This window comes from Chiloscyllium plagiosum, chromosome 1 (genome assembly GCF_004010195.1).
Source record: "Chiloscyllium plagiosum isolate BGI_BamShark_2017 chromosome 1, ASM401019v2, whole genome shotgun sequence".
Classification (NCBI taxonomy): Eukaryota; Metazoa; Chordata; class Chondrichthyes; order Orectolobiformes; family Hemiscylliidae; genus Chiloscyllium; species Chiloscyllium plagiosum.
In genome coordinates, this window is record NC_057710.1 from 138,132,818 (window position 1) to 138,251,120 (window position 118,303).

The following is a 118,303-nucleotide window of genomic DNA, read 5'->3' on the forward strand; positions in this document are numbered from 1 at the left end:
AGGTGCTGCATTTTGGAAAAGCAAATCTTAGCAGGACTTATACATTTGATGGTAAGGTCCTAGGGAGTGTTGCTGAACAAAGAGACCTCGGAGTGCAGGTTCATAGCTCCTTGAAAGTGGAGTCACAGGTAGATAGGATAATGAAGAAGGCGTTTGGTATGCTTTCCTTTATTGGTCAGAGTATTGAGTACAGGAGTTGGGAGGTCATGTTGCGGCTGTACAGGACATTTGTTCGGCCACTGTTAGAATATTGCTTGCAATTCTGGGCTCCTTCCTATCGGAAAGATGTTGTGAAACTTGAAAGGGTTCAGAAAAGATTTACAAGAATGTTGCCAAAGTTGGAGGATTTGAGTTATAAGGAGAGGTTGAATAGGCTGGGGCTGTTTTCCCTGGAGCATTGGAGTCTGAGGGGTGACCTTATAGAGGTTTATAAAATCATGAGAGGCATGGATAGGATAAATAGACAAGTCTTTTCGCTGGGGTGGGTGAGTCCAGAACTAGAGGGCATAGGTTTAGGGTGAGAGGGGAAAGATATAAAAGAGACCTAAGGGGGAAGCTTTTCATGCAGAGGGTGGTGCATGTATAGAATGAGCTGCCAGAGGAAGTGGTGGAGGCTGGTATAATTGCAACATTTAACAGACATTTGGATGGGTATATGAACAGGAAGGGTTTGGAAGGATATGGCCCGGGTGCTGGCAGGTGAGACTAGATTGGGTTGGGATATCTGGTCAGCATGGACAGGTTGGACCGAAGGGTCTGTTTCCATGCTGTACATCTCTATGACTCTATGAGAAGAACTACCCTCTGTGATTATGGCTATGGTCATCATGCAATCCTCTGACCCAGAGCATCGATACAAACCAGCCCATTGTTTGATGAGTCCATAGTGTAGCAGATGACAGCCTTCCTTAAGATAAGGTTCTGATTTTTGGAGCAGGCTGGTAAAGCCTTGCCACACATGCCAGACAGTTCTTCTCTGTACACCTGGACCCAGGCAATGAGGAGATGTGATGGTGGTTGAAGAGGTGGGAGAACAGAATCAATCTTCCAAGGAGGAAGATGAGAACATCAAATTATTCACGAATAGAGAGCAGCAGCCAGACAGGAGTTAATTGACACTCAGAGGTTCCAGTAGCTGAGAGTTTGGTGCAGAGATCACTCATTGACTACAAATGTGTTGCCGCTTGAAAAGCAAGCAGTACAGTCCTGTTCGAAGAGGCATATACAGCTTCTATTTGCTTCTGCTATTGCTGAATAAAAGTATTTTGAACTGTTTGAAAGCTTTCCAGTTTGTGATGGTCCCGTGTTAAACAATGAAAAGATGCTGGGCATTGGTGAAAGATTAGCACTCCCTTGGACAAAGCTGTAAGATGGCACGTGGCTTAGGATGGATAAGCCCTGTACCTTGGTTCTTAAACAATGATAGATATATTGTATGCACATTGAAATGTAATCACACAAATTATTTGCTTAAAGAAGCATTGCTTTGCGGTTATTATCTTACTAAGAACATTGTGAAGGGCAGCTCTGAACTTCCAATGCTTGATTAAGTGCAAGGCTGTGCTTCAGAGATGGTGCCAAAGATCCCAGGGTATCCAGGTACTGATGAGAACTTCTGCCAATGTCAAATGGACATATCATTTACACTCTTGCCTTGGAGTCTACTTTTCCAAGATTAAGTGCAAGGCTGTGCTTCAGAGATGGTGCCAAAGATCCCAGGGTATCCAGGTACTGATGAGAACTTCTGCCAATGTCAAATGGGAAATTCGATGGGGGCAGAGGTGTACCATAATCGAAAGGTAATGTGGTGAGTTTAGGACGAGAGTGTAAGAAAACCCACTAGTGCTCATGGAGAGAAACCCTCTGTGAAACTCACCAAAAATGACACTTAGCCAATTTTTGTTCAGAATCAGTTCTGTATGACATTACAGCGGGTGGTGCTTGAAACAATCCTCAGTATTAACCTTAAACACATTTACATATTCCTCTGTGTGGGTGCTGGATAGATAGAGAATGTCCAAAATACAGTGCACCTGTCCATTAGGTAACACAGTAGTAGCTATTATCATTACCATAGATACCCTGTGATCTTGCAAACTGGGTGCTGGATTTTTATAAATCACATGATTTCAGCAGTGATTGTAACAAGGTCAGCCAGCTGGACCTCATAGAATATGAGTTTCCTGACTAGACCAGACTAACAGCCTGAATCAAGGCGCCCTGGCTGACAGATATAAACAGCTGGCACTTTGGTACCTGACTCTGTATGAGGCCATACTAAAAGTAAGAATATCTGGTTGGGGTAGACTAGTTGGACCGAAGGGTTTGTTTCTGTGTTGTGTAACTCTGACTCCATCACTGTCCACCTCTAAATAAAGGGCAACTTGGTAACAGAAGACTGGCCTCTGTAGAGTTATTTCAGTTTTTATTCCTTTTTCTCAGTAACTCAATTCTGCAATATTCAAAGTAAGGATCAAAATAACATGCAAAAATATGCAATTAATATAATTAAATGTATGTATATTGAATTGTCTTTATGTTTTTAAATGCCTTCATTAGAAGTTTTACTTAAAGCCTGTTCCAAACTCCTGGAATTATTTTTGCCCAGATTTGTGACTTTGCACTGAATTTAAGTTGCATGCTCTCAGTATATACCCAATTTGTAAAGATGGAGGAGCACTGTTCAGTCCACTCTCTTGGTGGAATGTCTTTCTTTGTCTTCTTGCAGACCCTGCCTAGTAGCTTTGCTTCAAATTAACTTGAAAAACAAAAGGACAATTTCAAAAGTTTCCCTGAGGTATTTATTTTTTCTACTGTTTTTCTTAAAATAGAGTTCGTCTGTATGTAAATCAGTAAAGAGAACATTATAGGTTTTCTGTTTTATGAAGTTTAGAAAATGGAAATGAAATTAAAGAATAATTTTTCTTCATGATTTCAAAACAAATCTTTTGAATTTTTAAGTAAACTAATTATCTCCATCAGAAAGTATTAACACTAATAGAATATATCACTGTGATTCTAATAACCAAGATGGACAGGAATACTGACAGCATTTTTTTCACATTGGCATTAACTTATTTTTTAAGAGCAGGAAGTTTAATTTTGAAAGTAGCTGAAACCTTTGGAGGGAAACAGGAAGGAGGATTGGATAAGGAAGAAACAAACTGGTTGAGGTGTTAAGGCGATAAGTAACAATAGAGTGAAGCATTTACAAGATGCATTGTAGAAACTCACCATTGCTGCTTTGACAGCTCTTTCTGAACTTGCAATGTCTAACGCTTCGAAGCACAGGGCATTGAAAACACCACCATCAGTAAGTTCCCTTCCAAGTCACACGCCATCTTGGCTTGGAACTGTGTCACTATTCCTTCACTGTGGTTGGTTCAAAATGCTTGACCTACCTCCTTGACAGTATTGTATTGTGACCACACCCCAACGACTGGAGTGTTTCAAGATAGCAGCTTACCACCACTTTCTCAAAGGTACTTAGGGATGGACAATAAATGTTGGCCTAGCCAATGATACCATATTCCATGACAGTATAAAAAAATTGTAGTAGATCCATCTATTTGCAGCATTAAGTGCATATTAGTAAATTTCCTGTGACAATATTAAAGTTTAGGTCAGTATGTGGGGTACAGTTCAACCATATTCGTTGAAGTTAGATGGGTCAGTGTTTGTTCAATGTGTGCAGGAGAGTTTCCTGACACAATATGTAGACAGGCCAACAAGAGGTGAGGACAATATTAAAGTTTAGGTCAGTATGTGGGGTACAGTTCAACCATATTGATGGTATTTATTGATTTAACAGGGCCACTTCAGCAATATTCACAAGACCCAATCTTCTGAGATATGCAGACGTACTTAAAAATTATTGTTCAGTTGAAGAAAAACCAGAATAATGGGAATGACATTTAAATGGACAACCAGTGGAAGTTCCACCTTCTGCTTTTTGATGCAAGAAACCTTCGGATTGATCACAATTTTGAAAATCTGGTTTATTGTTTTGAATTCTAGGAAAAGGTCCCCAACACAGATATTTACTTTCTATTTCTCATGGCCTGCTTTTTTGTTTAAATAAACATGTTCAGTGTTGTTTGTATCTCCTTTACCATGTAGTCTGCTTCAGAGACCATCTGTTGTCTAATTGCATGGCCACCATCACAATGTCAGATCTTATACTGAGCTATTTTAGAACAGTTGTGGTTGTATATGTTCTGATAGAATACAGAATACACAGCAGTGTACTGAGAAAAAAAAGTATTTATTTCTTACAAAATGTCCAATAATAAATTGTAACGCTTTTCATTTTTAACTTGACAGCACAAATGCAATTTGACAGATGTATTTTAACACTGATTTGCAATATATTTGCTCTCTTTACCCATTAGTAAATAATACCAAGAAATAAATCAATCCAAAATTGCATCACCAGAATTTATAAATCACATTTAACCTAGCTTAGTAAAGTCCACTAAAGTTTAAATAGTTTTCTTTGAGATGTGTACATTTACATTATTGAAACAATACTGCAATGTTCTAGGAGACTTTGACAGGCTGATTGGGAGACAAGAATATGTCAGTTGTAATAATAATGTGGATGTGCAACAGGATATCCACTTTGGTATGAGAAACAAAGGTATTTGGTAAATGATGAGAGATTGGGAAAGTTAATGTTGAAAGGCACCTGGGTTTCTTTGTTCATAAGTCACTGAAAACTGGTAGGCAATGCAGCAAATTATTCAGAAGGCAAATGGTATGTTGGCCTTTATTGCAAGAGGACTTGAATACAGGAATAAAGATACCTTACTTAAATTGTATAGAACTTTGTTGAGACCATATCTGGAGTACTGTCTTTCAGTTCTGGTCTCCTTACCAAAGAAAGGACATACCTTCTACACAGAGAGTGCAACAGGAGTTCACCAGACTGATCTTGGGGATCATGGGACTCTCCTGTGAGATGAAATTAAGGACATTGAACCTACATTCATTTGCGTTTAGAAGAATAAGAGGTGATCTCAGTGAAATGTACAAAATTTTCAAAAAGCTAGATGGTGTAGTTACAGAAATGATATTTCCCCAGGTGGGAGGGTCTAGAACTAATGGACTCAGGCTCAGAATAAGGATCAAGCCAGTTAGGCCTAAGGTAAGAAGGAATTTCTTGAAGGGGGGGGTATTAATGTTTGGAATTTCTTTTTCTTCTGGGAGGGCCATGAAAGCTCAATCATTGAGCAAGATCGATCAATTTTTAGAAAGCAATGATATTGGAAGATGTGGAGATAGTGTGAGAACATGACATTGAGGTGAATGATCAGCCAGGAAGTAACATGATAGAGCAAGCTTAAGATGTTGAATAGCTACTTCTGCTTCTGTCTTCATGTGCAATGCTTTATTAGCTTGAAGCTAATACTGCAATCTGCACATTGAGGTAATAGTCTGGAGTATCAGGCTGTGGGTGTCCCTGAGGCTGGTTAGTCTTTATCACAAAGTAATATGCTCCTTATATGCTATAACGCCTCTTTATTTATATCTCGATGTGGGTTGTCAAGCAGAGCTCTCCAGTGCAACATCTGATAGCTGATCATTTGGGACTGGTGTCTTCTCTCCTACTGATAACAGAATCATGGGATCATGATATACATGAATCCCATTAGATCATGTGTACCCTCTCGAAAAGTGTTATCCAATAACATAAATCAAGTAGAATAAATCTTATCTAGTTTTTGTCATGTCTTAAAATTATGTCAGAATTTTCAGTTTGAAAGGTATATGTTATCATATGTTGGTCTCTTTTCCTTGAGATGCAAAATCTGTCCATATGATAGGCTTTTACTAATGTTTTAAAAGACATAGAAATTCAAATTACTCTTAGCATTTGCTGCTTTAAGTGGGAGTTAACTTTGTGCATTTTAACACATTTTGATGTATGTCAAACAGATCAAGGTTAGAGTACACACCATTTATTATCTAATCCAAAGGTTCCACATCCTAAATAGCTCTTAGTCAAAATAAATAGCATTCTGTTACTCAATAATGACTTAACTCCTGGCTCACCTCAAATCCCATCCTCTGTGAATTTGAGTTCATCCAAAGTACAGCTGCATGGCTCTGAACTCTCAGAGTTATGTTCATCCACTACCTTTGCTTGACAAACAACACTGACACTTTGTTAAAAGCAATACCTCAGTCTTAAAAATTCTCTTGTTTACAAATCATTCCATGCCCTCAGCCCACCCAATTTATGGATTCCTTTAGCTCATAAACCTCCAAATTATCTGCTTTCAACCAATTCTGGCTTGAGCATTCCAATTGTTGGTCAAGCCTTCAACTGACTAGATCCTAAACTCTAGAATTCCCTCCCTAAACCTTTGTTTCTCTATCTCTTTCTCCTTCAAGATGCTTTTAAATTTTACAATCCTTTACAATATATTTTAATGCTCTGGACAATACAGTTGAATGAACTACAGCTAAACTTGCAGATGACATAAAAATAGATGGGAAGGCAAATGGTGAGTATAATCCAAAGAATCTCCAGAGGGATGCAGACAGGTTAAATGACTGGGCAACAACTTGGCAGATAGAAAGCAATATGGGAAAATGTGATGTGATATTTGGCAGGAAGAATAAAGGAGATAAATATTATTTATATGGGAAAAGACTAGAGAAAACTACAGCACAGACTGATTTGGGAGTCCTTGGAATAAATGACAAAAAGCCAGAATTGAAGTTCACTGGGTAATAGGGAAGCCAAATGCAACATTGGCCTGTATTTCAAAGGGAATACATAATAAAGATAGGGAGGTCTCGCTAAAACTATACAAGACACTAGTTAGACCACACCTAGAATATGGTGAACAGTTTGGTCCCCTTATCTAAGGAGATATACACTGGCATTGAAAGCAATAAGGAGGAGCTTCAACAGGTGGATCCTGAGTATGGAGGGATTTTTTTAATGAAGAGAGATCAATTAAATTGGGCTTATACTCACTGGAAGGATGAGAGGAGACCTAATTGAAACAAAGATACATCTTTAGGGCCTTGACAGGGTAGATGTGGAGAAATATTTTCCTCTTTTGGAAGATTCTAGAACCAGATGGTATAATCTTAGAGTAAGGGGTCACATATGTAGGACAGAGATGAGGAAGAATTTTTTTGCACTGAGGGTAGTGAATCTGTGCAATTCTTTATCCAGACAGTTGCAGAGGTTGGCTTAAGGCTGAGACAGACAGACTTTTAATCAGGAAAGGAATTGAGGGTTGTGGAGATAAGTGGAAAGTAGAGTTGGGGATTATCAGATCAGCCACGATCACAATGAATAGTGGAGCTAACTCAATGAGCTTAATCCTGCTCCTAAGTCCTATAGTCCTTCCTCTTCTGTAGTTTGCTTCTGTAGTTCAATATTTGGCCCATATGTGTTGTTTTCCTACTAGAGTGAACAGCCAATGGGAAACTTCAAACCAGCATCTACAGGAAAACAACATACATGGACCAAGTATTGAACTTCAGAAGCAATCATCCCAACATCCACAAACGACGCTGCATCAGAACATTATTTCAATGAGCCACCACACACTGCAGCACAGAGGAACTACGCAGAGCAGAGGAAAATCACCTATACAGTGTATTCAAAAAGAATGGGTACCCAATGAACACAGTCCGCCGATTTCTCAGCAACAAACCCAAACAAACAGAAAAAATGCACCCAGAAACCTTAGCCACTCTCCCCTACATCAAAAATATCTCAGAAATGACTGCCAGACTACTCAGACCACTTGACATCATGGTAGCCCACAAACCCACCAACACACTAAAACAGCAGCTAATGAACTTGAAAGAGCCTATACAGACAACAAGCAAACCTAATGTCATTTACAAAGTACCGTGCAAGAACTGTAACAAACACTACATTAGACAAACAGGCAGAAAACCAGGATATATGAACATCAACTAGCCACAAAACAAATGATCCTCTCTCACTAGTATCCTTACATACAGATAAGGAAGGACACCACTTCAACTGGGACAACGCATCCATCCTAGGACAAGCCAAACAGAGACATGCACGAGAATTCCTAGAAGCATGGCACTCTATCAACACACCCTATTTACCACTCACTGAGAAAAAGAACCAGAAATGTAATTTCCTATGGTGATGTCACCACCAACCCCAAAAAATCTAAACATATAAATAGAAAGCAGGAACCATCAGCAGTGCTTCGTCCGGAGGCTCACTGAAGATGTTACTTAGTATGGTGACGAAACGTCTGAAAACGAACCTTCTCGCTCAGCAAGCAAACCTACATCCAGAACTTCAACCTGAGCTACAAATCTTCTCAAAACTCGCTATAATCAATTGTTTCCACTTCCACCATCCTTGTACACTGAAAGTTTCAGCTCGTCATTGTGTGCTGCATAAAAGAGCTGTTTCTCATATCACTCGCTTACCATTCCTTCAAAAACCGCTAACTCTCAGTTCCCAAGTCCTTATACCATTAGTCATTGGAAACGGCTTTTACTTGCCTACCTTGTGTAAATGTCATAATCAAATATAACTTCATCAGTCCTCACTTCAATACCTCCTGCTCCAAGGAGAACAATTGCAGCTTCTCTGACTGAAGCTTGTAGTGAAACACCCTCAATCCCAGAATCATTCTGGTAAATCTCCCTTGTACCTTCACATTCTTCCTGAAATGCAGTGATCAGAGCCAAATATAATACCTCAATTTTAACACAAATGAAGAGTTTTAAAAATGTTCAGCATATTTTCCCCATTTTTGTATTCAATACCACAACTTATAAAGCCTTAGATCCCACTACTTCGCAAATGACTCTCAATATGTTCTGCCGCCAAAGATTGGTGTACATGAATCTCCAGTTCCTCTGTACCTGCACTTCCTTTAGAATTGTGTCATTAAGTTTATATCTTCTCTCGTCAAATGCTCTTTTCTGCATTTAAATTACATTTGCCCTTTGTATGCTCTTTCTGCTCATCTTTTTATGTCCCATAGGTTGAAAAGAAGACAAAGACAGTGGAGGTGCTGGTGTTAGACTGGGGTGGGTTATGGTCTAACAGGTTTATTTGGAGATATTAGCTTTCAGAGCGCTGCTCCTGCAACAGATAACTAGTGGGACAGGATCATCTGACACAATTTATAGCAAAAGATCACATTATCATGCAATTAAAATAACACATTGAACAAACCTAGATTGCTGTTATCTTTTGCTATCAATTCTGTGTCCTATGATCCTGTCCACGAGTTACCTGATGAAGGAGCAGTGCTGTGAAAGCTCATACTTCCAAATAAACCTGTTGGATTATAACCTAGTGTTGTGTGATTTTTAACAGGCAAGTTCAGTTGCAATGTTAAATCTCTGAAAAGTGAAATCATATTGGAAATCTGACATCATTCCACTCATTTCTCTCATACTGCTGGACTTCTCCAACACTATGTTTTTGTTTTGGGTTTGAGCGTGATGCGTTTGGGGGCCTTTCATATGTACAGGGAGTGTTGAGTGTAAGTGTGTGGCAATCTGGATATTGTCAGAATAACCAGGAATTTGGTTCAATCCCTTAACATTCAGTTAGCTTGTGAGTCCCACTCAGGTGATAATGCATGGTCTGTTCTGGGTATCTAGGATGCTGTCAAACTTTGTTTAATCATTGACAATCACAGCTTTTCACTCTTCCACACCACCTCGACATTGAACTCCTGGGAGGCCAGACTAATTATTGGACGCAAGGCCTCCATTGGGTTGAAGGATGGTAGGAAGATAGCTGAATGGCTACAGGCAATTTAATCACACACCAACACACCCCTCCCTCTAAACACATCACTAGCAGAACTCCTAAATTAAGACCCATTCAGGAAATGCTTCCTCAGACTCCTACCCAGTGCAAACCCTGTGGTGTCAGCTGAATTTCCAACCCCACCTGCACCTATATAGGGACAGACTCAGTCATCAGGTAAGAGGCAACTGTGTGACTCAGCCTGGCAGCCAAAGCAGTGCACATGTCTGACACATCATGTTACACTGAGAGATAAATCCCTTCAATGTATCTCTAATAGTTCTCACTGCCTGTTGGTAACACACACATTTAGTAGTAAAGTCAGAGACATTAGGGACATTTAAGCAACTGCTAGACATGTTCATGGACAGCAGTAATTTGAGGGGTGTTAATCTTAGATTAAGATAAATACTCAGCCCAACATCGTGGGCCGAAGGGCCTGTACTGTGTTGTACTGTTCTATGTTCTATTTCCCATTGTGGCTTGCACATATTGCCTTTTCATTGACAACCTTTGAGTTCAGAATCTATGTCCAGTTGAACAGAGCTTGCAGTGTAATGCTTTCTCTACCAGAATGTCCCCCCTGTTGTCCGTCTCCTTTCCATATGACAATCTGTGAAGACCACATCTTTTCATTTTCTGCATTTTTGATTGTGGACTACAACAGGAAAATAATTTTTTAAAAACAGAGGATTGTTGAAGGATTAACTGGACACTCATTAAGTGTTGCTTGTTGGTTCAAGTGGCAGAAGCATTTGTCTATATACGAATGGAGATTTGGCTGGCAACAAGGTGCTGATTGGTCTATGAAATAGTGCTGGAAATGTGTTGCTGGAAAAGCACAGCAGGTCAGGCAGCATCCAGGGAACAGGAGAATCGACATTTCGGGCATAAGCCCTTCTACTGTTCCCTGGATGCTGCCTGACCTGCTGCGCTTTTCCAGCAACACATTTCTAGCTCTGATCTCCAGCATCTGCAGACCTCACTTTCTCCTATGAAATAGTGCCCAATTATCAAAGGCCAAGGCATCCACCCAGCCAACAACTGTGTGATTGGCTCCCAAGAAGCTGAACAATTTGAGGATGAGAATGTTTGGGGTATAAACCATCAGAGGTCTGAGGGGGAAATGAGTGTGCAGTGAAAAGCATTTCAAGCCTCAAGATAACCAGTTTATTTCACCTATTAATGAGAATTGTGACTTAGTTAACAAATAGAGGCTTTTATAAATGTGACCCAGTCACCTTGTGCCTCTTGCAAATAAGTAGCTGAATATGCAAGATCAAGAAGCAGCATTCTAATTAGCAATAAAAGATTATTTCAGTATATACTGCAGACAAGGATCTCTGAACTGCCTTCCACTATCTTTCTCTCCTCTCATATTTTTGTATTGGTCTATCTGTGTGTGACAGGGGAAATTTTATAAGGGGATTAGAGTTTTAACCAGTTGAGTTTCATTGTTTATCTATAGTTACAAAGTATTTGTAATAAATAGTAATTACTGATGAATGCAGAAACCTGGCCCAAACTTCTATCAACTTAGATCTAGAAACCCAGTAAATTTCAGAATTTTGCACACTTTTGTAAATTTTTTTTGTGATGATTCTGAGAATAGCAGAGTTTGATTTCCAATGCACTAACCCAGTGAGGTGTAACAAACCTCAGTCTCTCTACTGCGGCAGTCATCGAGGTGTTTGTTTTGGTGCTGGTGGATAGTTTGAAAAAGTGTCATGCAATCGTGCATCCTTAGAATATTCACCCCCCCCGGGGGCTCCAGAGTCTGATAACTCAGGAAATGTTCCAAGATTCACGAAGGGCCGGTGGGAGACGTATGATAGATGTGCTGACTTTGAGAATGGGGCAATTCATTTAATGGTAACATCATTCAACATGAGGCATTATTAAATGCTAACTGACCAACTTCTTCATTTAATGTGGTCATCAGGTTTTGAGGTGCCCCTCTCTGTGCATCGCTGATGCCCAGTAAGTTTTGCTGGCAATTTCTAGTGAATTTTCTCCCATTATAGTTTGGATTCCATGGCTATGGCCACACGAAGATGGACTTTTGAGAAGATGGCTGGAGGGAAATGAATGTGTGGCCCTGCCAAAGTGTGTTTGTCAGGGAAATGCAGCATGGAAGAACTCTGGAGAGGTCAGAGAGTGTGATGATACTCAACACTCCGTGAGATCACTAAATCTTTAGTGACACTGAATCCAGGACTCAGGCATAAAGGTGCTGCTGTCCCTTTAAACTCAGCCTCCATGGGACAGCTGTTTTAATATCCACAACCAAAAAGCAGGGTGCTAATACCATTATGGAGTTAAACAGACATGCTGAAGTACGCCTCAGTAGTAATAACCAAGTACCCAACAAGAAGGCTCACTGCCTCAGCAGATATCCCAATTTAAAAATTCCATCCATGGTGTCTAATACTAACAAAAATGCCATTGTAAAACCTAAGGAAGAGGGTGAATAAAAGATGAATGTGTGGAGCTTGACACGTGTTAAGTGTTCCTTTAGTTTAATTTGCGTAGATTACAACATTTCTGTGAGAAATTTAAGATGTTTCATCTGAAAAGATCCAGTATTGTGCCACATTTACACCACAATGTTGAGTAGGTTGAAAGGATCAATGAGCAAATGTAGCTTTGCACAACTGGAGACTAAGAGCAATGGTTTGTGCATTCAACTGGCAAGCCCGTGCCCTCTGTCAACTCAAACCTTCTACAAGTAAAATAGCTTGCATTTATTTAACTTATAAATTACTTTGATTATTATTTGGTGCCATGCAAGACTATCAGTGTATATTCAACTATTGATAGCAACCACATTTGGCGATCCTTCATGAGTAACTCCATTGATGTCATTGGGTCATAAAAGAAAGCTATCCAAGATGTGATAAAGACAAGGTGTCATGTGTTTGGTTATACAATGGGGACAGCCACCACAGACTGACTCAGAGACCTTATAGCAAAGTACGTGCACACACACACACACACACACACACAAAATAGTCAGAACATAGCCTTAAGGAGCAGGAAGAATGCATGCACAAATGTAGGAGGCTCTTCCAAGAAAGTAAAAATACATTCAAGCTTTGCATTATCACCTGTAAGGGTATGGGTGAGTTGCGCTTCGGCGGGTCGGTGTGGACTTGTTGGGCCGAAGGGCCTGTTTCCACACTGTAAAGTAATCTAATCTAATCTAAACCTCTCAGGAATGTCTCAAGTACCTCATTTAACGAAATTAAATTAAATGTTTGAGGTCCAATGTTTGCTATTATGCAGGACAAATGCAGCAGCCTTTTTGCATAAAATATGAAAATGAGTGATCCACAGTTTTACATGGTAACATGAGAAGCATTTCTTCAATACCTAGCTTCACATTCACAAATGTATTTATTTTTAATTATTCTTTTAATTGCAGGTGGCAGTTCAGCATATAGATCACACATAGACTTCATTCTCCTGAACACAGCCTAGTGATGGCTAAGATCAGGGCAAAAAAAACAACTGATGAAGGAAATCTGAAGCACTAAGTTCTTTGCAGATGCAAATAAAGAGAAGAATCCAGGATACCTCCAAAAAAATGCCACTTCCAGTGTGGAATACACGTGCTCACCAGCATTCTATTGGACACTTTGGTGGTTGGCATTGAAAGGCATAAGCTAAAGCAGGACTTTGCACCCCAAACTGTATATTCCAGTGTAACATCAATAGCTATATCTACGTTTATCAGGTGATATTTAGTTCCAAACTCTTAGTTGACTTTTCATATAAGAAAGTTGCACAGAATAGGATTAGGCCTTAGGTCTGTTCCATCATGCAACTTGATTTTTTATCATAACTCTTTTTATCCACCTTTGATCCAAATCCTTTGACAGAAATGCCTTAAAATATTTCAATTTTTGTCATGAAAATTTTATTTTCTGTTGAGGGAAAATGGTGCATGCTGCATGAAATTTACAGATTTTCTTTATCCTTGGAGAGTCAAGGTGATTTCTTGATTTCATTTTTAAATGGACCAGCTCTAACTCAAATTGTTCACTCTTGATCAGAATTTCCCCATCAGGAGGAAATAGTTCATCCACACTGCAAATCTCATTCATGTTAATTACCTTGAGAAGATCAGCCATCAGCCTTCTAAACTTTGTGGAATTTATTAGTGGCAATACATTAATCATTAAAAGGTCAAACTGTACAATATTAACTATAGCAAAGAAACAAGACCACTGGGTTACTTCTGTATAAGACTATTGGTATTTCCTGCGCCAAGAAACAAGTGCAGAAAAATTGGTTAAGAAAAGGCACTGTTCTGGATCCAATTTCTATTTTAAAAATTGGAAAAATAAATAATTGACAACTTGAACAATACGGAACATATGGGTCAACAGACCGATTCTGATAAATGAAGAATGTTTGTTTACATTATTTGCTTACATTTCAGAATAGCTAGAGCAGAAAGCAACCATTTTCTCCCTTCATTTAGATTTCTCAATAATGCTATTCAGCTTAACAAGGAACAATACAATATTCCTGAAGTATTTAGAACTAAATTGTGCAATGTATGTAAACAGCACTCTCTCCAGAATTAGTGACACTGACAAATAAAAAGTGTTTTCAGTATTATTCACATTTGGACACCCATTAATGAATGTGAGCTGGGATATTTCCCCGTGCAGCAAATTTAAGTTTTACCAGACAAGTGGCCCCGGTCATGAAGAAAAATAGAAAAAAGTAAATGAGGAAGCAACAAGAAATGAGTTTGTTGAATGCAAATGACAACAATGTCACTGCTTAATACTGACATTTTAGGTGTTCTTAAATATCTCAGCTGCTGGTGCATCAGAATGAAGAACTTGTTCTTTTATACATTTTTTTTGTGTTCTACTCTTAAAATAACTGTCCCTGCAAACATTTGTAAACAAACAAATCTAATCTTTAATTAACTTACTTTCCTAAAGTAAAATATTTTTCTGCCCTGGCACTGTGACTAGTGGCAATCTAAATTCAATTCTGCTGGAAAACAAAGCCAGATGAGAAAAAAGTGGTGTAACCAAAAAAGGAATTTAAATTCACTAGCTTAAGTTTAGCACCCAAATAGAATGATCTGATCCTTGTTGATGGCTCTTCGAGCAAATTGTTTCAAAGTAGCATTGTAATCACTTCCTGTTTAAAAGAGAAATTTTGAAGGTGCCTGTGCTACAGTTTTATAATACTGGGCTGGAGAAAGGTTTAACCTTCGAATATTAAGCTCATTGGCAAATTTCCTTGCTTTCTGATAGAAATACAGTGACATTTCCCGATCCACAAGAAAATTGTGGTAGATAGTGGCAAGTCTAGTGCAGATTTTCAGTTGAGACTTCTTACTGCCCAAATCCACGGCTGCAGCAAGAGCTAAGTGGTAATAGCCTGCAGCATCATATGGATCCTAAAATGTTAAAAAAAAATCATCAACTAAATGCATCACATTGTTGAATACAGACGAGACAGTTATATAGAAAGCATCTGTAATTGATCTCTTTGGAATATACGGTTTTATCACCAGAGTTTGTGCTAAAGCTGTGGGAAAGACACAACAGCCAAGTTTTTATGCAAAAAATGAATTTTCTCGAAAAGACCTCCAACAATAAAGGGGGGGGGACAGGACTATTTTTCTCTTGCATTCAGTGATATCGGTTGCAGTCACTATCCTCAAAAAGTGTGGAAAACTGCAGAATCTGCTTGGTCAAATGCAGTAGAGGGAAATCACTTCCTGACCTAACTAGAATACTCTCATAGTTAGCAATAATCACAGACATTATTAGGAGGAGGACTAGATCATAAACCATTCCACCTACAAGTCCTTATCACAGCATCATAGTAATGAGTGCTTATGACACTCCCCATCAACTCTTAAAACTATATAACTACAATTAACTGACCTGTTGTTGACATATATTTAATTGACTATAACTTCCTCTACTGCAGCTTACACCAATGACAACCGAAGGAGTTTTCGGATCTCTCAGAAATCCTAGAGAAACTGCCTTTTAAGCCCTTCCAGCACTTTCTCTGTAATTCCTATTTCTTGTCAAAGTTATGGTGGGAGGTCAGGGGATCCTTATAGAAATTTCTACTCCTTATTAGTTGCACCTTAAAGTAACTGATGCACATATTCACAAAAGATGAGCCACTGTCCCCTATCCACTATTTCCCATTCCCCCTATTTCCACTTTCAGGAGCAGGAAGCGAGGAGACAGTTCCTAAGTCTACCTCAGACACAATGGGAATTAAACTCATGCTATTGGCATTATTCTGAACCACACGATAATCTATTAAGCAGCCCATCTACTGTGGCCGATAATCTGTTTCAATCGTATCACTACAATCTTTATTCCCTGGACTATTTCTTTTCTTACCTTGAGATCATAGAATGTCATATCTCCCAGTTGAACGTAAACTCTAACGAAGTAAATTGCCTCCTCATCAAATTCCAGTGGACAGGGGTAAAGGGAAAGTGCCTTTAGATAGAAGTGCTCAGCCAGCTCACACTGACCAAGGGACTGATGTACTAGTGCCAGTCGATGATAAGCAACACGTTCATTAAGGGTGTCTCCTATTAAACAAAAGAAATGTATATAGTAAGTGTTTCAGAGAACAGTAATACAGGCAGTATTACAATACTTGGTTAGAGTGGTGCTGGAAAAGCACAGCAGTTCAGGCAGCAGAGGAGCAGTAAAATCGACGTTTCGGGAATTCCTGATGAAGGGCTTTTGCCAGAAACGTCAATTTTACTGCTTCTTGGATGCTGCCTGAACTGCTGCGCTTTTCCAGCACCCCTAATCCAGAATCTGATTTCCAGCATCTGCAGTCATTGGTTTTACCTAGTATTACAATACTTAAAAGTGACAGAAGACTCTGCTCTTTTTAATGTTATATTGAGATTGTAGATATTCAGAGGGTTAAATACTGCTGCATATTACTGCTTGCACACTACAATAGGGCCAGAAATTTCTGGTTCTTTCAGGACACTGCTGCCACAACACCAGGTGAATTTTACTAATGCTGAACACAGATTTCCAATGGGTCTCCAAAGCATCCTAAGTCATTTCATATCCAAAAGATCCAAAATTTTACATGATGTTTTGTAAATGCTTTCTAAAGAAAGCTGGAGTAAAGTTGCTCTTCCCAAACCCTACCCTGCACTAACTATAATACAGGTGAACCCTTGATGAAGAACACATTAATACTTTACATTATCTAATGCTTATAAAACATGAAATGTTGATGCATGAACCATTGAAGCCAGACAGAAACAAAAACCACAGGTATTTATCAGTCAGTTAGTTTAACATCGGTCATTGGAAAATATTTGAGTCTATTGCAAAGGAAGTAATAGCAGAGTATTTAGAAGTACAAAATTATAATCATGCAGAGTCAGCATGGTTATGTGAAGGGGAATTCATGCCTGAAAAAAAATTCTGAGCACTCTCTGAAGTAGCAAGCATGATAGATAAAGGGAACCAATAGATGTAATATATTTAGATCTTCAGAAGGCGTTCAATAATGCATCTCATCTAAAAGGCCCTGACAATGTAAGTGTTATTTTCCCTGTGGGAGAATCTAGAACCATAGGCATAATCTCAGAATAAGGGGTCACCCATTTAAGAGAAAGAACAAAATAGAATTTTTCTTCTCAAACGGTAATTAATCTATGGAATTTGAAGGGCTATTGAGGCTGGGTCTTTAAGTATTTTTGAGGCTGAGATAGGTTTTAAATGAGAAAAGGAATCAAGGTTTATTAGACAAGACAGGAAAGTAGAGCTCAATTTTATCAGATTAGCCATGCTCTCACTCAGTAAAAAATGGCTGATCCTGCTCCTATATCTCTTGGTCTTAAGAGGCATAATTTAGTATTTAAAACTAATTACCAAGTCTTAAATTTGTATGGAGGAATAACTTTCGTTTATTACAGTATAATAAATAGAATCTCTGGAAAATCACATGAAAACCTTAAACATCTTTGTAATATCTGTTTGCCTGGATATCCAAGAGTCTTGGCAACACAAAGGACAACGCACCAGGCTCAAATTTGGTTATAAAATAACAAAATGCTTAATTCTCAGAATAGAGTTAGAAAAGGATGCTTTAGTGGGTTAGATGCTCTTTGCAGATCTACATCAGAAAGTGTGGCTCTGGAAAAGCACAGCAGGTCAGGCCACATCTGAGGAGCAAGAGAGTCGACATTTCTGGCCTAAGCCCTTCACATTCCTGATGAAGGGCTTATGCCCGCAATGTCGACTCTCCTGCACCTCGGATGCAGCCTGACGTGCTGTGCTTTTCCAGCACCATGTCTTTTGACTCTGATCTCCAGCATCTGATGAAGGGTTTATGCTCAAAATGTCGATTCTTCTGCTTCTTGGAAGCTGCCACTCCAGCATCTGCAGTCTTCACTTTCTCTTATGTAGATCTACAACAAGCCCAGACAGACAGGGTAAAATCCTTCTGTTTCAGCTGCAAAGGTCCAATGTGAAAAGTGTTTCAATGCAATTTCTAAATCATGACACTGTCCACCATCACCCGTAAATTTTCCATTAATAGATTACTGTACTCCAAGGGGCAATGGGCAAAAGGAAGCGGAAAATTCTTTCCTCATGCAATCAATGATATGACATTAACATGCTTGACTTTACTGTCTGATGTCGAAAAATAAATGCTTGGCCCTGAACATTAAAATCTATCTTTTTGGTAATCGTGTAATCCATCTTAAAAAAATATGCAGGGAAAAAACTTCTTCCCACGTTCACCTAGATGGGTTCGAGTAAAGCCTGCCTTGTGGGAAATGTGGAACATTTTTCGTACCAGTCCTCCTCGCTCACCTGTTTTCTGGTGCATTGATGACCATATTGGTTCTGATGCCTGAACTGAACAACTTAGTCAGCTTTGCTTCCAACTCCACTCTTCTCTTGGTTTCATCTGGTCCATCTCTGACTCTTCCCTTTCCTCTTCAACTTCTCTCTATTTCTGGGGTTCAGGCATCAACTAATATCTAGTACAAGTCTACTGGCCTCCACTGTGACCTTGAGTACATTTTATCACAGCCCAATTCCTAAAAAGGAGTCCATTCCATTCTCCCAGCTTCACAGTTGCTGCTGTAGCTGTGTTGATGCAATTTTTCACATCAGTGCTTCTGACAGTCTTCGTTTTCCTTCACCTGAGGATCTCCCACATGGGTCTAAGACTGTATCTGTCCCATTTACTATTCCACGATAGTGTTTCTCTTGTCTTCACTGTCCACTGCACCAGTCTTCAACAGTTTATGCTCCACCATTTCCAACATGCTACCACCACCAAATACATCTTTCCCCTCCAGTGAATCATTCCTTCAGTGAAAACTTGGTCCATTCCTCAATCAACCCATCCCCTTCCTACAATGTATTTCCAAGTTAGAGCAGGAGGCAATAAAGCTGGCCTTTCACTTTTGTCACTGTTCAATGTTTTAAACACTTTTTTGCAGATGAAACAATGATTTAAATGTAATTATTTGAATTTGTTGGACAGTATTCAATGCTCAAATGCAGACAGAAGTAGATTGAGTGACCCCTTTGCAAAAACAACCCCATTTAGTCTGCAGGCATGGCTTGGCTATGTCCTGTCAATATAATTCTCAACCTTGCTCTCACATTGAACAATCTGTCCTAAACCTCCTGCAGTGCTCCAATGAAACTCCATGCAAGATTGAGGAATAGTACCTCATCTTTCCATTCAGCATTATGCAGCCTTCCAAACTCAGTGAATTCAACAACTTCAAACTGTGATCTTTCTCTCCATTTTGATTCCTTTTTTTGTTGTGTTTGGTTTTGCTCTCAGTTTTCTTTTGCTTCACATTGCAGTGTCACTGTTCACCACTCCACCATTCAAACATCTTTTGATCCTTTACTTGTCCTATTGCCATTATCTCTATTACAGCACCTCAAGCTTTTTGCCATTTAATCTTGCCTGTCTTCCACCGCAGACCTTTGCTTTTATTCTTTCTCCACATTCCTCCCTTTTAGTGGATAAAACTGAAAACATTTCTAAGTTCTCCCAGTTTTGATGAGAAGACATCAACCTACAATGTTACATCTGCTTCTCTCTTCAGAATGTTGGTTAATCTTCTGGGTATAACCAACATTCTCTACTACTGTCACAAAACACTGTTGCCTTAAATCTTTTATTGAATGCTCAATGTTAATAACTTAAAAAGTGACAACTGCAGGAAGTTTAAGATCACAAGTTAGATTTCACAGATGTCAAAATAATGTTTCAAATTCAACAAATAAGATGTCAAAATAAGGGACTTGCTCTACAACAATTTAGCCCATCTTCAAATATATACAGCAAGAAAAAGCAATTTGGGTGGTAAACCTAAAATATTTCTCATTAAAGATTTACATACCCTTACCTCAAAGAAGCAGATACAAAAACACTTTGAGGAACCCTGCTATGTTAGGTGATCACTTCATTGCAAAAAGAAAAAGGCTCACAACCAGGCCAAGAGGGTCAGATATAGGTTGACAAATGCAAGGCTCTTCATGTCACGTGGGGGAAAGCTCTTGGATCCAGCTGGAGGTGGTGGTGGGAATGAAAAGGACCTCTACGCATAACCAACCCTTTAAAAGCTTCATTGTGCTGTACTAAGCCTCATTGTGCTAAGCTCCTTAGCTGTCCCATTACCACCAACTAAATATTTATGAACTTTTATCCCTTACACAACCCTCTCTGCCCTTGTGCAGGCACTAGTAGCTCCACCATGAGGGGAGGCCGGTCCAGGAGACCCTCAGCTCCACCACCACCTCTGCCTGTAAAAGGAGGAAACCATTGAAGAATACACCAGTAAGACTTTCACAACCATTACCCACTTTGGTGGGTTCCTGATTTAGATTGGACACAGGAGCACAATTTGGTGGGCACATCACTGCCACATCTGGTTTAGGAAGAAACACGCATTTCTCACACTCAGAGGACTTCCAGAGACCAGGTACCTGCTCAGTCCTAGACAAAAGCTGACCCTACGGTCTCAGCCATTAATAACTTTAAAATACCCAGACCTGCACAGAATCAGCAGGCAGGTTTGTCAGAGGCAGTCGTAAAATGAATCAAAGGATGGAGGAGTCTCCAAACATTTGGAGTGCTGTGCTGGCTCCAGCATGTGTACACATGTGTCTAGCTGTCTCCATGGAGAGGCCAATGAGCATCACTAGAGTCAGGTCAAGCACATTCAGTGTCTGCTGGATGTGTGCATGGGCTTGCACTTCACATAGGTGCTCGGCATCAATGTCAAGAAACTGACAGGTTAGGTTCAGAAATGGTAATGACATTGAAAGTCAAGGGTTGATGGTTAGATTCTCTTTAAGATGATCATTATTTGTAAATTGCGTGGCATGAAGATATTACTTGTCACTTATTAAACCACCTGACATTATCCAGATCTTGCAGGATACAGAGACCAACTGCTTCAGTATGAGGTGTCACATTTAATGGTGAACATTGTTAACTGTTGTTTGCACACATTCACTCCTGACTTCTTCATGGGAGGGAATGTCATTGATGAAGGTCAGTTCTAGGATACCATCACAAGGAACTCCTGTAGAGATATCTGGAGCTGAGATAATTTACATCCAACCACTTCCACTGGCTTTTTTGTTTGATACGATTTTAACCAATAGAGAAATTCCCCCCAGATTCCCATTAACTTCAGGTTTTTGATGTAACACTCTGCAGCCTGACGCCAAAGGCATTCAGTAATGCCTCACCTCCAGACCAGCCTTTATGTGCACATTTGGACCAAGGCTGTATTGTTTTGATGTTTGTAATTAAAATGTAACTTCTTTCAAAAATAATTCCAATAAAACCTGCAAGTCTTTGTTATGATCCAACAGTCAACTTTCTGTAGCATGATGCATAATCCATAATCCAATATCTAATGGAGGGGAGATCTTGTCTCCAGGCCTGAGCTCACCTTTGTGCAGACGCATTGCTGATGATGAGCCTTACAGTAGTAGCCCCTTCTGAGAAGGCCAAGATTCTTCCTACTAGTTTGCAGTAGCCCTGAAAGCTCATGCCTTTATAAAGTGGGATGTCCTAGTTGGATAAGCAGCAGGACTCTTATCTTTCAGTTGTATTGGGGAGCTGGATGGTTTTAGTCAGTTTTAAGTTTTAAATTCCAGTTTTACCCTATGTAGACTTTAGTTTCCCTAAAGCTTGGCACTTGCCAATTTAAGTTGCTAGTACTCTAGCATTACATTAATGGGCAGCAAAAGAACATGCATTTGATATCAGATAAATAGAAGATCTAATTTTGTAGATCTTGTTAGTTTATATTTTGTGACTTTCAAGCATGATATTATAACAGTAGCTAGAGTTCAAAAATAGTTCATTGACTGCAAAGTACTTAGGAACATATTCACAGTATAAATACATTGTTCTTTTCATGCAAATCCTAATGCAAAGTTCCTTCTACTCTATCTTACTTTTAACTTTTGCATAGGCCACCCCCGAGTGCACAACTAAGATACCTCCATTTCCAGCACCAGATATTTATACAGCTTCTTGTTACCTTTTGGTTTGTCGCCAAGTTCAATATAAACCCAGTTGAGGCAGCCACAAATATTTCATGGGTGCGTCTTATAGCGAGCAGAAAGTTCAATTTTAACTCACCAGTGGGAGTGCAGCAAAGCAGTGGGCCCCATCTGAGAACAACAGCAAGTTGGAACCATTCATTTTAATGCCCATGCCTCACTTAAGTGCCATTTGCTGACTTCCTAATCAAATCAGTTAGGGGAACGGGAGGGATGTGATGCTCAGTCAATAAAATCAGTTGGCAGGAAGCCACAGGCAGAAACCAGGGATACAGTCACCATCCTAAATATAAATTGAATCATTTATCGTAAAATAGCGAAAAGTGTGTACCGACACTATACATAGACACCATTTACATTAACTTCGAATAAAATTTCAAATGAGATAACTTTATATGAGGCCAACTTTTCCTTCACTGCTGCTACAGTCCCACACTGGGCTGGGAAGACGCCATGCCATCATGTCAGGGGGCCATTCCACGTGGTAGTGTGTCTTCTTCTCCTGGCTTCATTGGCTGACCAACAGACTCTGTAGCCACACTTCCTCTAAAGATGCTGTCATCACTCCAGAGCCCATTGAAGCCACTTTCTCAGAGAAGAGCTCTCTTTATCAGGTAAGTTTTAGGAAAAAGGGGAAGAAAGGAAAAAGGGGAAGAAAGAAAAAGGGGAAAAAAAAAGTGGACAAAGGGGCCAAGCCTGGGCACAGTAGCCCAGATGCTGCCTATTCTGCTATCATCTTGCTATTTGTACAGAGTCTGCTTGGCAAGGATCTACAGTTTATTTAGTGGAATTTGAAGAGCTTTGCTGCCTTTTCTTCTAGAAAAACTGGCCACGTGCTCCTCTGTTCAGGATCCAAACTAAAATAGGAGATCAGCCAACAGTTGTACAAGAGCACTCTTTTTTTTGTTCATTCACGGGATGTGGACATCACTGGCTAGGCCAGCATTTATTGCCCATCCCTATTTGCTCAAAGTGCAGTTAAGAGTCAACCAAATTGCTGTTGGTCTGGAGTTACAGGTCGGCCACACCATGTAAGTTACCTTTCTTAAAGGGTATTCATGAACCAGATGGCTTTTTCCAACAATCAACATGGTAATCACCAGCCTCTTTATTCCAAAATGTCTGTTGAATGCAAATTCCACCACATGCCGTTCCAGGGTTTGAAGCCAGGTCTCCGGAACAATAACTGTGTCTCTGGAATAACAGTCCAGTGATAATGCCACTTGGCGATTGCCTCCCCTGTTTACTAACTGGATGCAGGTCTCCTTGTCACCTGCAACTTCTAAGTAGTAATAGATCATTTTGGAGTTAGAACTGAGTCACACCAGTGTCATTGTCCCATCCCCCTTTTATCAACTGGGGACGTTAACATCAATTATGAAGCTAAAAATTTGTGCTGATTTCAGACCCAAATCCCAGAAATGAAAGTGTAGCAGCCTAATCCACTCCAAACAAGACCACATTGTAACCTTTGATTCTTGTAACTATTATAACCTGAACCAAACTTTCAATTGATTCTGGAGGTTGTTTCACTGCTAACAAGCATGCCCTCGGAGGGCACAAACCTACGCCCCGGCAGTTTTCAAAGAGACTGGGTCAGGGTTGAAACAAGTAAACACTCCCATGTGACAGGTAGCCAAATAAAGGTTTCCGGTCTCTAAGTGTTGGAAGGCCTCCTATTGTCCATCCAGTCTCAGAAGCCTGCCATCCTTAACCTGGATTGAGAGACAACCCTCAGGGATTCCCAATGAAAGTCATGGCAGGCAGCTCACACTGACACTATGTGGAGTTCAGACTGGATACTGAGTCTGACATCAGAACCCAAATATAGTGCGTTCTGCCCCAAGAATTAAAATCTGGCTCCCGATGTTTTATAAGGAGAGCCCCCAAAGTAATTCAAAAGCCAAGATTAATGTGGATGTTTCTTCCATTCCGTTGAACTAGTTAAAGAGCAAAATAGAAACAGAAAGCTTCACTTACCCAGCATCACACTGAGTGTCAGAGCAGTTTGAGCATATTCTAGTGCTTCTGCAAAAGTCTTCACATGCAGTAGTAGTTCTGTCAGCTTGTTACAGAGTCGGAGTTCCACTTCTGCATTTTCAACTTTGATAGCAAGAGGAAGTGCTCGATCCTGTGAAAATACACATTTAATCGGAAAATTCGCTAACTGAATTACAGCTTCATTTGATATTATGGCTTTACAGTGTAACAGATAGCATTCAATAAAATACTCTATATTTTATCCATGTGGGTAACAGATCAGTACAACCTTTGCTCTTTGAATTCCCTTATGACCTCCAGCTCTTTAGTCCAGTGATCTAGACATTTTTGAAAAGTCTAATATCTAATTCTATGTAAAATACTGGTTCAGTCTCAATCGGAGTATTGTAAGTACTTCTCAGCCTCATACTTTAGGAACTACTACAATCTCTGTGGAGAACAATAACCTCCTATATCAGCTTTAGTTCATTCAAATTCCACAGAAACAGTCATCACCAAAAGAGTGGTGATTGCAGAATCCTCTCAGTTTTGTTCTCGACAAGTCTTCAATCTTGTCAGTGGTAGAGGCAAGTACAATTACAACATTTAGAAGACATTTGGACAAGTACATGGATAGGATATTTTTAGAGGGATATAGGTAAAATGCAGGCAAATTCAGTTCAGGAAACCTAGTTAGCATGGACGAGTTGGGCTGTTTCCATGCTGTATGACTCTACAACGGGAAGGCTGATCAAGGTAATAATGTAGGTTTAGGAATAGTTAAAGGCACTGGATACTACAAAAGCTATGATCTCTGACAAGACTTCAGTAACAGTACTGAAGACTTGTGTTCCAGAACTTGCTGTACTCCTAGCCAAGCTGTTCCAATGCAGTTACATTGTCCCAACTTGTACAAAATTGTCTTGGCGTGCCCTGTATATATAAAAGCAGGATATATGAAACCTGGCCAATTACTACTTCATTAGTTTATTCTCAATCATCAGCAAAGTGATGGAAAGGGTCAGGCAGCATCGAGGGAACATGAGAATCGACGTTTCGGGCATGAGCCCTTCTTCAGGAATTAGCCCTTCCTGAAGAAGGGCTAATGCCTGAAACGTCGATTCTCCTGTTCCCTAGATGCTGCCTGACCTGCTGCGCTTCTCCAGCAACACATTTCCATCTCTGACTCCAGCATCTGCAGACCTCATTTTCTCTTCTGATGGAAAGGGTCATCAAGAGTGCTATCAAGTGACACTTGTTCAGTAACTTACTTCCCAATAGATTGCCTTCTGCCAGAGCCAGAGCCAGAGCCAGTCTTAACTTCATTAAGGCCTTGGTCAAACATGGACAAAAGAGCTAAATTCCAGAAGTGACAGGAGAGGGACTGCCCTCGAGATCAAGACCTCATTTGACCAAATGTGGCAAAAAAAACTTGAGCAAAACTGGGGTCAACAAGAATTAGGGGAAAACTCTCAACTTCATACTCAACACAAAGGAAGTTAGCTTGTTAAGGGTCTGTCATCTTAGCAGTGGGACATCACTGCAACACTTCCTCAGGGTCATGCCTTAGATGCCAACCGTCACAGACTTGCTTCATTAATAACTTTCTTTCCATCATGAGATCAGAAGTGGGAATGTTCACTGATGATTGCACCATGTGTAACACCATTCCCAAAACCTTTGAATCCTCAAATACTGAAGCAGTCTGTACCTCTATGAAGCAAGCCCTGGACAACATCCAGGTTTACATTGATAAATGGCAAGTAAGATTTATGCCACCGAAGTGCCAGGCGATGGCTGCCTCTACCATGTGTGAATTAAAACATTTCCCTTGACATTCAGTGACATTAACGTTGCTGAATCCCCCATTATAAACATTGAGAGCTTACTGCTGACCAGAAGTTGATGTGCAGTATAAATACTGTGGCTGCATGGATGGGGAAAATGGTGTACAGTAACATCTGTGGACTAGCAAGCTGAGCCCGGGCTAACATTTTGGGAACACAGGTTCAAATCAATGTATTTAAAACTCAATACATTAATTTGGAATTGAAAACTCATCTCAGCAATGCTAAGCATGAAAATCAAATCAACTGTCATGTAAATACATCTAATTCTTTAATATCCTTTATGGATGAAAATCTGCCATCCTTCACCAGTCTGGCTTCAGATCCACAAGAAGGTGCCCTCAGAAATGTTAGACAACTGGGAAAAAAAACAGATCAGAGGCTGGGAATACTGTGGTAAGTAACTCACCAAAGTCTGTCCACAAGCCACAAGTCAGGGGTATAAATGAATTTCTCAAAATTCGCTTGGATGCGAACAGCTTGCAGAACACTCAAGAAATTCAATACCATCCAGGACAAAGCAGTCTGCTTTATTTGCAACCCATCCTTCACCACTGCTGCAAAGTAGGAGCAGTGTGTACCATCTGCAGTGTGCATTGCAACAACTCTCCAGCACTCCCAGAACTGCACCTCCCAAGACCATGAGCACTATCACTTGGAAAGACAAGAGGCATGAGAACACTATGACCTGTATTTTCCCTCTATGCTGCACATCATTCCAACTTGGAATCACCTCTCTGATCTTTCCCTGTTGCTCAGTCATAATTATGGAACTCCCTTCTTAACAGGTGTACCTATTCCATACAGAATGCAATAGTTCAAGGCGGCTGCTCACCATCATCAACTCCAGGGCAATTAGGGGTGAGTGCAGAGAAGTGTGAAGTAAAACGACAGTGTACTATAAATGGTAAAATCTTGAAAAGCGCAGATGAGCAGAAGGATTATGGTGTTCATGTGCACATGCCGTTAAAAGGTGGAACAGTATATGGGTGACCTGAGTTTTCAAATAGAAGCTAGAACTTGATACATCACTTCTTCAACTTCACTTACATTTTCTGGGCACCAAATTTCAGAAGGGATATAAAGCTTTAGGAAGGATATATAAAATATTTACCAGGGTATAAACAGGGATGATGGACATAACTCATCAGGAGTGGTTGGAGAAATCAGGACTTTTTTGGGAACAGTGAAGTTTAAAGAGATGTTTCAATAAAGGAGTGCAAGATATTGAAATATTTTGCTAGAAAACCTTTTCTGTCTGGCAAGTGGATAAATAACAGTGGGTGGCACGGTGGCTCAGCAGTTAGCACTGCTGCCTCACAGCACCAGGGACCCGGATTTGACTCCCATCTCAGTCAACTGTGTGTGTGGAGTTTGATCATTCTCCCAGTGTCTGCGTGGGTTTCCTCCCACAGTCCAGAGATGTGCAGGTCAGGGGAATTGGCCATGCTAAATTGTCCATAGTGTTAGGTGCATTAGTCAGGGATTCTGCCTGGGAACCCTCCAACCACAAGGGATGAACTCAGATTTCTCCAGTTTCCTCATTTCCCCCTCCCTACCTTTTATCTTAGCCTGCTGGACACACTTTCCTCATTCCTGAAGAAGGGCTTATGCCCGAAACGTCGATTCTCCTGTTTCTTGGATGCTGCCTGAACTGCTGCGCTTTTCCGGCAACACATTTTCAGCATTAGTCAGGGGTAAATATAGGGTAGGGAATGGGTCTGGGTGGGTAACTCTTTGGAGAGTCAGTGTGGACTTGTTGGGCCGAAGGGTCTGTTTCATATTGTTGGGAATCTAATCTAAAAAAAAAGAGACCACAGCTCGAAACATGTTGAGAATATCTTGAGGGAGAATTTAGAGGTCTTTTCCCCCAACCTAGTTGCTGGAGTCAAGAATGCTATACTTGGAAATGAGGTGGAAGCTGATCCATAAACTATTTTAAACCAGGGTTGACAGATGCTTGAGGATAAGGAATTTCTGGGGCTATAAACTAAAAGCATGAGTATAGAATGATTGTTCTTTTAAAGCATGAGCACAAGAATAAATCTTTGTTTGATTTTATATACCACTTAATTCAGAAGGGTTGACAACAGTTGTTTTGGCACATATATACTGTATAGTTACATGTACATTTGTGTAAATGTACATGTACATTTGTAGAAGCAGGTACAAATACTGCAGGAGGCACAATAAAAGTAGAAAATAATGTAAATTCAATACCATGTCAGGAAAAATGCAATTTATATCACCACATGACACAACAGTTTATAAAAAAGTGCTAGAAAATTACTTTTGAACAAACAAGCATTTTTTTTGCAGTACGAACAGTTATTTAGCATTTGTGGCTTTTTCAGAAGTCTTCAGATGACCTGATGCAGAACCCAAGTACATAAGCAAACATGCTTTTACAGAGATCAGGCAAATCAAAGAGTAATTGTTTGGTGATGCCATGATTTAAACCCTGCAGATTGTAGTTTGGAATAAAAAGACATAAGGAGGTGACGAGTTCAAAGTTTTGAGCTGCTGGAAGATTAGTATGAAGAACAGGAATAGATCAGTCAGACTCTTGAGTCTGTCTGCCACTCAAGTAGATCAAGGCTGTTTCAGTATGGGAAGACATGTTGAGGTTGTACAGAACATTGCCGAGGCCTCTTCTGGAATACTGTGTCCAGTTCTGGTTGCCCAGTTATAGGAAGGATATTATTAAGCTGGTAAGGGTTCAAAAGAGATTTACCAGGATGTTGCTGGGTTTGAGTTATAAGGAAATCCTGGATAGGCTGGGACTTTTTTCACTGAAGTGTAGGAGGTTGAAAGTAACCTGACAGAAGTTTATAAAATAATGACAGGTATAGACGGAGTTAATAGTAGTTGTCTTTTCCCTAGGATAGGGGATTTCAAGACTAGGGTCATATTTTTAAGGGGAGAAGAGATTTTAAAAATGACACGAAGGGTAAATGTTTTATAGAGGGTGGTCCGTGTGTGGAACTTCCTGAGGATAAGGGTGCAATTACAACATTTAAAGACATTTGGATAGGTACATGAATAGGAAAGGTTTGGACAGATATGGGCCAGGAGCAAGCAGATGGGAATATGTTTGACATGGATTGGTTTGGCCAAAACATCTGTTTCCATGCTGTGTGACTCAATGATGGGCATTGCACCTCTATTTACATAACTTAGCTCCGCATCCATGAAATGGAGCTATCAATCTTTATGCAAAATACGTTTCATATTTGATGAGGAGAGCTTGTTATAAAAGTTCTCCAAACATATGACAAAGCAAACATTCCTGATATTTACCGTCTGTAGCAACATTATAGCACCTTCATAAATAAAATATATGAAGGCAGGATATCTCACCTCAATCCCTTCTAAAATATCCAAATCAAGTAAAACACACATACCGTTTTGTTACCACAGTGTGTTGGTGTGGGAATCCTATCTCTACGAGCAGTGCGTTTGAGGTAATAGTTTGGGTGAGTGATTTTTACTTGTAGTAACACAGCAAGAAATCTGTCCTCCCTCCTAATCAGTGCAGTGCCACACTATTTCAATGTGGGGTTGGAGATCATGGACAGACCTGAGGGGGAAAAAACCAAAAGCAAAACACTGCAGATGCTAGAAAATCTCAGAAAATGCTAGAAATAATCAACAGGTTTGGCCGCATCAATGGATGGAAATAATTGGTCTTGCTTCTCTCTCCACAGATGCCAACTGAGTTGAATATTTCCAGCGTTTTCCGTTTGTAATTGCACGGCACGTTTTTCCCCTTTTCCTTAAGGAAACAGATAGAAGTAACTGATTACTTTTCAAAAAAAGTACTAAGATTGGCAACTTTTCTCTCAGCTAATTCTAGGGCTTTTAGTAGACCATATGGGAATTGAAGCCAGTTTAATTTTTTGGTCAGGCCTAGAGGTCAACATCATGGAATTCCTCAAGCAAGCTTGAAACCTTCTTAGATATGTCCCATAATCATCATAACATGATGGAATAAACACTTGCCTATGGACTTCCTCCAACTCAAATTTGGAATCAGATGGAAATCAATTTCAGAGAATATTCCATTCAAATTCTGGCTCACCAAATGAGGAGCACAATCCCATACTTTGGGAATCACAGGCCCTCACTAAAATTGATCAGACCACGTATAACTTGATTTCCAGAAGAGCAAAGTATAAGGTGAATCGAGTCTTACAGTGCAATAGGAGGTACTTACCCTAAAGAAGGATACAGCTTTCTCTCTGTCCCCAGACCCATTAAAAAACACATCTCCAGCTGCTTCAAAAATTTCCAGTGCGAAGTCCAATTTTTCTGTGCACACTGCTGTATCTTGAGCAACCTTAATTTTTGTATTACAAAATGCTTGCATAAGTCGGTATTATCATGGTGCAAATCTTCTTAAAATCCAACTATATTCACAAGTTGACTCCTGAAAAGCTTGACATTTGCTCAGTACTGTACTGTGAAAAAGTCAAATGAGCCAAGTATATGATCAAAGGTTATACTCTGCAGGGATACTCTGATTTAAATACGTGTGTTTTACAGCAAGGATCATTGAATCATTGCTCCACAAAGTTACTTCCGGAGTTGAGTGGAGTTAAGTTGAAAGGCCCTCTTATTTTTTACCATAACATATGGGATGCTGCATTTATTCATTAACCCATTAAAGAAGCTTATCCTATCTTTTTGGTACGTTCTAAACAAAATAAGGAACTCCAATGTTCATTCAGTTCATTGTGCCTGTGCTGGCTGCCTCAAAGTTGGATAGTTGTATCCCCTGCCCTTACCACACAGCTGTGCTAATTTCTCTCCTTAATGTATGGCATCTATCTACTTCCCTTTTAAAAGTTATTAAATGTGCTTTTGATACCTTGAGACAAGGGTACTGCAGCCATAAATTAACTGGTTTCAAAAAGAAAAATCACCCTTTCTTGCCTCTAGACAGGTTATCATTTACTTTACTGATGTATGTCCATTTACTGACCATTCTCCTTACTTATTCTACCAAATAGTTCATTTATTACACCTTGAGCTTCTTTGGAGCAGCAGCCTTTGCCAAACTTGCTAATTGTGCGATGTTAGCGGTGCTGACAGAATGATAAAACATTAGAGAAAATTCCTCAGACCTTCTTTGAAAGAATGCCATGAGGTATTTTACATCCTCTTGAGAGAGGATGTAAATTTAAATTTAAATTTAAATACAGTATGGCAAACAAATGTCAGTCATCATCAACGGGTACATTTGCTATACCAATATCACTACCAGAATGCACTTGCCAACTGATCAACATGGTCTTTTCAGCATAAAAATATTATTCTCCTTTATAGTTTGTCTTTCAGTGCACGCAAAAGCCACTTATGACAAAGGGAGTAATGATGGTACTAAAAGATGTACCATCATTTAGTGCTCTGATCAAGGAGTTATCTGCTGCTGAGCCGAGCTCCATTCTCTAATAATCAAAATTGATAAATTGAGATCCTGTTTAAATGATAATTAATTTTAGCATTTCTCCAAACAGGTTGAGCATTCACTTTGATCTTGCAACACAAAGTACACATAACAAGGCATCAAAAATAGAAAGGACAACATGCAAGTCACACTGCTGGTTGGCGTCTAAAACATAATTTATCTCTGAATGGCAGAAACACAAATGCAGCAAATCCATATTAATTCTAAAGGGAATACAGCTAGAAAAATTATCATGGAGCTGTTTTCAGTGAGGGACAACTGCAAACCAGAATAAAACTTTAAAGTATGGACTCGTGCAAGATCTTTGTCTCAACGTGCCAGAGCCGAAAGTAATGAATTATAAATACTTTACTTCGGGAAGCAAGGAGTTTGTACATAAACTGTAAATTCTTGTGGTGGATTGTTGTGAAGGAGGAGTGTCCAGCACTTGATCACTGCTACTGACATTAGGATCTAGTTATGCATAAAACCTTAAAGAGGAAAAAAAAAGATACCATTTAGATTAACATATCTTGATATCATTTTTACCTGTAAGTACATATCTACCAATTCATTTTCTCCCAGCAAGTAATATATCTTCCCAGCCTGCAACCAAGCATATGCTTCCATCTCCTTCTTCTCCAGATCTATAAAGATGCCGAGGCTCCGTTTGGTATACTCCAGTGCTGACCTGAATGCCCTGAATATAAAAAGGCAAACTGTGTTACCAGATTGGATTGTACATTAAATTAGTACATTGGCTGTTCAACACTACACACTGACCTACAGAAAATTGACAGTCCCTGATTGTATTAAAAGGAGTTTATGTATGACCATTACAATCTAAAGATGCTTCCTAATAGGGCTTGTCTGTAGATGTGAACTTTTCATAAAATCAAAGTAAAATAATTTATGAAATCTCACATAAATTAAAAGAACATTCATGGTCAAATTCATATGGATTCTGGTCATTTACCTTCAAAAAGCCAACGTGCTTTTAACACGCTGTATCTTTACAGAACAATAGAACTCTTGCCAGAGGATTTGATGTCAACATTCAAGAGAGGGACGGTAAAACTAGCAACATCTCCTTGAGGAACAAAAATACTCCTTACATTGTGTATGTGTATATTTGTGGTGGATGGGTGTAAGCATTCACACATTTGTATATATTTATATTAGTGCAACAGTATCATACATACAAGGTATAATTACACATACATATTTTATCCATAAAGTTTTTTATATACATAAAGTAAATGAACACCATAGATCAATGTTTAGAAGTTGAGTTTTGAAGCTTAACATATTCTTCCAAAGGTTTGGCAGAGTTTTATATACAAAGTATGTAAATTTCAAGCTGTACACAAAAAAAGATACTCGGAACCAAAAACAGAAATGCTCAACTTACTTGAAGCTGAAACATCAACTCTGTTTCGCCTTCCACCTGGCCAGCCTTTTCTGTTTTGACTTCAGATTTCCAGAACCCTTAGTATTTTGTTCCTCAATGAAGAATGTAAATACCTGGACTTGTCCCCATTGAGAAGGTGCTGACAAACTGTACGCCACTTATACGAGTGCATAGCAAAACTAAATTCTATTCTTGAGGAGGTGAAATAGTTTCAATATTTTATTTCATTAATCCAGTTCCTCTGATGCCACACTGTAAAGTAATCTAATCTAATCTTCCACCCATCTAACTACACCTAGCAAATGATGTACTAAACGTGCATAACACACTTTCCTCTCCACTAAAATCTACCAATAGAAAAATGAGGACTTGTCAATCTGTGTTTGACTGTAGTAATTGACGCATGTAACTCCACAAAAAACTCAATTCCTGCTTTGCAGTTGTTAAGAAATAAGCTCTTCACTTATTATGACTCAAAGGCTCTTTTCGGACATACACTGAAACCCAAATTCAATTGCTTTTGAGATGCTTTTAGTCCCCTCCAGTGAACCTGGCTTGAGTCTCAACAGATAATAAAGGTCATTGTAAACTTACTATAGGTTATGATAATCCTTAAAGCCAATGTGACAAAACGTACATATGCCACCCGTGGAATTTTGCCGACTGTATAGTTTAACAGATCACTTTAAACTTAACATTTTTCTTAAATACCAGGATGTAATATACATTTTAATGTAAATTCTTAATGGTTTCAATAAATTACTTCTTTTAAATCTGTTAGACATATTTTTGCATGTAACTCTGAAGTTCAGTGTTGTTTTCCCATTAAAATGACTGAATTCATGCAATCATACAACATTTCAACTTTTATTTTAAAGTAACGATCTTGTTGCAACTAGTATAATCAATTAGTATATGTGTGGTGTGGACAATAATTGCTGGCCCCGCCAGTGATGTCCTCATTCCATGACTGAATTAAAAACAAAGTTAGGCAGACAGAAAAAAATCATTAGAAAATTAAAAAGGGTTGGGGCAGTCGATTTATAGACCAAGTATAGGCTTGAACATACCACTAACATCTTATACACAAGAAAATATGAACTATAAGCAGGCAATTCAGCCCTCAAGCCCACTCTGCCATTTAATACAATCATGGCTCATCTTATCTTGGCTTCAACTCCACTTTCCTGCCTGTTCCATATAGCCCTTCACAATCCATTACTAATTAAATATCTATCTCATCCTTAAATTTACTCAATGTCTGTGGAGTGCACGGTGCCCTCCGCCAATTCATGGCCCTTTGAGAGAAGTAACTTTTCACATCTGTCTTTTAAATTTGCTACTCCTTATCCTAAAATTATGACCTTGTGTTTTTAGATCTACTCCATGTGATTAATGTCCTATCTACGTGCACTCTATCATTCTCTTTAGTGTCTTATATACGTCAATTGGATCTCCTCTCCCAGAACTGGACTTGAAACATTAACTGCTTTCTTCCTACAGACGCTGCCAGACCTGCTGAGTTTCTGCAGCAATTTCTGTTTCTCTGTCAATTAATGTCTGCTGTAACCAAACTGACATCTCAGGTCAGTGTACTTACCACCTCAAATTTTGGGCCATTTTAGATTTGAAGGAGACACTTGCCTGACCCAAACAACTTTACAGTCATGGACTCAAAGACAGGATAATAGGTGTATTGCAGGGTTAGAGGTGGAGATTTTCCGCAACAGACTCAGGGACCTGGTGCAGGGGTTGAACAAGGTTAAGGTGGCTGGTGAACTGCCTGAGAACAGTCTCTTTCTGAAAAAAATGTCTTGTGTTTGTTGGAGCCCAAGTAGGGGGGAAAAAAATCACCACCTAAAAAAGTGTGAACACAACAAATTTGCACCAAATTAGTCTTCTCAGCTTTTAAAAAACACAAATTGGGATATCCATTAATTATTATTACGCTCTTATACATGGTAAATTTGCAAAAGCTGTGCAGGATGCAACAGAATAGTACATTATATACAAAGGAAGATGATTCCATCGTCACTATATACCAACAGTGGAAGCAATCGCAATAACCAACTATCATTGAGCATCATTTAGTTAAACTCCTTTACCTTTCAGTTCTCAGGTTGAGGTAAAGTTGACTGGTGTTCTGCAAAACGTGTCCCTCCAGTTCTTTGTCTGCCAGCTTATGAGTGAGGTGGAGCAGAAACTCATTGTAGATGATGCACTGGGCCTCATTAGGTACGATAGAGTTGTAGAACTGACATAGCAATTGAGTGGCTCGTACTTGATCTAAATTCAAAAACAAAAACTGAAGCAAAAAGAGCAGAATGTGCTGGAGAATAAAAAAGGATAATAACTGCCTTACTGTTTCCAAATCAGTGCATCTCCTAAAGACTTCAACCAAATTTGCACCATATAAATGCAGCTTGACAATAAGATCGAAGGCATTAGTCAACTTAGTTGCAAGAATTAACACCCTGAGACAAATTTTCTTCATTTCACTTGGCAGCAAGTCCAAATGTTCTAAACAGTATCACAACAGAGTCGACTGAATAACACTGATTTATTGCCATTAGAATGACATGTTCTGTTTCCTATATCCTGTTCCTCCAAGTTTATGCTTGGACATGAATTTCATCAGCTAATCCAAAGAATGACAAGAGAAGACAGACCAAATTTTCAGTGTTTGTCATTACGATCACAAATCAGTTACAGCTACATTTTCATCTCAATAGTTTAGATATATGTAAACCCAGCAGAGAGCAATAGCAGATTGTTCTACTACTTTGCATCTTTTATCCCAAAAGGTGTTGACAAATTAGCAATAAAAAGCTTTAAGACTGTTAATGAAGACAGAGTTCCAGGTGCCAGCTCACATTACACCTGTTAAACATCTTTGACACTTAATTATTTACTCCTGCTTCCCAATGAAGTGCTAATTATTAGATTTTGTTATAGTTAGCAGCCAAAACTGAACAAAAGATAAACCTCCTGTTTCATACTTCAAGTGTCATGGCAGCCAGATAAAATAAACAGCCAGTGCTGACAAAACTGTTTTGATTAAACTTTCTGCCATCTCTGCAAAGCAAGAGATATATTACAGAATTTGTATCATACATTGACTCAAGAACAATTTGAAACAATAATTTGAAATAACAATAGTTTCATACCATTAGCTTCACCACTGTAAAAATCCACCAAAAGGGATATGGCCAGATGTCCTAAGAGTCTTTGTGCCTCATTCTATACCCTCAAGAATCAAGAAAAATCACAAAGAAGAACAGCTGAGTTTGTCCCATCACCCTATGTGTTCCCAATGCCAATGAGCTCACTTTTTATACTGAATGCAATCTTTTTGTGCCTATTGTGCCAATTTGTCACAAGGCAACAGTTACAAAGCTAAATACTGCAGATTCTGGAAATCTAAAGTTTTAAAATGAAAACAGAATGCTGGATATATTCAGAAGATCAGGCAGCATTTGTAGAGAGATGAACAAAGTCAGCATTTCAGATTAATGATGTTTCAAAAGATAGGTCCTGCCAAATCTGCTGAGTGCTCCATGCAACATTTACTGCAGTTTATACTGCAAGTTATGTAATCTGATTTAGGAATAAAACAAGGCGAAAAACAAATCATATCATTCTGACTCTGCTTTCCAATATGTAGAACCTCAGGTTTTGTGGCTCTTCCACTCTATGGTATTTCTGCCATCCTTCTGTAGCTCCACTAAAGTTATTGCAGAATGCAAAAGAGCCCCATGGAATTTCAGGGTTATCCTTAAAGATAATTGGTCATAGCAGATAGCCTGCTCTAAGAACACATTTCTGAAAACATACCATGTACCAGACAACATCTGAGATATAATAGAAGGTATCTCCAAATGGTCAATACAATTGAACTGCTGCGTGAGCATGGAAAATAGCTGTTTAATGAACATGTCAAATCTTGTGGTACATTTGCTTTGCCTTTGTGCAGGTTTGCAGACTGGTGTCATCAGTCACTGTTGTAGTGCATTAGCCAAAGCCGTTCAGTAACATAGCTTCCAGTTTCCCACTACCCGTGAAAATATTGTAAGGGTATTGCATCGTCTCATAATAACAGCATTGTGTTTGTTGCCAAGCAACACATCATTGGATGGACAAAATTAGTATATAATGATTTGCACTTTTACCTAGTGAAATTCTCATGATCAGACACCAGAGTAAAGAGGGTGTACCACATAATCATACCAGGAAAACAAAACCAATGAACACCACATGCAAAGGGGGAAAGAGGGTCCCAGTAATTTACTACTATGTTTACATCAGCAGGTATCAGTGTGTTAATAGGGGGAACACAGCAGGAGGCAATGTGAGTAATTAATTAATTAACTAACTAAACATGGAAGCAAACACAGCAAGAAATCCATAGATGACTGGAATGATTACACACACACGAAAATCATGTGGAGTAGAGGGTACCTTCCAATGAAAGTAGTACTGCAGATCCAAATACTAATGAACTAACACTCCCTTCATGCTTTTGCTGCCAGTACTCCCTCCAGTGACTTTCATCAATTTCACTGACAACACCTTCAAAGCCATTGAACAAATATCTTATTTGCCAATTGTAAAAGGCAAGTGACAAAAATTAGACCTTGCTTCAACATGGATAAAAAAAGGCTCTCTGTTAATTGAGCAGCTTAGGTTTTTTTAAAAAAGTGAAGTGACCAGGTTCAGAGGTGATGGTGGATGGTGGCAGCAGCAAGGGTCACATCACGGTGTCACTACACTCCTCCAACTGTGAACTGCTTGACCAGGTCATAAAATGAGTGGGGGTAGGGTGGGATGGAGCATGGAAATTGAATGATTTGTCCACCTCAAGTGTGGTAATCAGAGGGCAGGAGAGGATTGACACTTCAGCTTCAGTGTATCCCATCTCTCCTTATGCTTATTAGGTTCAGCTGGGAATCACATCCCAGATCCACATACTGTTTGATAGCAGCCTGCAGAGTGGCTGTAAGTACATAAAGTGTGAAGTTAGGGTGCCAGAAGGATATGGGATAGGGTACTAGCTAAGTAGTATATCAGCTTACAGCTTATCTGGTTAGGAAGGATGCCAAGTAGCTAGGCAGTAGGATACTGGATGTATGGTGCCAGGAGGAAGTTAGATTGGGTGCCAGGGTTTAAAAAAAGGCAAGTGTAGGTGGGTCCAGCAGGAGATGGAGGGAGCATGGTTTTTGGTGTGGAGGCAGGTGCTGGCCAGGTAAAAAGGAGCAGGATTAGGTCCTTGGGAACAGAGGCTGGGTCTTGAGCTGGTGGAGGAGTATCAGATCCAAAGCAGGGAAAGAGGTAGGTTTACTTGAGGGTGTGAGAGTCTGTTCAATAGTTACTCAGGAATTGGACTATGCATTTAACTTTTCCTGAGTCACAATTTACTTAATTTCATCAGGACCCTCAAAATTCTTTGAATAAAGTGGATTCTTTTGGAGGGTACCAGGCATACAGGAATTTTCCAACAGTATCTTCAATTTACCAGCAAATCCTTTGGAATCTGGTCTGAAAGAGACTATACAGGACCCCCATGGGCAATCCATCTCCTCTAGAATAACAAATGGTCAAGCCTGTTGAAAATCTGAGCCTCTTCAAGTCAAATAAAGAGGAGATTGAAGAGTAGAACGCAAGGCCTTTTGAGCTTGTTCTGACTTTCAATAACCTCATGGCTGTGTTTTGGCTTCCATCCTCCTTCCCTGCCTCTCCTGATTTTCCTAGCAAGCAAAGATCTGCCTATTTTAGCTTTGAATATACTTGATGACTGAAAAGCCACAAGCCTTCAACACAGAATTCCAAAGATTCACAATTAAGTGAAAACAATTCTCCTCCTCACAGTCTTGAATAATTGGTCCCTATCCTGAAATGATGCCCTCTAGTTATAGGCTCTTTAACCAGATGAATCAATTTTTGAGCATCAATGAACAGGATTCTTACAGCTATGTGGAGGTGGCTTTGAAGATCGGAGGGAAGGGAATTCCAGGTGATTTCGATGGAAGTAGGATCTAAATGGTCCTAGCTATCAGCTATCCTGCAAGTATATCCCTCCATTGATATGGAAGGAAAGGAAAAAAAACTACACGGTACTTTCAGCTTTGACCCCAAAGACCTGAATAATTGTAGCATTATTCCTTACTCCTTTACTCCAGCCAACTTGCAATAAAAGCCAACCGGCATTTGCTTTCCTGCTTGCTTGGCTGAGCATGAAAATCATAGATACTTCAGAGGTTTTTGGACATCCAAGTATACCCAATCCATTAGTAGACTCTTGTGGCACAATGGAAACATGCCTGCCTCTGTGCTAGGAAGCCTTGGTTTAAGTCCTACCTGCTCCTGAGGTAGGTCATAAGTTACCCTGTACTTCGGATATTGGATTGTGTCAGCAATTAATGCTAGGCCCCCAAGCCTTTTAATGATAATAAAAATGTATCAGTTTTGACTATACAAAACATACACTACTTCATCAGTAAAAAAAGTACTTACTTTCAATAAGATTTGCTTTCAGTGCAATTAAAAGTGCCCATTCATAACAAAGTTTTCCATTTTCTTTTAATTCTTGTTCGATGTAGCACTGTCCCAGTATAATCAGGACCTGAAAAAATTTTGCTTCTGATGCAACATTTGTCAGCTCACAGAAGATATGAATGGATTTCAAAAGAAATTGTTCAGAAATACGATAGGCCTTCAACCAAAGGCAGAGCAAACCAAAATTGGCATTTGTAATAGCTTGGTTCAATTTCAGCCCCGAAACCACAGAGATTGACAGGGCTTGGTGGTAGTTCTTAGCAGCTTCCTTGACATTTCCCATTCTTCTCATTGAGATAGCAACCATATTGTAAACAATCCCCTGTCGGACAGGGCAATTCTGAACAGAAGATGACTCCAGTATGGTGCTTAAAAAGACAACGGCTTTAGCAGCTTGGCTGTTCACAATGTGCAACCATGCAAAAGAAATGAGCAAAGACATCATCTCCTCCGTACTAGTGAATACGTCGGTGTTAATGGCCATTTTCATATAATAAATTGCTTTTCCATACATTCCATGCAATTTGTAAATGTCTGACAAGCTCTGGCAAAGGCCTTGGCTAATATGGTCCTGTTTTAGAATGTTTGCCAATGGAACTGCCCATTTGAGGTAGGGTACTACTTGTACTGGAATTGTGGAAGACAGTCTATCCATTCCACAGAGCTTTGAGGTCCCTTTCGTAACAAAGTTAGCACCTCTCAAACAATCCATTAGAGTTCTAGTCGGCTGTGTGCATGCAAGTTTGGCACAGCTTATAGCAAGGTTTGGCAGACATTTTTGGTAATACAGTGACCCTAATGTAAAATGAAAGTCTAAGGAGGTCCTACTCTCTAACATTAACATATTTCTCAAAAACTGCAGTCTTTCAATGAAAGGCAATGCATCTTCATACTCTTTAAGATTTATATGAAGTTTAGCTAAAAGGAAGCATGCTCTTGCCTCAGCATGTTTATTTTCAGATAACACTGCTTTCCCTAAAATATAATTCAGAACTTCTGCTTCCATCTCAGTGGTACAAATATAGTTTGGAATACCCAAGAGTAAGGCTGCAATTTTCTCAAAAATGGCAGAGCATTTTTCTTTGTTTTTCTGTTTCAAGTATATTGTAATAAGGTTTGTATATAGAGCGATTAAGAGAAATAAATCAGTGAATTGACCCTTCATTACATAGAGAGCTTCTTCAAAATAAACTCTGGCTTGAGAGTACTTGAACTTCTTGGCACACATTCTGCCCAGTAGAAAACAGATTCTTGTTTGGGCCCACTGCATCTGTCTCTTTCTCGCTGCCTCCCTTGCCACCTCAAGATAACGAACCACTTCTTCTTCTTCACAAAAGTTATGAAAGGTGGACTTTAGAAATGAAAAAGAGGAGTCATACATATGTTTGAAGTGCTTGCTGTATTCCTCATTATTAAGCATGACTAAGAAACGATGGAAGATTTCCAGATTGTCCAGTTTATCTGTATGATCTACAAGCAACCAAGGCTCCTCTGAGTCAAGTCCATCCTCTTGGTCACAACTTACAGAACCCTGTTCAACAGATTCCCTCATGTTGACTGAAGGGGTAGGCTTTTCCTCTTCTAACCTACTTACAGCCTTACTCAACTTGGCTTTTAACAATTCAAGTTCTTGAGTACTTGGAGTTTGTTTTTCTTCTGCAAGAAAGTAATTGTTATTTAATCGCATGTGACAGAAGAAAAAAAAATTCAACATTCAAAGCAGAAGCCAGGAAATCTTGTATCAGCTTATTTACAATATTGCTGAAGAAGAATATTTCATTCATTAATTCTAATATGCACACAAAAAGCATGAAAGTATTTGTTTAACACTAATAAATTTACAAGTAGAATTGCTTTGTAAGAGTCTAGTTTAAGAACATGTTGAGAAAACTGGCATATATACAGATTTAACTCCATTTTCACTAGCCAAAAATAGCCACAGCATAAGTAAGAGCTCATTTACCATTCCTTTATAGACAGAACATAAAGCAATGTGGGAATGAGTGCATAATATTTTATCATGACTCATGCAATGCAGGGACAGTCCAGAAATGGAATATTTTCTGTTAAAGTGACTGCATCTCTGTGCCATTCTTTAAATAGTTGTTAAAGTAAGTCGCACAATCTATTTTACACAAACTTATTAACCAGAAGTCAACCAAAGGAAATTATATAGCCAAGCTATTAACCAAAACATAAGGACCATGTTCAACTCAAACCAGATAAATGGCACATTCATGATCTCAGTATCACAGATATTCTAAACAGCATGCAGCTATACTCATTATTAGTCAGTGTTAATCAACTCACTTACCAAAAGCAGTTAAATAACATGACATTATTTGCTGTTAATAGGTACCTTTTACAAATTTATCTTAAATACTTTTGAAGGAAAATTAGGTTTGGCTTGGGTTAATGTAGAAAGCCTGCAGGAGGACTATTATAACGCTTTACCTTCTCAGGTATTTTTGTGGTTAATCTTCTTTATTTAGAGGTCAGGTAGGCGAGGTTGAACCAACTCACTTTACTGCGCACTGCGGCCTGAGAAAGTAACTTACTTCCACTCCTCTCAAGTTCATGGTCAAGACTAGGTCTTTATTGAGAAGAAAATCCAAGTTCAGCTTCACAAAGCTCTGTGAAAGTAAGTGACAGAAGCTTCCCCTTTCTGAACAATGTGAGCATCAATGAGTCAATTGGGAAAGGAGGAGGAGAATGGAAAGATTCGATTCTTGTCATCATGAAAATGTCTGATTTTCAACCCAAGGTATTAACAGCTAAATGAGAATTTCATGAGTTTGTGGCATGTTGCCTATTTCATGCATTAACACCTCATTACTACCCAATCTTACTTATAAATGAGCCACCAGTTTCCCAGACAATTGATAGAAACTAGATGGTGCCAATTCCTAATACAAAAATCTGATCAGATATCTGGCAGCTGCAGCTTGCCAGTGTCTTATCTGGGCCACCATCTCAGCCAGCATTCCCAATACCTCAAGGCACGATCATTGGCAGTGACTCCTTGTTCCTCCCCGACCATGAGGTTGGAATTGGCCAGGAACCAAGCTCACCACATCCACAAGACACATGTCAGACTTAACTGTAATACAGTGGACCACTTCAATACTACACTTTGAAGCTCATAGACACCTTTCATAAAGTTGCTACCAGGCCACTATGCACAGGAATAGGCAGCCATCTCATGCATCAAAACAAGATGGATCTCAGGGCATTTAGCTTGGATACTGCAGTCGTAGGAACGTTGGTGAAGTCAACTGTGAGGTTTTGAAGCAATGCAGAGAAAACAACAATTCTGAAAGGTAGTGAGGGGAGGGGAACACGTTATTACAAGTACAACAGTTACCAGTAGTCTGACCCTGATCACGTGTGGGACAATATATCATGATGCTCAATATAACTAGGCTATAGGCTTGGGGCTCAGGGATAAGGTGGGGGAGATAAAGAGTTAAATCAATAAGTTGGTTGGGAATGTTTGGAAGTTCAAATCTAAATTTAGTTGACACAGTGCAAGGAAGAAAAGAGAAAGAGGATTTGAGGACTGAGCTTGTGACTTACTATGTGAAGGGCTACCCATAGTGACTTACATCTTCATCCAAATCACAAATGCACAATGGAAATGAAAAATGTTGCCACACAGTGAGTGGAGTAAGTGTCCTATTCCGGTTTAGGCATGCAAGTTGTACTAGTGACGACTGTCAAGGGACTATTGCAATAATTAGGCACTAGGTACAGGTTAAAAGATACTGTAATCACAGTATCCTGCATGTTGACTGGACAGTGACCAACCGTGTGGGATGCAAATATTAGCCACAAGCAATGTTAACCATACAAGTGGTCATTACAAATTAATCATAGTCATCTCTATGAAGCAGAAGTGTTCACAGGTGACCCTGCATGCGGACACTGAGTTTTTTGACTACATTAAAAGTTGCTATATAAACGCCAGTTGCTGCTATCACTATTGTATTGTATTCGTAGTTTCAGTAACATACAATGATAATTCCACCTAGATTATGTGCAGAGATAAACAATGAGTAGAACTCGAGGGAAGACTTCTGATTTTTGAAAAAAAAAAATGTAAAACCCAGGTTCTTCAGCTTTGAAGAGAAATATCTCCAAGTGGATTTTTTAAAAAAATTAAAACTTTTGATAAACTGGAAATAATACTTCCAGATATGCTATGAAAGCAAGACAAAGGAATTGATCTAAGGTCATGCAGAAAATTCAAAATAAAAATTTAATTTTGCAACAGATTTCCTGATGCTTAATACGCTGCCATGAAATAGAACATTAAAGGAGAGAGAAAGAATATTTAGTCACTGGAGTGTGAGACTCAGAAATCTGGTTAAAGCCAGGTCAGTGGAATCTTAGAAAGAAGTCAAAAGCTGAATGGGAAGATCACTAAGTTCTTAGTCTAAAAATATCCCATCAGAAAGAAGTGAACAGCCTTTTTCATTCAAATCTGCCTGTTTGCTAAAACACAAGGCACTCATGAAAATAACTACACACTATGTGCATACATTCAAAAACTTGACAAATATTTTGATCAAAGGATGTAACCATTTTTCAATATAGAAGATAAGTTTAGTTACTTATCAGTATTGTAATTATATCATAATACTTTTTGCAAAGCTATTTTTAATTTGTAAATTCACGCATTCAGGAATATCAAAAAGTCAAAGATCCCAAATGAATAAGTGATATCCCTTATAAATTAAATATTACATTTACATTAAATTCGTGTCTTATTACCTTTCTCTTCATGTTGTGGATTCAACGTATCTGGATATAAAAAGGATATAATCATGAGGGAAGTCTTAAATTATTTAGCATGTTAGTTGTACGCAAAACAGGTTAAGTATTCTGCATTCATTCAATTAACAATAAGTTTTTAAATAAAACAGAGAACACTCCAAAATGAGGACTGATAATACCTTTCAATAATATCTCGACATATTGTATATTTCCAATTAAATATTTTCATGAATGTTATAAAATAAACATTATCTTTAGGATCATCATATCAAATATTTTTATTTAAAAACATATTATTGCAACTCTCTATTTGGATTGATGTCGACATGGAACTGCCAGAAACTACTAGCTTGAAAAATGCCCTGCATGTGGACCTGGCAGCTTTAAAATACAAGGCTTCTGTTCAGTGAACTAGTTTTTGACTTTAGTTTGAAATGCAAAATCTGATGTTGATGCAGAATTGGGCTCATCTTCTGAGCATCCTGTTTAAAACTGATGCCAATTGTCTTTAAAAAAATCATAGACCTTAATGATGGATGAATACATATTGACCAGAATTTATGACAACAAATTGTATTATGAAGATGGTAAGGCCTATGATGAAGAAAACAAGTTAAATAGATAGTATAAACTGGAGAAAATGCACATTTTGTATGATGTGAAGCCAAAGGACATCTGGATGAACGAATATGTAATTTGGATTGGCAAAAGATGAATATTCCATATATTGAAGGATTGAAGCCAGTGAACAGCTTAAATTTTTAAGATATTTTTAGTGAAATTGAACATCGTCAATGCAGATGAATAATCTCAAAAATATCAACTGTGTCCGCTATAACTCATCTCCATTCTGTCAAACTCATCTGTCTCACATTTTCCAAAAAATCCTTAACTGGTGCCCTGCAAGTTACATTATATAAACTGCACCTTACTCTATCAAATACAAAACCCTCTATACATCAATCCTTAGCATACACAAAGGTTTCAAAATCCACTGACTGGTCTTCATGTCTGTCCATGTAGACGAAAGCAAGGACGAAAGCAAATGCTGGAAATCGGAGTTGAAAAGTGTGGTGCTGGAAAAACACAGCCGATCAGGCAGCATCCAAGGAGCAGGAGAGTCAATGCTTTCAGCATGAGCTCTTCATAAGGAATGAAGAAATGAAGAGTTCCTGATTTCTTGAGCTCAATCATTCCTGCTGAAGAGCTCATGTTCGAAACGTCAACTCTCCTGCTCCTCAGATGCTGCCTGACTGGCTGTGCTTTTCTAGCACCACACATTTTGTCTTCCATGTCCCTGTTCTCTTTCTAACTTTGCTATCATCTCTTGCCTTACATCCTACTCTGCATCCTCCATATTTCCAACCTTAGTCTACTTTTAATCCACCCAACACTGATCCACTGCATCCATTCTCCACCCTAACAACACTACCACCTCACTCCCCTCTAATTTGCCATCTTTCCTAATCTCACACTTATTCCCAACTTTGTGCCTGGATCCAAGATACAGCAATAACAATGTGCACTTATACATCATCTTTAATTTATAGATCATTGGTGTTACACATGCATCGAGTGGTACATTTATACCTTTGGGGAACATTAGGCTTGGGTCTTGATGTGTCTCAGAACACACTAGTATCAGACAAACAATACCCAGACAGAAAAAGCCACGAGCACTTTGAAACAAAGGCTTTGGGTAATAGCAGCATTAAGAAATGTTCACACCTTAAGTTAATAATTATTCTGAATACAGAACATGTTCAATATCCAACAAGAACAATGGTTTATTGAGAATCTTTTTTTAAAAAAGTCGGCTACCGAAATGACTTCAAAGTTATATTTTTTTATGGAATAGTTATAAAAAAAAATTGAGAAGACAGACATAACTAAAAACTGATGCCATTTGATTTTGGTACCCTGTCGTGTTGAGAGATTTTTGGACTATGCCATATTCTAGTCCTACTCTACTTTTTCTGGTAAGTTAATGACAATATTCGTACAGCTTCCTGCTCTCACCAAATTTAATTGACTTTGTCTCCAACTTCCATCCTTGAACTTTATTGCTAGGGGTTGGGGTTAAAAACCAGGGAAGGCTAGTTACAACCAGACTGTGTTGGTGAGGCCACACCTGGAGTATTGTGCACAGTTTTGTCCCTGCATATTTTTTTTTTTAAAATTGAGTATACTGGTATTGGAGGCTGTTCAAGAGAGATTTACCAGGCTGATTCCTGGGATGAAGGGATTTACTTACCAATAATGGCTAAATGTGTTAGGTCTTCATTCATTAGCGTTCTTAGATGAATGAGAGGTGATCTTATTGAAACATACAAGATTTTGAGGTGGCTTGACAGATTGGATGTTGAGAAATTATTTCATAAGTGGAGGAATCTTAGGGTAAGAGACATAGCCACAGAATAAGGGACACTCATTTCATAATGATAGAGTTTAAGCTTTTTTTTTGCTGACTCTTTTCATTAATTTCTCTGTCTCTTTGGGGTTCAAATCTTTTTAATTCCATTTCTTTCTGATCTTGTTTTACCTCTTTCCATTTCAAGTTTACTTAACTATTACCCTTTGTTTTTCTCTCTCCTCTCTTTCCATGACCCTTTTCACTTTCTTCAAGTTTAAATCTTAACTTCTCTTTCCTCGTCTAGCCCTATTCACTTATAATTGTATCTTAGCCAATGCCTGCCGTAAACTTCACAGTTTCAGGTTTTCATTGTTTCCCCACAAATCTGAATGCTGCGTAATCACTCAAAGCATCTCATCCTGATAGGACCCTGCTTCTACTTCAACCTTAAATTTATTTGCTAAATCTCTCCATTTAGATTAGATTCCCTCAAGCGTGGAAAAAGGCCCTTCATCCCAACAAGTCCACACCGACTCTCCGAAGAGTAACCTGCCCAGTTCCATTTCCCTCTGACGAATGCAGCTAACACTATGGGCAATTTAGCATGGCCAATTCACCTGACCTACACATCTTTGGACTGTGGGAGGGAACCAGAGCACCCGGAGGAAACCTACGCAGATACAGGGAGAATGTGCAAACTCCACACAGACACAGTCGCCTGAGGCTAGAATTGAACCTGGTGTTGTGAGGCAGCAGTGCTAATCATTGAGTCACCGTGCCACCCTAAATTTTAGCTTCAGATTTCAAATAACCCAGTTAGGTCTTCAACTTCCAGAAAATCCTTAACAGCATTCAAAGCCATCTTCAGATTTTGTGCAACAAACATTTGCAGGGAATGGAGAAAGTGAGGTCTGCAGATGCTGGAGATCAAAGTTGAAACTTTATTGCTGGAACAGCACAGCAGGTCAGGCAGCATCCAGGGAACAGGAGATTCGACGTTTCGGGCACAGGCCCTTCTTCAGGAATGGGAATTTGCAGGGAATGGTTGAGTAGTGTGGGGCTTTTTTCCTTGGAGCATTAGAGGCCTATTAAAATAATGAGGGGCATGGATAGGGTAATTGGACATGGTCTTTTCCCTGGGGTGCAGGAGTCCAGAACTAGAGGGCATAAGTTTAGTGTGGGGGGGGGAAAGATTTAAAAGGGACCTAAGAGGGAACTTTTTCACGCAGTGGGTAGTTTGTGTATGGAATGAGCTGCCAGAGGAAGTAGTGGAGACTGGTACAATTACAGCATTTAAAAGATATCTGGATGGGTACATGAATAGAAATGGTTTAGAGGGATATGGGCTAAGTGCTGGCAAATGGGACCAGATTAGTTTAGGATATCTGGACAGCATGGACAAGTTGGGGTGAAGGGTCTGTTTCCATGCTGTACATCTCTATGATTCTATGACGCGGCACGGTGGCACAGTGGGCGGCACGGTGGCACAGTGGGCGGCACGGTGGCACAGTGGGCGGCACGGTGGCACAGTAGTTGGGGTGAAGGGTCTGTTTCCATGCTGTACATCTCTATGATTCTATGACATCTATTTCATGTCCAGAACCGCTGTGTGTGGCCATTATTTTAAGAAGAAAAACACCGACCCCTCTTACATTCAGTGAATTCAAATAATTCACTGAGAGCTCACATTCTATGATCTCAGCTGATATTATTACTGGACAAGTCAGATCCCAGACTAAATCCTGGCTTGATAGAAGATGGATTTTGTTTTGGTCTTAACTGTTACGAAGGTGTAGGTGTGCACTGTATCTTTGAGAGAGTGTGGAAGTTGACATGGACCTGTAGAGGCACAGAGTGTGCTGAAAAATGTAAAACTGTAACATTTGGTTGTGAAACAAATAGCTGGAGCTGCATTGCTATGGTATACAACAAATTTGAATGTGGCCAATCAATGTAAATTATGTCCCAAGATACCAAAATCCAATTGAATTTGAATTTTACTGTTGTGATGACACCAAACCAATGAGACAGTCTGATGTTTTGGGAATGTAAAATGGGGTACTTTGAACAGTTAGCCGGAGCGGCAAAGAGCACCATTAAAAATACAGCCTGCAAGCCTCTCTCTGAAAGGTACCTTTTCATAGGAGAATTGTGAAGTAGAAGACTGAAGAAAGACCCGGGAAATGACAGACAAAGATATCAAGGGAAAAGCAACAACTGGTTTTGAAATTTGATTTTTTTTGTTAAACTTAATTTGGGGGTTTTATCAGATCGGTATTTTGTTTTATTTTGGGAGGGAGATAAATTGATCAGACAAAGGACGATTACCTTGTAGATAGTTGGTGTTAATGTTCTTGTGTTTCTTGGAGTTAAAGAACAAATTGTTAATTTTTTTAAATTACATAGAGGGATATTTGTCATTCTTGGTCACTCATACTTGAACAGATTACGAGGCGAGACAAGCTTTTCTGTGGGTCTGGTTCAAATTAGAAGGATTTACTCTGTGTCGTAACACAACAAAGTAGTCTCTTGCTGAAATATAAGCAAACAATACTGCATAGTTTACTTTAACAATAAAACAAAAAAAAGTTTATTACCAAAAGAAATGATAAAATAGAATAAATCAAACTGTCTACCAATAACAAATATTTTAAGCACACAGTACAAATATAATGCCATTAAATCCAAAATACTCCTTTATAAACTGAAAAAGAGAAAAAAGCTTTGATACAGCAGTCACCAAAACATATCTTACGTCAAGCCCAAAAAATACCATTTGCACAATATAGCACTCATGCCAGAGCCCTTATCACTAACACCTCAATAGGGTTGTCACTTTTAACTTTACTTACAGACTAGGACTGCAGTTAGCTTCTTTCTGGATCTATTATATACTAGAGTTTAAATGTAAATTAATTAGGGTTTTAATGCAAAACGTCTGATCTGGAACAAACACTAACTCTTCACTCCAAGGTAATCTAGTTTCATAATATTCTTTCCTTTTGATAAGTGCTGATGCATACAACCATCTTCATCCAAGAATCTCACAAGCCTGCCCAAAATTCAAAGCAAAACAAAAAATGTCCCCTCTCTCTCTAAACGATAGAATTTATTTTCAGCTTAAGGGAAACAAAGTCCCAGGAATCTCTAACAATCTTACCTTGCAGGATTGCAAAACAATCAAAGGTTAAAAATAATTCCATTAGTGAAGCACAGAAACCCACTAAATCTAAAACTAGGCCTCAAGCCTGTTTTTAAAAAATTCTCATATTTACAGGAATACTTAATGTTAATTATTAATTTCAAAAATCACATTAAAACTCAAACTCATAACTCAAAAAGCAAAATCCCAAATTTACACTAAAAATATGTAAATGTTGACTCACATCACATTTTTAACTACACAGAACCTCACAGCTACCTTGACAACTCTTCCCCCTCACTTTCTGCAAGGACTTCATTCCCATTACCTCACTGTTTCTGCTGTATCTGTTCAGATAATGCATTCTTTCACACCTGCACTTCTGTTGCATCCTCCTTTTTCTCCAACTGGGGGTTCCATCAGTATGGTTGACAGAGCACCACCATCTACATCATACACCTGCTGTCAGCCCTTCCCCAACTTGCAGAACCATGATAGCGTTTCCTCCATCTTCAGCTTTCACCCCACAAGCCACCATATTCAGCAGATTGTCTTCTGCTCCTTGTGCCAGCTCCAATGTAATGCCAACACTGAACACATCTGCCCTGATCTCTTCTTTGAACATTCCAGAAAAGATGAAACAAAAAAAAAGACTGTAGGTGCTGGAAATCAGAAACAAAAGCAAAAATTGGTGGAAAAAGTTCCTCCAGTTTTGAAGGTTCATTGGACCCAAAATGTTAATTTTGTTTTCTCTCCACAGATGGTGTCAGACCTACTAAGTTTTTGCAGCAATTTCTATTTTTGTTTTCGAAAAGGATTGTTCCATTATACCCTGGTCCAGTCTTCAATCACAAATTTCCCCACCCTGACCATGCCTCCTCTCTTTCCTCCAACACCTTTTCATGTGACTGCAGAAGGTGTCCTTTTACCTACTTTCTCCTCATGACCCAAAGCCCTGAACACTCCATGCTGGTGAAGCAGTGGTTTAAATGTACTTTTTCCAATTTATATTACTGCAGTAACTGTTCACAATATATAGTTTGCTCAACATTGGGCAAGCCAAAAACATCTCTATTCAGTCCATAACTGTGACCCTAAGCTTGATGATCATCTGTCAGTTTAACACTCCATTTTACTCTCATGCTGACCTCTGTCCTTAGCTTCCTGCATGTTCCAATTAAGTCCAACATAAGGTCCAGGTATAGCAGCATATCTTTCCATTAGGCAATATACAATCTTCCAGACTCAAAAATGAATTAAAAGAATTTAGATCTTAATCCCTGCCTCCATCACGTGTTTTGTTTTTTTTCCCCACTAGTTAGGTTGGTCTTGTTTGTTTCTTTTGCTATCACTCATGTAGCGTTCATATGGTTTGCTCTGTAATCATTCATGCCTCTTCTGGACACACCTTTCATTTCTTTCACCTACTCACTCTTTGGTTTTTTTTGAAGTATGAAATCTTATGTCCTTTAAATCTCTCTAGCCCACCATCTAATCACAGACCTCCTTATTTTGTTCCTCCTTCTTCCATGAACTCAAAAACCCAAAACATTCTATCTTCCCTCAGTTCCAATGAAAGGTCATCTTGAATTATAAGTGTGTTCTGCTCCACAGAACCATGACAGACTTGCTGAGTACTTGCTGCATTCTTTGTTTTTATTTCAGGTTTCCAGGTTGGCAATATTTTGCTTCTGTCAAAAATATTCATGTTAGGAAAAGAAAACATGCCACATCAATAAAAGAAAAGCACTGAATTCTTTAGAGGGGATCTAAAACAGTCAAAATATAAAAATGTGCCTTTCAGAAGCTGAAGACATTTGTTCAAGTTATGTAAAGTCATTAAGGAGCAGTATAATGGAACACAGTAGAAATAAGCAGAAGCTTTAGGAAAGGACAAGGATAAGAATGAATTTAAATGACAAATTGTTGTCTGAAGTTACATAATCTCTCTTTCTAACCTTCCTGCCATTCTTTTGATTTGCTTTTATAAGTGTCCTAACTCTACTGAATAATGTCATGTGGGACTAGATTCGCATAAGTCAGTCCAGATAAAGCAAGCAAAGTCTTATCCTCAAAAGGTCTCAGGTGAGAATATTAGGTTTATTGTGTTAGCCCACAGAGTATCATTTCTTTTAAATTTCATTCCTAAAATGTGCCATTATGGCTTCTGAGTTGCAAGTCTCATAACCATAAGGCACTCATAGCCTACTTACTTTCTTCTGCAGTCCTCACTTACCCATTCGATAGACTACACTGATGTCGGTTTGCGTCATCTGCTTAAGCATCTCCAAGGAATCTTCTTCAGTAAACTTATCCTGTTCCATAAAATAGTACTTTTCTTCTTCATCAATGAACAGCAGATCATTTGCCCTATGGACAACCAAATGTTTTAAAAGTGTGACATTCTGCAACCAGCCTCAAAAAGGAGCAAGAGATCACAGCTGGCTGAATACATTATATAGTACTTCTCGTATACTCTCACATTTAGGACTCCTCTGTCCTCAATTCATCAGCTTCCAGTAATGCCAGAATTGAAACTGTATTATCACCAAGCACACCTGCCTATAACATGGCACACTTCAGCTCCCAGCACAGTGTATAAGCATGCATCATGGATTATAAAACTAATAAATGTTATTATTTGAAATCAGTTACATAGATTGTATTGACAAGGGTCAGTGGATGTCAGCAGTTTATTCGGGTAGAATGTTCTAAAAGTATTCACTTCTAAAAGTGTACTTGGCAGCAACAATTGGTTGGAATTCCGTAACATGTGAATAAACAGAGGAAGTTGGATTAACTTTAACTCTTTACTGCTAGAATTGCCAGATAAATAGAATGCTATGTGTATATTCACATGCTTTAAAATAGCAACATTAAGTGTTAAAATGTTGATGTATGCCTTCAGCTTTCCTGCAATGGTGTGTAAGTAGCAGAGCATTATGTATATTGCAATTTATGATCCTGTATTACCAAACTATTAAATAAGAACATAGGAAGCCATTCAGTGCATCAATCATGCCCAGCTGTTCAATACCAACTGAACAGTTTAATGCGTTTAACCCACACTATTCCTATAGCCCATTACACTATTGGAAATTAGAAATCTATTAAATCTCTATCATAAACAAACTCAAAGACTGAGATTGCACAGACATCTGTGGTAGATAATTCTAAAGATTCAAAACCCTCTGAATAAAAGAAATTCTCATCTTGGACCTAAGTGACATTCCTCTTAATTTTTAAATTATGCCACTGCTTCTAGACTCCCTAACCAGAAGAAGCATCTTACCTGCATCTAGCCTATCCATCCCTTTAAGCCTCTTGTAAGCTCCAATGAGATCACCTCTCATTCTTCAAAACTCAAGAGAATACTAACCTAGTTTGCCTAATCTCACTTTAATCAGATGGTCCTACCAAGACCTTTATTGCACTCACTCTGTGGCATTAGTATCTTTCCTTACATAAACGAATCAAAAATTCATATAGTCCTCTCGATGCAGTCTAACTAAACTGCCAAACAATCAAAATCACAATTAATATTACAGTATTTAAATCTCAAGCTAAAGATTGCAATCCTTTCCAGTTTTGAGATATCCTAAAGTAGAGCAAAACTAATTTAAGTCACCTTATTTTAATTAAACAATGTCTTCTATCAGACAATCATGTAATTTCCTTGCTGGTAACTCTGTGGACACTCATAATCCAAACATAAACCACCTTTAGCTGAAGAGATGTTTTAATGGGAACAGATAGAAACAATTCCAATTCACTAAAAAAAAAAGCCCATTCAAAATAAACTTTATTTTAGTGTATATTGATCTAGATTTCTTAAGAACTGGAAAGAAAGTTAGATGGGCAATTTAAATCTGGTGTCAAGTCAAGGGGGCGTCTCAGTGCACAGGCAGTGAGATATCAGTAAACAGGCTGGCAAACAATCAATCAATGAGATACTTACACCTAGCAACCAAAATGTTAACCACGGAATTAGTTCATCCAACTCCAGTTCCAGTTCCCTAACTCGTTCGGTGAGGATCCAAAATGTTAACCATGGAATTAAAAGCACTTAAAACACCATGTTTCCCCTCCAAGCCACTCACTATCCTGACTTGGAACTATTCCTTCACCATTGCTGTGTTGAAATCTTGGAATTCCCCTCCTCACTAACAGCTTTATGGGCACACCTTCACCAAATGAACTGCAGTGGTTCAAAAACATCTCACCATCACCTTCTCAAGGGCAACTAGAAATGGGCAATAAATGTTAACTCAGCCAATGATTTCCACAATTACGAATGAGAAAAATAATTAGAGTATGTCAAACATATATCGGAAGTTCATTATTATTGGTGGACCTGCAATGTATTATAGAAAAAAAAATCACCAAGAGCATGTGTGGATGCAAGATATTTTGTACAGTAACAGATAGATATTAGGGGACTGGCCTGAAGTTACTAAATTTTTACCTTGTGATAAGTTCAAACAAAATAAATTGTTTAGGTTTGAAAATATTTTATCTCCTGACAGTATGGATTTATGTAAAATTGAGACTCTTATTAGATAAACCTTTCTATAATTCTCATATATTCATATAGAAAACAAAGTAACAATGACAATGATTCATAGCAGGAACAGAAAACTTGCCAATTCTGATGAAAAGTTGTCAACCTAAAACATTCTCTTTTCTTTTGGTCTCCACAGAGAAAACCAGTTGTGTTTTTAATTCAGATTTCTAGCATTCTCAGTTTTGTTAGGGTAGAGATTTCTGTCTATTAGTTAACTAGCATCGACATCCCTTATGTTGAGTACAAAGCAACTGCAAAAAAAATTTACTTATATATAGAAAATAAAAGTGAAGATGGTGGCAAAATGTACCAGGGCAAACTGCCCATTAAATTCTCCTCCTCTAATTCCTTTTTAAAGGCATGTATCACAACAGCATTATCTTAAATGGATGCCCTCTGTATCCAGTTATTTCAGGGTAAGAAGGTATTTTCACTGATGAATTTATTTCAGTAGTGTCTCTGTTTGCAACGATGAGGAAAGATTTCTGCTGTTCACTTTGAGAGAGATTTTCTCAAGTCTGCAATCAATTATGACAGAGCAGAGTTAACATTGAACAGGCTTGAGGATTGACTTTCTAACTTTCCTTCTGGCAATTAGTAATTTGAGCCCAATATGAATAGTTAATAAAGATGCAATAACCAAAGCTTGTCAGGTTGTGCTGGGAATTAATTAAGTAGTAGAACCTGTTAAGTATTGTTGCCGTCTTAGGCAGTGACTAGAGACTGAGGTGTCTTTCTTACATTTTGGAATCGTAGGTCCTGAGGTGACAAAACAGGCTCCACAAACCCTGCCATGAGAAAGTTGGAGGTGTTTTGCTTAGTGGTGGTGGCAGCCGTTTGGGGAGGGGGGAGTGCAAGTTGAATGCTCAGATTTTCCCATGGTCCTCCCATTGTTTGTGCTTGAACTCTACCCAAGCCTATTGGAGAAACTTGAGATGTTTGACAATTTTATCTGCCTAACTATTCAATACTATAAAAAAGGACCCGAAACTTCCTTTCTCCCATGAAGAGGAGTCTGGTTTGTTTAGCCTCTCCTCATACCACATGGCTTTAAAATGTTAGAATCCTTGCTACTCCTTACAAAATGTCAGATCGTTTAAAGGAATAAGACAATCAGAATTACACAAAATGGGTTTAATCTGTAGTGTGCAATGTTAGTGATGAACTGGTTTGAAAATTTCTCAGCTATGTTAGGTAATTTGGCAAAGGTATTTTCCTCCCTTTACTTGTATTGTACTTAACCCTTTAGTTGGTTATTCTCAACTGCCTTTTGTCTGATACCTAATCCTTAACTTGAATAGATCATATCGCAAATAATCACAATTGTTTGCTTTCACCTCATCTTTGGTGCTGTTCTTTTTAACCTCATGTATCATTTCAAAGGCATGCCCAGCCTCCACTTCATTATTTAAGAGACTGTTCTTCATTTATAAGATGGACAATGAATAACAGCTGAATGATAGGATTGGTGTAACTTCATTCATTCAGTGACCAGTGTCCACAACTTACCTTTTAAAACAAGCTACTTACAGGGGTGTGAAGTCTTCTGGCTTCATGTGAGTTATTTTCACAAATCCAATTCTTCCATTTGCTTCATTTTTCCCCAGAAACCATTGCAGACATGTACTGAGGAAGCCAATTATCTCAATCTTTTCACCCATTCGAAAGCTCAGTTCCTCAGGTCCAACACCTTCATAATCAACCTCTGCCACACAGGATCCCTGTCCTGGCCAAACAATTAAAGCATATTAACTCACTTTTGAGACACTGCCAACTGTATTTAATGCAGCTTTTTACTCATCCATAATTTTAAAACTAATGTCCCTTATGACAAATTATTTTTCACTGCTTGCATCTTTTCCATAAGTAATTCATACCAATGAATTGCTGTAAAACATTAATTAGGTAAAAACAATGACTGCAGATGCTGGAAACCAGATTCTGGATTAGTGGTGCTGGAAGAGCACAGCAGTTCAGGCAGCCTCCTAGGATGCTTTTGCCCGAAACGTTGATTTTACTGCTCCTCAGATGCTGCCTGAACTGCTGTGCTCTTCCAGCACCACTAATCCAGAATCCAGTAAAACATTAATTGCTTACCAAGTGGATGAGGAAATTCTGCTGCCATGTTAGTCAGTGTACCAATGCTTTCACTGTGCCTTTTGAAAAACCACCTTAAAAGCAGAGAAAATTCCAGCATGAATTTATTATGCAGTTAATATGATTAATTTTAGCCATTTTAATCTGTGTCCTCTGCTCAGCAAGAAAATCATGAAGGTAAATCTACCTTTACACTCATATTTCAGAGGTTTTCACCTTTCATTTGCATGATACCAGTTTCTGCCCAAAGCAATGAATGGAGGTAAAATCATGGACTGGCAACTGCGTGATTGCATATGTACTATATTAGGACCACAGAGGAGAAGACATGGCCTGGAGGTGAGCTAGCACATGATGGCTTTGCTTCTGCTGCCCTTTGTCCTTCTAGGTCGTAGAAATTATGGATTTAGAAGCTGCATTCAGAGATGCTGCAGTGCATCCTATAAATCTTACATACTACTGCCACTGTGCACTGACAGCGGAAGAAAGGAGTTTTGAATAGGCTTCTGATCAAGTGGGCTGCTTTGTCCTGGATGGTATTGGGTATTTTAAATGTTGTTGGAGCTTCATTAACCATGTAATAGGAGAAAATGGCACTACACTTCTGATTCGTGTGTTGCAAATGGTGAAAATGCCATTGGGCCAGTATTCCACAGGTCCAGGCTAACCCTCTGGGGACACAACTTCAAACTCCACCATGGCAGTTCTATTAATACATCTGGAAGAAAATGTTAGTTTCAGTGATGTTGACCATAACTATTATCGGTTATTGTAAACTAGTTACTTGCTCACTAATGCACTTTTGGAAAGGAAAAATGCCAACCTTACCCAATCTAGCCTCCATGGGACTCCAGCCAACTGTAATGTGTTTGCAACTTGTCTTCCTTACCCCAATTTCCTGCATGACCTTGTAAGCAACAAATGTTCTTACCCCATACAAGAATAACAAAGACCAAATATAAAGGGAGGAGAATTACTTACTGTAAAATTGCCAGCCTCTCCCTAAAATTCACTACTTTAAAGCAACAGGATCAGAGAAATTCTGGCACCTACTGATGAAAAGGGACAAGCAGCTCCATGTAAGATTTTGGAACTGAAATCTTCTTTCCACTGATCAGAGACTTTCCTGACAAGTGAGAGCCACTCTTTGGTTTATCGACAGCAACAAGGTCATTCCCTTTAGGCTGCTGGTCATTTTCTTCTTTTTGCTGAAAACTGAATGGATACTTCACAAAAAACATTCCTAAGGAAAAGAAAAGAATAATGTGAACTAACAAACGTTTAGCAACTTCTACTTCTGACCCTGCCAGAGTGTCTGGGATCAGGGAGATGTCATTCAATTTTAATATTGTGCTCATGTGACACCACAGACCACTATCCCAATCAGAACACCTGTATTTGAGGGGACCTGCTCGTCCCTTCTATCTCAGAAACAGCGTGCAAGAATATTCAGTGGCCCCCAGCGGACATCTACAGTGGTTCAATGTTTAACACTGCTGCCTCACAGCACCAGAGACCAGAGTTCAATTCCACTCTCAGGCAACTGTCTGTGTGGAGTTCGCACATTCTCCCAGTGTCCGCATGGATTTCCTCCCACAACCCAAAGATGTGCAGATTAGGTGGATTGGCCAAATTAAATTGCTTTTGTGTCCAGGGATGTGCAGGCGAGATGGGTTAGCCATGGGAAATGAGGGTTACAGGGTATAGGTGGGTTTGAGTGGGATGGCCTTCAGAGGGTCAGTGTAAACTCAGTGGGCTGAATGGCCTGTTTCCACATTGCAGGGATTCTATAAAATTATAAATGAGAAAATATCAAACAGTCTGGCAGCCCCACTACCCGACAGGAGTCAACTCCTAAGCTGATAATTTTGATGACCTTGTTTGGAGGTGAAGTTTAGATTTTCAGGTCCTTGATTTACAACAAGGAATTCACAGCTGGACAGTAACAGGAATAAATCATTAGCTTCAGTGCTACTTGATGCTTCTAATTTAATAAATCAGTTTGGGCTCATGTCAGTGCGAGAGATTGAAGGACCTTCCATTTCAGACATTTGATATACGTATCTCTAAACAATCCAACAGAGCATAACCAAATGCAGAGCAAACAGCAATCTGTTTTTATATCAAGCAACTTCAACATAGTGAAATGTCCAAGGGTGCTTCTTCACTGGTGCAATATCAACCAAAATATGATACCAAGCTCCAATAGGAGGTTCTTGGACAGATGATCAAAATCTTGGTTAAAGAAGTGGATTTTAAAATGATATCTTATGAGCAAAAAGAGATGGGAAGTTTAAAAACAGCATTTCAGAGTTTAAGGCCTTGGTAGCTCCTGGTCTGGCCCAAGGCCTGCAACTGTACAACAATTCCAATCAGGAATGCTCAATCTGCTCAGAATTGGAGGAGCTCAGGTATCTCAGACAGGTGTGCGGCTGGAGAAACAGGGAGAAAGCAACAAGTCTATAAGAATGTGAAAACAAGAAGCAAAATTGGCATTGTTTACCCATGAGTCAACATAGATCAATGCGTATAGGGTAATGGTTAAACAGGATATGCTGCAAATTGAGACAAGGGCAAAGTTTTTAATCAGCTCAAGTCACTGCAGAGATATCCTGGACTGGAGACATCTGACCTTCAATTAAATCTACCATCCTCCTTTGTGCTGGTCACAGTCATGCCCGGCCCATAGAAAGATAAGTAAGGTTTTTGGAGGTCAGCCATTTCAGTTCAAGGATCTGTCTGCAGGAATTCCTCAGGGTAGTGTCCTAGGCCCAACCATCTTCAGCTGCTTCATCAATGACCTTCCCTCCATCATAAGGTCAGAAATGGGGATGTTCATTGAACATTGCACAATGTTCAGCGCCATTCATGCCTCTTCAGATACTGAAGCAGTTCATGCTCAAACAAAGCAAGAACTAGACAATATCCAGGCTTGGGCTGAAAAATGGCAATGACAAATGACAAATTGTACCACACAAATGTCAGGGAATGACCATCGTCAATAAGAGACAACCTAACCATGGTCGGCACAGTGACTTAGTGGTTAGCACTGCTGCATCACAGTGCTAGGGAGCCAGGTTAGATTCCAGCCTCGGGGGACTGTGTAGAGTTTACAAATTCTCCCTGCGTCTGCGTGGATTTCCTCCCACAGTCCAAAGATGTGCAGGTCAGGTGAATTGGCCATGCTAAATTGCCCATAGTGTTAGGTGCATTAGTCAGAGGGAAGCTCTGGATGGGTTACTTTTTGGCAGGTCGGTGTGGACTTGTTGGGCTCAAGGGCCTGTTTCCAAACAGTTGGGAATCTAATCTAAAACCATCTTCCCTTGACATTCACAGACGTCACCATCACTGAATCCCCTACTAATCAACATCCTAACTGCTACTATTGACCAGAAACTGAACTGGACTAGCCATATAAATAATGCTACTACAAGAGCATTTCAGAAGCGAGGAATCTTGCAACAGGTAACTCACCTCCTGATGGCCTTAAGCCTGTCCATCATCTACAACGCACAATTCTGGAATATGATGGAATATTCCTACTTGCCTGGATGAGTGCAACTCCAACAACAGTCAAACAGGGATGATTGTAATCTGCAAGTCAGGCCTGGGAGAAGGTCTGGTGGTAGATATGGGTTGCAGGGGATGGAAGTGAAAAGGATGCCTTGGTGTTGGCAAACTTTGACTCACTTAGAATAGCTCTGTAGTCCTCATCCCAAACACCTCACAACACTTTCCACGTTCCTTCATGCCATCTCATAACCCCCAAACAACCGTCATGGCTGCTCATGACCAAACCCCCTCAACATGCCCGGGTATAAACTACAGACTATATAGCAGCAATGAACACTGTAGTAGCAATAAATAAGAGCAGTTGTACAACAAATTCTTGGAATAAGTCAAAGTTATTCTTTTAAAAATTTCAACTATGTTAAAAGAAAACACCTTTTTAATACAGGCTTATGTAAATCAACTGTGAAATTAATAGTACAGATCAGACACTGACAAACTGAGATGTCAATCATGCACTTGAACCATCAAACTTATGTAAATAGAGTGGAAGTATTAAACCAAGTGGGTGAATAGACATGGAATTGAGATAGTTTGGTGCGTGCACCAAAAGGATTCCCTTATGTGGACCATTGTTTCTCTGCACTTCAATATCTTAGTGAACTGTCTCGAAAATGCTGACCATATTCCATGAAGATTATGGAGTTGGTCAAGCCTAACCCTGCAATGGAGCGAGCTTGGTCTGGAGCACCAGGTGTACACTCCGGTCCTAAACAAGCCATGCCCTTAAAAGGTCCTTGTGATTAAAAAGCTGAAAAACCAAGCATTGGGTCTGGAAAATCAGGGCTGGACACTCATTTATAAAAAGAGCTTGTAAATCATCTTAACTCAGCAAAAGTCCAGGCTAATATCTTTTCCCTTTCTTTAAAAATGGTCCTTAAAAGCTACACCTTTGAGCTGCTTCTTAGTCACATGTAACTTGATGTTATTGTTTGACAGTGGTCCTGTGTTGTGCCTTATGTGGTTTTACTGGGGGAAAGGTACTATGTAAATGCAAGTTGAGACTGAAGTTATTGGGAGAGTCATTCTTAGTTTAAATGCAATTTAGAATAACAGATCCTCACCTTCCTGTAAAAGAAGACTTTTGCACATTACTTTGAGAGACTCGTCACTTATTTGCACCTCAATTCTGATATCCTCTTCATCAAGACAATTCAGCCAAAAGCCTTGATCTAACAGTGTGTTTTCCATGCAGTGACTAACCAAGCCTAAAAGAGCAACAGGAATAGTAATTGCAGAACAAGACAGTGATCATCTAGACATCTATCAATTTTTATTTTCTACTCAGTGATCCTAAAAAATCTCCACAACACAGATTAAAAAATAGCTTGCACTGTTAACATATTTAAGTATAAATCTTCAAAAATATTTGATTCATATTATTGTACAATGAATGTGGGCACTCTTAAGAGTGAATTATAATAAAACAGATGCAGGTGATTTCCTTAAGATGTACAAGCATATAAGTTAGCAGATATATGCCATTCAGTCCCTCAAGCATGCTCTGCTATTCCAGAACATTATGATTAACCTGATTGGGCAAAAATCTACATTTTCTCTCATCCCTGACAGATTATCAACCCTTGCTTAATAAGGATCTACATGCCTCTGATTAAAAATATTTAAGGAATCTGCTTCCACCATCTTTCCCAAAATGAGGTCCAAAGATGCTCAACCTTGAAGAAAATATTATTGCTTCAACTGTTTTAAAAAGGGTAGCTCCTGATTTTTAAACACTGACTGCCTAACTCTAGAGTCTACCAGAAGAGGAGACATGCTTTCACACCTACCCTGTCGAGACCTCTGAAGATTTTTTATGTTTCAATCAAGTCACCTCTTACTTTTCTAGAGTCCAGAGAATACAAGTATTATGACATGGGGTAAACTCTCCTGCTTAATTTAAAACCAGCAACACAGAAAAGATTTACCTCGTGCAGTAATCTGTAAAAATTTGAGTGGCCAAGAACTAGCTAAAGTAAGAAATAAAGTTAATTTTTAAAAGTATAACAGAGAATAATCAACTAACAACGATTCACAACTCCTTCCTCTAACCTATCTTCTCCTTCCCTTCTATATATATATAAAAAAAAAGAGTCCAATAAAACTCCCAATTAAGATTTACAAAACGAAACTTCTTTCTCAAAACCAGGCAGCTTTCGGATCTTCTATTTGGATCTTCCTGTGTCTTCTTTTCTTCTTAGGGATTTCTGCTTCACACAGGTTACTGATCAAAAAAGGTACCTTTTAAGAGAGCTATTTTTCAGCCAGTCTGTTTACCTGCTGGGGCTTGGCAGTCCTCCTCCCAACTGTTCAATGTTTCCCCGGTCTTATACCCCAAAGCATCAGATTGTGTCACTGGCTTTTAAGATTGTCAATATACTTGATTCAAACTTGATTGGAATTTGGTATTTTTCAGGGTATAATTTAAATTGATTGCTTGGAAATGAAAACAAACCAGATTTGAATTTGGCCAATCAGCTACTCCAGTAGATGGAGCACATGTTACATTGTTTTATTGAGAACACTTGGTGCTGTAACTGCTCACTTTTAACTCTCTTAAAAGTCCAGTAAGACCCACATCTTCATAACACAAGCCAAGTCTAGCGAACCTTTCTCCTTAAGGCAACTCCCACCATACCCTCCTCCCACCCAATTCTAGCTATTAATCTAGAAAATATTCTCTAAACTGCCTCCAAAGAATTTATAACTTCCTTAAATCATGTGATAAATACTGTGCCTCATACTCCAGTTATTGTCCTACCAATGCCCTGTACAACTGAAACATATACTTCATACTTTTGTTTTCATTTCTGCTCACAATAACAGTGCATTCTGTTAACTTTCCTAATACTTACTGTTCTTGAATATTAATCTTATACAATCCATGCAAAAAAGATGCCCAGGTATCTTCTGCATCTCAAATCTTTGCAAGCTCACACCATTTAGATAAATGCTTTTCTTTACTGTTCCTGCCAAAATGAACAATTTCTCATTTCCCCACATTATACTCCATTTGACACATCTTTGCCCACTCACTTAAACCATCTATTTCTGCATGTCCTGTTTACAATTTACTTTCCTATCTACCTTGATGTGATCAGCAAATTTGGCAACCATAACTTCCATCCCTTCATCCAAGTCAGTTTGCAGTTGGTACAATTTGTATAAACAACTCCCTGTACAACACCACTTATTACATCCTGCCAACCTGAAATACACACACACTACTTCCAGCCAGCCAATCACCTATTCATGCCAATATGCTACACCATGAACTCTTGCTTTTCCATAATAACCTTTAAAAAAGGTCATGATTCAGAGATGCCGGTGTTGGACTGGGGTGTACAAAGTTAAAAATCACACAACACCAGGTTATAGTCCAACAAGTTTAATTGGAAGCACACTAGCTTTCGGAGTGACGCTCTTTCATCTCCTTCACAATCACCTGATGAAGAGCGTTGCTCCGAAAGCTAGTGTGCTTCCAATTAAACCTGTTGGACTATAACCTGGTGTTGTGTGATTTTTAACTTTAAAAAAGGTAAACTACATCAAAGCATTAAATGCTATTACCTAGTGAGTAGTATGTTGAAAATTTCCAAATTTCTTCAAATGTTTTAAAAGTAATTATAATCAAGTCTTGGTCACTATGTATGGACAGCAGCCTGGCTGAAAGTTCCTAAAAGAAAGGGAAATATGGATATAATTAAACAATTACAAATACACGTGGCATAGCAGAATTGTTCTGGAAGAGGGCATCATTTTTAAACTAATCAATTTTTTCCTTCAAATGGACAAGTTTAAAAAGCAACATAATCAGCAACTGTTATGTAAACATCTCCTATGGAACGAGGTGCCGATCAATTCAGTTGGCTGATAAAAACAGCAAATGCCAGAGAAACTCAGCATGTCTGACAACATCGATGGAATTTTAAGTCTGATAGAATTCTTCTTCAGAAATCTCTGAGCCACGAACTTGCTGTTAGGCAGAATACACAGGAATTAATTAACTTCTGATACGAGTAAGGAACATGCTATAAATGGGAAAACATGCAATGGGTTAAAATTTTCATTTTGGTATCATTGGAAACTTGTGCCTAAAAACGCACAAATCATGTTTTATTTTCCACAAAATTTTATCTGCATAATTGTAAATGTAAAGTGTTTCTGTTGTTATGGTAAGATCAGAATCTCAAAATATTATAGGCATTTTTAACTTGCAATTCCAAAATGTGATTTTCTAGGAGGACTGATACAACAAAAATGGCTGTGAATGTAAACGAAATGCTGGTCTGAAGAAAGAGAAAGAGACCAGGAGAGAGAATGTTGCTCAAAAAGATGCAAAAATTTCAAATGGCCATCCTTCATAAAGGGGGAAAGAGGTGAGCCTAAACAGGCTGGACTGTGATTTCTATGCCCACAAAAGATAATGAGGGGCTGATGGTGCCCTGCTCAATAAAAAGTTGTCCTCTGCAGATTATGTCCCAAATTCCAGACACATTGTGTTTTTCCTTTTCAAAGATGCACAAGAATAAAAGGCTAAAAAGCCAGTTTTAATTCTACTGGAGTGTGCCAGTGGGTCTGAACGTTCCCATATTTACGCTAGTGGGATTGAAGTTCTCACATGTGTATTCGCTTGGGTTTTAGTGCTGGCATGCTGTAAAGATCCTAATCAAAGAATTATCCACTAATCACCTCTGTGTTGCAGGTAAATGGGATTCACTGCTCAAGTGCTGGAAGTCAGCTGACTAGCAAGCCAGACAAAAGGAAACAGAACAACAAAACGTATCACACTCACCTTAAAATCAATCATAGTCAAAATGACTCAAATCAACAGAATCTCAAATCAATTTTCAAACACTAAAAAGCTTGAAACTGACTGTTCAACTATCAATGTCAATGATACCACGAACCTCCACAGCTACTGCTTCAAAGTTCAACTGTCCACACTTCACAAACTATTCAGAGCCCAAGCCTTTTTTTTGGCGGTAAATGTTTATCTTTAGGGACTTACCTCCTATTTCTAATTAGTGTGTTTATCATTTGCTCTTCTCTCATGTAGTAATTGAAAAAACTCGTTTGTTAACTCAAGAAAGCCTGGAAATGTTTTTATGAAACAAAAGTTAATTTGGATCTGAAAGGTGTCCTCAAGTGGAGGGATCATTTTTGATATTAACCTTAAATGTGACTGACCAGGGGACAAATGATTGATGAAGGTAAGCCAGTTCACTCTTCCCTACCTTGGAGCTTAACAGTTTAGAGTATTCCTATCTGGAATAGTACCAAATTAGGGAGTTTTATCTGGGGTCTTGGTATAACAGCATGAAGCATTACAATAAGGCACTGCAAAAGAATGTAATGCCTCATTTTTTTCTTTCCACTAAAAAGCCTACATAGTATTTTACGATATCTAGTATTTTTATGCCCATCAACTAGTAAAAGTGGATTATAGAGAGAAAAAAAAAATCCTTTGAATATCTAACATTCTCCTTCAAAAGTAGAGCCAAGAATCCTGGGGAATGTCAAATGTGTCAACATCACACAAAAAAAAATGCAACCAACCATTCTTTTTTAAAAAAATGTCATTTAAACAAAATCACATAGTTAATACGCACTGTTACAAAATTCACCCAGTCTTTTCTCAAGTGCTGTTCTGACCTAAGTCTGAGGAGAGCTGCAGGAGATGCAATATGGATATTTCCCTTGATCAACCTTTTGTTAATGGCACCTTTTAATTCTTAAAAGCAATGGTGTGCTCTACACGGTTCAGATTGTTTGAATGAACACTATTAATACAGCTAAATACGTAGTTATGGCCTCAACTGGAGTATACAGGAGATAATTTCAATTTTAGATGCAAGAAAACTGGAAGGTTTATTAAGTGGTGAGGATGGTAATAGACTTCAGACTGGTAAGATGACAAGACAATTGAAAATGAAATGTAATACGGAGAAGTGTACTTTGAAAGGAATAATGTGTGCAATGTATACTAAATGCTACATTTTTTAAGGGAATGCAGGAACTTTGAAACCTTGGGGTTTAAATACAGAAAACATTGACGCGAGTACAAAAAGCTTAAAGACTGTCCAAAGAGCATATGGGATATAAAAGCATTGGACAAATTTAACTCCCAAATGTGTGTTTTAGGTTAGGAAGTAAATTAGTAAGGTAAATATCTGATGGAGGAACCATACCAAACTCACGTAATTATGGTTTTGTCAGAGGCGAGATGAGGCAGAAGTTTACTAGAGACAAGCTTTTAAACAACATTTCTAATTTTAGCAGGCTGGCCGCATTTGGATAACTGAGAGAAGTGCATTTACAGCACTGCTTGTAAGCCAGGAGGAGCAGGTGTGCTTGAGCAAGTTACCCACTCCTCAGGCTTGAAATCACTGGCCTCGTTAATCCCCCAGCTACCTTCAGACACCCCACCACAACCTTCCCATGCCTCACTATTTATTTTTTGCTTGATGGCTTGTTGTGTTGCAGCCTTTCTTGCCCAATAGCCAATCATGCTGAAGGTTTGGCAGTAAAGCTCTTGCATGGCTTCCCTGAAGCCTTGACATTTTTCAAATTGTAATTCCTAGAACTGAACATAATACTCCAGCTGAAATATCATCAATAGATTTAGTAGGACTGCCTTCTACTGTACACTAGCCCAGTTAATTATCCCATATAATTACTTTCAAAAAGCAGCTTTCCCAACTTTCCCACCTTGAAAAATGTGCGTATGTGCACTCACTTTAAAATTAGAATCATAGAATCACAGAATCCCTGTAATGCAGAAAGAAGCCATTTGGCCAATCAAGTTTGCAGACAAACTGAAGAGCTTCCCACTCAGACTCAGGCCCCTGCTCTATCCCTGTATCCCACATTTACCATGGCCAATCCACCTAATCTGTACATCCTTGGACTGTGGGAGGAAACCCATGCAGACAAAGGAAGAATGTGTAAGCTGGACACAGACAGTCGCTCAAGGCTGGAATTGAACCCAAATCCCCAGAGGCAACAATGCGAACCACTGGGCCACTGTGTCACTCTTGTTCACATTTTTCCAGGATAAATATTGAGAAACAATGTTTCAATTTATACTCATCTGCATTAAACTGCACCCACCATTATATTTCTGAACTGTACATCATTTGCAAATTTTGAAATTCTTCCCTATGTGCCCATATCAAGGCCATTTATATACTCAAATGGGTGATGGTTCCAATATTAAACATAGGTAATATCACTGTGTACTGCCTCTACATCTGAAAAACTACTGTTTATCACTAATCTTTGTTTTCTGTCCCTTCGCCATTTCACATCCATAGTCACTGTTCTTTTAGTCACACTTTAAAATTTTCCCCAATAAGTCTAGTCTTTGATACTTCATAAAAAAAGATTTTTTTTAAATGTCCATTTCCACATCATCAACTGCACGCTCACAAAAGTAAAATTAATACAGATGTGAAGGTGTACTTAAAACAAATTCCTGAAAAAAAGAACACTGGTCAGGCAGCATTTCTGGGGAGAAAAAGTAATGGGACAAAGGATTTAAGGACAGAGGTAGGATCATAGAAAAAAAGGCTACAGCATGCCAATGAGTAGAAAATCTCCACAGCCTTAACATACTGTAAGCCATAGAGTCACTGAGTCATAGACTCATTCAGCATGGAAACAGGTCCAATTCATCCGTACCAACCAGATTTCCCAAACTACACTAGTCCCACTTGCCTGCATTTGGCCCATATCTCTCTAAATTCTTTCCTATTCATGTACCTCTCCAATTATCATCTTTTTAATGTTATAACTGTACCTAAAGTTTCCTTTGGTAGTTCATTCCACATACATACCACACACTATGAAAACGTTGCCCCTCAGGTCCCTTTTAAATTTTCCTCCACTCACCTTAAAATTATGACCTCTAGTTTTGAGCCCCCCAACCCTCAGAAAAAGACCTTTGCTATTCCCCTTATCTCTGCGCTTCATGATTTTATGAATCCCTGTAGGGTGTCACGGTGGCTCAGTGGTTAGCACTGTTGCCTCACAAAACCAGGGTCCCGGGTTCAATTCCAGCCTTGGGTGACTGTCTGTGTGGAGTTTGCACATTCTCCCCACGTCTGCATGGGTTTCCTCCGGGTGCTCCAGTTTCCTCCCACAGTCCAAAGGTGTGCAGGTTAGGTGAATTGGCCATGCTTAAATTGTCAATTAGGTGCATTAGTTAGAGGGAAAAAGGGGTTTGGGTGGGTTACTCTTCGGAGGGTCGGTGTGGACCTGTTGGGCCGAAGGGCCTGTTTCCACACTGTAGGAAATGTAATCTCATCTAATCTAATCCCTCAACTTCCTATGCTCCAGGGTAAAAATGTTCTAGTCTGTCCAGCCTCTCCTTATAAATCAACCTCTCCAGTCCTGGTAACATCCTTGCAAATCTTTTCTGCCCCTTTTCCAACTTAATAACAGATTTCCTATAGCAGGGCAACCAGAACTGTACACAGTACCCCAAAAGTGCCCTCACCAACATATTGTATAGCGCAACATAATGCACCAACTCCTATACTCAATGCTCTAACCAACGAAGGCAAGCTTGCCAAATATCTTCTTCACCATCCTGACAACCTGTGACGCAAATTACAAGGAACAATGTACCTGAACCTCTAGGTCTCTCTGTTTGACAACACTCCAAGGCCCTACCATTGACTTTGTAAGTCCTACCCTTGCTTGTCTTATCAAAGTGCATTTATCTGAAATAAACTCCATCTACCATTCCTCAGCCCATTGGCCAAATTGATCAAGATCCTGTTGTACTCAAATAACCTGCTTCACTGTCCACTGTAGAGCATGAAACTGCGCAGAAAGTCCGAGCTTCTGGAACTGACATCCAATTTGATTGGCCAGCAGCTCCAAGAGTGTTGGCAGTGATGGAGCTCAGTAGAGGGCACTGCTGAGACCACAGACTGGCTTACAAAGAGGGCCTGATGAATGCCAGAGTGAAGCAAGTCAGGAGTACCAGGTGTGGAACATACCCCCTCCTTATGGCGCACGAGGGTGAGGGAGAACTGGGCTTTAAAGGATACGTAGGTGTAAAAACTGGATTCTATTTACGTTGAGGGGACCCCCCCAAATCAAAAAGCGTAGCCGAAGATTGTATCCTCCCTTCACATAATTTTAAAAGCAAAAAAAAAAACGGGTTGCTGAAGGGCAGAGAAATAATGAGGTAAACTAAACTTTTAATAAACTAATTTCACCCTTACTTATTTCTTTACGGAAGGCTAACAGACTAATGATCTCGGCACCTGCCCATGCTCTGTATTTTGGTGTAAGCTTAGGGCTGGATGGAAAGGTAACGCACTAACCACCCACGTGTGAAAACAAACTTGCTGGGCCATGCAATATCCAGCCCAACACTTCTCAATGAGATAACCTTTCATGAGAACTAAAGAAAGTTACAAATGTCATAGATTTTGAGTTGATGGCAGAGGGAATAACAAAAGGAATGGTCTAGGATATAATCAATGGTAGGAGGGATTAAATGACGAGAGACATGATGCTGCAAAAGTCAAAGACAGCAGCAATGAGTATGTGAAAGAAATGAAGGAATAAAGAAAGAAACAAGACACGATCAAACCAAACCAACACTGGAAAAAAGATAGAGCCAGAGGTTATGAAATAAAAATATTGAATCTAGGGTTGAGTCTAGAAGGCTGAACACAGTGTCCAGTTGAAGCAGATGGTGTTGTTCCTCAAGCTTGCCTTGATTTTCACTAAAGTAGGACATAGATAAAAAGGTCAGAAACAATGTTATGCAACAGGTCAAGCTTGTGGATTGAATTGAGATGTTCCACAAAGCAGTCCTTTTTTTTTTAAAATTAAGCAATCACAGTCTGTGTTAAGTCGAGACAGGGAGACAGGGAGACAGGGAGACAGGGAGACAGGGAGACAGGGAGACAGGGAGACAGGGAGACAGATGTGAAAAGGGTGTACTCGGGTGTTAAAGGAGGAATGGTCCTTTCATAATACTGATAGGGAGCGAACAGAGAAAGAAGAGGTGGTTGGTGATAGAATCTCACTGGTATTGGTGGATCATCATTGAAGACAGAGACTGGTAGGCTGGAAGGTGAGAAGGGGACTGTTAACATGGTTCTTTGGATGGGGGAGATGAAAATGGTGCTAGATGGTGAGGGGAACATTGGGAAGCAATCAGAGGTTGAAGAAAATGGAAGACATTAGCAGAATGAGTGTGCAAAACCTCAAACAAACAGAGAGAGATGGAGAAACAGCACAATGGTGAGCATTGAGTATGTTGGTGGGAAAATGTCATACTGATGGTTGCTTATCTAAAAGTAAATGGAGGAAAACAAGGTTGTATAGTGAATCTAAAAAACAGAACATTCAGAAAATACTCTGGTTAGACAGTGGAGAGACAAACAGTAAGCATTTCAGGACTGGAAACGTTCAGATTGCCAGCATCCAGAGTATTCTCTTTTTTTAAAATCAGTGTGGGACTGGGACAGTAAATTACAATGGCAGCTGGTAAGCCCAAAATTTCAACATCCTCCTTGAAAACTACAACACAATCTTACTTGTAACTTCAGTCATTTCTGATTCAGACCCAGTCCTTAAAGATTTCCAGGGTATTGAACATCATATTTTTGGGGAGCCAGAATCTGGGAGCCTCAGAAAGGATACTTTGAAAGTTTAAATAGGAAAATCAGGAACATTCCTCTAATTTTATTAATAATGCTGAGCCTAAGCCAACAGCAGAGATATGCTCAGTTATTGCCCACTTGGGCTTCTCCAGAAAATTCTACATTTCCAGAGTCGGAATAGACAACCCAACAAAACACGTTTCCCATTCCCTGTTTATTTTTACTACACTTTACGTGCAGCGAAGAAGCAAGTCTTCGTATTGTCACTTACACTAAGGAGGACAACAACCTCTCCACAGTCATTCTCTAGAATGCGCAGCTTTGCTCTCAGCATGTCCTGCAGCTGAATGTCATGAAGTCCTGTTGTTTGTCGTTTCATTATCAGTTTCAGTGAAATATCTATCAAGGAAACATAGGCAAGGAATTTACTTCTACAAAAGATACTGCACTTTATAAATGTACAAGTAGTTTGTATTTACATTAGTAACTACCCTTTTACAGATGGAATTCTTACCTGCATTTAACAATTCGTACCAATTGCTTCCTGTTAGAGCTACAAATTGTAACAGGACCTTGTGTTGTCACCAGATTTCTCTAATGGTGTCAGGAACAGAGGTCACTGGCACCTGCAGCCCTACAAAGGAATCTTGGTCTTATGTGCTGCTTTTCTTTTAAAAAATATATATATTTTTTGATTTCCCTTTCGGCATTGCATATGGAGCTTGAACAAAATGGTGGCCTGGAGAAAGAACTTCTTTGCAGTCTTCCTCATGTTGCTCGAGATTCCATCAATAAAGGGATAAAAAGAAAGAGAATTTGCTTTTGGCTGAATTTCCCCCTCGCCCAGTGAATGAATTTACTGCAAAAATAAGACCTGTGGATCAAAATTGACCAAGCTAAGTTCCCAGCAAAACATGACAATGAAAGGCAGCAAATCCAATGAAGTGGGTAAGGAATGTGTTGGAATTATTTGCAGAAAACATAAACTGTCATAAGGTTATATGGTTTTGATTACCATTGTATCTCACAACAATCCTTTAACATTGAAAAATGGTCAATTTTTGTTTTTCAAAGGAGGACATTGGATTGCAGATAATCATCCATTTTCCAAGTCTTAGTACTTGATTGAGCTGAAAATGAGTTGCTGGAACAGCGCAGCAGGTCAGGCAGCATCCAGGGAACTGGAGAATCGCGTTTCGGGCATAAGCCCTTCAGGAAGATTCTCCTGTTCCCTGGATGCTGCCTGACCTGCTGCGCTGTTCCAGCAACTCATTTTCAGCTCTGATCTCCAGCATTCTCAGTCCTCACTTTCTCCTACCTGATTGACCCTCATTAGAAATTTTATGGAAATCCACACCATATCTGAACTACATCCACACATTCTGAAATGATAGTGTAGCAAATTCATAAAGTTTGATACTGTTCAAATAAAAATACTGCTATAGTTTAAACAAGGTAACATTTCTGCGCATGAGTATTTTTGAGCACAATGTGAACATTTTGCAATATTCAGCAAGTTCAGCACAGTCTCAATACTATTAGTTGCAGTGGGAAAGCATTTCACAAACTGGGAGAATGCGAAAAGGATGCAGGAAAAATACAAGAAGGAACCTGAAAGGGAGTGATGCCTGTGTCTTTTTCTGCCAATGGTTGCAGCTCTTTTCAATCTAATTCCTCTTGCTCCCACACTCGGGAATCCCCAGCAGTTTCAATTTAGATGTATTTCTTTCAGTTTGTCACCTTTTCCTCTGCACAGGACAAACATAATTTAAGATATGCTTGTAAGCAAGACTTAGGCTGTATGTGCAGAGAGAAAAAACACAGGCTCTGATAAAAGTAATCAACCTGAAATACTAACTTGACTTCTCCCATCACAGATGCTGCCTTAGAGTCACAGAGATATACAGAACAGAATTAGACCCTTTGTTCCAACACATGCATATCAATCAGATATCCTATAGAAACCAAATCTCATTTGCCAGCATTTGGCCCATATCCCTCTAAAAATTTCCTATTCACATACCTATCCAGATGCCTTTTAAATGCTGCAATTGTACCAGCTCCACCACTTCCTCTGGCACCTCATTCCATACCTGCACCACCCTCTGCGTGAAAACAAAATCACCCCTTAGATGCCTTTTAATTCTTTCCCGTCTCACCTTAAACCTATGCCCTCTAGTTTTGGACTCCCCCAGCCCCGTCAATTTATACTATCCATGCCTCTCATGATTTTGTAAATCACACGTCAGCCTCCGACGCTCCAGGGAAAGCAACCCCAGCTTATTCAGCCTCTCCCTATAGCTCAAACCCTCCAAAACCTGGCATCATCCTTGTAAATTTTTTCTGAAGCCTTTCAAGTTTCACAACATCCTTCCAATAGGAAGGAGACCAGAATTGCACTCAATATCCCAAACTTGGCCTAACCAATGAGCTGTATAGCCACAACATGACCTCCCAACTCCTGTACTCAATACTCTGACCAATAAAGGAAAGCATATCAAACATCTTCTTCAATATCCTATCTACCTGCAACTCTACTTTCAAGGAACTAAGAACCTGCATTCCAAGGTCTCTTTGTTCAACAGCACTCCCCAGGACCTTACCATTAAGTGTATAAGTCGTGCCCCAATTTGCCTTTCCAAAATGCAGCACCTCACATTATCTAAACTAAACTCCACCTGCCAAATCACCCATGTGATCAAGGTCCCATTGTACTTGCAGGTAACCTTTTTAGATGGCCACTACACCTCCAATTTTGATGTCATCTGCAAACATGATAACCATACCTACTAAGTTCACATCCAAATCATTTATGATGACAGAAAGCAGTGGACCCAGCACTGATACTTGCAGCATCCCACTGGTCACACCTCAATTCTGAAAAGCAAACCTCCACCACCACTGCCTTCTAACTTTAAACCAGTTCTGTAACTAAATAGCTACAGAGTCATAGAGATGTACAGCACAGAAACAGACCCTTCAGTCCAACAGGTCCATGCCGACCAGATGTCCCAACCTAATAGAGTCCCATTTGCCAGCACTTGGCCCATATCCCTCTAAAAACGTCCTATTCATATACCCAGTGCCTCTTAAATGTTGCAATTGTATCAGCCTCCACCACTTCCTCTAGCAGCTCAATTCATAAATATACCACCCTCTGCTTGAAAACGTTGCCCCTTAGGTCTCTTTTATATCTTTCCCCTCTCCCTAAACCTAAGCCTCTAGGTCTGGACTCCCCACACCCCAGAGAAAAGACTTTGTCTATTTACCCTATCCATGCCCCTCATGATTTTATAAACTTCTACAAGGTCACCTCTCAGCCTCTGACGCTCCAGGGAAAACAGCCCCAGCCTATTCAACTTCTTCCTACAGCTGAAATCCTCCAACCCTGGTAACACCCTTGTAAATTTTTTCTGAACCCACACAATATTCCAAACCAATGTCCTGACCAGCCGCAACATGACATCCCAACTCCTATACTCATACTCTGACCAATAAAGGAAAGCATACCAAATGCCTCCATCATCCTATCTACCTGTGACTCCACTTTCAAGGAGCCATGAACCTGCATTCCAAGGTCTCTTTGTTCAACAACATTCCCTAGGACCTTACCATTAAGTGTATAAGTCCTGCTAAGATTTGCTTTCCCAAAATGCAGCATCTCGCATTTATCTGAATTAAACTCCATCTGCCACTTCTCAGCCCATTGGCCCATCTGGTCCAGATCCTGTTGTAATCTGAGGTAACCTTCTTCACTATCCACTACACTTCCAATGTTTGTGTCATCTACAAGCATGCTAACTATACTTCCTATGTTCACATCCAAATCATTTATATAAATCACGAGAAGTAGTAGACTCAGCACGGATTCTTGTGGCAATCCATTGCTCACAGGCCTCCACTCCAAAAAGCAAGCCTCTACCACCCTCTCACTTCTACCTTTGAGCCATTTCTGCATCCAAATGGCTAGCTCTCCCTGTATTCCATGACATCTAACCTTGCTAATCAGTCTCCCATGGGTAACCTTGTCAAACGCCTTACAGAAGTCCATATAGATCACATCTACTGCTCTGCCCTCATAAATCCTCTGTTACATATTCAAAAAAACTCAATCAAGTTTGAGAGACACGATTCCCATCCACAAAGCCATGTTGACTATCCCTAAGCAGTCCTTGCCTTTCCAAATACGTGTACATCCTTTCCCTCAGTAATCCCTCCAACAACTTGTCCACCACTGACATCAGGCTCACCGGACTTTTGTTCCCTGGCTTGCCCTTCTGACCTGTCTTAAACAGTGGAATCATGTTAGCCAATCTCCAAGTCTTCCAGCACCTCACCTGTGACAAACAATGATACAAATATCTCAGCAAGGGGCCCAGCAATCAGTTCCCTAGCTTCCCACCGAGTTCTAGGGTACACCCAATCAGGTAGTGGGAATTTACCAACCTTTATGCGTTTCAGGATATCCAGCACCACCACCTCTGTAATATGGTCATTTTTCAAGATGTCACCATCTATTTCCCCACATTCCATGTCTCCCATGTCCTTCTCCACAGTAAACGCTGATGCAAAATACTCGTTTAGTACCTCCATCTCCTGTGGCTCAACGCAGACTGCCTTGCTGATCTTTGAGGGGTTATCTTAGTCTGCTTGGCATACATTCCTCATTCCTGAAGAAGGGCTCATGCCCGAAACGTTGATTCTCCTGCTCCTTGGATGCTGCCTGACCTGCTGTGCTTTTCCAGCAACACATTTTCAGCTCCAACTCTCTTCCCTAGTTACCAGTTTGTCCTTAAATGTATTTATAAAAACCCTTTGGATTCTCCTTATCTCTGTTTGCCAAAGCTTTCTTATGTCCCCTTTTTGCCCTCCTGATTTCCCTCTTAAGTATAGTCCTACGGCCTTAATATTCTAAGGATTCACTCGATCTCTCCTGTCTACACCTGACATATGCTTCCTTCCTTTTCTTAACCAAACCCTCAATTTCTCTAGTCATCCAGCATTCCCCACATCTATTAGCCTTGCCTTTCACCCTAACAGGAATATACTGGTTCTGGACTCCTATTATCTCATTTCTGAAGACTTCCCATTTTCCAGCTGTCCCTTTTCCTGTAAACATCTGCCCCCAATCAGTTTTTGAAAAAGTTCTTGCCTAATACCGTCAAAATTAGCCTTCCTCAAATTCAGAACTTCAACTTTTAGATCCAGTCTATCCTTTTCCATCACTATATTTCTGAAGGCTTCCCATTTTCCAGCTGTCCCTTTTCCTGTAAACATCTGCCCCCAATCAGTTTTTGAAAAAGCTCTTGCCTAATACCGTCAAAATTAGCCTTCCTCAAATTCAGAACTTCAACTTTTAGATCCAGTCTATCCTTTTCCATCACTATTTTAAAACTAATAGAATTATGGTCACTGGACCCAAAATGTTCCCCCACTGATACCTCACTCACCTGCCCTGCATTATTTCCCAAGAGTAGGTCAAGTTTTGGTGACCTCTCATCAGTACATTGACATACTGACTCAGAAAACTTTCTTGTATACACTTAAATTCCTCTCCATCTAAACCTTAACACTATGGCAGTCCCAGTCTATGTCTGGAAAGTTAAAATCCCCTACCATAACCACCCTATTATTCTTACAGATAATTGAAATCTCCTTACAAGTTTGTTTCTCAACTTCCCTCTGACTATTAGCGAGTGTATAATACAATCCCACTAAGATGGTCACCTCTTTCTTATTTCTCAGTTCCACCCAAATAACTTCCTTGGATGTATTCCCAGGAATATCCTTCCCAAGTATAGCAGTAGTGTTATCCCTTATCAAAAATGCTACTCCCCTCCTCTCTTGTCTCCCTTTCTACTTTTCCTGTAGCATTTATACCCTGGAACGTTAAGCTGCCAGTGCTGTCCATCTCTGAGCCACATTTCTGTAACTGCTACAATGTCCCAGTCCTATGTTCCTAACTATGCCCTGGAGTTCATCTGTCTTCCCTGTTAGGCCCCTTGCAGTGAAGTTAATGCAGTTTAATTTATCAATCCTGCCTTGTTCTCTGCTTTGCCCCTGCCTGCCCTGACTGTTTGACTCGTTTCTTTTCTCAACTGTACCAGTGTCAGTCTCTTTCCTCACTATCTCCCTTGGTCTCACTCCCCCCACCTTACTAGTTTAAATCCTCCTGAGCAGTTCTAGCAAATCTCCCTGCCAGTATATTAGTCCCCTTCCAATTCAGGTGCAATCCATCCTTCTTGTACAGGTCACTTCTACACCAGAAGAGATTCCAGGTGATTCAAAACTGAGAACCCTTCTCCCATGCACCAGCCCCTCAGCCACACATTCATCTGCTCTATCCTCCTATTCCTACTCTCACTAGCTCATAGCACTGGGAGTCATCCAGACATTACTACCCTTGAGGACCTCCCTTTTAAATTCCTACCTAACTTTCTATATTCTCCCTTCAGAATCTCATCCTTTTCCCTTCCTATATTGTTCATTCCAATGTGTACAATGACTTCCTACTGGCCCCTCTCCCTTTTGAGAACATTCTACACCCTCTGAGGCATCCTTGATCCTGGTACCAGGGAGGCAACACACCATTCTGATTTTTTGTTGCTGGCACAGAAACATTTGTCTGTGCCTCTGACTAGAGAGCCCTCTAACACAATCAATCGCTTGGAACCTGACATACCCCTCATTACATTAGAGCCTGTCTTGATACCAGAAATATGGCTGCTCGAGCTACATTCCCCTGAGAGTCCATCACTCCTTATATTTTCCAAAACAGCATACTTGTTTGAAATGGGGATAGCCACAGAAGACTCCTATACTCCCTGCATACCTTCCCTACCTTTCCTGGAGCTAATCCTTCTACCCGACTGTATCTGTGGTTTTTCTCCCTTCCTATAACTGCCATCCATCACACCCCATGCTCTTGTAAATTCCTCATTGCCATTAACTGTCACTCCAACTGATCCATTAAATCAATCAGATAGGATTCACAACCAAAAAACATTTATTGCAGATAAAATCCTCAGTAACACAGACTCTCTCTGAACACCCACATCTGACAAGAAGAGCATATCACTCTACTAAAGGCCACTTTTGCTCCTTGACAATCTACAGACCCAGAAAACAGCAGTCTTATTGCTCTAAAAAAGCACTGTTCCAGGCTAACTTAATACTTACGGCTTATATTTTCTAAAATTTAATCAAGAGACAGGTGCTAACCAGTCTACCACGAGGAACCTTGGAGAATGTTTTACTCAAGTCCACATGGATAACATCCACTGCTCTGCCATCAGCAGATCTCTTTGTTATTTCTTCAAAAAACTCCAGTCAGTGAGACAACTGCCCACTCATAAAGCCATGTTGACTATCCCTCATCAGTCCTTGCCTTTCCAAATACATATAAATCCTGTCCGTCAGGATTCTCTCCAACAACGTGCATACCATCGATGTCAAACTCACCCGTCTCAAGGTCCCTGGCTTTTCCACATCACCTTTCTTAAATAGTGGCACCATGTTAGCCAATCTCCAGAGTTCTGGCACCTTACTTGTGGCTATCAATGTTACAAATATCTCAGCAAGGGGTCTATAAATCTCTTCCTTAGCTTCCTACAGAGTTCTAGGGTACACCTGATTAGGTTCATAGGACCGTAAGACATAGGAGCAGAAATTAGAGTCTGCTTCGCCATTCAATCACAGCTGGTAATTTTCTTCAACCCCTTCTCTTGCTTTCTCCCCATAAAATTTAGATCCCCTTGATACTCTAGAACCTATCTATCTCAGTATTAAATATACTCAATGATCTGGCTTCCACAGCCTTTTGTGGCAATGAGTTCCATAGATTCACCACTTTCTGGCTGAAGAGGTTTCTCCTGAACTCTGTCTCAAAGGTCTTCCCTTTACTCTAAGGATGTACCCTCGGATACTAGTCTCTCCAACCAATGGAAACACTTCAACATCTACTTTGTCCAGGCCATTCAGTAATCTGTACGTTTCAATTAGATCCTTCCAAACTCCATCAAGTATCAACAGAGAGTCCTCAAACATTCCTCATACATTAAGTTTTCAATATTGGGACCATTCTTGTTAATCTCCTCTGAACACACTCCAGGCCAGTATATCTTTCCTGAGATATAGAGCCCAAAACTGTGCACAATACTGCAAATGTGGTCTGACCAAAGCCTTAAAGAGCCTCAGAGGTACATCCCTTCAAAATAAATGCCATTATTGCATGTGCGTTCTTAACTACTGACTCAACCTGCAAGTTTACCTTGAAAGAATTCTGGACTAGAACTTCCAAGTCTCTTTGCAGTTCAGACTTCTAAATTTTCTCCCCACTTAGAAGATGGTCCATGACTCTATTCTTCTGACCAAAGTACATGACCTCACACTTTCTCAGGTTGTACTCCAGCTAGGGATTTATCCACTTTTATGCGCTTTAAGACATCCAGCATATCTTCCTCAATGGCATGGACATTTTTCAAGATGTCACTATTTATTCCCCCACATTATCTATCTTCCATATCCTTCCTCACACTAAACACTGATTCAAAACACTGATTTAGTATCTCCCTCATCTCCTGTGGTTCCATACATAGGCTGACTTGCTAGTTTTTAAGGGGCCGTATTCTCTCCCTAGTTACCCTTTTGTTCTTGATGTTTTGTAGAATCCCTTCAGATTCCTCCTTAACCCGATTTGCCAAAGCTATCTCGGGCCGTATTCTCTCCCTAGTTACCCTTTTGTTCTTGATGTATTTGTAGAATCCCTTCAGATTCTCCTTAACCCGATTTGCCAAAGCTATCTCATGTCCCCTTTCTGTCAACCTGATTTCCCTCTTCAAGATACTCTAACTACCCTTTATACTCTTCCAGGCATTCACTTGATCTCTGCTGTCTATACCTGACACATGCTTCCTTTGTTTTAACCAAAACCTGAATTTCTCTATTCATCCAGCATTCCCTACACCTACCAGCCTTTCCTTTCACCCTAACAGGTTCATACTGTTTGTGATCTCACTTTTGAATGCTTCCCATTTTCTAGTCATCCCTTTACCTGTGAACATTGACTCCCCATAATCAACTTTTAAAGTTCTTGCCTAATATTTAATGAGTACATTTGGGTTTTCTGCTTTGTTTAGACCATCAGCAGCAGCATCAGTGCGACTCCATTTCCTGAGTCAGCTTCAAAAACTGATTTGATTTCTTTGTCCAAGCTCTGAGGCACTGTGAAATATTGTTTGATCCTGCATTGAAGGTCTTATGCATATATTGCGATGTTCAGAGAAATAAATAATATAATGCCTTTTCAACTTTCTATTAGCCTTTAAAAGGCACTTCAATGTTCTTCGCCTGCCTGAATGTGTTTAGCTGCAACACACAAAACTAGATGCAAACCAAACAAACTAATTCATTTGATTGCATGCCATGCTTCAGCTAAAAGCTCTATTCCCTCCACCACCTCATGCCGACAGTGCATACTTGCAAAGGATATTTACGAGAATGTTACCAGAGCTGGAGAAATCCAGATTCTGTGAGGGGACTAGTGAAACTGGGATTGTAGACTTTAAAGCAAATAAGATTAAAAAGGTAGATTTAACCGCTGTTACCAAGAGGAGATTTGATACAGTAGACCTGTTTTCCCTGAAAACATTGGTCACTTATCAAATGAAAGAGAGAATTGGTGATCGAATCAAAATATAATGTTCCAAGTATATAAATATATAATCATTAAAAAATAATCAAAATGACACGTGTAATAGTTGAAAGAGTTATGATCTTCAATTCAGAATTTCAGTTTCTCATGTTCGTCCTTCTATTGAATTTCCTATTCTGCCAGCAGGAACAGCTGACAACTTTGTCACAACCTTGGTTTTGGGTTAGCTATATTTGAATCATCATAATTTCATGTACCTTCACTTAACGGCTTCAGTACTCCACGATGAATGGCCATCCTTCCCCTCCTTCACAAATCTCCAACCCCAATGTCCCTCACCTTCTTCACCCTATCCTTCACCATTTACTTCACCCAACTACATCCTCCCACACCTCATTGTTCTTCACCCATCTGCACCCCTAGCATCTCCCCTCCCCCTTTCACTGCCCCATATTTCCTCTCTTCTACCTCTCACCCCAGCTCCACCCTATCCCACATCTCTGCTAATCCTATATCTCCCCTTCCACCTCCACATCTCACTCCCACATCCTCCCTACCAACTCCTTCATTGAGGTGGGGGATAGTGGTAGTTGGTTAAAAAGCTGAGTTTTTCCAATAAACAAAAAAAAACAAATGCCTCCCCATTCAAAGGAGCAGCAGCAGCAGCAACTGAACCACAGAGACCAGTCTGCTCAGCCACAAAAAAAATGACTTATGAACGCCTCTTAGCTATCACAAGTCAGTCTGAGTTGTATGCCAGCTTTTGCTGCATTGGAAAGGATTACTCCAAAATCTCAGTGTCACTCACAGTTTGGGAAGTTCTCCATAACCGTCTTCTCAAGGGAAACTGCAAGTAAACCATAAATGCCAGCTTTGCCAGCAATGTCCAATTCAAGACTTTTTATTTTGAAAATTTCCTCAATGTGACACCTGTCACACGGATAGTTTCCTGCAGCTCTTACCCATTATGGTGGGAGCAATTAATCATCATGGACTCGTTCTGGCAACTGTGGGAAAAAGACGCTTTCAATAAACTTTTGACCCTATTAAGAGAGGAAGAAGTGACTTGTGATAAAAGGAACTGATGGGGAATTTTAAGATGAGAATTCAGGTGCAATTTTATTTGTGAGAAATTTGAAACAGTTCTCTTGATAACGTATTTACCTATTCAACAACAAGTAATTCAGGGAAGAATTTACTGCACAAGTTTCCATACATGAATACTTACAGTTGTTATCGACCAGACCAGACCCCCTCAAAATATTTTAAGTATGTAACCTGGACCCTAATTTTTTTCTTATTTAAAGGCAGATGAGTAGTGGGTGTTCCAGGTATGATGCAACTGGTCAAACCACTTGGCTTTAAGCAAAACAGAATTTATTTAAACACTACAGTTGAAATATGAACAAAAGAAAGCAGAATTTAGAAGAACAACTGGAAAGCTTAACCAAACTGATATAGCAACTATCACTAATTAACTGTTCCAATATAGTAACATCCCATGAACACACCCCTTGGCAAAAAGGTAGATTAGATTAGATTAGATTACTTACAGTGTGGAAACAGGCCCTTCGGCCCAACAGGTCCACACCGACCCACCGAAGCGCACCCACCCAGACCCATTCCCCTACATTTACCCCTGCACCTAACACCACGGGCAATTTAGCATGGCCAATTCACCTAACCTGCACATTTTTGGACTGTGGAAGGAAACCGGAACACCCGGAGGAAACCCACGCAGACACAGGGAGAATGTGCAAACTCCACACAGTCAGTCGCCTGAGGTGGGAATTGAACCCGGGTCTCTGGCGCTGTGAGGCAGCAGTGCTAACCACTGTGCCACCATGCCGCCCATGAAATTCACACAAATTCTTACAGGCAGGAGGAAGCACCATCCAGAGAGAGAGATTTTAAAAGAAAGTCAATGGAGTTCCTTACTGAGATTTGCAACTCCCCTGGACTCATATCTTGTGACTGCTATAGCTAAAAACAAGATAGAAATAAACTGAACTGGGAGAACTGACTACTCCCCTTCCATTGTTAAACAAGACTCTTAAGCACTTCTTCTGCCTTTTACAACCTCTCTTCCAAAAAAAAGGACAAAAACCTTTTTAAAGTATTGTCACACATTCTACAGGAGATAGTACAGTGTTGTGAAAGTTCAGTACACAAGGTTTCAGTTTTATGATGGTTCAAATACATTTATGGAGCATACGCACATTGTAACTGCTACCGTATAATTGTGGATCATTCTCACCTGTTTCCCAATATCCTATGGCTGATGAATCATGTGATGGTTCTTCAGGAAGTGAAACAGTTGCCTCATTTTCTTCTAATGGACCCTGTACTAGAATGCATTGAATTAGAAAAATATCATGAGTTTGTGCAATCCTTCTAAACACAATAGCTTAAAATTTGCAAGTGTTTTCACGGCAAACCACCACCATTCATCATCATCAGCTCTCTGAATCTGACAGTAAATATAGAGGAAAACAGAAATCCTCAAACATAACCGTTTTGTCAAGTTTCATGTTAAACTGTGGCCGTTAATTCAAACTAAAATGCAATAGTTTGGAGGGTGGAATCCAATCAACAACAGAACAGCCAGGATTTGAACATGACCTGCTTGATACAGAGGTTGAAATTCAAATTAAAACTTACTGCAAGGTGTACATTTTAACATCTTGGACAGAAAGGAGGAGGCAGTTGGTTCTGACACCAACACAATGTCAGTCAGAAAAAGAACAGGGGAAATAGACTCTTGAGAAGGCATTGTTATGCCAAGCAGAAGACAAGGATTTTGGGGTTAATGATCAAGCACACTGCTGGTGAAAATGGACTTCCAATTTAAACAGCCAAGGCTTGTCAAGAGTAAAAGACCAAGGAGTCACCAGTGAGTACATTGCTACTGGAAGTTCATTCGATTTTGCTGACAAAATTGGGTGAAGAGATGCAGTTTAAATGGATACTGAAAGATTCACTATGTGGGCAGGGAGAAGATATCCTGTTAAAGATGGGAGGAGCTTGAGATTTTATACAAAGTAGTTCATTTCTATAGATATGCATAATTATGGTGTGTGGTTTGCAGTTGTGTTCAGAAGTAAACAAGGAATACCTTTTCTGTAGTTTATTAGTTTCTTATTAAGAATTATTTTTAAATTCTGAAGAACTGGAGAGTTGTATCAGTCTTGAAACAACTCTCATGAATGTTGTCAGACCTGTTGAGTTTCTGCAATACTTCCTGTTTGTTTTTCAGATTTCCAGCATCTGCATTATTGCGCTTTTATTTGAATATTTTAATCAATGTTGCTTTCAGTTTCTGTTTTACAGTTAAAATCTTAAACATGAAATCTTGACTTGAATTCTGTATGTTAGTCATTAGAAAAATGGTCTTTTTAAAAAAAAGTGTTATTCTTTCCAAGAATGGCAAAGTTCCACTGCCTGTCACTATCCCTCCACATGTTTCTCTTTGCCCATTACATAAATCCAACCAGAGCCCATGAAATCATTTGGTAGGATGTTTCCTTTGCCACTGTTTGGAAATCCACATCAATTTACTCTTTATTCAATGGGAGTTTAGATGTAGATCTGGGTGACAACTATTGCTGATCTGGCCTCCAAAATGGAATGGTGTCAAATATCACCATTATGATTATTGTCTTAAGACTTTTCACTATATTTCAGATTTTACCTTTGCCCAGGGAAATGTTCCTAGTTTGATTTTGCTTTATTTGAAGAAAGTTTTTCATTTCCTGATTTGCTGCCATGAAACACTTTAATGTATTTGGTTGCTTAGACATCTTGAGATCACTGCAGCTAAACACTGGGAATTTTCATTAAGCTGCAGAGCCATCAATTGTACGTTGAAAGGACTAATGCTCGCACCACAGCTCACCATAAAACAGCTGGATTTCTCAGCTTCTTTTAAAGTTAGCAGGAAAGCCCCTTTGCTTTGCACTGACTACCAAAATTGTGCTGTCATTGACAGCTTATAAACAACAACAACAACAACTCACAATTCTAACATCTGATAACATTAGCCTGTAGGAACAGTTTTACTATGCCAGATCACAGCAGAAAGCATTGTCCACCATCACCTTATATCAGGAAATCAACCAAACCCTCAGCTTTCCATTCAAATTAAACATACATTCAAATTCCTGATGTGCTTTTGGACAGATCCTTGAAGGTGGATTTCAAAAATTGCTTTATTGTTTCTCTTCACAGCGATTGCATGTGCTGTGTATTTAAATAATATCATCTTTTTATTTATATTTCTACCATTTGCTGCCATCTTTTTTTGCACTGACAACTGGATTAGGATTACTTTACAGCAAAGCCGTCAAAGTCCTAAAGAATCATAAGAAAACGATGAATTGTGTTAATTTTAACCCAAAGGTCACCATACCTCAGGCAAGGGGCAAGATCGAGAAGGCAGGACATTCATAGTGACCTCAGCTGTTGCATGAAATGAGCCTACACTTTTAGTGTTGTTCATAAGCCATCTGTCCGACCAACTGATTTAAACAACCTCCACTTTATTGTCAATCAATTGTACCTCAAAGTAATCCATTCAGTCAGTTAACAAAAGGTTGAATTGTTTTGATACTAGCTTCTAATAATCACTCAGAGATGGGCCAAAACTTGTCAGTCTTGCTCTGCTTTGAAACTATAGCAGACCAAGACTTGTACATTACTTGTGGACTTAGACTCTGCCCTGATGGTCTATCTAGGAGTCAGGTCATTAACCTAAAAATCACTTTAAACTAACTGTGTCAAGTTTAGTGCCTAGCACCACAATGGAAAGTAAGCAAAACAGATTACAAAATTTGCAGGCCCATTGAGCCCTGCAATTACAGAATCAGCACAAACAAAACTCAGGCAGAAGCTGTAGCTGGGGAACAAAAACAATTTCTAGATCAGAAAGTCCCATGGGAGAGCTGTTGGGCCTCCTACATGCTGAGGTGATGCCCAAGGGACCAAGGGACATTCTCTTGCAGACCGGGCTTACTACTGCACAGTTTCTAACCTCATTCAATAGGTTGATGCATGGGAGGTGCCTCCAATGATCCTAAATCTTTAAAGAATTCTGTGCCTGCCTTGGAGACTTTGGGCAAAGATACTTAGTCAAGTCCATAAGATGCAGGAGCAGAAGTAAACCATTTGGCCCCATCAATCATGCCCCACCGTTCAACAAGATCATGGCTGATATGATAATCCTCAACTCCATTTTCCTGCTTTATCTCCATAACTCCCAATTCACTCACTGATTACAAATCCCTCTATCTCAACTTTAAATGTATTTGACAGCCCAGCTTGAACAGCCATCTACAGTATTCAATGGAGTCAGTAACCTCAAAAGATTCCTCCTCATCTCACTTCAAATGGTGACCCCTTAATCTGAGATTATGGCCTCTGATCCTATGCTCTACCATAAGGGGAAACAATCTTTCCACATTTACCCTATTAGCACAGTGAATGGGAATAGCGGGTCATTCTCATTCAAACAAGTTTTGCTGGAGGGGTGCTGCAAGTATGAGTTCACCAGTTTTTTTCAAAATGGAGAGATAAAGGGAAAAGTTGGTATTTAGAGTGACCTTGTATAATATTCACAGAAAATTGCTGTGCAGGTACAGCCAAGAAATTAGGACGGTAAATGATATGGCAAGTGGACTGGAGTCCAAGTGTAAGAAGCAAAACATCTTGGGGATGCTACACATCAAATACCATGTATAGTCCCAGTTTCCTTATTGAAGGAAGGATCTAATTGCCTTACAGAGCCAAGCGTTCACTAGATTGATTCTTGGGATTAGACAATTGTCTGTGATGGAAGATTGAATAGATTATACTCACATGCATTTAGAAGAATAAATGAGAATCTAATAAAAACACCTATTAAGAACAACTCCTTCCCCACTTATCAGACTTTTGAACAGACCTCTTAAAATGTTAATGTTGATCTTTCTCGCTCTCTGCGGCAGTAACACTATATGCTGCTACTGCCCTGATGCACTCGATATGGTACGACCTGTCTCTATGGGATGCTAAACAACACATTTCGCTGTATCTTGGTACATGACAACAATAAATCAAATTTACTTAAAATTAATAGCCTTGACAAGATGGACACTGGAAGGATATTCCCCAGTCTGAGGTTGCAATCATGTTTGAAGAGTGCAGCCATTTTGGACTGGGATCAGGTGAAAGTGCTCATTCAACAGGCTTATGAACCTTTGCCTCAGACAGCGTTTGATGCTCAGTCATTACTTTTATTCAAAACTGAAATAGCTATGTTTTTGATTTCTATAGATTTGAACGATTGAAATTAGTAAATGAGGCTAAAGAAGAGACTGAAGATCAGCAATGATCTCACTGAATGGATATATAGGCTCAAAGGACTAAAAAACCAACTTTAGCTTCTATTCCCAATGTTCTCTTTTCAGGGAGTCATATTGGGAATTTTCAGCTCCATTCTGTAATCATAACTTAAGACAGTTTCAATAGAAAATATTTACTGTGTGATTTTAACATAAATCACATTAAAACTATCAATTATTTTATTTAAATTATTCTAAATTTGACTGATCAGGTGTTTTAACCATTGTCAAGGGCAACTAATCTAAAGCACTTCCATGAATGGCAGCATAATTGCTGCTGGAATGTTAACTATCAGGTTTTTCTTTAGAACTTTAGCCATTTATTTTAATTATGTGAAGGCCATTGTCACCATGAGGCACGAATTCAAAAAAAAACTAACGTGTTTAGGTGGGTGGGGGTGGGGCACAAAAGGAAAACATTTGCAATCCTTGGCAATTACATTTTAAAAATTCTATATTAATTACTCCAAACAACTGTACACAGCTTATACAAAAAATAAATTTGGCCAGTTTAAAGTTATCCATTAATGTAACTGTATGTCTCACTCTGGAAAATCTAGTGATTTTAAGACCCTGGATTTCAGCTAAGGTATCAAATATTCTGGCTTTTTGTTTGGAACTCGAATTGACGTAACACAAATATTTACTTCTCCTTCATTCTACTACAAAGGCAAAGTTCAAATCCTGCATTAATTCAGCCTCCAACAATTAGAACAATGTTTTCAGATTTTGCTGACTACAGAAAAAGGATAGATATCCCTCCTGAAGACGCTGAGGACTTCAGCTTCTTATCCTGACGGATACTGATGATTAACTTGAACGTAGAGCTATGAACTCCTTCTACAGAACAAATATTTCCTGTTTACTAAGCAAATTCAAACTTCTTTCATCAACACTTGCATCATCCTTTTCACTTTAACCCATTCACCAACTGCTAATATTCTCGATGCTCTTTGCTTAATTGATCATTGCCAGAAGACAAAAAGGGGGTTTGATTAGATCCCCTACAGTGTGGAAACAGGCCCTTCATCCCAACAAGTCCACACCGACCCTCCAAACAGTAACCCACCCAGACCCATTTCCCTCTGACTAATGCGCCTAACACTATGGGCAATTCAGCATTGCCAATTCATCTGACCTGCACATCTTTGGGAAGTGAATGAGAGAATAAAATGAAAGAATGGCAGAAAAGGTAGAAGAGCAAGGGGGAAAAAAACACAAGATTTCAGCAGTGCTTTTACCTCCAGAAGTGTGGATTTAGATCCAACCGATTCAGAATAATTGACAATAAAGTAAACAAACAATTTGTTTACTTCTCCTGTAATTGAAGATTTTTTACCTATGCAAGGACTTCCCAGATTCAGGGACTCTGTCAAGTGTACACAATTTGAAAATTGCACATATATTGTAATTTTTTCAAATGGCAGACACGTTTATGTATAGTTTTGCTTACATTTAGAAAATTGAATTCATTACTATCAGTGAACTTTAAAATTCCTAAATGATACCGATGTCCTCTATTGCTCCAGAACTGGGCAGTGCAGCAATCTGAAACAGAGTCATTTCACCACTAAAGCAAAAAAAGTGTATTTCATCTAGAATGCACACAATAGGTATTACCAAAATTGATTCTGCTATATGAATAGCAATCATTGCAATGAAAGCGCGGCATTGATCATAAGATCATAGAATCCCTACAGTGTGGAAACAGACCCTGCGGAGGGTCGGTGTGGACTTGTTGGGCTGAAGAGTAACCCACCCAGACTCATTCCTCCTACCCTATATATACCTCTGACTAATGCACCCAACCTAGACATCCCTGGACATTATGGGCGATTTAGCGTGGCCAATTCATCTAACCTGCACATCTTTGGAGGAAACTGGAGAGCACCTGGAGGAAACCCATGCAGACATGGGGAGAAAGTGCAAACGCCACAGACAGTCGCCAAAGGCTTGAAACAATCGAGGGTCCCTGGTACTGTTAGGCAGCAGCGCTACCACTGAGCCACTGTGTTGCTTTCTGTTTTATTGTGGTATTCTTTATAAGTAATAATGGTAATTTTGGTGATTTCATCTTTGGGTCAGTTACATTTCAGATATCTTTGCGCAGAAAAGTAGTAACTTTCACTTTGATGCATTCTACTAGTTAGCTCGCATCAGTGACATAAATATTAATTGGTTCTCAGTGGCATTTGCTAAGGGAGTGAAATCCACACCCGGATGTTTATGTTTCAGATCACTGACCATATAACTGCTCATGTATGTGGATGCAAACCAAAGGCATCACCAAGTGCAGTTACAAAGACCATACATTCAACTAACTTGTCACCACTATCTAGAATCACACAGCAGAACGGTCACTTGTGGAAGTTGAAGATAAAATTTTGAAAAGCTCCTGGAAAGACCAAGTGTTGGAAATAAACAACACACCCATTCACAATTGGTGACAGAAAAGAGGTTTCTGTTTTGAGTGCAGTTTCTTCATTGAGGCTGCCCTGACGAGGCCCAATAAATGGCCCATAGCTAAAACATTAACATGTCTTTCCACCTTATGGATGGGACAGATCTTGACAAGATACTGCAGCGCACATATCATTTCTTAATAAGAAGTCAAAACCTTCAGGACAAGCCAGAGAGGAAAGTGTGTCAAAAGACAGAGGCCAGCAACCTTAATTATATTCATTTTAAAATAGTGATAGAAAAGGATAAACCAGATCTAAAAATTAGAATTCTAAAATGGAAGGCGGCCAATTTTGACAGTATTAGGCATGAACATTCAAACGTTGATTGGGGGTGGATGCTTGCAGGTAAAGAGACAGCTGAAAAATGGGAAGCCTTCAAAAAAAAAAGATAATGATTTTCCAGATTCAGCATGTTCCTGTTAGGGTGTAGGGCAAGGCTGGTAGGTGTAAGGAGTGCTGGATGACTAGATATATTGAGACTTGGGTCAAGAAAAAGAAGGAAGCATATGTCGTCAGGTATAGACAGCAGAGAATGAATGAATCCTTAGAAACATATCAAGGCAGTAGGAGAATACTTAAGAGGGAAATCAGGAGGGTAAAAAGAGGACATTAGATAGCTTTGGCAAATAGGGTTAAGGAGAATCCAAAGGTATTCTACAACTACATTAAAGATTAGCAAGGCCACCTATGTGTAGAACCTCAGGAGATGGGGGAAATACGAAACAAGTATTTTGCATCTGCATTTATTGTAAAGAAGGATATGAAAGATATAGAACATGGGGAAATAAATAGTGAAAAATCTTGAAAAATGTCCATATTACAGATGTAGTGATCTGGACAATTTAAGATACATAAAAGTGGATAAATTCCCAGGACCTGATCAGATGTACTCTAGAACTCTGTGGGAAGCGGTTCCTGGGTCCCTCGCTGAGATATTTGGATCATCAATTGCCACAATTTGGGTGCTAGAAGACTGGAAGTTGGCTAACATGGTGCCACTGTTTGAGAAAGGTGGTAAGAAAAAGCCAGGGAACTATAGATTGGTGAGCCTGACATCAGTGATGGGCATATTGTTGGAGGGAATCCTGAGGACAGGATTTACACGTATTTGGAAAAGCAAGGATTGATTATGGATAGTCAACATTGCTTTGGGCATGGGAAATAGTGTCTCAATAACTTGATAGACAATTTTTGAAGTAGTAACCAAGACTATTTATGAGGGTAGAGCGGTGGACATGATCTATATGGACTTCAGTAAAGCATTTGGCAACGTTCCTCATGATAGACTAGTTAGCATAGAAGAGAGAGAGAATTAGCTATTGGTTACAGAACTGACTTGAAGGTAGAAGACAGAGGGTGGTGGTGGTGGAAGGTTACTCTTCAGACTGGAGGCCTGTGACCAGAGGTGTGCCACAAAGATCGGTGCTGGGTCCACTGCTTTTTGTCATTTATATAAATGATTTGGATGTGAACATAGAATCTTGATCAAATAGGGATCTTGATCAGATGGGCCAGTGGGCCACGTAGTGACAGAGTTTAATTTAGATAAATGTGAGGTCCTGCATTTTGGAAAGACAAATCAGTGCAGGACTTATACACTCAATGGTAATTTCCTGGGGAGCATTGCTGAACAAAGAGACTTTGGAGTGCAGGCTCATAGCTCCTTGAAAGTGGAGTCTCAGGTAGATAGGATTGTGAAGGCAGCATTTGGTATACTTGCCTTTTTGGGTCAGTGCATTAAGTATAGGAGTTGGGAGGTCATGTTGCGGCTGTACAGGACATTGTCCCAAATGTGACCGAACCATTGCGTGCAATTCTGGTCTCCTTCCTATCGGAAGGATGTTGCGAAACTTGAAAGGGTTCAGAAAAGATTTACAAGGATGTTGTCACGGTTGGAGGGTTTGATCTGAATAGGCTGGGGCTATTTTCCTGCAGTACTAGAAGTTGAGGGGTTACTTTATAGAGGTTTACAAAATCATGAAGGGCATTGATAGGGTAAATAGACAAGGTGATTTTCCCTGGGGTGGGTGAGTCCAAAACTAGAGAACATGGGTTTAAAAGATGAGAGGGGAGAGATTTAAATGGGACTTAAGGGGCTACTTTTTCACGCAGATAGTGGTGCGTATGTGGAATGAGCTGCCAGAGGAAATGGAGAAGGCTGGTACAGTTACAACATTTAAAAGGCATCTGTATGGATATATGAATAAGAAAGGTTTAGATAGATATAGGCCAAACACTGGCAAATGGGATTAGATTTATCTAGAATATCTGATCAGCATGGACAAGTTGGACCGAAGGCTCTGTTTCCACTCTGTACACCTTTATGACCCTATGACTGTAAATTCGGTTAGTTTCAGCAAACTGTATCAATCATTTAGATGATAAAAATCATAAAATTCCTACAGTGTGGAAACAGGCCATTTGACCCAACAAGTCCACACCGACCATCTAAAGAGTAACCTACCCAGACCCATCCCCTACGCTATTACTCAACATTTGCTCCTGACTAATGCACCTAACTTACTCATCCCTGAACACTATGGGCAATTTAGCATGGCCAGTTCATCTCACCTGCACATCTTTGGATTGTGGGAGGAACCCCACATAGACATGGGGAGAATGTGCAAAGTCACACAGACAGCCGCCAGAGGCTGAAATCGCATCCGAGTCCCTGACCACTAAGCCACCGTGCTGCCCTGATCTGAGTGAACAGCCTCTTTCTGCTTTAATCCATATTCAATGTCCTATAAAAATCACTGATACAGCCAAACAGGGGGTCTGATTCTTCTCCTAAAACTTACGAGGAAAAAGCACTAAAAATATGGATCATGTATTATATAAGAACAGACACTGCGGCATGTAAAAGTTACTGCTATATATATTACAGGGGGAAATAATTGTTCCTATAACACCCCTTCACAAATCACCAAAGTAGACTGCTACCTGTATAGACCACATTTTATTGATATTAATGAGAAATGGTGAGTATTAAGTGAACCATGCAGCTGAGCCATCATTGCTGCTTGTTCCTGGGAAATCAATTTACTTGATGCAGCAGCAACTTCAAGCATTACTGGAAGAACACATTTTTGCCCCTATTTTTCTCAATTATCCTTTTCAAATTCATCTTCTTTCCCCTTTCTCATGTTCTGATCCACATCTTCCTATTCCAAGGTTTTTTTTTTGCATTCCCTTGGCAGGATGCTGTGCCCTCCTCCATCTCTTTGAGGAGATATTTTATTCAAATATCTACAATAATTATCGCATTCCCACTTAGTGAATAATATAAGGCCAGTGTGAGCCCAACTCAGATTTCTTTCCAGCAGAAGTGTTTTTCCCTGACCTCCTTATAAATTGAGTGTAACAAGAAATAAATGAGCACTGCTTACTGTAATCCTTCAAAAAAAATTGAATCTGTGGGATGAGGCAAAAATCAAATCAGAAAATGCAGAAAATGCATCCTATGCCCAGCAGCACATGACAGACAGAGATTGATTACTTTTCCAGGGCAAAAAGGTTGGGACAATAGGCACAAGTGTTCTGCCTCAATTTCTGATCGGTGCACCCTTTGAGCACAGCTCCCTAATTTACAATGCAGGAACACTAAAATTATTCTTTTGTCTTCCAAAATCTTAAAGCACTTGTTTTTCAGAGGCCAACAGACAGTCCCTACTATTTTAACTGCAGAAAGTGCACACACATTTCCAGACAAAATTACAGCATACACCTTATTTGTTCATAACAAATGACAGGCATCCACTTTTAAAACATGCAGCTGCCCCATGCACATGGAAATTAAAGGATTAACACTTAGCTAAGTTCCCTTTCTCCAACAGAAGTTTTCCAATTTAGCCTTGTCCTGTTCTCCTTCTTGAGCAGTTGCATAGGATTGAGGATAAACTACTTTCACTTTGGTTCGTTGAGTTCTTGAGATGGTTGGTTAAGTCCAATGCACAATCTGTAACCTCTGCCTCTTACAGAGAGTGCATGGAGGGTTAAGTAGATGAATTCTTTGGAATTTTGAACACTCTCTCCGACGTGTCACTTCTCCACTGCATATTCAAAATGAAGTCTCACCTTCACATTGTGATTGGTCACCAAGTCAGAGACTTCCATGAACTGGCAAAGTCTAACACCATTAGGGATGCATGAAGGACATCCCTGAAGCATTTCTATTGTCACTTGAGTGTCTCCTGAAGAAGGGCATGTGCCCGAAACGTCGAATCTTCTGTTCCCTAGATGCTGCCTGACCTGCTGTGCTGTTCCAGCAATAAAGTTTCAGCTGTCTCCTGCCATGATCAAGTTCCAAACATAACAGTCTGCTGTAAGGCATATGAATGTCACCAGCCAAAAGGTGCTCATTTTGAGCGATTGGTACCTTGGTACTGGGCATCTCAATTCAGGAGAGGATGCTTTCAGACCAGTTTCCTTGGCATCCACTTGGCAGGATTGTGTAAAGACACCACCGGAGCCTCCATATTACGTTCCATGCAAACTAGCAGCTCCAACAAGTTAGCAAGATATTTAGTAATGTATACCAATTACATTTAGAAGTGCCAATTAACTGTATAAAATGGAGACAAACAGCATATTTCCCAAAGTGTGTAAAATAGCAGGATACCACAGTAGAAAAGGCTGGAACATTTAAACATACAAAACAAACGTAAACCTGAAGAGGATGATAAAATAATAAAAATGCGGAATGATTACTTCCTCCTAGTGTTCATTTGAGGTGACATATAAATTTTCTCTTTCTCCATAAATGAAAGTACTGTAAAAAAGCTCAGTGCTTTAGATTAGATTAGATTACACAGTGTGGAAACAGGCCCTTCGGCCCAGCAAGTCCACACCGACCCGCCGAAGCGAAACCCACCCCTACCCCTACATTTTGCCCCTTACCTAACACTACGGGCAATTTAGCATGGCCAATTCACCTGACCCTGCACATCTTTGGACTGTGGGAGGAAACCGGAGCACCCGGAGGAAACCCACGCAGACACGGGGAGAACGTGCAAACTCCACACAGTCAGTCGCCTGAGGCGGGAATTGAACCCCGGTCTCTGGCGCTGTGAGGCAGCAGTGCTAACCACTGTGCCGATGTAAATGAGATCAGAGTTGTAAAACAAGCATATCTCCAGGCTTAGATTTTTCTAAATGACAAATTACTAACAGAGACAGAGACAAAGAGAATAGGAAATTCATTTGAGTGTTCCTAATAATGGTATTACAACCAAAGTCATTGGGACAAAACATTAAAATTAGGCGCATGGGTATCCATTGCAAAGAAAGTTGACAAACTAGCACACAAAATGGCAAACTTAAATTATTTCACATTGAACTGAAGTTATTTCATTATTAAAGCTATCAGGAATCAACACAGTTTTAGAAAGCGAAGGTGCTGCTTGATCCGGAGCTAGTCAAAACGCAAAGTAACCGTAATAAACCCTTCAAAGTTTCATTCAAGATTTTCAGAAAGGTTATTTTATCAAGTTCCAAATCGGGGGGGGGTCTAGTTAAACTCAAAAAGGTGTGGAGATCCAAGTTAAAGTTTGCAAATTGATTTAAAAATGTTCGGTAAAATGAATGTTTTGGCTGTGTTGGTGTTGTTGGGAGAAATATTAAGTGGAATATAGTCGGGCTTATTGCGTGGGCCCACAAGTGCTTGCTATTTACATAAATGACTATGTATCAGAGCACAGAATGTTGTAGCTTTCTATAATAGCGCGTTATTGTAGCACAATTACTTTAAGGAGTTTTTAAATAATAAAAAGGTTAGATTCCACCTAATTGAAACAAAACAAGCAAAGTCCTCTTTAAGGGCCTTGATTTCAATTGAGAAACTATTTATTACAGTCACTGGAAAAACAATTAATCTTTGAAGGAAAGTACATCAAAACTTTTATGCATTACCGTTTGAGTCGCGTACCATGTCTGACTGAGTGACTCCTGTTGCCGGCTTGTCCAGAAACTTGCTGACGGGGTCGCTTCCTGGTTCCCCCAACTCCCAGTTACTCTTCAAACGGCAATCCCGAGCGGTGCCTTCAGAAATTAGGCTCGACCTCTCCTCCTCGATGGTGTACAAAAGGAAATCCTCCCCAGCGGGACCGTCATTCCACTCCGTACTCTCCATAATCGAAACCTAATCAAAAACAAGTCTTGGCTTTGCTAGCGCTGTCACGGGATATTATTTCTTCCTAATCGCTGTTCACAACCTGTTTCATTGTCGTTGCTCTCGGATAGCGTGCTACATGCTGTTGAACTTTGCGTTCGCTTTCCCAGCCAGAGTTTTAATGCTCCTAATTATGACCGTTCCTCACGAAAAACAATCACATACCTCCCTCTCTGACATATTAAAGTACATTGCGTATTTTCCACATTTAAAAAAAAGTTTATGAATGCACACACACCTGCTAATTTACATAAAAATGTAATGGAACATTGTTAGCATTTTGCATTGTTTCTCGACCAGCTTTGAGTTTTGTTTAGATTGTAACAGCTCAAAATTAAGGGACCAAAAGAAGTCGTCATTTTCACATTGTCTCCATGTTGTGCTAAATACAGTTTTCCAAGTTAGGCTGTTTTTTTGGAAAATCCTGTTAAATTATTTTAATTACTTATGGTGATGCCTGAAAGAATTTCCTGCTGATTAGACCTCAATCACGGATTGATATTTATTATGCTTTCAGGATGTAATCTAAGAAATAGAACAATGGGGACACAATCTAGAAATAAAGAGTAACCCTGGTCACAAAATTGCCAGATTGTCATATAAAACATTCCTGAAGAAGGGCTTATGCCCGAATCGTCGATTCTCCTGTTCCCTGGATGCTGCCTGACCAGCAACACATTTCCAGCTCTGATCTCCAGCATCTGCAGACCTCACTTTCTCCTCCATATAAAACATTTGGTGTACTAATGTCTTACTCAGTCTCATCTACATGTATTTAGTTTTATTAAAATGCTTGCAGTAGACAAAGAAGAATGCCAAAGAAGAAGGTCAAGAACAACATTCCTTGTTAGTAATGCCCATGTCCTGACAATCAGCTTAAAGTAACTTTCCAGACAGTCCTTCAGTTCTGTTGTGAGATAATGTTGGAAACATATGTCTTGTTTTGAGGTGGTGGGCAACTTCTTTGATTGCTCAGGACAGGTAATGAGGCAAATAACTTGTCAACTTAATCTGCAGTTTCACACTTGTTAAAATGTAGAATACACCTCCCATTTCAGGATATCAGCATTTTTTAATAGAATCCCTATAGTGTGGAAACAGGCCCTTCGGCCCAACTAGTTCACACCGACCCTCTGAGGAGCAACCCACCCAGACCATTTACCCCTAATTAGTGCACCTAACCTACACATCCCTGAACATAGTGGCTATTTAGCATAGCCAGTTCATCTAACCTGCACATCTTTGGCATGTGGGAAGAAACTGGAGCACCTGGGGAAAACCCACGCAGACATGGGGAGAATGTGCAAACTCCACACAGGCAGTCACCTAAGGCTGGAATTGAACCTGGATCCCTGGTGCTGTGAGGGCATTTTATATCATATCATCTACAACATCGAATCATAAATTGGTGCAGCACAGATTAGGTTGTTCAGTCCATCAGGTCCACTCCAACTCTTAAAGACTAATCTAGGCATTCTTTCCCCATTCCTTTGAAAAGTTACTTATTTCAAGTATTTACTCAACTCCCACCTGTAAACTACTGTAGAATCTGATCCACCAGCCTATCAGACAGTCTATTCTAAATCCTAATTGTCTAAAAAAGTTTATCCTCACGTCACTTCTTATTATTTTGGCAACCACCTTAAATCTATACCATCTCATTATTGACCTTTCAGTCACTGAAAACAGTTTCACTCTATTTAAATTCATCATGGCTTTTTTTTTTGGAAAACAGTTATTAAATCTCCTCTCAGCCTTCTCTGTTCTAAAGAGAACAGCCCCAGCTTCTCCAGTTTATCCACATATGTCATCTTCATCCCTGGAAGCACAGCAGAAGATCTCTAATCATCTTTTCCAAAGTCTTCACCTCCTTCATCAGACATGGTACCTGGAATAGTACACAATACTGCAGCTGGAATTGAAAATTTATGCATTCAATGGATTGAACTTTATTTGCTTTCTTGGCTAAGTCTGAGTTGTGTCGAATGTTAGAACATAGAACATAGAAGAATACAGCGCAGTACAGGCCCTTTGGCCCTCGATGTTGCGCCGATCCAAGCCCACCTAACCTATACTAACCCATGTTAAGAAAGGTATTTTCCGCAAGAACTAGCAAGAGTTCTAGTTTACCACACTCACGTCATTAATACCTGAGACATCTCTATCTCATGTCTCCCACATCTGATTTCCATCCCAACTTATCACATATCATTCCCACATCAACTCAGCAGATATCCACCAAAACACATCCCTTGCACCCACTATAATCTTTAAAAGGCCACTGTAATGAAATTCTGAAGCTATCCCATTCAGTTAAGGATGGCATCTGAACATGTTGGAGAAGGGAAACGTGGCACTGCAATTCTCTAATGGTAACCTGGAGGTCCTGGTGAACAGGATGGTCCAGAGGAGAGATATCCTCGTCCTGGATGACCTGCAGGAGAAGGCTGCATTACTAGACCCTGCCAGGCTGATCTGAGATCACCATCAAGTCAGTGCCACCTCCAGAGTACAATTAAAAGGCTAGTGGTGCTGTAATAACCTCAGACAATACCACCTTCAATATTACCTGCAACATCTTTCCTCACCCACTCTTCTCACTCTCAACCTACCCCCAACTGCCCCCACCATTAACTCTGCATGTTCTTTGTGCTACCTCTTCAGTACATCTCAACACTTTCCCTCACATCTGCCAGCACTGACAGCCTTGCCACCCACTGTAATCTCTTTCACGGCACGGTGGCACAGTGGTTAGCACTGAACCCATTGTATACATGCTCGAGAGTTTCTGAGTCAAGACTTCCCAACATCTAGCTTGATTTTCAGCTGGTAAGAGGAGAGGCTGATTCTTAATGAGGCGACTTGTGGCAGTTAACAAGCATTAATCTCTGTCAATTGTCACCTCAATGCTGCCTGGTGAGAACCTTGCCACACCGCACGGGAAAAGCATAAAAGATGAGTGAGGTGTTCTCAATACTGAGATAGTCCTTGCAGGAATTTCCGTCCGATTCTGGTCCACATCTCACATAGCTCATGTTGCGCAGAATCTTCAAAGATTCTGCCCCAAGCTTCCATTTATAAAGCTGATGATCTCATGTGTTTTATTCACTGGTTTGTTAACCTGCCCTACCTCCCTCAGTGGTTTGTGCATAAAGCTTCCAGGTCCTCGAGCAATACACCTCTCATTATTATTTATTCTCTTTCATCATTCTGTTGACCAAAACGTAACATCTTACATTTCCCAATATCAATAAATTTTTACCTTTTGCCTTACAATCCAAGCCCAAATGCTTGCCATATACAGTTGAAGTGGCAGATGGCACAGGGCAGGGTGACACTACGCACATGGACACACAAGATGACCACTGAGCCATCAGTTGGTCAGAGGACACACAAGATGGTTGCTGGACCACAATATGGAGAGAGAGACAGCAGAGCAAACATAGACACTGCCTGGGGCCACCAGAATGTCAGCACAATTCACTCACAACCTAGTTGATTAGTTTAAGGCAGGTGGGGGAGAACACACACATGAGTAATGCACACTACCAACTGAAGTATCTGGGTCCAACCAACACCTTTGATAGAAACACTAACAGCTTGATGAGGACTCAATACAAAGTGCTAATAGCCAGAGCTGCAGTAATCGTCCTTCTCAGGAAGAGCGATTAGCACCCATTACTATAGTAATGGACTTCCGTGCAGACATTAAAACTGACAATGTTTGCATTGAAACTAACAACAGCCATGCTGAAATTAATAAAAGCTGCGCTGGAAGTTACAATGACTGTATCAAAACTATCAACAATTCTGCAATGATTGCCATTAAACAAATCATGTTACAAAGACAATAACCTCATCACTGGCCCATTGTATCACAAGATGTATAAAAGTATCTTGACATGTGCTCCGGGTGGAAAGAAGAATCACGACTGGCCACTGTGCTGTTGGTGCCTATCTCTCCCCGGAGCGCCGGAATTTCCTTGCACAATAAGCTCTGTCACTGAACCCCGATTCTGACTCCCAGACTGGTCATAGTCATAGAGATGTACAGCATGGAAACAGACCCTACACAGTAACAATTCTAACACTGAACCCTGAACAATATCATTACATATTTCACTTAAGACAAAAGAATAGGTCATTTGCTACAACTTCAAGTTTTCTATCCATTATTCAATTTTGTATTCATGCTGTTTCTGTTCCTTTTATTACATGAGCTTTAATTTTTCTAACAGGCCAACAAATGTTCCACTACTAAAATTACCTCCAGGAATCTCTGCCTTCTCTATTCATATTGTCCAAGATGGAGGACGGGAAAAATTTTTGGCTGTAAGAGCTGTTCCTTTTTTGAGGTACTTTAGGTATTGGAGGTGATTTCCTTGAATTCCAGGAGCAGCAATTACTGTTTTATATGCTGTTGCATTGTTTTGGAACTTTGGGGAAAAGAAGATCAAAACAATGGTACTTTTAAAAGGATGAGGACAGATAATAAGCAATGACCACATGGTCAGTGAGGGAGAGAGAGAAAGAAACCTACACTGCTAACTGACACAGCAACAAATCTGCATAGTTCCTGACTTTGATGTTTGAGCTTATGTACCTCTGGACATTAGAGTGCATCTAGGAAAAATTAATAAACAACAAAATTCACAGCTGACCTTGGAGGAACCTGTGTGGGAGAGCTCACATCACGGGAACAGAAAAGTGCAGAGTTTTTAAGTGTAACCTTGCTGTAAGTCTACAGTAGTGAGCAGAGTGGGTACTATCCTGATTATGTTTTATTGAGATCTGTCTCTTGATTAAATTTTAAAAATATAAACCATACCTACTAAGTTAGCCTGGAGCCATATTTCTTAGAGCAAAAAGACGTTGCTATTTGCTGGGTCTGTAGATTATGAAGGAGCAAAGATGGTGTTTAGTAGAGTGATATGCTCTTCCTTCAGATGTGGGACTTGAGGGAGAGTTTCCATGTTACTGATGATTATGTCTGCAGGAAGTGTCTTTGGTTGTGAATCCTATCATATTGCATGGATCACTTGGAGCTGCAGTTAGAAAATAAGGAATTTTCAAGAGCTAGGGAGTGTGATGGATGGCAGTTATAGGAAGGAAGAAAAGCTGCGAAATAGTTAACTCCAGGAAAGGTAGGAGGAGTATGCAGGTAGTGCAGGAGTCTTCTGTGGCTATTCCCACTTCAAGCAAGTATGGTGTTTTGGAAAATGTAGGGGGTGATGGACTATCGGGTAATGTAGCACAAACAGCCAAGTTTTTGGTATTGAGACTGGCTTTAATATAATGAGGGGTACGTCAGGTTTCAAGAAATCAATTGTGATGGGGAACTGTCTAGTCAGAGAAACAGACAGATGTTTCTGTGGCCAGCAGTGAAAAATCAGAATGGTGTGTTGCCTTCCTGGTGCCAGGACCAAAGATGTCTCAGAGATGGTGAAGAATGCTCTCAAAGGGGAGAGGGACCAACAGGAGGTCATTGTATACATTGGAACTAACGACATAGGAAGGGAAAAGGATGAGATTCTGAAGGGAGAATATATAGAAAGTAAGGCAAGAATTTAAAAAGGAGATCCTCAAGGGTAGTAAAATCTAGATGACTCCCAGCGCTATGAGCTAGTGAGGGTAGGAATAGGAGGATAGACCAGATGAATGTGTGGCTGAGGAGTTGGTGCAGGGGAGAAGGGTTCACATTTTTGGATCATTTGGATCATTGAAGTGACCTGTACAAGAAAGACGGATTGCACCTGAATTGGAAGGGGACTAATGGACTGACAGGGAGATTTGCTAGAGCTGCTTGGGAGGATTTAAACTAGTAAGGTTGGGAGGATAAGGAGAGGGGGAGGATGGGAAATAGTGAGGAAAGAGATCAATCTGAGACTGGTACAGTTGGAAAAAGAAACACTTGAAACAGTCAGGGCAGGCAAGAACAAAGCAGAGAACAAGGTAGGATTGATAAATTAAACTGCATTTACTTTAATGCAGGAGGCCTAACAGAGAAGGCATAGTTAGGAACACGGGACTGGGATATTGTAGCAATTACAAAAACGTGGCTCAGGGATGGACAGGACTGGCTGCTTAATGTTCCAGGATATAGGAAGGATAGAAAAGAGGGCAAGAGAGGAGGGGAGTGGTGTTTTTGATAAGGGATAGCATTACTGCCTGTACTCAGGGAGGATATTCCTGGAAATACATCCAGCGAAGTTATTGAATGGAACTGAGAAGTAAGAAAGAGGGGATCATCTTATTGGGATTGTATTATAGACCCCCTATTACTGTAGTCAGTGGGAAATTGAGAAACAAATTTGTCAGGAGATTTCAGTTATCTGTAAGAATAATAGGGTGGTTATGGTTGGGGATTTTAACTTTCCAGACATAGACTGGAACTGTCATAGTGTTAAGGGTTCAGATGGAGAGGAATTTGTTAAGTGTGTACAAGAAACTTTTCTGATTCAGTATGTCAACATACCTACTAGAGAAGGTGCAAAATGTGACCACTCTTGGGAAATAATACAGGGCAGATGAATGAGGTGTCAGTGGGGGAGCACTTTGGGGCCAGCAACCATAATTCTATTGGTTTTAAAATAGTGATAGAAAAGGAGAGACGGATCTAAAAGTTGAAATTCTAAAGTGGAGGAAGGCTAATTTTGACAGTATGAGGCAAAGAACTTTCAAAAGCTGATTGGGGGCAGATGTTCGCAGGTAAAGGGATGGCTAGAAAATAGGAAGCCTTCAGAAATGAGATAACAGGGGGATCCAAGATGGTGATGATCTAGTAAAATCACATAGCAGAGCTGCGCACCGTATGAGCCCTCTCTGCACCGCAGTGCAAGTGGAACGAAGTTTTACCCCACCCTACCTGGACCACCGCGATATCTTGAGACTCTGGAAAGGTTTTGGAGTCCCAGGAAGCTGTCAGAGAACAGCTTACCTCAGGTTTTTGCCATCCAGGGATGCCGAAGAAGAGAGGAGGTATGTCCAAGGCTGGACCCGTGACCCAGACTGCAGGATCCTTGGACTCGATTTTCTATCAGGTCCTGGTAAAGGAGCTTGCAAAATCTTGTGGGATGTTGGGCAGAGCAGAAGCTGGCACTGATCTCTATCATGCTGCAGAACAACAGCTGGGAGACCTAGAGAAAAAGATGGATGAGGTAAGACGCAGGATCACCGTGGTGGAAGCTGATATTGATTCCTCCAAGGATAGGATCCAGGCCCTGGAAACACAGGTCTGTAATTTGCTTGACCAGGTTGATGACCTCGAGAACAGGGGCAGGAGAAAAAATATTCAGATCGTCAGTCTGCCGGAGGCTGGAATGAGAAGCTTGAAAATTGAGAGGGCTCACTGGGTCACGGTGCAGAGGTCAGGTCTGGACCAATGTCCTCATCCTGTCTTGGTGAAGTTTCATCATTATAGAGGTAAAGAGAGAATCATGGAAGCTTCCAGAATTCTTGGAATGATCCAAAGGCCCTAGTTTATGTGGGCTCTAAGATCATGTTCTTCCAGGAATTCTCAGTCGCGGCGATCCAGAAAAGAAAATCCTATGACGGCATCAAGAAAAGACTGAGGGAGCTCCAGATCCAGTACTCCCTGAGGTAAAAGGTGGTGCTTTGGATCACTGGAGATGGATCCATACATCTCTTTCACATGTAAGAGAAGGCTTTGTGGACAAATGAACTTAATCTGAACAATTTAGTATGTACAAATAGCAGTGTTGCTTGGGTATGTCTCTAGTTTTCTTTTCAAAAAAGAGGAAATCTGGTCGGGGCTTTCTTTTCCTTTTTTTTGATTGGTAATAATCTGATCTAAACAATGCTAGGGTGCAGTTGGGATGTGTACTTTCAATTTTTAAGTTAAGTTATACCAAAGAATGGGTGGGGTACTTACTTTTTCATTTTCAAAATGTCTTTGTTCACATTGTTATTTCTTGGTGTATTTTCTTTCTTTTCTGCTTGTGTATGTGGTGTGGCTCTAGCTAGGGGGAGAGAAAATGGTTGGGATGGCTAGATGTCTGCTTATGGGCAGTTTATCCCCAGTTCATGTATTTAAATGCCCTGGCTGCAGTATTGGCAACGGGATGGGAAGTTGGGTTTTGGGATGTCTAAATGCCCACTTGCACAGGGGGTGAGTTCCCCTATTCAGTGCCATTGGCACTTTTGTTTTTGTTATATATAATCTTTGAGAGCTTTGTAGGTTTGTTAACAGTAGTGGTTTTAGTTTATGTAGTTTTTATGTTTGATGGATCTTGCGACACTAAGACTCGGTGATTTGTAACTCGAGATCCTCCTCTGAGGAATCTAAATGTCACTGCAGAAGGTTAGGGCTAATGACTTGATTAAATGGTGTATCTGGAACATCAAGGGGAGTCATTCATCAATTAGGAGGGAAAGGTACCCTCGAGTCTTAGAAAGGAAAAGGTGGATATTGCTTTTTTACAGGAGACACACTTGGATGATAGGGAGCATTTGAAACTACAGCAGAATGGCTTTGATTGGGTTTACTTTTCATCTTTTCATACCAGAAGTAGGGGAGTGGCTATATTGATTAAGAGGAATCTCCCATTTAAGTTACTAGAGTGTGTTAAAAACACACACGGGAGGTTTGTAATCCTCAAAGCCCTGATAAATGGGGAAGAATATGACGTTTTAAATGTTTACTGCCCTCCGGCCCATTCCCTCAAATTTCTGGTTGATACATTCCCTAAATTGATCAGTCTTGAGTCCCGGCATATTGTTATAGGGGAATATTTTAATTGACTTATAGATCCCATGGTTGCCAGATTTCCAAAGGCCTCCTGATATCCTCTGTACAAACTAAACAATTAGTGGGTCTGTGTGTGGAGTTAGGGTTGGTGAACGTCTGGAGGCATCTCCACTCTGCAGGCAGGGATTTTATGTTTTTTTCCAATCCACACAAGGATTGATTTTTTCTGACCCCCATGGCAACTCTGGACTTGGTGGTTTCTTGTACGATTGGTAATATTACCATCTCCAATCATGCTCCAGTGTACCTGTTAGTTAAGATTAAGGATGCTATAGTGGACCCGAGGCACTGGTGAATGGATCCCTTTATCCTTAATGATAATATGCTTGTGGAGTACTTCTGTAAGGAATTTAGCACATTCCTAGACACTAATTTAGGCTAGGTTAGTAACCTGTCCATCCTTTAGGAAACTGCCAAAGCCAATGCCAGAGGGTTAGTTATTTCCTATTCTGCCAGTAGGAAGCGGCAGAAGGGTGAGCAGCAATGTCTCTTTGAAGCACAGTTGAAGGCAGCCTACTTTTATAGGCCCTCGTTGGCCAAGCTACTGTGGGTGGCACGGTGGCACAGTGGTTAGCACTGCTGCCATCTCAGCGCCAGAGGCCCGGGTTCAATTCCCGCCTCAGGCGACTGACTGTGTGGAGTTTGCACATTCTCCCCGTGTTCTGCGTGGGTTTCCTCTGGTTGCTCCGGTTTCCTCCCACAGTCCAAAAATGTGCAGGTCAGGTGAATTGACCATGCTAAATTGCCCGTAGTGTTAGGTAAGGGGTAGATGTAGGGGTATGGGTGGGTTGTGCTTCGGCGGGGCGGTGTGGACTTGTTGGGCCGAAGGGCCTGTTTCCACACTGTATGTAATCTAATCTAATCTAATTACGGCATTGCAGTCTGCATTGAATTCTGTGCTCATGCAAACAGCAAAGAAAGAGCTTACTTTCGCAAAACAAAGATTATATGAGCATGGTGACAAACCAAGCAAGTACCTAGCGTATCTCACCAGGAAAAGGAGTGTCTCTCAAGCCATTACATCGATTAGGAAAGGCTCTGGGAACCTAACATGTGATTCCAAAAAGATTAATGTAGCATTTCAGATATTTTACTCCGAAGTATACCAATCTGAATGATATGAGGAGGGGTGGGCCAAGAACGAGCTCCAGGGTATGACAAGAGCCTTTTCTCAATGCCCACTTATCAGAGCAAGATGTGCAGGAGGTTATGAAACAGCTTCAGAGTGGAAAGGCGCCTGGTCTTGATGGACTTCTCAGCAAATTCTATAAGGAATTTATAAGCATATTGTCAGGCCCAATGCTCAACATGTTCAATGACTTGTACAGTCATGATCATCTCCCGCCATCTCTAAGAGAGGCCAATATTGGTCCCAAAGGACTGTGCTTTTTACAGGCTCATTTCACTCTTAAATGTTGACCTTAAAATCTTCTCTAAGACTCTTGCGTTAAGGCTGGAAACTGTGTTACCTTCTACTGATAAAGAGGACCAGATGAGTTTCATAAAGGGCCGCAGATCCTCCAATAGTGTTAGGAGGCTGCCTAATGTAATTCAAGCGTGTCAACAACAGTCAATACAGGGATTGGTGATTTCTCTAGATGCAGAGAAGGCATTTGACTGAGTTGAGTGGCCATATCTTTTTTATACCCTAGAGCAGTTTGGCTTGGGCGCAGCCTTTATAAGATGGGTAAAGGTTCTCTACAATGACCTTTTCAACAATGGGGTATGATCAAGCAATTCTAGCATTTTTAGGGGCAGCCAATTGAGTCGTTGGCGGAGGCCATTCGTAGAGATCCCAGTATATCGGCTCCAGAAGTGGGGTCAAAATCACATAAGGTTTCATTGTAATTGGATGATGTCCTCATTTTTTTTGTCAAATCCAGCGGTTTTGGTGCTTGCCTGAAACAATGCATCAGCTCATTTGGCACCTTTTCACGGTATAAAATTAATTTTGCAAAATCAGAGGCTATGTCTGTGAGCGGTCTTACAAAGGTGCTCGGTCTTCAGGGCAAATCTCGATTCCAATTTAAGTTGTCACAGGGGGTTTTATGTATTTGGGTATATTCTTCACTCCAATTCTTGATCACTTGTTTAAAGCTAATTTTGTTCAATTATTCAACAAAATCAAACAAGACCTTCAAAGATGGGAGGAGATTCCGGTCTCATGGTTAGGTTGGATAGCTCTTCTTAAGACGAATATTCTCCCCTGTTTGTTGTAACCTATACGGATGCTCTCCCTGATTTTAATTAACAAACATTCAGGAGACTGAATGGCTGGTTCAGCTCTTTTGTTTGCAATTGCGTCACAGACTGGGAGGAGTGGATCTCCTGGACATTAAAAACTATTAACTAAGCTCGCTTTTTTCTTACTTGAGTAGTTGGGCTTGTGGGGACCCTTTTTAATATGGTGAGATATCAAAACCTCTCAGGCAAATGCCCCCTTACTAGTTTGCTGTTGTTGGACAAAATGAAGACAAGGAATATTGCCATAACCAAATAGTTATCAATGCTGTTAAAGCATGGAGGGCAATTTAGCAGAGGGAAGACAATATTGGCAAAACATCTTTTCTTACACTTGTTGCCCGGTTTTCAACCGGGGATGATGGATTCAGGATTCAAACATTGGGTGGCTAGCGGTGTGTCTTGCATGGGTGATTTATTTCAGGGAGACACAATGATGTCTTTTGATCAATTAGTGCAGAAATACAAGCTATCTAGCAGGGACTGCTTTCATTTTTTTTCAAGTTAGGGATTTTATTCAGAAAAAGACTACACTTTTGACTGATGCCTACAAATCTGACTTAGAGAGGAGGGTGCTCAGTGCTAAGAGTACACTTTCTGTCAGTTTTTTATATCATCAATTGGGGGCAGCCCCTCAGATGAGTTTGATCGACTCTGCAGGGTGACCAGTGATGTACCACAAGGATTGGTGCAGGGTCCACTGCTTTGGGAGAGAGAGGTAGGCGTTGAGGTCTCCTCAGAGGCATGGGAAGATATTTAGGAAAATGCAAGATATTAATTTGCAGTAGGACCCATGCTTTACAGTCGAAAATTCTCCACAGAGTCCACTTGATGACCATTGGATTTTTTGTCACAATCTAAAGCATATTTTTAACATACTTCAAGTGTATACTTAGTACAGTCAAACTGGAGCACTGTGGCAGGTGCAATGGAGAGGAATTTGAGTGTAAGGGTGGAGAAATACCCAATCTCTCTTTTTGGCTTGGCCGGTGTACTCCCTGTAGATGCGCACAAGAAGAAACTTTTCAACATCCTCACTTTCTGCGCAAGAAAGACTATCTTGATAGGTTGGGTATCTGAAAATCCCCCAGACCTGTCGGGTTGGCGTAAGATTATTATGGAGCACATCCCCTTGAATTTTCTCACAAGTATAGTATACCACAAAACCGAGAATTTCTATAAGCCAACTTTTTGGACCACCTGGACACAGATTTGTCTGCTACATTAATAAGGGTTTTTATATAACCATAAAGATTGGGCTTTACGAGTCCAAAATCCAGAGAGGGGAACTGCGAATGTATGAATGTGAAAAGTAATGCTCTCGATATTTGAGAGTTAGTGTTTTGTTTTGCTGAGCTGTATTATTATTATTATTATTTATTAGTCCGTTAATAATTATTATTTATTTAGTTAAGTAGTTAGTTGGGTTTACTTTATATATTTATACATTTGTACATGAGGGCGGTTTGGGTTTTTAAAATTTTTTTTGCATTGTATTGTTTTGTATTGTTTTGTATTTGTTGTAATATTAAAAAATCTATTTTTCAATAAAAGTATATATTTTTTAAAAATGAGATAGTGAGAGTCCAGAGACAGTATATTCCTGTTAGGGTGAAAGGAAAGCTGGTAGGTATAGGGAAAGCTGGATTATGAGAGAAATTGAGGTTTTAGTTAAGAAAAAGAAGGAAGCGTATGTCAGGTACAGACAGGAGAGATTGAATGAATCCTTATTAGACTATCAAGGCAGTTGGAATATACTTAAGAAGGAAATCAGGAGGGCAAAAAGGGAACATGAGATAGCTTTGGCAAATAGGGTGAAGGAGAATCCAAAGGGACTTTATAAATACATTAAGGACAAAAGGGTAACTAAGGAGAGAATAGGGCCCCTCAAAGATCAGCAAGGCAATCTATGTGCGGAACCACAGAGATGGGGGAGATACTAAATGTGTATTTTGCATCAGTGTTCACCGTGGAGAAGGACTTGAAAGATATTGAATGGGAGGAAATAGATGTGACATCTTGAAAAATGTCCATATTATAAGCAGAACATGCTGATGTCTTGAAATGTGTAAAAGTGGATAAATCTCCAGGACCTGATCGAGTGTACCCTAGAACTCAGTGGGAAGCTAAGGAAATGATTGCTGGGCCTCTTGCTAAGATATTTGTATCATCAATAGTCACAGTGAGGTGCCGGAAGACTGGAGGTTGGTTAACATGGCGCCACTATTTAAGAAAAGTGGTAAGGAAAAGCCAGGAAACTATAGACCGGTGGTGGGCACGTTGTTGGAGGGAGTCCTGATGGACAGGATTTACACGTATTTGGAAATGCAAGGACTGATTAGGGATAGTCAGCATGGCTTTGTGCATGAGAAATTATGTCTCATGAACTTGATTGAGTTTTTTGAAGAAATAACAAAGAAGATTGATGAGGGCAGAGTGGTGGACATGATCTATATGGATTTCAGTAAGGTGTTCAACAAGGTTCCTCATGGGAGATTGCATGGTTAGGTTGCATGGAATACAGGGAGAAGTAGCCATTTGGATCCTGATCTGGCTCAAAGTTAGAAGACAGAGGGTGGTGGTGGAGGGTTGTTTTTCAGACTGGAGGCCTGTGACAGTAATGTGCCACAAGAATTGGTGCAGGGTCCACTGGTTTTCGTCATTTATATAAATGATTTGAATGTGAACATAGGAGGTACAGTTGGTAACTTTGCAGATGATACCAAAATTGGAGGTGTAGTGGACAGTAAGGAATGTTACCTCAGAGTACAATGGGATCTTGATCACATGGGCCAATGGGCTGAGGATTGGCAGATGGAGTTTAATTTAGATAAATGCGAGGTGCTGCATTTTGGAAAAGCAAATCAGAACAGGACTTAAACACTTAATGGTAAGGTCATGGGGAGTGTTGCTGAACAAAGAGACCTTGGAGTGCAGGTTCATAGTTCCTTGAAGGTAGAGTTGCAGGTAGATAGGACAGTGAAGAAGGCGTTTGGTATGCTTTCCTTTTTTGGTCAGAGCAATGAGTATAGGAGTTGTGAGGTCATTTTGCGGCTGCACAGGATATTGGTTAGGCCACTGTTGGAATATTGCATGCAATTCTGGTCTCCTTCCTATTGGAAAGATGTTGTGAAAATTGAAAGGGTTCAGAAAAGATTTACAAGGATGTTGCCAGGGTTGGAGGATTTGGCCTATAGGGAGAGGCTGAATAGACTGGGGCTGTTTTCTCTGGAGCATTGGAGGCTGAAGGGTGACCTTATAGATGTGTATAAAATCATGAGGGGCATGGATAGGATAAATGGATAGGTCTTTTCCCTGGGGTGAGGGAGTCCAGAATTAAGGGTAATAGGTTTAGGGGAAAGATATTAAAAGGGATGTAAAGGGCGACTTTTTCACATAGAGGGTAGTGTGTGTATGGAATAGGCTGCCAGAGGAAGTGGTGGAGGCTGGTACAATTGCAACATTTAAGCGGCACCTGGATGGGTATATGAATAGGAATGGTTCAGAGGGATATGGGCCAAGTGCTGGCAATTGGGACTAGATTAGGATATCTGGTCTGCACGGACAAGTTGGACCGAAGGGTCTGTTTCTGTGCTCCACATCTCTATGACTCTATGTTCATTCTCATCTGGGTGTCTCAACATTCTTTGAAGCTCAAGTCCTTCCAAGACTTGAACATTATTTCTGTAATAGTTTATCCAGAATCCCAAGGATGATGTTAATATTTGATATCCAATGATAACCCTTATCTCTAATGTTAACTTCTTTTCATTAGAATTGATTTTAAACCAAAACTGTGCAAAAGCTTACTTTCTACCTATAATTAGAGGGTTTTAAAGTCTGAGTTGCATGTTTATGTCCTATTTCAAGATTTTTATCTCCTTTGTCTTGGAGGGATTGGGTTAATTTATACTGGCTGCAAATGTGCAGAATTAATAATGGCATAACACCAATCTGCAATTATAAGTCAATTGAATCTAATCCAACACTGTTCACCTTGCTATAAAACCCAATGAAAATGTTACACCTTGTTCACTGAGCATTTAATGGCAAACTATCTTCATAATTGCCATTAAACACCTTCATTGGAAAACAAATTTATGTTTGTGGAATGTCAAATCTGTACATAATAATCTAAACTAAATTCCATCTTTTAAAAAAAATTTTTTACTTTAAGAGTTTAGTTTTACTTTACCTTCAATGAAAATCAACCATTGGCCTGGATGTTACTGTCGGTAGCAAGTGGATGTTTTTGATACCAACTGTATTTTTTTTCTGGTTTCTGAAGCAGGAAACTTCTTTCAGTCTGCAGTGGGATCCATTGGGGAGCTACGTTAGGAGGGCTGTCAGTGGAGTACAATCACAGCAAAGTCTCAATGCCATGAGCTGAAAACAAACCCTTGAGATCAAAGACAAATATATGCTTTTTGCTTTTTTATTTTGTTATTAAGTGCTTCCTTTATTCAATTTTTAACATGAATTGTTTACCGCACCCCAAATATCCCTCATGAACTGGCTCTACACAGCACACCTTCTAACTCACTGGTTCTGCTCTCCACTGCTCCATGATCGTTGGCTCTGTACTTCCTCCTTCACCGTCAGCTCCACACATCTGCCACCCCCCACTCTGCTGCTTCTTCTGTCAGCTTCACACCCAGACCACAACACTCTCTTTCCTCTGAGTTTTTCTCTAACTAAGTGGACTGAGGAGCTGGGGACAGGATGATGAAAGGCGCAAATGGGGTTGTGTACAGAGACAGAAACATCCAGGTTGAGCAATGGTGTCAGATTAAGAGGAGAGGTCCTAGATCAGAGTATTAGGCTACTTTAGCAACCCTTGCAACCCCCTCTCACACCCATACAATTTCCAAAAATGAATATTGGGCAATAGTATGAGCAAAAACAATCTGTATTTATAAAACATAAATGTATTTTACATGATGAGAGGGTGTAATTTGAAACTGATTGTACATTTTTAATGTTCTACACTTTTCACAGGTTACTCAAAGAAATACACATTATGATGTGTAGTATGGCACATGTGACATAAGATTATGTGTTCCTGCAACAGTTACTGGAGGATTCTATACATAATTTACACAATCGATATTAATTAGGATAGAATGGGCTAGATTAAATGATGCTGTTTGATATTATTTACTGGATTGGAGTTTTGGAATTGTCATATAGATTTACAAAATTCTGGCATACAGTGACTCAGTGGTTAGCACTGCTGCCTCACAGCGCCCGGGACCTGGGTTCGATTCCAGCCTCGGGTGACTGTCAGTAAAGAATTTGCACATTCTTCCAGTGTCTGTATTGGTATCCTTCCACAATCCAAAATGTGCAGGTCAGGTGAATTGGCCATGCTAAATTACCCATAGTGTTAGGTGCATCAGTCAGAGGTAAATGCAGGGAAATGGGTCTGGGTGGGTTACTCTTTGGAGAGTTGATATGGACTTGTTGGGCCAAATGGCCTGTTGCCACATTGTAGGGAATCTAATCATTATCTAACAAAGTTGTGGTATAAGTAGAATGACGAATCTAACGTGAAAAGCTAATGTAGATTCATGGTGGTCCAAATGTATGACAGTGGATGTATATCGATAAATCTATATCTTCCATTCCAATTTCTGAATCTTGTTTGTTTACTTATGTAATTTCACAAATTGCTCATTCATTTTCGATTTTGCTGCTCAGGGCAACTGCTCAGTTTGCCAATTGGGTGAAACAGCTCTGAAGTCATTATGATTTCTTCCACTATTTGATTAAATTAAAAAGGGAAGGATTTTAGGCATTTTCAAAATTTTGCTTTTCTGTATTCTGTATTTGCTTCTATGTAATCGACTGCATACCTGCTTGTTGATATGTCTGCTGTTGACATCCCTTAATTTAGTGCCAAACGTAACTACAGTCAAAAAAAATGTCACTGTGATTATTTTGATTGGGGCAGCATTCTATAAGGTCAGCAAGAAGCACCTTTGCTTCACTGTGGTTTGCAATAGACCAACAAAATGGAACCAGACAAATTAGCAAATGGAATTGTATTTGTTGCAAGCAGCAAAAATTTGAAAAAATGCACACCTATGACCAGAAAATTGCTTCTAATTACAAAACTCCAAGGGAATTTGAGATATGATTATGAAAAATAACCAGGTAATATACTGCCTAGTGTATTATTCACATAGCAGTATTTTTCTGACCCCTTCTTTCTGGAAAACAAGTCAGTCTGCTCAAATGTGAATTTGAGATATAATAATGCTCAACTATCTCCCAAATTGAACAATTAGAAAATCCCACAGCTGAGATACGAACATTAATAAAGTTTTTTAAGAGACAGGATTGTACCAGTTTAAGAGAGAATGAGCCAGTAAAATGAAATTGGCCATTAACAAGGAGAGGAGAAAGTAAGGACTGCAGATGCTGGAGCTCAGAGTTGAAAAGCACAGCAGGTCAGGCAGCATCTGCAGATCAGGAGAGTTGACATTCCGGGCATAAGCCCTTCATCAGGGGGCTTATGCCCGAAATGTCAATTCTCCTGCTCCGCAGATGCTGCTTGACCTGCTGTGCTTTTCCAGCGCCATGCTTTTCGATCTTTAACAAAGATAGAATGGCATTCTTTTATTATTTTTCATGTTTACATTTAGTCTCACTGTATTAGTATTTTTAGAAAGTATACCTTCAAATAACAGGAGAAAACAACTATTGCAGACATCATCTAAGGAAGGACAAGGGACTTCGCTGAAGAGAGAGAACTATTGTAAATGCTCCTCCTCTTGCACTCATTGGGACAGACTCAAGAATGCCAAATTCCAAAGAGCAACAGTTTGTCCTGCATTTGAAAAGATGACTGGTTGACAAGTCCACTCTGATCAAGGAGATGAATGGAAATGCACAAGGGATCTATTGGCCCTATGCTTTTGATTAATTCAATAAACAGTGAAATGGCTGGATCAAATCCTTTAGCAAACTTGTCTGGAAGTGGTGGGAAGCATTTCCAGACATCTTTTATGTTGAACGACTGAATTTGCTCCATAATCAAAGGGAGGGAAAAAGAGCAGGTGATCTATCTGTACAAGCGCTGCAACACACTGTGGCCAGCAGTGACATGCTCCTGGGTCTACAATAGCCTTTATTGTCACTTGCACTTGAATGAGTGCAGTGAAAAGTTTGTAATGTCGCCTCTTGGTGCCATTTTGGTTCAGAGTACCTAAGTACAAATACTTTAAGTATTTTTCCAGTGTAAAAAATATAGGTGAGCATGGGAATAGAGTTTAAAAAGTCCAGGATGATAATAAAAAGTGACTATAAAGTACTTAAAAAAGAAAAAGGACGAAGGAACTGGCAAACACTGGAGCTCCGACTGCAGTGTCTTACTCTGCTGCCATCTTGCAAAGGCTGCAGAGGGAAGCAGCTCTGGCTCATTGCATCAGGTTTATTCATACTCTTTTATAGTGACAGAAAGCTAACTGGTAGCCCAGCCAATGTACCCAGCATCTTGATGTGGTTGCCAACTCAGATTTGTTAATTTGGCACCCAATTTGAGGTCTTCATCTGAGTCCTGTGCTGCCTCCCCATCACTAAAACAGATTATCTGGCTATTATCTCATTGCAGTTCAAGGATATGTACTATATTCATTTGATATGTACAAGGAATGGCAAACAAACCTTTCTTCATCTCTGGGTTGGAGGCAGTCCACTTTCACCCAGATGATTCAACATATGAGGAGGCTCCACAAGCTCCCCCTCCACAGCAACCAGGATTGGTCTGATAGCCAGAATGCAGAAAGTAAGCAAAAACAATGGGAAGTGCAGTCTCTTACATCCACCATGAAACTGTCCTGCATTCACTCATGAGATGTAAGCATCAGTGGCTGGCCAACATTCTTTGCCATTTTCTGGTTGCACTTGAGAAGGTGGTGGTGAGCTGCCTTCTTGAACCACTGCAATCCATGTGATTTCTTTTTTTCAGCGGCAGCAGCAACACGAAGGGTGGGACCGTGCACCAGGGGCCTGCCGGGAGCATTGAGTCACTGATTTGTGCTTGTAAATTTGAAGTCAGAGTGCTGAGGTTTCTGGGAAAGAAGGGACTTCTTATTTTTATTTCCATCCTGCTATATAAGTCAGTGTTTTCTCAACCCGAGACTCTACCTTTGTAGGGTCTCCCACCCAACCACCTCCTCTAACCTTAAAGACCAGGGGTATATCAGGTAAGCGTATCTTTTTTACTTTGTGATGAGGGGACTAGCAGGGATGGCAGTGCAGGGAGAGCAATGTTCCTCCTACATGATGTTTGAGGTCAGGGATGCCAACAATTTGATTTCAGATAGTCAACATGGTTTCGTCAAGGGCAGGTAGTGTCTCACAAACCACATTGTGTTTTTTGAGAAGGTGACCAAGCATGTAGATGAGGATAGGGCAGATGATGTGGTATACATGGACTTCAGTAAAGTCTTTGATAAGGTTCCACATGGCAGGCTGATGGAGAAAATGCAGTAGCATGGAATTGAGGGTGATTTAGCAGTTTGGATTAGAACCTGGCTTTCTGAAAGAAGGCAGCGAGTGATGGTTGATGGAAAATATTCAGTCTGGAGTCCAGTTACTAGTGGTGTGCCACAAGGATCTGTTTTGGGACCACTGCTGTTTGTCATTTTTATAAATGACTTAGACGCAGGCTCAGGTGGATGGAGTAGTAAATTTGCAGGCGACACTAAAGTCGGTAGAGTAGTGGACAGTTTGGAAGAATATTACAGGTTGCAGGGGGGACTTGGATAAACTGCAGACTTGGGCTGAGATGTGGCAAATGGAGTTCAATGCAGCAAATGTGAGGTGATGCACTTTGGAAAGAATAACAGGAAGGCAGAGTACTCGGTCAATGAGTACTCATTGGCCTACGGCCATACTAGTCTGAAAACGCCCGATCTCGTCTGATCTCGGAAGCTAAGCAGACTCAGGCCTGGTTAGTACTTGGTGGGCGGCACGGTGGCCCAGTGGTTAGCACTGCTGCCTCACAGCGCCTGTAGACCCGGGTTCAATTCCCGACTCAGGCGACTGACTGTGTGGAGTTTGCACATTCTCCCCGTGTCTGCGTGGGTTTCCTCCGGGTGCTCCGGTTTCCTCCCACAGTCCAAAAGATCTGCGGGTCAGGTGAATTGGCCATGCTAAATTGCCCGTAGTGTTAGGTTAAAGGGGTAAAGGTAGGGGTATGGGTGGGTTGTGCTTCGGCGGGTCGGTGTGGACTTGTTGGGCCGAAGGGCCTGTTTCCACACTGTAAGTAATCTAATCTAATCTAATCTAAAAGGTTCTTGGTCGTGTGGATGTGCAGAGGGATCTTGGAGTAAATGCGCATAGATCCCTGAAAGTTGCCACCCAGGTGGATAGTGCTGTTAAGAAGGCATATGGTATGTTAGGTTTCATTGGCAGAGGGATGGAGTTCTGGAACCACAATATCATGCTGCAACTATACAAAATGCTGGTGCAGCCACACTTGGAATATTGTGTACAGTTCTGGTCGTCCCATTACAGGAAGGATGTGGAAGCATTGGAAAAGGTGCAGAGGAGATTTACCAGGATGTTGCCTGGTCTGGAGGGAAGATCGTATGAGGAAAGGCTGAGAGATTGGGTCTGTTGTCATTGGAAAGAAGAAGTCTAAGGGGGGATTTGATAGAGACATACAAGATGATCAGAGGATTAGATAGGGGAGACAGTGAAAGTCTTTTTCCTAGGATGCTGATGTCAGCTTGTACGAGGGGGCATAACTACAAATTGAGGGGTGATAGATTTAAGACAGATGTCAGAGGCAGGTTCTTTACACAGAAAGTGGTAAGTGCGTGGAATGCCCTACCTGCTAATGTAGTCAACCCAGCCATATTAGGGAGATTTAAACAATCCTTAGATAAGCACATGGATGATTTTGGGATAGCGTAGGGGGACAAGCTGAGAATAGTTCACAGGTTGGCACAACATCGAGGGCCGAAGGGCCTGTTCTGCGGTGTATTATTCTATGGTCTATGTTCTATGTTCTCGGTATACTGAAAATGCTGTTAAGGAGGGAATTCCAGGATTTTGATCCACTGACTGTGGAGGGATGGCAATATATCCTCAAGGTGGTGACAGAGTAGTGCTCCTGCTTGGAGCTCATCTTCTCCTTCCGCTTTTGCTTTATTTTCTTCTTTCACTACCTTCTTTTTCTGAGTTTAATCTTTTATGTAAGGTATGAATTAGTGCTGCATGGAGGAAATCATCGGAGAGGAGATTGAGCCAGACCAGGTAGAACAAGTTCCACATGGCAGCAAGAGAGGTCCCCGAAGTCAATGGAAGTTATTTTAAAGTGGCAGTGAGAGCAGGAACATTCAGCTGAGAATGGCAGTTACAAGAACAGGCTGCAAGGTGGCAAGAGTAGGCAGCCTGGGCAGTGGCAAGGCATGGTTCAGCCCAGCGTGAGGAAGGTCAAGCTGTTGTGAGGAGTGTCAGCCCAACATGGCTAGATGCTTATAGATTGTGCTGTTAAACTTTTGTTGCCTGGTTAATGCCCTCAACAACAATTATTTGGCTTGGCACAAAGAGGAAAAGAGTCAAATCTGTGTCAACAAACAACTGACATTATTGATTAGTTAAAAGACATACAATTCATACCATTTGGTTAAGAAAGGGTTAAAAGCAGCCATGCACTTCCTGCAAGACTAATGTCTATGTGGTCACCCACTAGGTTTCTTAGACATTCCCTTGAACGGTTACTGAAAATAAAAGCTAAAACCCGAGAATAGGAGCTTGTGCTGACCAGACGATTCCCCAGATACTCTGTGTAATCTCCATGCATCCAAGCATAGGGTCCTCAACTTTGGTGTAGGTTAATATCAGAACTTTTGCTGCTGGCAAAAATTCTTCATTTTTATCCTTTTCCCTCATCTTTCCAAACTGTGGTGTTTTCTTTTTGGTTCTGAATGATCTGGCGAGCCAGTGGCTTTTCAGTATAGGCTCGCCCCAAGGACACTGTTAAGATTCGCACATTACTCTTGCACCATATAAGGATTTATACCTTATGGCATTCCTCTGAACTGACCTGGTTCAAACTGGCTCCAGCCAGCACAAGACAGTGGTTGGGGCTCGGGTAACTTGAGTTCACAAGCTGCTGTTGTTATATGTGAGCAATCCCTGGCCAACACTTTTAACTGTTTTTGTTTTTCTACTTTTTAATAAGAAAAACTGGAATGATTAACTTCTTAACCCTGTTTCTTTATTTTTCTGCTTTGTATCTAAGATTCTGTACCTTTGTACCTAAAATGGTGCTGTAAGTGACGACTTGGGCCCTTGAAAACAGAAACAGGGGAATATATTACGGGGAATAAAGAAATGGCAGAAGAATTGAATTGCTACTTCAGATCTGTGTTCACTGGAGAAGACACAAGCAATCTCCCTGAGGTAACTGTGGCTGAAGGAGCTGAACTTAAGGGAATTTATATTTGCCAGGAATTAGTGTTGGAGAAACTGTTAGGTCTGAAGGTTGATAAGTCCCCGGGGCCTGATGGTCTACATGCCAGAGTACTGAAGGACGTGGCTCGAGAAATCGTGGATGCGTTGGTGATTATTTTCCAGAGTTCGATAGATTCGGGATCAGTTCCTGCGGATTGGAGGGTGGCTAATGTTGTACCACTTTTTAAGAAAGGTGGGAGAGAGAAAGCAGGAAATTATAGACCAGTTAGTCTGACCTCAGTGGTGGGAAAGATGCTGGAGTCTATTATAAAGGAAGAAATTACTGCACATCTGGATAGTAGTAACAGGATAAGTCAGAGTCAGCATGGATTTATGAAGGGAAAATCATGCTTGACAAATCTTCTGGTATTTTTTGAGGATGTAACTTTGAAGATGGACGAGGGA

The 118,303-nt window shown here is 40.0% G+C and overlaps 2 protein-coding genes across 10 annotated transcripts in view; one reads left to right on the plus strand and one right to left on the minus strand.

Annotated features, from left to right (window-relative positions):
- LOC122555074 (von Willebrand factor A domain-containing protein 2-like) overlaps nucleotides 1-4,056 on the plus strand; it is a 71,107-nt gene extending 67,051 nt beyond the window's left edge. Inside the window, exon 16 of the mRNA XM_043700742.1 lies at nucleotides 3,812-4,056. Within this exon, the coding sequence (XP_043556677.1) occupies nucleotides 3,812-3,849 (38 nt within the window). The 3' untranslated portion in view covers nucleotides 3,850-4,056. The remainder of the gene's footprint in view (nucleotides 1-3,811) is intronic.
- A 9,869-nt stretch (nucleotides 4,057-13,925) lies between these two features.
- Nucleotides 13,926-95,592, minus strand: LOC122553840 (SH3 domain and tetratricopeptide repeat-containing protein 1). 9 transcript variants are annotated; one of them, XM_043698254.1, is made up of 17 exons: nucleotides 95,176-95,588; nucleotides 82,668-82,752; nucleotides 71,030-71,157; nucleotides 63,698-63,803; nucleotides 61,192-61,335; nucleotides 57,611-57,800; nucleotides 56,558-56,631; nucleotides 55,991-56,186; nucleotides 52,133-52,266; nucleotides 44,399-44,428; nucleotides 39,584-41,281; nucleotides 35,179-35,359; nucleotides 32,212-32,362; nucleotides 30,430-30,552; nucleotides 24,367-24,517; nucleotides 16,186-16,382; nucleotides 13,926-15,215 (listed from the first exon to the last, which is right to left on the minus strand). In XM_043698254.1, the coding sequence occupies exons 1-17, from the start codon at nucleotides 95,377-95,379 to the stop codon at nucleotides 14,958-14,960; spliced, it is 4,050 nt and encodes a 1,349-aa protein (XP_043554189.1). In that variant the 5' UTR covers nucleotides 95,380-95,588; the 3' UTR covers nucleotides 13,926-14,957. The 9 variants fall into 9 exon arrangements, 8 of the variants coding, with proteins under 8 accessions (XP_043554189.1, XP_043554180.1, XP_043554212.1 ...); XM_043698245.1 differs by having other exon boundaries at nucleotides 82,668-82,757; nucleotides 95,160-95,587; XM_043698277.1 differs by having other exon boundaries at nucleotides 95,160-95,281.
- Nucleotides 95,593-118,303: the final 22,711 nt, after the last annotated feature.

Coding starts and splice junctions, on each gene's coding strand:
- LOC122553840 (XM_043698245.1), bottom strand. CDS start 95,379: ATGGAGAGTACGGAGTGGAATGACGGTCCCGCTGGGGAGGATTTCCTT. Junction 30,553..32,211: donor TGGTAGATATGTACTTACAG/GTAAAAATGATA, acceptor ACAAAAATTAAG/GTTGCTCAAGATACAGCAGT. Junction 24,518..30,429: donor AAGCTGTATCCTTCTTTAGG/GTAAGTACCTCC, acceptor GTATTTTCACAG/GATCGAGCACTTCCTCTTGC.